The sequence below is a fragment of the Sciurus vulgaris genome, assembly GCF_902686455.1.
Source record: "Sciurus vulgaris genome assembly, chromosome: 3".
Classification (NCBI taxonomy): Eukaryota; Metazoa; Chordata; class Mammalia; order Rodentia; family Sciuridae; genus Sciurus; species Sciurus vulgaris.
Window position 1 is genome coordinate 158,545,204 of NC_136463.1, and position 144,179 is coordinate 158,689,382.

The 144,179-nt window shown below is 39.5% G+C and overlaps 2 protein-coding genes and 1 long non-coding RNA gene across 3 annotated transcripts in view; 1 reads left to right on the plus strand and 2 right to left on the minus strand.

Moving 5' to 3' along the window:
• Window positions 1-65,903: 65,903 nt before the first annotated feature.
• INO80D (INO80 complex subunit D) lies at window positions 65,904-120,628 on the minus strand. The gene is given in 12 exon segments (XM_079130571.1): window positions 65,904-75,278; window positions 76,535-76,692; window positions 78,052-78,269; window positions 84,426-84,559; window positions 86,111-86,220; window positions 90,770-90,994; window positions 104,997-105,105; window positions 113,866-114,001; window positions 114,003-114,612; window positions 120,398-120,413; window positions 120,416-120,523; window positions 120,526-120,628. Coding segments are annotated over 12 exon segments (3,078 nt in total). The 5' UTR covers window positions 120,614-120,628; the 3' UTR covers window positions 65,904-74,112.
• Window positions 93,217-100,024, plus strand: LOC306657208. The gene is made up of 2 exons (XR_013762728.1): window positions 93,217-98,427; window positions 99,026-100,024. It is a non-coding gene; the product is annotated as an uncharacterized lncRNA (long non-coding RNA).
• A 12,607-nt stretch (window positions 120,629-133,235) lies between the features above and the next one.
• Window positions 133,236-144,179, minus strand: part of LOC306655783 (uncharacterized protein) — a gene marked incomplete at its 5' end in the record, with an annotated part of 12,922 nt that continues 1,978 nt past the window's right edge. Inside the window, 3 exons of the mRNA XM_079130397.1 lie at window positions 133,236-133,538; window positions 139,857-140,393; window positions 140,854-140,971. Coding sequence (XP_078986523.1) covers window positions 133,516-133,538; window positions 139,857-140,393; window positions 140,854-140,971 — 678 coding nt within the window. The 3' untranslated portion in view covers window positions 133,236-133,515. The remainder of the gene's footprint in view (window positions 133,539-139,856; window positions 140,394-140,853; window positions 140,972-144,179) is intronic.

Here is a 144,179-nt window from a genome sequence, read left to right on the forward strand (position 1 = left end):
CTGGACAGAGATGAGGAAAGACACTCTAGGGAACATTCTACCCAGGGGAGGGAAGATGAGAAGACCCCAGAGGGCTTAGCTCAAGAGTCACATCTCTGATTGAACACAGACAGCATGGAGGGGACACTTCTCACCCAGCAGATGCCAGGGAAGGGGCCTGAGCTCTCACAGGCCTGGGGACAGGGCACCACTTGAAGGCACACCTGGGTCCTCACCATGTGGAGGACCATGCTGAGGCAGGGCAAGGTACACAGGCTTCTGCCTGGCACATCCAGGGCCACCCTAGACACCATGGTCCTTGGCCCACCTCTCAGCAGACTGCCCAAGCTGGTGGATTGCATCCCATCAAGATACTGATCCTGATGAACTAGGGGACACCTGGCTATGATTAAATGAACCTGTGCCTAAAAAAGTCTTGCATTATAGATGATATCGTATCATTCCGGAGAAGTTGCCAGAAAATCAACTCCAAACTGCTCTAATGGAATGCAATCAAGACCTTAAGCATCCAGGGAGGGGACAAGAGGAGGTTCTTTCTACACAGCTGTAAGATGCATGAGTTCCACAGTCAGGATGTCCTGTTCGTGTGTTCTACAGGCATTGAGTCCCTGTGTCCCTGTGTGGGAAGAGGACAGCCCACGGAGCCTTCTGCATGGCAACTTTGCATCACATCCCTTTAGCAAGAACAAACCAGCCCCCACAAATCCACAACTCCAAGAGCAGAATGGGCTTCCCAGCAACTCTCCCTCCTGACTTCTCCCACCTGCTCCAAATCTCCAAGGACTTAACTTCTTTTCCCCCTGGCATGCTCGCCTCTCCCAGCACCAGGTGTTCCTGCACAGGGTGATCTAGGCCATTCACAGTAAGTGGAGACACTGGGGTCCTTCCATCCCTGAGAAACAGAAGGGCCTGTCAATGGTTTCTGGGCATGAAGAAGAGCTGAGCAGAAGTAGCCAGGGGAGCAATAATGCGACATGACTCCACAGCCTGAATAAGAGCCTACACCAGGCCCGTTTTCAGAATGCGTCTCCACCGAGGCAGGCTCTGTGTTCAACTCCGCTTTCAGTCCCCACATCAGGTACTACACCTTCAACCAACACCCCCTGAATGCCTTGGGTGTCCCAGGCACTGTGCTGGGCCACAGGAGGAAAGGCCTCAGAGCCCCTGCCCCACAGACAGAGGCTGGGAAAATGACAGTTCAGAGTGATGGACACAGTGACAGAAGAGCCCCCACTCCACACCCCATCAGAAAAAGAGGTTGGTTGAGGAAGCTTCCAGGTGGGCCTCTGTGATTCTAGACATGGAGGACAGCTGGGCTGAGAAGAGTGAGCCAACTTCTGGGCTCGGTGGGTTGGAGGACTAAGTCACAGGGGTTCAAGCTCACAGGGCTTGTGCCCCAGGCAAGAAGCTTGGCTTTTATCACAAAAATTGCAGCAGGACTTGAAGCAGAGGAGTGACAACATCACATCCACATTCTAGAAAGGTCTTTCTGACTGCAGCTGGAGGAGGGGCAGAGTGTGACAGGAATGGGGAGCTGGAGGCAGAGAAAGCAGGGAAGAGGGCAGGGCAGCCATGGAGGCTGTAGGGAGGTATAGGGACCCTATGGAGAGATGGCCAGGAAAACTTAAGAGGCCCGCTGGTTATGGGGAGTGAGGAAGGAGGAGGCCAGGATGGTTCCCAGGGTCTGCCTTAGAAGCCTGGTAGCAAATGGCGTCTTGGTGAGACAGGAAATTCAGGAGCAGGGGTTTAGGGAAAGAAATGGCAATTAATCCGGCTGGAGCACGCTGAGTCTGAAATAGCCTTCAGAAGTCTGTGTGGAAAAGTGCACACAGGGTACTGACCCCTGGATCCGGAGTCCTGGACACAGCCTGGAAATGGAGCCGGGGACCTGGGAATCAAAAGGGGAAGCTGACTCCCGGGAGTTGGTGCTGCCAGGGAAAGCATAGGGGATTATTTTAAACAACCACAGCAAAAGAATCAGTGGCTAGAACCCAGGAAACACAGACATTTAAGAAAAAGCAGAGAAGGAGGAAAACCGCCAAGAGACTTTATAAAAGCCTGAGAAAAAGAAGAAAAATCGGAATAGAGCGATGTCATGAAAACATAGAAAGGGAGGCAGGTCAAGGACTTTGGACTGCATTTCTTCTTCACAGAAGCATTAGAGACCCATTTTATAGTGAGGGAAATTGAGGCTCAGAGAGGTTGAAACTGTCCAAGTTTCCTAGTGCAGACAACTGGCTGGAATCCAAGTCTTGGAGTGTGAGTCCAGCTCTTGCCTCATCCTCCCAGGGCTGTGCCCCAGGGCGGGCTCTAGGATGCATTCGTTCATGGAAACTCTTAACTATTTCACAGTGGTCAAAATAAGTAATTGGGGACGGGGGAAAGTGTTCCACGCGGGCATGTGGATGACCGCAGACTCGTTCTTCAGGTCTGCAGGAAAGGCCAAGCCTGCTGCGGTGGCGCACACCTGTAATTCCAGTGACTCGGGAGGATCGCCCTCCACACGCCTGAAGGGGCCCCCGGCAGGACCACATGAGCAAGAGTCTGAGAAAAAGGAGTGGAAACCAGGTAGCTGGTGAGACACCCAGCCCTGGGTGTGCGGTGGAGCTCCCGCGGTAGAAGCTGGGGGCTGGGCGTATTCCCGATCGGCTTCCCAAAGCTGCCGGCGGGAGTGGCCCGGCGTCCTCCCACCAGAGCGCGAGCCTGGAGCGCCATCTAGTGCACACCGTTAGCACCAACACCTTCCTGGGTGCGCCTCTGGGCGACTGGTGTGTTGGGTGGGCGGTGTTCTCGTAGGAGACCCTCCAGCATTTTCAAGCCTTTGTCACCTTTAAATCTCCAATCCACTGTGGTCAGTTCAGATGATCTGAAGGGTTTTTCCAAGAGGTGTTCGGCGAGCTGAGCACGTTCCCTGGGAATAAGGACCACAACAACCCAAATAACTGCAAGGGTGATCAAAAACCCCTTAAATGACTGGGCAGCCCTAAAAAAGAAACCCAGTGTCTCAGGAAAAGCTAAGCAAAGGAGACAGGGAGAAACTCACACACACACGCTGAAACTCAGCTGCCCTGAGCACACCACTAACACCAGCCTTGCTGAGAAACATCAGATGGACAAAATTATTTTCCCATGAAAAAGGGCAAAGGGAGAGGAAAGAAAAGGAAAAAAAAATCTGTATACCCATGAGGGATTTTAAAAGGGGTAATATGGAAAAGAGAAAAGTGCAGGGTCCTTTATAGAAATGGGGAAGGGGCTGTTTGACTTGGCATTCACTTGAGGTGGGGATGATGGAATTTCCCTCTGCACCCAGCTTAAGAGTAAATCAGTCCTGAAATGTACCAGAGAAACCAACAAACACAACATTACCTCCTCCCACATCTCTCATGCAAAGTGTCCCAAAGAGGCTCAGCAGAATGGAATTGAGCTGAGTTGCAATGAGAAAGCATATATGCTATAAAGGAACATTCGATACAGAAGCAATCAATCCAAGGTGATTCGTGCAATCAGTCAGTCAGAGGTGTAAATCCCGAGGGGCACATGAGGCATGTGGCTGGACTGGATGCCTATTTTCTATGGGCAATGAATGAATGAATTTCTCCCTCCTTCCCAGGCTCCAATGCTTTTAGCAATTGGCACTGTGGCAGGATTTATACCACGGTTCCTGTAAATTGTACCTTCCCTCTTTCCTTTTCAAAGGTTCCTTTCAATAAAATGCAGATGGAATTGTTGGAGAGCTGCTTTTCATGTGTTTATAGGTTACTTCTGCTCCGCTGCTTATGCAGGTGTGTGTCTCTAGGCCCCATTGTTTTTTATTTTCCCTGCCTATTAGGGAAATGGAAACATATGGATTCCTTGTTTGGGCCCAGTGGACCTTATAGAATAGTATCCCTGTTGCTTTCCTCACACATCTTCCTGTAATCACATGGCTCTGAATTAGCCTCTTAATCCCCCAGTGGAAAAGCCATAATACAGGGAAATTCAATAAAATGTATATGCATTCTGAATGCCAAAGCATTTACAAAGTGGATGGGAATGTGGTCATTTATACAACTGTGTGAGGAGAGTCTCTCTGGCACTGTTCACAATGCAGGTTCAGAAGCAGACCTTCAAAATGGCAAACCTGTGTCTGGTATTCTAGCAAGCTAAGATTTTTAAAGTCTAGTTGGGAGAAAACTTTAAAAATAGTAAATGCACAGAAATTGGAGGCTTGGATGTGGATCTAAACCTCTAACATAAATATTTCCAGATTACACAAACAGTTTGATGCAGAGATTCTGGGAATATTCTTCACCCGGAAGACGAAGAATCCAGAAACACACAGAATGTTCTCAGAAACACATAGAAACTAATGGGAAAGACCTAGTATAGGTAGTAGCCCCACATTTTGACTTTCATTGTAAATAAATATCTCATTTTCTTAGGGTTGTGTATGTTTAATTAAAATGCCCCACGCTGGCCCTTTAGGAAGGGAAAATAGGTGCATGTTTACCCAGGAACACATGTCTGTGTCACTAAAAATGACCAAAGATGACATCCCTGATGGAAGAGGAAAGTTCTTCAAGCCTTCCATGCCAGCCAAGTCTCCTTTAGGAAAGCCAGTGGGTAAAGCACACAGAGGCAGGTCCCACCCACACCTGGACAAAAGGACAAATACACCCTGTGAGGTACCAAGCTCACAGTGCTCAGAATGATGTGCAGAGCTTCAAACCAAAATGTGGCTGGTTTCCATGTACTTCCCTGAAACTTTGGGAACTTTGCCCAAGTTGCTGTCCAGATAAAGCCACACGATGAAACCCTGATGACCAGCAGTCCTGACCATGGTCCCATAAATGCTCCCAGGCCCTAGCCCAGACTGATCCTAGGAAATGAAGATAAGGCCTTTGACTAAGGATGTGGAGGTATTCTCCCACTCATAAAAAATCATCAAATGTAATGAATGATGTTTTTGATGGAGTCTTTTCCCAGGTGAACAGAGTGAAAGCAGGAGGGGGAGGGGGGACACAGAAAAGGGCCTGTGTAGAAAGCACACAGTTGACCTGCTTGACTTGAACTTGACTTTTCTTCTCTGAAATTCATAGGCCCAATGCTATGCTAGCTCCTTCTCCAAAGAGAGTAAATGGGTCCTTGATCAGAGGACAGGTCCTAACCAGTTGTAGTCCAAGGTCTTCTTTAAACATATAGCCTCAGACAGATTGTATGACATCTCAAGCCTCAGTTTCTTAATCTGCAAAATGAGAAGGTTGGACAAAATGATTTCTAAAATCACTTTCAGTCTTAACATTCTAGAACTCTATATATTTAGAATTCAATATGAAGTGGTAAGACGTACTGCTACACTAGGCAATTAGGATACTCACAACAGGTGAGCCCCAAGTAGCTTTCAATGGGGTGAAAAACCCACCCTTGTATGAACCCCTTCTGTCCCTCAATACTCATTCGAGAGATGGTCAACCAGGAGAAAAAAGGATTGCATATGTCTTGGCATAAATGCATTTCTTCATCTGGCTTCTTATTGCTAGTAGAAATATATAATAAATACTAATTAAAATACTCTGATGTTGCATTTTTTATCTTGACAAATGGCTCATCCCCTATCTTTACATAAACAAATTAGAGAAATCATATGAGGATAAATGGCCTTATAGAGTAAAAATACATGAATTACACTGTACACTTAGTATATGCCACAAGTTATACTGTGGGCCTGTGATTGCAGCTATTCCAAATGTAATTACCTCAGTCACCCCCCACTGGGCAGGGACTCTTAAGGTCTGCTCAGCTTCTAGTGCATGGCCGGTGCTCAATAAATGACAAATGCAATTATAATAATTAATAATTCATATATTAATAACGCAATCCCTTTCCCCTCGCTCAGTAATTACCCGCCAACTTGCCATGCATACACAGGCATCAGGACTTCCAGACGCCCTGAAATTTCTCCACACTTCCATAAATCTGTGTTCAAAGGTCACCTTGAAGAGGGGATTGCAGCCGCCTGTGAGTCTAACAAAGATGGCTGGCTTAAGTGCTTCATTTTCTTCCTATCTCCTTCCTATTTCAAATATTTGCAACTGCCTTTGAGACCCAGTTCAAGAAATAAGTGGCCCACTGCCATAGCTGATAACTGCTAGGTTCCCCTTTGTGCTCGCGGGAACAGGGCAGGCATGATACCGAGTCCATCCCAACCACCTTCTTTACTCCAAACCTGCAAAGGGCTCAAGAAACTACCATGTGCGTCCAGACCCTCCCTGTCAGGTCAGGGCCCATCCCAGCAGCAGCAAGAGCCTGGGAGTCTCCTGCACATGCACTGAGTCTGGGGTGAATTGGTGAACGTGGTTCCACAGATCATCCCACAGCTAGCAGATTGCTCGTTTTGGAGACAGTCGCAAAAATCAAAAGCTCAAGCAGATTATTAATATCCTAGCGAGTCTTGCCAGAAGAGGGCTAATGTTGATCTCTTTATCTCATCTGTGTTTTCTTTTTTCCTGGTGTTCTTTGATTTTTCACAATGCAGGTAATTCTACTCTGTTTGATCAGAACTCACTCAAGTTGCCCTAATGAATTTCAATTGCCAGTTTATTTAGTTTTCCAACTGGCTTCTCCTCCCCGGACATTCCTCACAATTTCCAAACTGAGATTAAAACTCAGCCTTTCTGACCCACTACTCTCCACCCCGCCCACCCACCCCATCTGTCTGCTCTTCCTCCAGACATCCCGGTTTTCTGTCATAATGAAGCCATGGCCAGCAGGCAGGAGAGAGGCTGACATCATCAAACTCTCTAATCCTTCTGGAGCCCAGAAATGACTGACCTTTTGTTATGCATAAAATCCACTCCTACAATCTCACTGGAGGGACCCGAAGGCAAAAGAGTCCCTGAAACTAAGCATCCTGCTCCTTACAAATTGTCTTCTCATGTTATTTTATTTTATTTTTTTTCAAATTTTTCCTTTTTTCAGATTCCAAGTAAAACATAGCTTCTGCTTTCACCTTCCCAGGACAAAGTAGAAATGAAACCAAGTTTCAGATTTTATTTTCCAGGAGTTGATCAGATCACATTCATCAAGATAATGTCTAATTGGAGAGCTCTGCTCAGCATACTTGTTCACACAGACTCACCCTCAATAGCTGATGGTAATAAAACCAAGTTCCCACATCTGCACAAATCCATGTCACTTCTGTCTTTAGAGCTCCTGGCACAAGTCCTCCATGTATGTTTTCAGTGCACTTTCTGCCTCATGGGGCTGAGGATGAAACTCCTGGAATATGAGCTTCTCTGGCTTAAGCTACCAGAACCGGGTCAAGGTCTCTGTGTTAACATACTCAGCAGAACCACTGAAATAGCTTTGCCTTCTCCACTCGTTGTTCTCCTGAATTCAAGACTTCTCATTAAACAAACACCTTGCTGATCTGCAGATAGATCCATAAGAGAAGGCCCATATAGCAAACTCATCATCTTTCCCAATAAATCTACTCTTCCTCTGATGTTCTTTCTACTAATCCAGGGACATCATTGTTCCTCCAATCCAAGGATTGGCAAACTCTTTCTGTAAAAGGCCAGAGAATAGTTTAGGCTTTGAGGCCATATGGTGTCTGTCACCAGTATTCATCTCAGTTGTTACAGTGCAAAGGAAGTGATAGATTATACATAAATGAATGTGTGGTGCATTCCAATAAAACTTTATTTACAAAAACAAGTGTGCAATGGACTGAATGTTTCTGTCCCAGCAAAATTCACATGTTGAAATCCTAACCCCCAAGGTGATGTATTAGGAGGTGGGACCTTTAGGAATGGTTGGGTCATGAGGAATGGATTAGTATCCCTGTAAAAGAGATCCGGCGTCCGTTCTATGATGTGAGAACACAGTGAGGAGACCTCACCAGACACCAAGTCTGCCAGCATCTTCATCTCAGACTCCTCAGCCTCCAGAACTGTGAGAAATAAATTTCTGTTGTTCATAAACTACTCAGTCCATGGTCCATGGTATTTCATGATAGCAGCTCAGATTTGGTCCTAGCATTATAATTTTGTTCCACTCATGCCACCAGAAACCTGGAACCCAAGAAAGAATCCAAGTTTCCTTCTTTTTTTCTCCCCATATATCCATTCAATAGAGGAGTCAGCCAACCTCCGAAATGTTTCTGAAATTCACCTTTCTTTGCCATCTTTAAGTCTTACTCCACTTTAAATAAATTGCAACTACAAATTATTATAGAAGATGCAAAAAAGACAATGGGAAATGGCACCCTTCCAGTAAGATCAATAATTTTCAAAGAAAATTATTCATATATCAAAGGATTGGAGAAAAAATGCTTACTGCATTTCATCAAATCCAAGATACCACTGATTGAAAGATGTGCATTATTTTATGCATACCACTAAGAAAGAAAAATGCTGCCAAAACTATAATCAAAGATTTCTTACCACTTGGAATTTTTATTTTATAATTCTGGAAAGAACTATTTTAGATGCAGACGGCATTGATTTTTGTTGTTTTTTTAAGTCAGTGCCAAACACACACACACACACACACACACACACACACACACACACACCATAGGTTAATGTAGTTCTAAAACTCCTTGACATGTGGCGTCCAGTCCATACATGATTTTCCCTCTAAAGTCATGGAAGGCTGCATCTTTCAACACCACACCCTCTGCCATCAACAGCGAGGGCAATGCAGCATGTCTCAAGGTGTGCCACACTGTTTCCAAGAGTCTCCCCTGCCCTGACACTCATTCAGCACATTTCAATGCTGCCTTTTTCTTGATCTTACTGGAAGGTGTCAAGGCAATATTTTTTAAGGACAGCCAGAATTCAGACTCTCTCCACAATGAATTGTTTAACAGTCTGTGACTTAAAACATTGAGGGTGTGGGAGCCAGGGATGTAGCTCAGTGGTAAAGCACTTGCCTAGCATATGTGAAACCCTGAGCTTGAGTCACAGCCCTGGGAAAAAAAAAAGAGAGAGAGAGAGTCTTGACAGTTGCCCAATCCTGCCACCAAGATAGCAAACTAAAGTGCCCGTGCTGGTAATGACAACTACATCTTGAATTCTGCCTGACAGTGATTACAAAACAATGTCAATTTCAGAGATGTTCATGTAAATATTTTAAAAATGCACATCTTGCCATCCATGAAATATGGTACATGTTTTAAGTTACAACATACGTTTATGGCATGTATGTAACATTTTTATGCTCTTCCCACTTCAACCAGCTTTTCTGTTTAACTAACTAACTACTAGTCACTATTACCTATAAAATTAATACAAGAGTTTCTGCTGGACCTGTTCATTCCAGAAAATAATTTAACAAAAACTGTCTTTCAGATCTTAAGTGCCTCTCTTTGGATAAGGGTGTCACCAGCACATTACCTTACTATGTTAGGTTATCTTGCTGGCACCACCATTGGCAAATAAGAGAAAAAAGAAACTCATCCCCCCCCCTCGCCACCAAAAACTCCCCTGAATGTGTTGGAATAATTCTTGTTTCCCTACTGATTTGGTTTGAAAAATAAAGTATTACAATTTCAATATTGGGTATCCCCCAAAAGCTCATGTGTGAGACAATGCAAAAACATTTAGAGGTGAAATAATTGGGTAATGAGATCCTTAACCTAATCATGGGTTAATTCCCTGATAGGGATTAATTGATTGTGACTATAGACAGGTAGGGTGTGACTGGGACATGCCCTTGGGGGTACTTATTTTATGAACTGAGTTTAGCCAATCTCTGTCTCTGTCTCTCTCTCTCTCTCTCTCTCTCTCTCTCTCTCTCTCTCTCTCTCTCCTCACTCTCTCTCTCTCACTCTCTCCTTCCTGGTGGGGTGTCCTGTGCTACTTTCCTCCACCACACTCTTCCACCATGATGTTTTGCCTCACCTTGAGCCCCAAGGAATGGAGCCAGCCTTTGATGGACTGAGACCTCTGAAACTGTGAGCCCCAAAATAAACTTCTTCACCTCTAATTGTTCTGGTCAGGCCTTTGGTCACAGCAATGGAAAAGTTGACTGAAACACAAAGTCATGATGGCAAAATGAGAATTAAGGACTGGGATGTGACTCAGTGGTAGAGCACCTGCCTAGCATGCACAAGGCACAGGGGTTCAATCCCCAGCACTGCAAAAATAGATAGATAGATGATAGATGATAGAGTGAGAGAGAGAGAGAGAGAGAGATTGAGAATAGAGAATTAAGATTTTCAGGCCCAATTCTTCTGGCCCAAAGATTATTCTACAACCTCAAGTTAGTGGAGTCTTGTAGGATCCATGAATTTCAAAAGAAAAGAGATAAGACTCAAAGGGAAAACCCTCAAATTTTATGAATGACATTGGAATATTCTTCCTGATACACCCTAGAAGGGATTCATAAAGGAAAATATCTGGGGCTTTGAGACCTTTGCAGAACTCAGCTCCCCAACAGAAACTTGAACTGGCTCTGCTCTGGTTTGAGTATGATTTGCCTCCTCCAGATCTCATGTTAAAATCCTTAAGAAGGATTAAGGCCTTTCTGACCTGGATTAGTTACTAAGAGAGCAGGTTGTCATCTGTTTTGTCTCGTCCGTATGCACCCACTTGTTCTTCCTGCTTTTCTGCCATGTTATGACTGTGCCAAAGCCCTTACCTGAAGCTGCTCCATGTCCTTGGACTTCCCAACCTCCCGAACCATAGCAACATAAACCTCTGTTCTTTATAAATTTTCCAGTTTGGGGTATTGTCTTACAGCAAAAGAAAACAGACTAAGATTAGCACCAACTTCCTGATAGAATTAGCTATTGAATATAGAAATATTAAGCTATTGAATATAGAAATAGTGCCATTTATATAACTGTAGAGCTAGCAAGGCACCCAGAGAGTGGAACTCCTCAAGCTCCACTAGAAAAACTAGAAAAAACTGCATTTACCTGTGGTGTCATTCTTGGACATAGGCAGCCTGTCCAGCCCTTAAGCCAGTGTCCTACTTCCCACACCTCGTGACCCTTGGTAGCAAGATCCCTCAATTCTTCAGTAAGACAATTTCTTTTTTTTTTTTTTTTTTTTTGGTTATGAAAATAAAATGCCACCCCCACCCCCCCAAAAAAGACAGTAGAATAGGAAATCATCTTTTTCTCCCTTTGAAATGCGGATGAGAGTGGAGCTGTCAAGAATTCCCTGCGACCTCTTCTTTTAAGCTTTAAATGGAATTACTTAAAGCACTTGAAAAAATAAAGACTATTGTTTGATTGCCCTGTGTTTCTAAGTAAATGGCTGAGATTTGGGCAGGAAAAGCAGCTCAGGCAGTGGCTGGATGAGGCAACGGAGCCTGGATTCTAGCACCCAGCCTCAGAAGCTCTCCTGATTAAACAAAGCTAAGCAGGAGCTCCTCGCACTGGTTTTCATGAGTCCACATAATCCTGGGCTGAAGGACTTTTCTGTGGCCAGATTTGCGGATAGGTGTGAAGTGATGGGGGTGGGGTGGGGCAAAAGGGAAAGAGGAAGGCGGGGGTCACTTTCCTCTCTTACTTCAGCTGCACATTTTCTGGGCAATACGACCGTGACAATTGATTTATTTTTCATTTAATACAGATTTATTCTGTGAAGCTTTGAACACTCACTGACTCGGAATGGAGAATTTTCGGTTTAGCAAAGCAAACGCTCAATAAGTATTATTGAATATGAAATTTGTTAATCTGCACTTCCCCTGTTCGGAGATAACCGTATTTTCTGCTGCCCCATTTGACAGATCTCCAACCTCGAGCATTTCAATGTTAATCTGAAATGATAAGTGATCAAAGCTCATAACCTATTTTCTTTTCAGACAAGACCGACATTTAAAAAAAAAAAAAATCACGTTCTTAAAATCACCCGAAGAATAAATCAGGAATCCCTGGGGAATCTAATCAGATCTATTACGCCAAGTAGGAGGACACCCCTGCCCCCAACCCCTCAAGAAAAGATCTCAAGGAAGTCGAAATTAAATTGCCAAGCCTAATGGATTCCCTGTGTGACTAAATCATCGTATTGTTTCTTATGTTTGAGGAGATGCACAAATTTCACGGACAGGCTTAAATGCTCCTGCTTGGACAGCTGCTGCTCTGCTCCTGTGTCTAAGGTCAGGTTCATCGATGGTGGAGCCCAGCAGTTCTTACTCAAGTGGACTGAATGCATGAAAGGGTTTTCTGTTGACATTTTTCTGTTGCTTCCAGGAGACCCCTTCCCACCCTGTCTCGGGGAAGGTCCCACCCCTTCCCCTTCTTGGTGGGAGGTGGAGGCGATTAAAGGACTGGGGTAAATGAAAGCTCTTTGATCTGGGAGTCTGAACAGCACAGAATGGCTCAGGATCACCCACACGTGCCAAATGCACCCAAATGCTCTTTATGGTGTCCAAACCCCACCTTTATTTTCAACCATTTGCTTCATTGGGGTCACCATTTTGGCAAAATCCAAACAGAAAATTAAATAAACCATCTTCTGTCCTTTTGAGGAAAGGGTGGCATAAATACATTCCACAGATCATAATAAGCTTTAGACCTTCCACTTCTCCTTTCCGGTATTCTGGAATTGGCCACACTGGCCTTCCATCTACACCCTCAGTACAAAATCTCAAGTGGCCTTTAACACCAAGAGCATACTATTATTTAATTCCCTTACTCTTTGATTCCACTTACCACATTTTAATATTTTAAAAATACATATGTAATACACACTCTTAGAAATCGTCATTTAAAATACATTGAATAATGAAATGAATAGAATTATACAAATCCCTAATTGTACACATTTATATGCACGATCTTTTTTGTTGTTGTGCTGTGGATAAAACTCAGGGCCTCACATACACTAGGCAAGTGCTCTACCACTGAGCTACACCCCCAGCCCTTTAGGCATAATTTTAATAGTAAAAGATGGAATTTATTTTTTTCAAGTTGGTTATAAATAGGGCTAGTATTTTTTGAGCAATATGTGGACCTCTTTTGTCAGAATTCAGAGACCATATCCTCTCGTTCCATTTTATGAATCCTAAGCCTATAACACTGAAAATAATGTGATGACTAAAGTTTTTATTCTTTGTTTTTGTGATGTTAGAGATAAAACCGAGGATTCTGCACTGCTAGGCAAGTGTTCTACTGCTAAGCTCACCTCCAGCCCTATGCCTGAAGTTCAAAGTTACCTACTCAGGATGTCCTTAGCTCTCATCATCTTAACCAGTTTCAATCAAATTACTTCCACTCTCCACCATTAGTTTTAGCTCTGTTTAAATAAAATTGCTCAAAAAAGTATATCTACCTACTAGCAAAAGAAGTCAAAAAAAACAGGGTGAGCATCCTCAATCCAAAATCCATATTCTGAAATGCCCCCAAATTTGAAAGTTTTTCAACACAAAAAGTCAGATTTTGTAGCATTTAGGATTTGGGATGTTTGGACTAGGACACACAACTAGTAAAGTGAATGCAAATATTCCCAAAACTAGACAAAAATCCAAAATCCGCAGCCCTTCCTGTCCCAAGTATTTCAGATTATGGGACGCTCAGTCTGTACTGTGACCACCTCGCACTCTTCCCTTTCTATCAAGCTCATTTTAAATGGGCAAAGGGAAGAAAAAAGGTGGTCCTGAGTTGAAAACGAGATGAGCAGAGGTTCGGGAGAGTGTGTTGCCCGGGCGATGAGAGCATCAGAAAGCAGGAGGCCCAGCACACAAACGTCAGACTGGCATGAGCAAGCCAGCCTCAGGCCAGAGCCCATGAACACGGAGGCAGCAGAACTGGAGTCCTAGACCAGAGGCCAACCTCTACAGGTCCAGACACCATCCCAAAATGTCAGCTGAGGAGACAGACAGTGGTGAAGGCGGGAAAGGAATTTATTTTCAGCATGGCCACACTGGGAAGAAAAGCAGCAGCCTTGGGACTGAACGTCTGTCTCTCTGAGGAACTAACAACAGCCTTGGGGTCATGTGGCATGGGTCAGGGGCTTGCACACTGGTGATCTTGATCAGGCCGTGGTCTGGTTGATCATCAACTCAGAATGGGGCCTTGTTAGCAATCAGAAAGTTGCTCCTGCCTGGGTGGGGGATAGTTTTGACTCCTCACAACATGTTCGTCTATCAGACCTATTGTTCCTGTAATCCAAGGTGACCGCAGGTGAGAATGACTCTAGTCTGAAAGGCAAGATGGAGTAGTTAGGCCTTCAGGTTTGGGGCAAAGACTGGAGACTTCTAGGTGCCACTTCAGGGATCTGAAACAGTACCTCAGAAGAGCTCACAGTTGATAATCTATTGATTATGATGTCCCTGGTATAAGAGAACCAAATGAAGAATCTGGAAGAAGAAGAGAGAATTTGTCAACTTTCATGAATGCATTCATAAAGGGCTAAAGCAGATACGTAAAATGTGGAAAAAGCACAGAGTCCAGTGAGTGTCTGGGGCCTTCTTCACCAAGCCACTACATGAGTTCTCTGCTGTGACCTGGGTCAGTCTGCTCAGGCTGCTATAACAAAATATAACAGACCAGGAGGTTTGATCCATGAACATTTATTTTTCACAGGTCTGGAGTCTGGAAGTCTAAGGTCAGGCAGTCAGCATGGCTGGTTTCTGGTGAGGGTTTATTTTCTTTCCTTGTAGATGGTCAGTTTACCCCTATGTACTCACATGGCTTCCACTGATGTCGGAGAAGGAAAATCAGAAAGTGAGCTCTTCCAAATCTCTCTACCTAAAGGCACTCAGAAAGCTTGGAATGGAACCACCATTTGACCCAGCTATCCCACTCCTTGGCCTATACCCAAAGGACTTAAAATCAGCGTACTATAATGATACAGCCACATCAATCTTCATAGCTGCTCAATTCACAATAGGCAGATTGTGGAACCAACCTTCAATTGATGAATGGATAAAGAAACTGTGGTATATATATACAATGGAATATTACTCAGCCATAAATAATAATAAAATTATGGCATTTGCAGGCAAATGGATGAAATTAGAGAATATCATGCTAAGTGAGATAAGCCAATCTCAAAAAACCAAAGGACGAATGATCTCGCTGATAAGCGGATGATGACACATAATGGGGGGTGGGAGGAGGGCAAGAATGGAGGAAGGAGGGACTGTACAGAGGGAATAGAGGGGTGGGAGGGGCGGGGGGGAAGGAAAAAATAACAGAATCAAACACCATTGCCCTATGTAAATGTATGATTACACAAATGGTATGCCTTTACTTCATGTACAGAGAAACAACATGTATCCCATTTGTTTACAATTTAAAAAATTTAAAAATAAAAAAAATAAAAGCTCTAATCCCATCAGACCAGGTCCCACCCGCTTGACCTTGACCAACCATGATTATCTCCAAGGCCTCCAAACACCATCACATTGGGGGTTAAGATTTTAAATATGAATATGGGAGGGCTATAAGCATTCAAACCACCATACGACCAGTCACAAAAACTCAGAGACAAACAACCAACACTTAATTCTCACATACCTACAAGTTTCACGGATCTCACTGGGATTCACTTACGCATTTGAGGTCCGACTGGGGCTCAGCTCATTTGAACCTGCTCCATGAGGATAGCTCAGCTGCGTGGCCTGTGTCTCTCCCCTCTAGTCCAGTCTTGTTTTCAAGATGGCATCAGGGGAGCAAGAAAGAGCAAGCTCTTTTCGAGCTCCTGGTTGTATCACATGTGTTTGCAGACTTCCCTTTGGCCAAGGCCAATTCACATGCAGGACCATCCTGGTAATCCACTGCAGCTGCTAGATAAGGCTGTCCTTATCAGATGACCTCAGATCAACTCCCCCTCTGGAGAAGCTTCCACCTCCTCTCTGAGGGCATTAGGAACATTAGGAAAGCTGTGTAAGACTTATCAGCTTTATTGCCCAGAGATGAGAGTCTTAATATCGTATTTAATGTATGATTTCATCCTACTGATGAAACAGTTAAATAGTATTTTAGCCCCAGTTAAAAAGTATTTTAATATTTTGTCATCCTGGTTGGGGCGGGTGGGGATTTGAAGTCTATAGTGTTCAATTAAATCAAGACTTAAAGAGTCAGAAAGTCACATTCCTTGGCCTGGGTCTCTCTCTGCCATTCATTGGATTGTCTTGCACTGAAGAGGGATGGAGTTCTGCTTAGGCAAAGCGAAGAATCCAGTGGGGCCTATTTGAACAAATTCTAGTTCTGGTGGGAAAGATAACACTGCATCCTGAAAAGTTACAAGGTGCAGGGAAGGAGAAAGACAAAAGAACCATTGTACCGACATGCTGAAGAATTTTTTTTTTAAATCTAGATGGAGATTTAAACAGAAAATCTTAGGGCTATGAGCTTCTGAGTTGTCAGGATAATTGAGAACATGCAATTCCCTAAATGATAATGAACTAATGGAGAAGACGTGTATTTTTCAGCAGTAGAAACCGGTTTTACCAAAATATCAAATTTAGGAAGATCCCAGAGAGACTATTTGACACACATCATTCTGAGAGCGAAGACTGGAGTCCAGCCCCGCCAAGCTGAGCACACCGACACCTTCACATTGCTACAGTGCTCTCCGGCTGAGGGTGGGAGACTGCAGACACCAGCGGTCATGACCACAACCAGCCCACCCTTTCTGCAGGGGAGCCAGCAAAAGGCTCCCAGCAAAAAAGTCAGCACCAACAGGGCCCCAGGCACAAAACAGCAAATTCTCGGGGGAGAGCAGCTAAGGACATAAAACTCTGTCACTGGGAAAGACACACTTCACCACATTTTCCAGAGTCCCCTCAGGACTTCTCAGAGTCCCCTGAGGCAATCCCAGGCCCTGAAATAAAGATGCATAAACTCAGCCAACATGATGGTGCACCCCTGAAATCCCAACCACTCCAGAGGCTGAGACAGGAGGATTATGAACTTGAGGCCAGCCTCAGCCATTTAGTCAGCCTCTCAGAAACTTAGCCAGACCCTGTCTCAAACTACAAATAAAGAAATAAAAAGGACTGAGGATGTAGCTCAGTGAGAAGGTGCCCCAACTTTTAGACCAAGTATTACAAAAATAAATAAATAAATACCTGGTGCGGTATCACATAGCTATAACCCCAGCAACTCAGGAGACTAAGGCAGGAGGATCACAAGTTCAAGGCCAGCTTCAACAACTTAGTGAAACCTTGTCTCAAAATTTTAAAAAATAATAAAAAGGACTGAGGATGTTGCTCAGAGGTTAAGGACTCTGGGTTGAATCCCTGATACAAAGAGGGGAAAAAAAAGTATGAATTCTATGACCTCAAAGAAACCCCTGACTCTTTTTCTCCATCTGTAAAATGGGCCATTCAAGTCAGGCCAACTGAGAACAGACCCAGAATCACAGGCTTACCCCACATTCCCCTCGTCTGCCAGCTGCTGGGATGACCCACTTCCTCTCAGATTGCGCATTACATTCTATGGGAGCTGTGGTCACTACCCCATCACTTGCCCCTGCCCCTCTGTGACAGGTTGAGGCACACAGCCCTGGCCTGGCCTGGATGGAGGTACAGCTGCACATTGACTGACAGTGACTCAGACACCCCGCAGAGGCTGCCAAGCTGGTCGCCAACACCACGTGGAGCAGGAGGGCACCTCCCAGCACCGTGACAGCCATGGTGGAGAAAGCGCTGGACAGAGGAGAATGAGCAACTCCAAAGCTGATGCCAGAAGTCAAGGCAACCGGGAGGAAATCTCCACTGAGATAGGACAGGAAGTAAAACTTCAAAAAAGTTACGAGCTAACAGGCATTTGCAATTTGATCCCATGCTCGTGTGTCTGGGGAAAACGATCAGGAAATACAAAAGCGGTATCTAAAAGCAGCCGAACAAATCTGCCTCCCTGCTATATTCATTAGGTGTCATTTTTTGTCATTTATTTGATTATTAACCTGAGGGGATTTGAAAAATAAAAAAGATAAAAGTTAATAGATACCCTTCAGCTCTATCAGAAAACCACCCCAACCTATAGAAAACACAAACACAAAAAGGAAACCAAAAAGGAAACGAGAGATGCAGTAGCAGCCTTCCCTGGGAAAGCAATGACGTCTCCACCTCCATCCAGCGTGGCCCGTGGTCTCCCTTATCTGCCACAGCGCTCGGCTCTCACCCAGTTATTCTATCAGGGGATGGACATTGTACTGACTGCCACAGAATAGGTTGCTTTTCTCCTAAAAGGAATTCAATAAAAGCGAAATACATAAAAGCCTGGAGCTTATAGATTTTTTATTATGATTCTTTTCAACCAGGCTTTAAAAATTTCTCTGATGTTGGGAGAAGCATCACCGACGTGCCTTGCAGGACGAGACAAGGTGTCAGAAGACAAAGCTGGCACGTCTCCTCCAAGACAATCCCTTCCGAAAAGAAAAGGCCCACCTTTCAGAGGAAGTACGCTCAAGTTCAACCTCAGCCCATGTGCTCTGGGACAACTTGCTTTGTCAGTCCCCTCGATGGTGTTAGATACCAAGGAGGTGGTCCCCATGAGCCGTGTCTCTTTATGAATCTTTCATGAGAGCAATTCTTTTCTTAAGCAGTGGTAATCTGTTTGATGCTCATAGAGATGGATGAGGGGCCTTGGGTGTCAGCACAGAACCAGACAGATGGCAATTGTGACAATAAATAATCGTAATGCTTTTCACTTTCGTGGCCTTGACAATTCCAGAGTCTCAAAACACAGCAGAAACTTAGAATTATTGGGAAAGGGCATCTCGTCCATCCTTCCAATGTCTAATTCACAGCTCAGACTAAATGAGACACCCTCACCAGCCCTTGGCCCCAGACTACTACCTTCTGGTGAGAACACACTCGAGTGCAGCCCTGGACATGGGAGGTGACTTCTTCATTGCCCCAGGAGTAATGGAAACTTCTGAAACCCAATGCATCCTCCCAGAAAGAGGATGCATTGAGGTCCAGAGCCTTCCTGGTGAACTGAGTCGAGTAAGCTGAAGAGAAGTAGCCAAGCGGGGTGTGGGTACAGGAGGGAGCGCTGGCTCTCTGAGCGCCATTCTGGCAGGGAACCACCACTTCTGGCCACCAGAAGGAGCAGATGCAGGAACCTGCCAGTGACACAAACAGTGCTGACATAGCCCTATTGCAGCATGCACACTCCGACTGTCCTGTTCTTTCCTGGAATCTGCATCCCCTGTAGCATGCCTCTGGGAGGTCAAGCCAGGGCTTCTCAGATGTTGATTCCTCCTCATGAGCTGTTGGAGATTAAGATGGGACCTGGCATGAGATGGCCAGGAATCGCTCATCTCACCTTCCACCTGCCAGCTGCATGACACTTAAGAGCACTTAAGGCAGGAGAGTGTACCAGACTCTCCAAATGTGGGTGGAGAGAGAAGGAGATCCTAACCCTCGGTGCTGGGCAAAAGGCCGGAGGCGGCGAGGAGAGGAAATGAGGTTTCCTTTCAATTTCCCTCATCCTTCCATTTCCAGTCCTCAAGAACCAGTTTCAGGTGAAAGACTTGCAAACCAGACATAGATATATTATTTGACTTTTCTCATTTCAAAGGCTTCTAGGCCTCTGTGGAACTCCTTGCCTCCTCAGGGGAAGACGCCTGTTCCCTGAGCCAGCACTTCTCCCTTTCCTCGGGAGACCTCCCATGAATCATACTTGAATCTTCAGCCTCATCTCCTTTGAAAAAGGTAATCTTGTCCTTAATTAGAAGCGCTGAAACCAGGGCCGGGGCTGTGGCTCAGTGGCAGAGCACTTGCCTAGCATGTGTGAGGCACTGTGTTTGATTCTCAACACTGCATAAAAATAAACAAATAAAATAAAGGCATTCCGTCCACCTACAACTAAAAAAGTTTTTTTTAAAAAATGCTGAAACTATCCCCCATCCATACAGATCCTAAGTAATACCCTCATTCTTAGATCCAAATAAAAGAGGTAGAGATGTTTTCTGGTCCTTCAGAACTTAACATAGTATCCAAAATGAGCATCCGAAATTGAAGGAGTTTTAAAATTTGACAAATACCTTCACTTATTCTTTCAATTAAAAGAATAAATCCTTTCTATGCAATCAGAAAACTGACCCTAAAATAATAACTAAATAGCAGCCGCTAATTAGTTTGTTTTTTTTTTTAATGAAGCATTTTCTATATGTCTTGTCTGTGGCTCAGTTATACTATCTATCAACATAGTCAGAACCAAATCCAGAAATCATTAAAACAAGATAGAAAGAACCAAATGTCCACAGTGTTCAAAAAGCACAGCTATTTCTCAAAGGCCCACTCTACAGCTCCCTTCCTGCATTCAGCACAGCCTATGACCACCACAGCCAAGGATGGAAGCGTGGCAGTGCTCTGCCATCTGGTGGCCAAAAGTGAAATGACGCCAAATGATCAGTCAAAAGATGGAAAAAGGATGAGTCACAGGTTAGAGTCCACTAACCATTAACAAAAGAGTTTTGTCAAGTCTGCTGCCAACAAGCAGTGAAAGTAGGAATCCTGAAAACAAATCCAGTTTTGAAGAATCTGCTTTATTAAGTCTCACAGGCTTGAATGAAAGGCTCTTAAATTGCTTAAATGAGTCTGTAAGGTTACCAAAGAGAAGTGCATAAAAACAGCAGGTATGAAGTATACAAACTTCTTTGGTCATTTAAAAAAATATATTGGACACCCCTCCCTGCTCTGCGTCTCTCTGTTGCTGAAACAATTACAAGATGAGGAAGGGAAGCATGACTGGGTCACTCTGAGAGCCACTTGTGAACATATTTAAGTAATTATGGTCTACATGAGTCACGGTGCAAAATTGGTCATGGGAGTTTAGAAAATCCAACCCCCCTTGCCTGGCAAGCACATCTTTCATTTCTCCTTCCTTGGAGACTCAAACTGCACTTCAGCATATTTAAGACCTGCAGTAGAGAGCGTAGTTTAACAGCTTAACTCAGCATCTCCCAAATTTCTTTGACCTCTAAGTAGGTTTTTTTCCTGATAGTTTTCATTGTTGTTATTCTTGGGATTTGAAAAAAAAAAAAAAAAATGTTGTTTGATGGATTTTTTAAAAGTATAATCCAAAGAATTTATAAAACACAAGTTTAAGTACAAATGTATTCTCCGTCCTACAGCTAGGTGGGTGGTATTTTATAACCTCTATGTATCTTAATTTCTTCAGATGTAAACCAACACCAAAAAGGGTAGAGAGAAAAAAATACTTTACTTCAGGCGTTTTAAGCCCCATTACTGTTCCCGTGCCCAATTGTCACCAACCTTGCACTGTAGATTATCTAAGACTGTTCATCTGAACTTCCCCTTGGAACATGGCCAATGAAGGCATGCATTATTCCCTTCCCCTTCTCAAACCCAAGGAGGCTGTGAAGGAATAACAAAAGGGTATTAACTCCTAAGGACCAAAAAGAATAGGAGAAGGAATAGCCAGAGGCACTCAACTTCAAACAATGTTTGAAGACAAAGTAGATGAAAAAATACCAGCATAACAGAATGAAGGAAGTTACAAACTGAGACAGATGGTGTTTTCCAAAGATAGCCAAAGCACTTTTGCCCATCCATGTTTTTCTGAAATGTGACTTTGATACTGTCCCATGAAAAAAATGTAGTCCAGGCAGGGCGTGTTGGGTCATGCCTGTATTCCCAGCAACCTGGGAGACTGAGGCAGGAGGACTGCAATTTCTAGGCCAGCCTCAGCAAACCTAGCGAGACCCCCAGCTTAAACTAAAAACAAAAAGAGCTGGGCGTGTAGCTCAGTGGTAAAGCACCCCTGGGTTCGATCCCCAGTACCCACCCCCAAAATGTAGTCCAATTCCTTCCCACTTGAATCTGCATCCGCTTAATGACTTTCCTATAACCCACAAAAGTCCTGCAGTTCTTCCTTGGTTCTCGGAAAACTCGTTCTCAGAACATTATTTCTTGAATCCCAACTGCCATGCTGTGAGGAAGACCAAGCCATATGAAGCAGCTATATACAGATGCTGTGGTTCACAGACGGAGCTGAGCATAGCCTTTGAATTATCCCAGCCCAAGGAGCAGACAGGGAAATAAGGAAAACTCAGGATGTGAGGGCAATCTGGCTGCAAAATCAGTCACCCCACTGGTCTCCAGGGTTAATTCAGCTTGGTGGGTATCCAATGGCTGGCTTGGTTGGTATCCTTCCCGGATAGAGGAGGATCATTCTTCGGTCAAGGGTATACTAGTAGCTGCACTCTTCTGCTAGAACCTCCAAATTCTCGTGACAACTCAGAGATGTCTTCCCTGAATACTTTGCTAAAAACAGTACACTCATTCTGCCTTATTTTCACTCATAACCATATAAAATTCATTTATTTAGTATCCTCCCTGGCTAGAATTTAATATTTTTAAGTGCAAGGAACTTTATCTTGTTTACCACAACATGTATCCCCAACATGAAGAATAATGCTTGGCACACCAAGGGAACTCAGTAAGTATTTGATGACTAAGACAATCAGAAAAAAAAAAAAAAAAAAAAATACGAGGGAAAGCAATCAATGCAAGGAACAGAATAAAACTCCACAAAGTGTTAATTAATATCCTCAGAGAGATACAGAGCATCCATGCAACAAAAATTAGAAGGTATTGGATTAGAAGGAGCCAGGCAGACAAGAACAAATAGGGTGGACCAGAGTTCCTGCCTAGCATGCACAAGGTCCTGGGATTGATCCCCAGCACTGCAATAGAAGGAGAAAAAAAATGCAAAATAGATGAGCAGTGAAAATAAATATAGGAAGACGTGTGTGCACCAAGCTGGAGAGCCCTGGACCCCAACAGAAGCAGAACTCGAGGTGCCGGGGCAGGGAATCTCAAGGGTAGCAAAGGTTGTGTGATTTTCTTGAATATTTGGAAGCCATTACAAGGCTTTCTTGGAAAGAGCTGTGGATGTATTTAAAAGAGAAAATCTTTTTGTATGGTAGGACAAGCTAAATAACAGATTTTTTTCGAAGTGAATTTATTCAAGAATGGATATTGCAATGGGAATATGGCTTCCATAGGAAACTGTGTGCATATTCAAGGCGTTTGAGGCAATGGGAAGTTTTTAAAGGCAAAATGTGAGGATTATACAAGTCGTTTGGAACAAAAACCCTTGGCTACAGGGATTAATAGCAAGGGTGGCAAGGTTGAGCTGGCACTCTTGGGCAGCTGTCCCTGCAGAAGTATTTTCTGTGTAAAGCTCTGGACCTGGCAGAGTCTTTGGGATGGTTCTTTTTATCAGGCTCATGTCTATGAGATTCCCTCCTTCATAACCTGACTTCATCACTTTTGTCGGAGTTTGACACGGTGACTTCATTTTGATTTTGACAACTCGTTTATTGTTGTTTTCTTTTTCCCCCTTTTTTTCTTTTTTTCCTTCAGTGCTGGAGATTGCATCCTGCACATGCTAGGTAAGCACTCTATGCTGATTCCGACAACTTTCACAACTGATAGGTCCGTAGGTGATGACAAAAATTTAAAATCCATGTAATTATTAACTTCAAGAAAAGCAAATCATTGTATGATTTGACCTAGCAATAACAACTTATGACTATCATTTGACCCCCACGTAGGAAAGACCAGAAAGTGAAAGTCAGAGAGGGGTAGGAGTGGTCAAAAGGAGCTCACCTGCAGGGGGCAGTGGTACACACTTGTAATCCCAGCGGCTCAGGAGGCTGAGGCAGGAGGATCACAAGTTCGAACCCAGTCTCGGCAACTGAGGGAGGCCCTAAGCAACTTGGCAAGGCCCTGTCTCAATATAAAAAATAAAAAGGGCCGGGGATGTGGCTCAAAGGTTGAGCACCCCTGGGTCCAATCGCCAGCACCAAAAATAAATAAATAAGCCAAATCCCCAATCACAATGAAAAGCCAAGAGACGTGTCCAAAATGGATAACTAAATGTATAATAATATTATACGTCTAATACAGATACAACAACCATAATATTCTAAACCAGAGCTTCTAGGAAGCAGAATGGAGAAGTAGGAAGAAGATGAATACTTCTTTTATAAGTTTTTTGGTATTTGTGAATCTTTCAATTATGTGTGTATGTATTTTTTTAATTATTTTTATTTTACTTTTTTTTTTCTTGTGGTTGTAGATGGACAGAATGTCTTTTTTATTTTATTTGTTTATTTTTATGTGGTGCTAAGTATCGAACCCAGTGCCTCCCACATGCTAGGCAAGCGCTCTGCCACCGAGCTACAGCCCCAGCCCTTGCTTTGTTTTTTGTTTTGTTTTTTTTAATTTGTTAAAAAATACATTTTAAAAGGAAAGGAAATAGGTTAGAAAGGAAGATGTGCTTAAGAAGATGTGGCAGCCTCGGGTAGTAAGATTCTGGACAGTATTCTGCCTTCCTTCTTTTTCACATTTTCCAATGGTGTATAATAAAAATGTAATATATTTTTAGTGCCAAGTGTCCCAATAAAAATTTTTAAGAACATATTTACAATCATTTATGGTAAATGATAGCCCCAAAACATAGATTTGTGTAAGAATTACCTGGGGAGTTACTGAAAATGCAGAACCTCAGGCCTCACCCACTCAGATCCAGGACCTTAATAGAGAATCAGAAGTGATCCACTAGAAATATTATACTGTTCCATCCCTCATATAACTCAAAATATACAGCAGTACTAAATCATAAGGGATCTTTTTAACTTCCTTAATTAGCCAGTATGTGATAAATATGCAATGGACGTGAGGCTTAAATACTCATCTTTCTGCACAGGCCCATTTTCTAGCAGGTGTGTATATGTGTGGCTGCATGCGTCCCTGTGCTGCTAAAGCTTTAAGCAAGTGCCAGGCCTGGCTAGGGGCTCATCCAGCCTGGAGAGACCTGGGGGACAGAGATCTGCATTTGCAACACGTTCCCCAGGTAATGTGGAAAACATGACTCAGGGACCCCACTCCCCAGGTCAGAGCTCCCCCAGGGTCCTCGTGCCTTTCAGTCCACTCTAGATCCAGTTCCCTCCTCCACCCACAGCTCTGGGGCTACTCTGCAGTCACAGGGGTGGAAGAGATACTTGACTATTTCCCAGAAAGTAGAATGTGGCTGAGAGCAGCAGCAAACAGCAAACTCAACGAAGAAAAATTTAAAGTGAAGCAAACTGAATATATTCACACACCATTCACTGATGCCCACCACCAGCACAGCCGAGGGTCTGGCACAGAGGGCTTCCGAAGGCCGGGAGACAGCTGGATTTCAAGGTTCTTTTTCTTGCTAGAATGCTATTGCCCAGAGAGACTTTGCCACCACTTTCCCCTTAGCCAACTATGTTTGGAAACATCTTCCTGTTTTAACTGGGGAGTAGAGGATGAGGTGCCACAAGAATCGAGTGGGCAGAGGCCAGGCATATTGCTCGAAATCCTATAATGCTCAGAGTGTTCCCCACTCCTCAACTCCAATAAAGAAGGATGCAGGGCTGGGGTTGTGGTAGAGCACTCGCCTGGCATGTGTGAGGCACTGGGTTCGATTTTCAGCACCACATACAAATAAATGAATAAAATAAAAGTCTATCAACATCTAAAAAAATATTGTAAAAAAAGAATACTCCAATCCAAAATGTTAGTAGTGCTGAGGTTGACAAAGCCATGTGCTAGAACCTGTGATACAATTATTCAAATGAGACAAAGAGAAGAGCTGTCCTCTGCTTTTGCCACAATAAAGCTCAATTATCTATAAATACTCGACTTGAATGTGCTGCAGGCAGAAGTGGGGGCCGTTTACAGACAGGTGCATTTGCAAGAATCCCCATCAACCCTCCCCAAATGAGATCAACACTCTCCATCGCCACCTCTCCTGAGCAGGCCCAGACGCAATCTCATTTAAAATATGTTCAGCATGATATGCTTTTCCTTTAAGTCTTATTTCCCACTAAAAGCTGGAGATGGTAGGAAAATAAAATCTATATACAAAACTAGTGAGAAAAAACAATTTGACAAGTGACGCCCAGTGCTAAAAATAAAGAAGCTTCCTCATATTAAGGGAAATATAAGATACTGTACAGCAAGTTCAAGGTATCAGCATGACATTTGTTGGAATGAACGGATATTGTGTGCAATCGAGACATTGCAGCAGAAAGATCTGGCATTGTGCTAGGGCAAGGCGTTCCATCGTTTAGGTATGGAAAGGTCAACAGAGGAGAAGGTGACCATTGAAATGATAGTTTGCTAGGTATTCATGGTTCTCTCTGTTTTTTTCCTTTTTTTTTTTTTTTTTTCTCTCTCAGTACTAGGACTTGAACTCAGGGATGCTCTACCACTGAGCTACATCCCCAGTCCTTCTTACTTTTTAGTTTGAGGCAGGGTCTCACCAAGGCTGATCTTGAACATGGGATCTTCCTGCCTCGGCCTCTCTGGTCATTGATGGCATGTGCCACCATACCCAGGGAAGAGGACACGGAGCTAGGTAACAGATGGGGTTCTTCAGCAAGTCCCAGAAGGTGAAGGCAGAGTGGAGAGGCCAGCTGCAGACCATATGGTGAAGTCCCAAGACTCCCTTTGTCATGTTCCCCAACATATGTGTAGCCACCTACTTCAGGATGGGACCAAGACACAGACTGGAAAAAGACCCAGTGGTGTTTAAGGTTGAAAACAGAGTAGGGCATAATATGGCAGGGGGAGGGGGAATCGCCAACAAAGTATGCCAGGACCCCAAGGGACCTCACACCCAAAGGAAGAGGATACTACTGTCACCAGGGAAAAATCTAAATCAACCCTCCAGCTTCACATTCCCTTAGTTGACTTAGAAATCACCCATTTTGAAGGTCACGCAGCTGGACAATACATTATTAGTCTTCCACTAGCTTCGCTGTAGATAACACCCCTGATGTGTGGGTATGCTGATAACGGTTGCCTAGGTTACTTTCCAGGGCCCTGAAGGCTGCTTTTGCTGAAAACACTGAGTCTTCACTTGGGCCTGCAGATGTTGGATGGGAGGCTGCTATGGGATGGAAAAGCTTGGCGTCTCTGCCTTCGCATTGCGATGTCTCTTCTGCTGCATTAACCTTGGGCTTAGGTTTCTATCCAGCTCAGCATGTAGACATGTTGAACATTTGAGAAATGGTCTGTGCAGAATTCTAGCACAGAGTTAGCTCAACCTAGACTTGCGAAGCCCTTCCACCCCTTGAAACCTGTAGACACACCTACCAGCAGCACAGCAGAAACTCCAGACCATAAAAAGAGCAAAGAGATGTGGCGCCCAAGCTCCTGAAAGAGTTTCATCTGTTCTCAGAAAGGATTTGAATATTCCCTTCATTAACCAACCCCATTCCCTCACTACCTCTCTGTAATCCCTCAACTCCCTGGAATTGAAGGGTTGATTTGAGAAGAGCTCCCACTTCTCCTTTCTTGGGCCACTGATAAAGCTTTTCTTTCTCCCCAGCACTTGGCTCCTGGGCCCTGGTTTTTCCATGAGATGAAATTCTAAACCTGGATTCAGTAACACTGAGGACCAGGGTGAGGGCACTGGGATGTGGCACCAGGGGGAGAGACATGAGCCAAATCTTCTTCCTTGACTCTGCACAAACTGAACACGGCGATGTAAATGCAGCGGCCATCCTCATTTGCCTCAGTAGATGGCGTTTGCACTGTCATCTGGTCGTGGTCCGAATTGTCATTCCTGCCTTGTGTCACTAAACGTCACTGAGGGTCTACCTAACACCAGCCCTATCCCACACACTGGACAGACTGAGAATTGGTCCTGGAATCAAATGCGAGATACATCCATAGTCTGAAGGAAAGAGAAGCTCATTCTGCAATCTCTTTATAGAGCCAATGGGGAAGCCTTGATTCAAAGGCATGAACATTGACCCTCCCCTTACCTGCACCCCCTGCCTTCTATTTTGTTAGAAGATACAATCTGACAGCCCTGGAGAAAGGGGATGTGGGAATAAAGGAAAGCACATCCGGGAAGCTGCTGGTTGAAGAATAAGATCAGTGCCCTGTATCAGTGGTTCTCACCAGAAGACTTGTTATAACACAGGTGCCCTGCAGTGCCGTCAGTCAGTAAGGTTGGCCTCAAACTTGTGATCCTCCTGCTTCAGCCTTCTAGATCACTGGGATTACAGATGTGTGCCTCTGTGCCCAGCTCAGTGCCTGACTTTTTAACAAGATGCCAGGTGGTACTGATGCAGAGGCTGCCAATTGGACAACCAGATTTTAAGGACCCCTATTTTCAATAAGCTATATCACCTGTTTTCCAAGGTCATTGAACAGATGGGTTATATGAAAGATACACACACAGAGGCCCAAAAGGAAGGACTAGGAATTAACGGGATGACTAGGGGAGAAACATGGAAATTGATCCCATTAAAAAACACATGTAGTAGAAAAGTATCAGCTAACATTTAATGAGCACTTACCATGTGCACCAAGCCCCCTCTTAACTGCTTTATGATTTATTTCATCTAAGTCACACAATGACCCTATGGACTGGGGGATACAGTACCCCTAGTTTACAAAGATGGGGTATTCAAAGCACATGGGAGGCAAGTATTTAGATGGTGCCAAGACTCACGTCCCACTCAGTAGTTGTAGTAACAAAAACAGCAGGTATTGGCAAAAAAAAAAAAAAAAAAAACAGACATGAGAGCAAGGGAACAGGATCGAAGAAAGGGAGATGAACCCACACATCTTCAGCCAACTGATTTTTGACAAAGGGGCCAAAAATATACACTGAAGAAAAGGTAGCCGCTTCAACAAATGGTGCCGAGGAAACTGGATATCCACATGAAGAAGATGAAATGAAACCCGTCTCTCACTCTGCACAAAAACTAACTCCAGTGGATCAAAGCCCTTCATGAAAGACCTAAAATTCTCAAACTACTAGAGGAAAACACAGGGTAAGCACGTCAAGATATTGGCATGAGCAATGGGTTCCTGGACAGGACTCCAAAAGCACAGGAAACAGAAGCAAGAATAGACAAAGGGGATCACGTCAAATGAAAAAGCTTTTGCACAGCAAAGAAAACAATCGAGAGAGAAGAAACAACCACAGAAGGGGAGAAACTCTGCCATCTATTCACCTGACCAAGGATTACTATCCAGAATACGAAAAACTGAAACAATCTTCACAACAAAAGAACAGGTAATCCATCAGAAATGGGCAAATGATCTGGATGGATACCTCTCAAAAGAAGAAACACGCGTCAACGATAGACACATGAAGAAATACTGTCTTTAGTCATCAGGGAAATGCCAATCAAAACTACAATGAGTTTATATCTCGCCCCAGTCATAATGGCTATTATCAAAATAATAATAATAACAAACACTGTTGGTGGAAATGTGAATTGGTACAGTCTCTGTGGAAAACAATATGGAGGTTCCTCAAAAAAACTAAAACTAGAACTACCATATGAAACAGCACTCCCACTCCTGGGTATATAACCAAAGGGAATGAAGTGGACGTAGAAAAGAGATACTCACATGTTCATGTTCATCGAGGCACTATTCTTAATAACCAAGAGGTGGAATCAGCGGAGGTGCCTGTCCACAGATGAATGAAGAAAGCAAATGTGGCATTTATACACAGTGGAGTATTATTCAGTTGTAAAGAAGAATGAAATCATGTCATTTACAGGAACATGGATGGAACTGGTGAACATCATGTAAAACAAGCCAGAAACAGAAATACAAGTATTGCATGTTTTCCCTCATATATGAAGGGAGTGGGGGGTGAGAGAGAGAGGGAGGGAGAGAGAGATGTGGGGGAGAAAGAAAGCAAGTTAGCTAGTTAGTTGGTGCAAGCTGTCAGTGTAGAGCACTTGCCAAGCATATGCAAGGCTCCTAGTTCAATCCCCAGCACCACAAAATAAAAGGAAGACAGGGGCTGAGGAGATAGCTCAGTCAGTAGAGTGCTTGCTTTGTAAGCACATAGGCCCTGGGTTCGATCCCCAGCACCCCCCCCCCCAAAAAAAAAAAAGAAGACAGACCTGAAAGTAGAATGAGTGACTATTAGGGACTGGGAAGGGAGTCAGAGAAGAGAGAAGAGGGGGCCGGGACCAACGCATGTAAAATAAAATCACTGGGTCTTACTAATTTGTACAATTAATATGTGTTAATAACTATAATAAAATAAATAAGCCAAACATTTTTTCTAAGTCCAGCTCAAGTGTCCACAACCTAACCTTCCCTGCTGCAGGCAAAGAAAACCAAACTAGCAACAAAGGAAAGAAAATTTTCTTTCCCTCTTGAATCCACCTGTCAGGTTTTGGGTCTGTACCTCAAATTTGGAAGCTAGTCTGTTTGGGAAAGAAGGTGAAAAGGGAAATGTGTTAGCTTTCTAGGGATGCCGTAAAAAAGTACCACAAACGGAAATTTACTGTTTCACAGTTCTGGAGGCCCGAAGTCCAAGATCAAGGTGCCAGCAAGTTCGCTCTGTTGGCAGTGAGAGGACTTGTCACACACTCCTCACCTGGCTCCTGGTGGTTGCTGGCAATTTGCCATTCCTTGCTCTGCTTCATGTTTCATATTCATGGTGTTCTCTGAGAAAGAGTCTCTGCTTAGACAAACTTTTGTCAGGCCTGGAATTTTCTCCTAAGTCTATGTGTGCACTTCCTTGTAAAATCCAGTTTTAGCAGAAACCTTTCTCAGTCAGTTTAGCAAAACTGCCACAAAATCTGATTTCCCTCAATATCTGACTGAGTTCCTCAGCCTGCACCTTCCCCCTGGTAGCATTTGATCACCAGAAAATCTATCAGATCAGGTTAGCTAGAATCCCCCTTGCCCCTGATGTTTCCTCTTAGTAATGACCCACCCTTGTCCCTGGCTATAATTCCCACTTGTCCATGCTGTATTGAGTTGAGCCCAATTTCTTTCTCCCACTGTGAGATCCCATCGCAGTTGGTCATTAAATGTATTGTGATAGTCCTCCCTTGAATAGAGTCTTCTACACCATACTTTCATATTTAATCAAGAGTCATTGAGTAGTTTTTTTTTTAACACCTCCCTGTGAGCTTGTTTATCCTATGTTCAAATGTTCCCCTTCTATAAAAGAACCAGTCACACTGGATTAGAGGCACACCCTACTCCTGAATGACCTTATCTTAATTGCATCCATAATGCCCCGATTTCCAAATAAGATCACATTCTGAGGTACTGGAGTTTAGAACTGCAAAACAACAATCCTGTGGGATGTGGGGTACAATCCAATCCATAACAGGAAGTAAAATCTTCCTGGAACTATCTAAAGACATGAAAAATACCTGCTTGGTCAGGCCAACCTGCCATATGGTACACACTAAATAGAAAGCTCCATTTTTCATCCAGGACTTGAGAAGCCATCACCTATGACACAGAGTCAATTATGGAAAAGTAGGACATTAAAAGAATGTTTATAATGAGAGTTCTCTTTTTTGCCTAACAATTTTAGCTTCTATATTTCTCTCTCACGTTTGCCTATCATTCAATAGTGAAGCAGGACTACAGGTGAAAACAGTCCATCGGTACCTGCCATTCACCAGCGTGTGTGGATTCTTTCTCTTTGAACAGCATTTGAATACAAACTGTGCTCATTTTTGGAGAGCAAGGTTGAATCAGACAAGATGGATACGATGATTTCTCTGAACAGAGGTCTAAGAAGTTAAGGTTGCTGATTTCCGTATCACACTGCCTAGGAAAGACACAGCCATCTACTACTTCATTACTGGAGATTTTTTCCCACCTCTTTCCATCCCTCCATGTGGGATAAGCCAGACACAGATGCAGGATTTGAATCATACAGGAAGTTCGCATGACTAGCAATGGGAATAATACACAATTTACCATTAGCGTGGTACAGAACACACCATCCTGATTATTTGGTGGGAACAGCAAGGACATTCCTCAAGAATGCCAATTCACATACAAGGCAGAATTCAATTTGACTTAGTGTATGTGGTTCTTGTTTAGAGGAGGGATGATGAGACTTGGCCCCAGCCTTAGCTCTAAACGCCTCATTCATAGTTTCTTGCCTTCACTGTTTATTGAACTCCGATGATGCGTCAACTATTGTGAGAGCAACGTGTTGGGAAGTCAGGTTTCACCTGCTCCTCTTCTCAGGGAGCTCTGTGACCTTGAACAAGCTCTTCTTCATGCATTGGCTTCTTAGTAGGTAAGATGAAAATAGAAAATTGAATTTCCCTGAAGAGTTCAATTCAGTTCAGCCAACATCTTCCCAGCCCTTAGCTTGATGCAGAAAGCCTGTTCTGGAGCAATGACTAGAGAGGAAGAAGGAGGATGGATGGACTCTTCATGGTGGTTCCCTGCCTTGGAGAAACCTGGAGAGGCAGGTGTGTGAAGGTCTGAGGCCAGTGATCACAGAGGCACCAAGCAAAGGGCCTCATCCTGAGGCTGCGGAGGAAGGGAAAAGCCCCAAGGTGGGGGAGGGTCACCACTGGCACTGGGTCTTGAAGGAAGAATGACTTCTCTGCTAACGAACTGAGAACGGACAGTCCCAGGAGAAGGTGCCGCGTGAGGAAATGTCCCAGACACGAAAGGACTGGTGGGGGAGAGTGAGCCTTGACAAGTGTGGTGCTCCTCAGTGACACCGCTCGCAACTCCTGGCCTGTTGGTTCTACACTCAGGAATTCAAGACTGGGTCAACACGGAGTCAGGGAACAGCCGGGCTCCGAGAGCCGGGCTCTGAGAGTCTTCAGAACTATTCCGATAAGTCAGTCATTGAAAACTAAAGTATAGATGCCCTTCCACAGATGTATAGATAAAGAAAATGTGGTATATATACACAATGGAATAGTACTCAGCCTTAAAGAAGAATGAAACTATGGCATTTGCAAATAAATGGGAGAAACTAGAGAATACCATGCTAAGTGAAATGAACCAATTCCCCAAAACCAAAGGCTGAATATTTTCTCTGATAAGTGGATGCTGATCCATAGTGGCGGCTAGGGAGGGAAGAATGTAGGAACTTTGGATTATGCAGAGGAGAGTGAGGGGATGGGTGGGGCAGTGGGGGTGGGGATGGGAAGGACAGTAGAATGAGACAGACATTATTACCTATATACATGTATGATTGCACTACTGGTGTGACTCAGCACCACGTACAGAGGAATGAGAACTTATGCTGTATTTGTATACAATGTGTCAAAATGCATTCTGTCATGTTCAACCAATTAGAACAAATAAAAAATTTAAAAACTAGAATATTAAAATGATGCAGGTTGGAGACCACATGTTACCTAAAGTGGGAAGCCACTGTCTGGTTCGGCCCAAAGTTTGTCTTAATGAGATTTTTTTTCAGAGAAGCTAAAGATAGATTCACACACACACATTTATATGCATATATAATATTCATTTGTAATGAATATTAATGTGTGTATGTATTCACACATACATATATACATACATTGCATTATATATAGGAAAAAGAAAGATTGAGGATAAGAATCTTGCATAAGGCCTTGATTAGTCTGTGAAGAATCTCAAAGTAGCAGGGTGTGGTGCCTCATATCATCAGCTTGGGAGGCTGAGGCAGGAGGATTGCGGGTTCAAAACCAGCCTCAGCAACTTAGCAAGGCTATAAGCAACCTAATGAGACTCTGTCTCTAAATTTTAAAAAGGCCTGGGGATGTGGCTCAGTGGTTAGGCATCCTTGAGTTCAATCCCTGGCACCAAAAAAAAAAGACTCTCAGACTCTCGGACTCCAAAGTCAAGCTTCTGGAAGAAGCAGCTGGAGAAAAGAGAAATCACTCAGGCTGTGGAGCTGGGAGTTCTGGAAGGAAGAGAAAAAGAAGCCGGGAAGGCACAAAGAAAAGGGTCAGTAACCTAGGGTAAGACATTCTAGCCTGAGCGTACTTTTAAATCTGATTAGGAAAGTAAAACCCAAGGAGGCCTGACATCTGAAGAACAGCAGGAGCAGTCTGCAAGATTCAAAAATACCTTGGTACGGAGAGGAACCGGAGAACAGAAATGGAAGAAAATCCTTGGAGCCACCAGAACAGCTGACATGAAATTCAAATGGCTTCGAACTAAACGGTGGCTTCAAGTGATAAAATGAAAATGTATTACCAATTAAAAGAAAATACCAACCTGCCCAAAATAAACCTGAAAAGAGAAATCGAACCCCTCCCCAGTCCTTCCTACCAGCCCATAATTGAAACATCCTCCAGGCATATTAAGGAGCCCTGATGTCAAGCTCTACCCTGCGGGGCACCGCAGGTGAACATTTGCATATGTCAAGGTATGAGACGTGCCACCTGCCTCCCCAGGTCTCCAGAGAGAACGCCACCCTATTCTCAGATCCCCCGACCTTGTGTGCCAAGGCAGAAGGCGAAATGGCAAACGCGCACTTCCCTGGCACGTGTGTGTGTACCAAGGCGCACACCGTGTCTATGCACGTGTGCCTGCAGGTGTCGGTGACCAGCTGGGTTTTCACTGCTGGCAGTGAGGCAGTGGTGGGGAACAGGCAGGAGGAAAGTAAAGGAGTGTGCAGAGAAAGGAAAATGGAGAGTTGTTTCTAAAGGCAATCTTCCATTTGCACTTCTTGTGGTCAAAGCCGCGAGGGGTTACACCTGCAGCTCCTCTTGGGTTACACCTTAAGAGAATAATTTTTTTATTGAAAATGTGTATTCTTTTCAAAAACCGAGGGAACAGACACCTGTTTGGATGCATGATACAGCTATTGAGGCTAAAGATGCAGCAGGATCTGCCTTATTGGATCTGAAGGGCCCGGGAAAGCCTTGAGCAAGAACTCTACAAGCCCTTAGTGAGTTCAATGGCAAGGAAGCCCAGAGGGGCTCTTAAGGAAGATCACCAGAGCCACAATGTAAATCTCCTCAGCTCAGACCAGCAAACATCCTGGAGTAAGGAGTCCCTCAGTTGGACTGGTGGGGAAGAAATGGGAAAATGACTTCATCTCTAGTATCTGCGAAAGGCGGATCTTCAGAATCTGGCAACAGTCCTCTGAGGTGTCCTACTCTTCTACCTAGGAGCACCACGACCAGCGACTGAACTCTAGGGTCCAGTGAGGGGTGAAGGGGGATTGGAAAATAAAGACTCATGAACACAGATTTTGAAGTTTAAGCTGGGATCAGGTGGAGCTCTGCTCTCTGATGGAGATGCAGATCTAAAGTGTTATGCCTATGTCTCATTATCAGGTTAAAGACTATGCAACCATTATTCTTCGTATTCAGGAAAGTTACAGAAACTAGGACATCTGTGTATCTTTTCCACAGTTGCAAAGTGCAATATTAGGAGCTTTGTGTAGCTCTCAAGAAAGCCCATTGTTTAAAGCTCCTGTAAGGCGGGCAGGAACCAGAGAAGCAGAACCGGTAAAACATTGTGGTTGTCTAGCATAAGAATTCCTTCCTTCCCAGGAGCTGTGTGTCTGAGATCAAAGTCAGAGCTGATAGGACTCTTGCACAGTCTCCTCACGCAGGGCATTGCCATAGGCATGAGGTCATCAGAGACCCCCAATCTCAGTCACTACTCTCCCATCCTGTCACTGCTCTCCACATAGGATCAGCTCCAAAGAGTGAACTGGAGGAAATTTATAAAGCTGCAGTTCTTCATTCAAGGCAGTTCTCTGAAGGGGTGAGCAGTTTTAGAAGTAATGAAACATTTGACTCAGGGGAAAATGAGCAGTTCAGCAGCCCCTTGTTCCAGAGCTTCTCCACTGAGGCCAGAGTTCTCCCCTAAGATTTTGCAGTGCTCTTTCATCCTACTTTCTTGAAAAAAAAAAAAATTCCTATCTGATAAGTAGTTTTTAAAATTTTTTATAAGTTGTAGGGGGACCCCATGTCTTTATTTTATTTGTTTGTTTTTATGGGACGCTAAGGATCAAACCCAGTGCCTCACATATGCGAGGCAAGTGCTCTGTCACTGATCTATAGCACCAGCACCAGCCCCAGCCCCAAACCCATCTGATAAACACTTTTAAAGCTTTTTAACTTTTTTCCTCTACACTGCACCTGCTTGGATTAAAAAGATCTTTCAGTACTCCTTCCAAACACCTCTGGTATACCTGTCTATGTACCTGACACAGGTGCTGTAAACCTGCCCAAACTTACTTCACAATAATAATGAGTAATAAAGGAACAATGAGTGACAGATCAGAAAGGGCCGGTGAAGCCAGGCACAGTGCACACCTGTAATCCCAGCAGCTCCAAAGGCTACACTAAGAGGATCACAAATTTTGAGGCCAGCCTCAGCAACTTAGTGAGACCCGTCTCAAAATTAAAAATAAAAAGGACTGGGGATATAGCTCAGTGGTAGCGTGCCCTTGGGTTCAATCCTAGTACAGGAAGAAAAAGAAGAAGAAGAAGGGCAGGGGGCCAACAGTGACTTCCAGACAGTGACAGGAAGTCCAAGGAGATTCAGAACTTCGCGGTACTTCCAGCATGCTGATCAAATATCCCACAGACATTGAATCATAGGAGGATCAACCTTTCCTTTGCCCTTTTCCTGTTGCCTTGTGGCTTATGAAAGTGAGACTAAAAGTCCTGTCAGGAAATAACTGAGAGCAGAACAAGACATTCCTATCTAACCCAGAAGAGAATACATACACATATATAAATTAAATGAGTATTTGCATTCATCAAGCATGGATTTCTCGGTTATATTATGAAGAAATCAAGCATAGGAGATTTAAAAAAAAGTGTTAGTCACATTTCATTTTCAGTTTGAAACGCTTGTTGGGCACATACAGGCATGGGTCTGCTTCTTTATGTTTATTATTCGTTTCTCCATTTGTATTTCTGATATTTATTGCATGTATATTTTCCTTTTAAACTTACCATTTTTATACACAGTAAAATATCTATGTTTAGTTCTCCTTCAGTCCTCTTATCTTTTCGTAATTATTGACAAGTATCTATCAGAAAAGTTTGATTAGATTTGTTTATTCGATGAAAAATCCACTTTCTGAGCACAAAATGAATTACAGTATGAAAAGAGGTATTTGAAAAAATAGAATGATCAAATCTAGATTTGTGCAACCTATCTTCTGTTATAGTTTACGCTAAAGGGAGATAGGAAATATGGAATGGTATCTCATTAACTGAAAAATTCTCTGGGTAAATATTTTTCTACTCTGAAAGAATGTTGAAAAACAGCCTTTTAAGTTAAGGCTGAATCACATTGTAGGTCAAGAAACAGTTAAACATCCACAATTTCAATCTAAAAAGGTCTGAGAAAGCATCATTATTTTCTACTTGGTTATAATAAAAATTCTACTCAAATTGTGCACTTAAAATGGATGAATTTTACGGCATGCAAAATATAGCTCAATAAAGCGGTTAAACATTCTACTTGAGTCATTTATTCATTACTATTTCCAAAACATGAATCTATAATTTATAGGTGGGGTATTTTATTGCAGTTCTATGCAGCTAAATGACTTATCTACTTATCCAGAGAAGGGGGAGAATACCAGGCCTCCACTGAAAAGCCCAGAACTTTCTCTGTGTGGCTGATCCCATAGTTCATGGGACTTGAGTACAGGGCCCAATCTATTCCTAACGTCTGCAATTCTCCAAGACAGGAAGGTAATTAAACATGATTTTTGAGAAGAGCCAGCAACTAAAGTCCACGGTTTCAACTGCTTCTTTTTCTACATAAAGTTAACCATTAACGGAAGTGAACAAACAAGGACTTTGTCCTCTCCCTGTTGGTTCCCTGTCTCCTATGACACACCTTTTTCTCCCCGGCTTCCACTATCCAACCCAACATGCTCAGTGCTCTCAGACACCAGCCTCCCTCTGGAAGTTCAACTCAAAGCAGATGGTGCTGGGAGATGGGGGGAAACAGTTTCAACATTTTGAAAACCCTTCATGTGTTGTTTAGCATGCCGCTGGACAGTGGCCATGATAAAATGCATCCTTGTTAGCAAAGGAAATGGCTAAACCTACAGTAAGTCTTTAACTGACAACTTCTCAAACTTGTATTCACATCTGAAACCCCTGGGAAGTTGATTAATATGCAGATTCTGCTCTGCATTTTAGCCCCTGAGATTCTGTTTCAGGAAGGCCTGCCGCAGCTGCAGGTGCAGAGAACACACAGGAAGTAACAAAGTTCTAAATCAAATCCTGTTGCTCCTGCCTATATCCCAGATATCCAAGAGGATCCCAAGTTTAAGGCCAGCCCAGGCAACTTAGCAAGACCCTGCCCCGAAATAAAAATTTTTAAAAGTCTGGGCTGTAGCTGAGGGGTATAGTACAAGCAAAGGACCTGGGTTCAATCTCTAGTACCACCAAAAAAAAAAAATCACAAGGTTCCAGCACAGAAACATCAGGCAAGGCAAAAATGCAAGTTTCACTCATAATTCTACATTTAAAAAGTAAAAAGAAACAGGTAAAATTAATTTTAAAAATATGTATTTTTGCTGGGCACAGTGACGCATGCCTAAAATCCCAGCTGCTCCGGAGGTTGAGGCAGGAGGATCGAGAATTCAAAGCCAGGCTCAGCAACGTTGAGGTGCTAAGCAACTCAGTGAGACCCTGTCTCTAAATAAAATACAGGGGGTTTTCAAGATGGTGGCCTAGAGGGTGGCTGCATTTCATGTTGCTCCAGGACTCAGGATTCAAAAGAAGAGAGATTGAGAGACTTGGGACCAACTCAAAGCAGCCGGGTGAGTCTCTCCCGTTGGGGAGGCGTCCCAGATGGGGCGGTAGTCCCGGAACGCAGGGAACTTTGTGAAGTAGAGCTGCTGGCGAGACACCCCTCCCCCCGCTGGAGCAGTGAACGCAGACAACTGGGAGCGTCCTAGAGGAGGCCACTCAGCACAGCACTGGGACTCGGAGCAACCACTGGGGCTCCGGGCGGCTGCCCAGAGGAGGGTTGCGAGGAGAGATATTTGGACTCAGAGCAACCACTCCTGAACACTGGGGCCTGCCCGGAGGAGGAGGAGTAGGAGGAGGAGCAGTGCGGCGAGGCGCTTGGACTTGGAGCGACTGCACCAGAGCTACAGGCGGTTGCCAGAGGAGGAGCTGCACAGCAAGCTTTTTGGATTCAGAGCAACCACTCCCGAACGCCGGGGCCTGCCCGGAGGAGGAGGAGGAGGAGGAGGAGGAGGAGCGCAGCGGGTTGCTTGGACTCGCAGTGACTGCGTTGGAGCTCCAGGCGACTGCTCAGAGGAGGAAGCGAGTAGTGAGTTGCTGGGACTCAAAGCAACTGCTCCTGAACACCAGGGGGCTGCCTGGAAGAGGAGCGAGGTGGGTCGCTTGGTCTTGAGTGGCCACACCAGAGCTCCAGGCGGCTGCCCGGAGGAGGCTTGCAGCGGGCCACGTGGACTCAGAGCGACTCAGAGCGACCGCTCCTGAACACTCCGGGGCTACCTGGAGGAGGAGGAGGAGGAATGGGGCGGGCCACTTGGACTCGGACTGACTGCCCAGGGCTACGGGCGGTGGCGGGAGGAGGAGACACCCAGGGAGTTGCTTGGACTCCTAGCGACCGCACCGGAACACCGGGCGGCTGTCTGGAAAAAGAGGCGTGCGGCGGGTCGCTGGGACTTGGAGCAATTGTACGGGGCTCCAGGTGGCTGATCAGAGGAGGGGCTGCATAGCCAGGCGATTAGGTGCAGAGCGGGGTCCCAGGACCTAGGAGGCTTCTTGGTGGAAGAGCCACACAGAGACACGCTTAGGGGCGGAGCAAAGGTTCCAGGACTGCGGGCAGATTCTCTGAGGAGAGGCAGCCTAAGGAGAATCATCTGCGAAGGGTGAGGCTCCCAGGCCCAGGAGGTAGGTCCGGGCCCCTGGGAATGTTGCAGAGGAAGGCTTCCCAGCCCAGCCGGTAGTTGTAGATTGAGGGGAACCTCTAGGAGGGGAACTGACCAGCAAGACCTCCCCACTGGGTGAGTCTTCCCTGCCGGGTGAGGTTTTCCCACAAGGACGGGAAAACTAGAGACACAGACCCAAACAGGCCTTGCCTCAGCCCGCAGCCTAGTTCCCCTTTGGATGACCATTGGTCAACAAGTGGAGGCACCTCTGCCCACTAGCAGGGAATATACCCCACCTGAAGGCCACCACCCCTAGAGAGGCAGCTTCCTTGTGGAGCACAGCACTATCAACTTCCTCCAAGACCTCAGCCTACTGAAGGCTAAGAGGGGATATACTAGAAATCTTCAGGGACATTATAAGTCAATAGAGGAAATCTGCAATATCTCAGCGCTCCACTGATACCTGAACAATATGAGAAAAGGGAAGAAAATGTCCCAAACAAATCTAGATATTACATCAATAAAACCCAATGACAGCATGGCAGAAGAAATGACAGAAAAGGAGTTCAGAATGTACATAATTAAAATGATCAGGGAAGCAAAGGATGAGATGAAAGAGCAAATGCAGGCATTGAATGATCGCACCAATCGACAGTTAAAAGAGCAAATACAGGAAGCAAAAGATCATTTCAATAAAGAGTTAGAGATATTGAAAAAAAAAACAAACAGAAATCCTTGAAATGAAGGAAACAATAAACCAAATTAAGAACTCCATAGAAAGCATATCCAATAGGATAGAACACCTGGAAGACAGAACCTCAGACATTGAAGACAAAATATTTAACCTTGAAAACAAAGTTGAACAAACAGAGAAGATGGTAAGAAATCATGAACAGAATCTCCAAGAACTATGGGATATCATGAAAAGGCCAAACGTAAGAATTATTGCAATTGAGGAAGGCTTAGAGAAACAAACCAAAGGAATGAACAATCTATTCAATGAAATAATATCAGAAAATTTCCCAAATCTGAAGAATGAAATGGAAAATCAAGTTCAAGAGGCTTATAGGACTCCAAATACACAAAATTACAACAGACCCACATCAAGGCACATTATAATGAAAATACCTAACATACAAAATAAAGACAGAATTTTAAAGGCTGTGAGAGAAAAGAACCAAATTACATTCAGGGGAAAACCAATACGGATATCAGCAGATTTTTCAATCCAGACCCTAAAAGCTAGAAAGGCCTGGAACAACATTTTTCAAGCCCTGAAAGAAAATGGACACCAACCAAGAATCTTATACCCAGCAAAACTTACCTTCAAATTTGACGATGAAATAAAATCCTTCCATGATAAACAAAAGCTAAAAGAATTTACAAAAAGAAAGCCAGCATTACAGAACATTCTCAGCAAAATATTCCATGAGGAAGAGATGAAAAACAAAGAAGCAAATCAGCAAAGGGAGGAATTATCCTAAAGGAATTGTCAAATAAAGGAGGAAACAAGTTGTGTCAAACAAATAAATAAATAAAATTTTAAAAATGAACCAAATGACCGGGAAACCAAATCATATCTCTATAATAATCCTGAATGTTAATGGCCTGAATTCATCAATCAAAAGACATAGACTGGCAGACTGGATTAAAAAGAAAGATCCAACAATATGTTGCCTGCAAGAGACTCACCTCATAGAAAAAGATACCCATAGACTAAAGGTGAAAGGATGGGGAAAAACATACCATGCACATGGACTCAGCAAAAAAGCTGGAGTATCCATCCTCATTTCCGATAATGTGGACTTCAAGCCAAAGTTAGTCAGAAGGGATAAAGAAGGTCATTTCATACTGCTTAAGGGAAGCATAAATCAGCAAGATATAACAATCATAAACATCTATGCCCCAAACAGTGGCTCATCCATGTATGTCAAACAAATCCTTCTCAATTTTCAGAAACCAAATAGACCATAACACAATAATACTAGGTGATTTTAACATGCCTCTCTCACCACTGGACAGATCTTCCACACAAAAATTGAACAAAGAAACCATAGATCTCAATAACACAATCAATAATTTTGACTTAACGGACATTTATAGAATATACCATCCAACCAAGAGCGAATACACTTTCTTCTCAGCAGCACATGGATCCTTCTCTAAAATGGACCATATATTATGCCACAAAGCTAATGTTAGCAAATACAAGAAGATAGAGACACTACCATGTATTCTATCAGATCATAATGGATTGAAGTTAGAAATAAATGAAAGAGTAAAACACAGAAACTATTCCAACATCTGGAGATTAAACAATATGCTATTATATGATGAATGGATAACAGAAGATATTAGGAAGGAAATTAAAAAATTCTTAGAGGTAAATGAGAACAAAGAAACATCATATCAAAATCTCTGGGACACTATGAAAGCAGTACCTAGAGGGAAATGTATTTCATGGAGCGCATTTAATAAAAGAAGTAAAACTCAACAAATAAACGACCTAACACTACAGCTCAAAGCCTTAGAAAAAGAAGAACAGAACAGCACCAAAAGTAGTAGAAGACAGGAAATAGTTAAACTCAGAGCTGAAATCAATGAAATTGAAACAAAAGAAACAATACAAAAAATTGACAAAATAAATAGTTGGTTCTTCGAAAAAATAAACAAAATTGATAAACCTTTAGCCACACTAACAAAGAGAAGACGAGAGAAAACCCAAATCACTAAAATTCGGAATGAACAAGGAAATATCACAACAGACAGGATTGAAATACAAAACATAATTAGAAACTATTTTGAAAATCTATACTCCAACAAAATAGAAAATTTCGAAGGCATCAACAGGTTTCTAGAGACATATGAATTGCCTAAACTGAATGAGGAGGACATAAACAATTTAAATAGACCAATTTCAAGTACTGAAATTGAAGAAGTCATCAAAAGCCTACCAACAAAGAAAAGTCCGGGACCAGATGGGTTCTCAGCCGAGTTCTACAAAACCTTTAAAGAAGAGCTCATTCCAATACTTCTCAAAGTATTCCATAAAATAGAAGAGGAGGGAACCCTCCCAAACTCATTCTATGAAGCCAATATCACACTGATACCTAAACCAGACAGAGACTCATCAAGGAAAGAAAATTTCAGACCAATATCCTTAATGAACATCAACGCAAAAATTCTCAAGAAAATTTTAGCAAATCGCATACAAAAACATATTAAAAAGATAGTGCACCATGATCAAGTGGGTTTCATCCCAGGGATGCAAGGTTGGTTCAACATCAGGAAATCAATAAACGTAATTCACCATATTAATAGACTTAAAGTCAAGAATCACATGATTATTTCAATAGATGCAGAAAAAGCATTTGATAAAATAAAGCACCCCTTCATGCTCAAAACACTAGAAAAAATAGGGATAGTGGGAACATTCCTTAACATTGTAAAGGCCATTTATGCTAAGCCCATGGCTAATATCATTCTAAATGGTGAAAAACTGAAAGCATTCCACCTAAAAAGTGGAACAAGGCAGGGATGCCCTCTTTCACCACTTCTATTCAACATCGTTCTTGAGACTCTGGCCAGAGCAATTAGACAAACCAAAGAAATTAAAGGGATACGAATTGGAAAAGAAGAACTCAAACTATCCCTGTTCGCTGATGACATGATTATATATTTAGAGGAACCTGGAAATTCCACCAGAAAACTCTTAGAACTCATAAGTGAATTCAGTAAAGTAGCAGGTTACAAGATCAATGCCCATAAATCCAACGCATTTTTATACATAAGTGATGAATCTTTAGAAAGAGAAATTAGGAAAACTACCCCATTCACAATAGCCTCGAAAAAAATAAAATATTTGGGAATCAATCTCACAAAAGAGGTGAAAGACCTCTACAATGAGAACTATACAACACTAAAGAAAGAAATTAAAGAACACCTTAGAAGATGGAAAGATCTTCCATGTTCTTGGATAGGAAGAATTAATATTGTCAAAATGGCCATACTACCTAAAGTGCTATACAAATTCAATGCAATTCCAATTAAAATCCCAATGACGTACCTTACAGAAATAGAGCAAGCAATTATGAAATTCATCTGGAAGAATAAGAAACCCAGAATAGCTAAAGCAATCCTTAGCAGGAAGAGTGAAACAGGGGGTATTGCAATACCAGATCTTCAACTCTACTACAAAGCAATAGTAACAAAAACGGCATGGTATTGGTACCAAAATAGAAAGGTAGATCAATGGTACAGAATAGAGGACACGGACACAAACCCAAATAAATACAATTTTCTCATACTAGACAAAGGGGCCAAAAATATGCAATGGAGAAAAGATAGCCTCTTCAACAGATGGTGCTGGGAGAATTGGAAATCCATATGCAACAGAATGAAACTAAACCCATATCTCTCACCATGCATGAAACTAAACTCAAAATGGATTAAGGACCTCGGAATCAGACCAGAGACCCTGCATCTTATAGAAGAAAAAGTAGGTCCAAATCTTCACCTTGTTGGTCTAGGATCAGACTTCCTTAACAGGACTCCCATAGCACAAGAAATAAAAGCTAGAATCAACCACTGGGATAGATTCAAACTAAAAAGCTTTCTCTCAGCAAAGGAAACTATCAGCAATGCGAAGAAAGAGCCTACAGAGTGGGAGAATATCTTTGCCAATCATACTTCAGATAGAGCACTAATCTCCAGAATCTATAAAGAACTCAAAAAACTCTACTCCAAGAATTCAAATAATCCAATTGACAAATGGGCTAAGGAAATGAATAGACACTTCACAGAAGATCTACAAGCAATCAACAAACATATGGAAAAATGTTCAATATCTCTAGTAATAAGAGAAATGCAAATCAAAACCACCATAAGATTCCATCTCACCCCAATTAGAATGGCGATTATCAAGAATACGAGCAACAACAGGTGTTGGCGAGGATGTGGGGAGAAAGGTACACTCATACATTGCTGGTGGGGCTGCAAATTAGTGCAGCCACTCTGGAAAGCAGTGTGGAGATTCCTTAGAAAACTTGGAATGGACCCTCCATTTGACCCAGCTATCCCACTCCTTGGCCTATACCCAAAGGACTTAAAATCAGCATACTACAGAGACACAGCCACATCAATGTTCATAGCTGCTCAATTCACAATAGCCAGACTGTGGAACCAACCTAGATGCCCTTCAATTGATGAGTGGATAAAGAAACTGTGATATATATATACAATGGAATATTACTCAGCCATAAAGAATGATAAAATTATGGCATTTGCAGGCAAATGGATGAAATTGGAGAATATCATGCTAAGTGAGATAAGCCAATCTCAAAAAGCCAAAGGACGAATGATATCGCTAATAAGTGGAGGATGACACATAATGGGGAGGAGGGAAGGGTTAGTGTTAGGGTTAGAGTTAGGGTTAGGGAGGGGAGCAAGTATGGAGGAAGGAAGTACTGTATAGAGGGTAAAGAGGGGTGGGAGGGGTGGGGGGAAGGGAAAAAATAACAGAATGAATCAAACAACATTACTCTATGTAAATTAATGATTTCACAAATGGTATGCCTTTATGCCATGTACAAACAGAGAAAGAACATGTATCCCATTTGTTTACAATAAAAAAAAAAGAATGATAAAATTATGGCATTTGCAGGCAAGTGGATGAAATTGGAGAATATCATTCTAAGTGAGATAAGCCAATCTCAAAAAACTAAAGGTCGAATGATATCGCTAATAAGTGGATGAGGACACATAATGGGGGGAGGGAGGGGTTAGTGTTAGGGTTAGAATTAGGGTTAGGGAGGGGGGCAAGAATGGAGGAAGGAAGGGAAGGACTGTATAGAGGGAAAAGAGGGGTGGGAGGGGTGGGGGGAAGGGAAAAAATAACAGAATGAATCAAACAACATTACCCTATGTAAAGTTATGATTACAAAAATGGTATGCCTTTATGCCATGTACAAACAGAAACAACATGTATCCCATTTGTTTACAATAAATAAATAAATAAATGAAATACAAAATAGGGCTGGGATGTTATTTAGTGTTTGAGTGCCCCTGAACTCAATCCCTGGTACCAAAAAAATTTTTTTTATATTTAATCCAATAGTTCTAAATGTCATTTGAATATGGAATCTATATAAACATTTATTCATGAGGTATTTTACAATTTTTTTTTTTCATACTAAGTATTTGAAATCCAGCATATATTTTACCAGTTTGGTGCATTTCAGTTGCAACAAGCCATGTTTCTGGCTGGTCTGTCTCCGTAGGCTGGTGGTTACCTGACGAATAGCACAGCCTCCTCAGATGGCTCTGGAATCCCTAAGCAGGCACAACAGGAGGGGAACTGTTCTTATTCCACTCTGTTCATCCCCACTTAGTCGGCCATGAGGTCAGGGAGACTCAAAAAGGGAGGTGAAAACCACGTCTTTTGAAGTCTACTTACCAGAAACAGGGAAGGCCGTGATTCCAAGAAGGGAAGGAGGACATCATCGGGAAGTAAGGAGTGGCCCAGTGCTGTGGGCAAGAGTGAGGAGCGCGAGGAAGAGGCCCCCAGCCTCCTCCAGGGCTTCCCCACGCCTCATTCCTCACAGCTCTTCCCTGACTGGGAGCCGCTTGGATCCATGTCCTGGGCCCTCGGTTCACAGCCAAACCCACCATTTTTGTAGCCTGAATTTAATATCAAAAGTGAAGCCAAGCTGGGCACACCTGTAATTCCAGTGACTTAGGAGGCTGAGAAAGGAGGAGCTCAAGTTCAAGGGCAACCTTAGCAACATAGTGAGACCTGGTCTCAAAATAAAAAATAAAAGGGCTGGGGATATAATTCAGTAGTAGAGTGCTGCTGGGTTCAATCCCCAGTATTGGAAAAAATTATATATATATATATATATATATATATGAATGATAGAGATTTATTGACATTGAAGATTGTCACCATGTTAAATTTTTTTAACTATAAATATGCACAGATTTTATTTTTTAATTATATCTCAATAAAGTTGGGAAACGAATGTTCATAGTGAGGGCCCATTGCATAAAAAAATGTTAGCCTTTGTGCATTTTACCCATTTTAGGAAATCAAGAAATTATGCAATATGTTTTTGGGTTCTGTGTGCCTGATCATTTGTTATTTTAAATGAGAAAATATTTGAAGGACTAAACATCTATGACTGAGAAAATTTACTTAAGAAAAAAAGTCTGGGTTTCCTAACAAAAAGGGGAAAAAAAAGGAAAAGAAAAGATAATTATTTAGCAAGATTCACAGTCTGTAAAAAATAAATAAATAAATAAATAAATAATTTTTTTAAAAAAGAACTCTTTAGGCAAATGTCAATAGGGTAGCAACCAGCGCAAATTCACAGTTGTGGAGAGAGGAGTCTGGGTACTACAATCTATTCTGTTCATATTAGAAATTATTTGTTTTCAGGAAGAAAACCTAATATAACTTAGGAAGTTCAATATGAATTTAAACTATGTATTTGATGCCAACACAGAGATATAAAAACATAACTTTTCATGCTGGTTAACAAAAGACATTCAGTTGATTAACCTACATTTATTGAACTCTGTTATGTTAAATTATTAAATTATTAAAAGTCAGGCTATATATATATATATATATATATATATACACTACTTACCAGAAAAAGGGAAGGCCGTGATATACATATATGTATATACATATATATATATAGAATTCTGTTTTTTAAATATATAAGTATAGAGATGCAAAGAGAAAAATCTAGAAGAATATAGACTAAAATGTCGCTGACATTGAATATGTGTAAAAGGCATTATAGGTATTTTGTCTTTTTGCTTAACTACATTTTCTAATTCTTCTATAAAAACAAGTGGTTCTTGTGCAATACAGTTAAATAAATTTTTATAAATTGTAACCAGTGTGCATAACGGATAAGAACTGACGAGAAGTCATTCATTCATTATTCATTTATTTATTCACTAAATGAATGAGCCCCTATTACATGCCAGGGACTATTGTAGGTCCTGGGAACACAGCAGTGAACAATACAGACAAAAAAACTCTGCTCTCCTGGAACTTAGAGTCCCATGAAGAATAGACATTAAAAAAGAAATAAGGGAGCTGGGGTTGTGACTCAGAGGTAGAGCACTTGCATAGCATGTGTGAGGCCTTGGGTTTGATCCTCAGCACCATGTAAAAATAAATAAACAAAATAAAGGTTCATTGACAACAAATAAAACAATATTTTTTTAAAAAAGAAGAAGACATAAGGGTTAAGGTAATAGCTCAGTGGCCAAGTGTTTGCCTAGCATGTATGAGGCACTGGGTTCAATCCTTAGCATAAAAATAAACAAATAAAATAAAGACATTCTGTCCATCTACAACTACAAAAAAAAAAAATATTTTTAAACAAATAAGCAGTTGGGGATACAGCACTGGCTCTGTATGCACAAGGCCCTGGGTTCAATCCCAGCACCAATATGTACATTAGTAGTGACAAGCGACATGGAGAAAAAGGGCAGCAAGTATTGAGGAAGTTTGGAGCTTTAAATAAAATTGTCAGGGAAAGCTTCACAGGGAAAAGCAATCTGATTAAAGACCCTAAGTAGGTCCAAGGACAAGTCACATCCAGTTATCATAGGAAAGAGCATACCAAACCAAGGGAGAATAAGTATAAAGATGCCAAGGGAGGAGCATGGCCCATATTCGAGAAGTATCACAAAGCCCAGCAGGGCTGGAGTGGAGTCAGTGCAAGGGGAAAGAGGAAAGGTCAGAGAAGAAACAAAGCCCAGGTCTCCAGCAGCATTGGACATCGGGCAGATCATGCATGCTCCTGAGTAGAGGACTCACATGGCCTCACTTATGTTTTAACAGAATCACTGACTGCTGTGTTGAGAATAGACTGAGCAGGGGTAAGGGCAAAAGCAAGGTGACCAAGCAGCCACTGTAATAATCCAAGTGAGAGATGACATGGGCTTGGACTACTGTGGGAACCAATGGAGGTGGTTAATCAAAATCAACCAGTCATTAGTGATCAGAGTATCTGACAAGAGTAGAGATGATGAACTAGATGTGGGGTATGAAAGAAAGAGATGACTGAAGGATAACACTAAGGTTTTAGACCAGAGAGTTCAAAAACCATGGTGCCATGATGGTGCTAGTGTTCGCTGAGATAGGGAAGACAGTAAAGACAGTACAGGGGTCAGGCAAGAGGATGAAGCTCAGTTTTGATCATTTAATTTGAAAACCTCTTGGATACCAAGTGGTTATGTCAAGAGGACAGATACACGTGTCTGAAGTTAATAGTGAAAATACTGGAGAGAGATACAAGTCAGAAGCTATCAATGGTACTCAAACCCATTCATGGTGGATGTCACAAGGCTGTGAATATAGAAGGAAGAGCTGCAAAGCCTGAGTCCTGAGTCATTCACTGTTACATGCTGGGGAGGAAAGGAAGCTCCAGAGAGAGAAACCCAGAAGCAGCTGGCAAGGTAGAAGAAAAGACAGAGAGAATCTGGCACCATAAAAGAAAAGTTGAGGAGCATTTCATGATGGAGTGTATGGAGTGGGGCTGCTAGGGTAAGGACCAAGGGCTGACCTTGGGACTTAGCAACACAGAGGTGCAGGCAACCTTGACAAGTTGTAGAGCAGCAGTAGGGAATGAAAACCTCATAGGAGAGGGTTCAAGAGAGAACAGGAGGTGAGAAACCAGACGACACCGCAAACACAATTCGTTCAAGGAGCTCTGCTCTAAAGAGAAGAAAACTGGGGTAAGAGCTAGAGGGAATCAACAGAAAGTTCTATTTTGTTTTTAAAATGTGAAACATGGGGCTGGGGTTGTGGCTCAGTGGTAAAGTGCTTGCCTCACACATGTGAGGCACTGGGTTTGATCCTCAGCACCACATAAAAATAAATAAAATAAAGGTATTGTGTCCATCTATGATAAAAAAATATTTTTTAAAAACAAAAATAAATAAAATGTGAAAGATCACAGTATGCTTGTGTGTGCGTGGAACTGATCCTTTAGGTAAGGAAACATGATACAGAAGAGAAAGGAGAATTACTGGAGCAGTATTGTATGTCTCAGTCCACGCAGGGTGCTATAACAAATTCCATAACCTGGATGGCTTAGGAACGGAAATTTACTTCTCACAGTTCTAGAGACTGGAAAGTCCAAGATCAAGAGACTCATAGACAGGTATGGTGTACACTTGTGATCCCAGCTACTCCAAAGTTTGAGGCAGGAGGATCACCATTCAAGGCCAGCCTCTGCAATTTAATAAAATCCTGTCCCAAAATGAAAAATTAAAAAGAACTGGTGCTTGTAGCTCAGTGGCAGAGGATTCCTGGGTTCAATCCCTACTATAAAGAAAAGAAACAGAAAGAAAGAGAGAGAGGCTGGCAGGTTCACTGTCTGGTGACAACTCACTTTTTGGTTCACAGATGGTACTTATGTGGTAGAAGGGTAAACAAGCACCCTTGGGCCTCTTTCATAAGGGCACTAGTCCCATCCTAAGAACTCACTCATGGTCCAAGCACCTCCCCAAAGCCCCACTTCTTAACACCAACACCTTGGTAGGGTCTCCACCATGTAAATTAATGGAGACATAGCATTCAGACCATAGCAGTGTCTTTGGGTAAATGAAAGGGTATGGGGTCCACGCACCGGTGGGAACACAGTAGCAAGAAGGAAGGGGAGTAAATGAGAACAGTACCCTGACACTGAGCAGAGATGGGGTAGGAAATGTAGAACTTCAGCTGCTTTAGTGAAACAGGAAGCAAGGTCAGCTGCTGAAGGTGAGGATTGGTAGAAGGTAAGGTCTCAGAAAATAAGGGAATGTGTGGATTTAGTATGCAGGAGAGGAAGCAGAGCAAACAATGAATTTTCTAAGAAGCATTAATGGTACAACTGACCATAAAATCATGTTCAAGACCTGTTCATAATTCCATTTTTAAGGATAACTAGGAATCGGTGTGGGAGGGGTGGGGGAAAGAAAGATAGTAGAATGAAACAGACAGTATTACCCTATGCATATGTATGATTACATGAATGGTGTGAACCTACATAGTGCACAACCATAGAAATGAAAAGTCGTATCTCATTTATGTACAATGAATCAAAATGCAGTCTGTAAAATAAAAATAAAAAATACATAAAAAAAACATGGCAAACTTTCAATAAAAAAATAATAACTGGGAATCAATAAATGGAAACAGTGACTTCGCTCCTCTAATTCACAGGACCCTAGTCTTTTTGAATTGGAACATATTTTACTATTTTTTTTTTTTTTTAATTTTGAGACTAGGGATTGAACCCAGGGCCTCTAATAGGTCCTTTAAATACTGTCATTCAACTTCTTTTATGGGGAAAGAAGTAAAAGTCCAAGGAAGTTGAGAAACTTGATAAACAGTGTCCCTAAACAAATTAGTGGCAGAACCCAGATCTTTATTATGGGGGAAGAGAACTTATATTTAATGTTTGCTCTCCAAATGTGGACTGTGCACCAAAGGCTAGGCTTCATAGATTTCAGCTAAGTAGAAAGTGTTCTTAATAGAAATGTGCAATAATGGGATGGCCTACCTAAAGAGGAGTGTAGGTGGGGGACTTCACCTGTGAAGGATGGTTCCAGGACTGGGGGTACAGCTCAGTGATAGAGCACTTGCCTACCAAGTGATCCCCTGGGTTCAGTACCCAAGAAAATTAAAAAAAAAAAAAAATTACCTTTCCAACTATAATATCTTTCACTTCAAAATAGAGATGAATTTATTCAAGAATATTGTGTACATGTGCCAGGGCCTGGGTTCAATCCCCAGTACTAAAACAGAAAACAAAAAACGAAAAAAGAAAGAAAAGGAAGAAGGAAGGAAGGAAGGAAGAAAGATTGATTGTACACTACTATAAAAAGTAGTAAGCGGGGGCACAATGGTAAACACCTGTAATCCCAACAGCTAGGGAGGCTGAAGCAGGAGAATTGCAAGTTCAAAGCCAGCCTCAGAAATTCAGCAAGACCCTGCTTCTAAATAAAATATTTAAAAAGGGCTGGACCCTGTCTCTAAATAAAATATTTAATGTGGTTCAATGGTTAAGTACCCCTGGGTTCAATCCCTGGTACCAAAAATAAATAAATAAAGCAAAATTTAAAAATAAAAAGTAGTAGTAGAGGCAGTGTCACGACTGCTAGAATAACTTAGAGTCACAGATACCTTTAAAAACCTCCTCCCCTAAATTCTTCAGTTACAGCTTGTGAGCTGACTGCAGTGGGGAAATCTTCTCTCCCTACTCCCTGAGGTACATACACTAATATAGCATGAAATGTCCAGAAGACAAGCAGCCAGAGGAGGAGTTAGAAGACCTAGGAGCTCGGGTAATGAACAGCAGATAATTAGTCCTTGAATAATTAATGAACAGAGGCTCCAAGACTGTTATTCCACAAGCATTCTTAATGGTACTCAAACTGATCCAAACATTTTCCTGATGCCAACCAGTGACTGGATTACAAGACTGCTCCCAAGAAATCACTGCACAAATGATAAGTGAGATCCAATAAATAGGAATGGCTGCAGCAGAGAAGGCGCCTCTAAAGTACCTTCTGGGAAAGCATTCTCCATTCTAGCTTTCTTTTTTCCTTTAATTTGCTCTAATTAGTTACACGTGACAGTAGAATGCATTTTGACACATCACACATAAATAGAGTGTAACCTCTCCTTCTGGTTGTTCTACACCAGTCATGTAGTCATCTATGCACAGAGGGTAATAATGTCTGATTCATTGTTCTGGACTTCTCTACTGCATACTATGAAAAGAATCAGGGGGATGGCAAGGACAGAAGTAATTGGTATGTGTCAGGCCAGGCTGGCAGATTTGGCCAGTGGAGAAACAAACCCTGTCAGGTTCAGTTTATTTCTTACAGAGAAGCAAAAGGAAACGGAGCAAAGGTGCCAGATCCTCCTGGCCCTTGCTCCAGGGTGCAAAGCTGAAAGGGGACAAATGACAACAAGGATGATAGGACTCTGAGGAGTCAAGGCCAGGCCCCAGCTGAGCAGTTTTTCAACCTCAGCTAGATTCTAAAGGTGGTACAAGGCCTCAGACTTCATCAGAAGTCACCAAGAAGCCAGGCATGTGGCATGGCCTGTAATCCCAGTTACTGGAGAGGCTGAGACAGGCCAGCCTGTGTGACTTAGTGAGATCCTGTTTCAAATAAAACAAAATGGGCTGAGAAAGTAGCTCAGTAGGTAGTTTAGTGGTAGAGCATTTGCCTGGTATTTGTGAGGCCCCAGTTTCAATCTCCAGTACCACAGAAAAGTCAGGAAGCACTGAGAAACTGCCTGACGCTGGACATCCTGGGGTGTGGGGGAGTGGGAAATGGCCTTAGAACATCTCCTCACAAGTTGTTGTGTTCTGGGACAATCAGGAAACATTCTGCCAAGAAGGATCTGCACAGTTAAGCCTTGTCTGTGAACCTAAGTAGGAATTTGTCTAAATCATTAGGGTGTCATGGGGTAGCTACTGCCCCTGCACCATAAGGGACTCAAAGGGTCCCTTGGGAAACATTATGAAAGACAGGAAGAAATAACATGTAGAAACCAGTAAATACAGACAAAGTTCTCTAATTAGGAAGCTGAGTCACTGGTCGGCAAGAGAAAGAGGTCACATAGCCAGTATTGGTTCACAGAAACAGGAATCTGCCAGGGCCCAGGGGCTGATGGAAAGCCCATAGACCCCAACAGAGGCCAGAACCTCCTAACACACAGACGGGTAAATGCTAGAGATCAACAAAACTTCAAGCAGAGGGTGTACGCTTTCCAAAAAGAAATTTTAGAAGCAAACAAAGTTTAAAAGTACTGTTAAAAACTGTTGTTACATAAATGTGCATTTGGAAAGTATCTGTTATAGCATGGCACTCCCTGACAGACCTTGTGAGAATTCACATCTTCCCAAACCCTAAGACTACAACCTAGTGGAACGAAGAGGAGAAAGTACGATTTAGCGGGGGGAAAATGTGGGTCCAAAAGAGCTGTTTACTTAGCAGCCTGTGTTTCAAAATATGAAGACTGTTTTCAAAACAAAAAAAAAGTAGGAATTAGATTTCTAGAATTGGAAGGAAACTTGGAGATTTTACGACTTTTGATTTTCAGTCATTTTTAATTCGAACACTCAATCTTCTGATCTGGAGTCAGATGCGCTATGGTTGCACCCAGACATTTTAAATCTTTAGCTCCAGAACTCATTGTTGAAACAAAAGCCTACTAAAAGAGAAAAGGGAATGTGGAGCCTCATAGTTTGGCCCACCCCACCATCTTCTAATCCCACCTGCCATTCTCAGGGGCCTTGAGGATGCTCAAAGAGTAAAATTTAGCCATTACCCATCTGGCCAAATTCTCTTAATTACAGATGAGGAAACCAAAGTCCAGAAAGGTGAGGTTATTCTCCCAAACCTTCTGATGTGCAGAAGCAGGTTAAACTTCTGAGTGTTTCTATACTGCCCAGTGCTATTCTAGTAGTTTATTTATTTCTAAATGTTTGGGTTTACAAATATCACACCAGAGGGCTGGGATATAGCTCAGTTGGTAGAGTGCTTGCCTCACAAGCACAAGGCCATGGGTTCGATCCCCAGCACCGCAAAAATAAAATCAAATATCACACCAGTTAAAAGTTGTCCCAAAGCAAAACTTAGACTTCTACTGACAGTTCTGTTTCAACAATAAAATTCTGCCTTAAAGAATCATTTTTTCCCTAATAGACTAGCTTAATAGTATCAAGAATAGCTTCCATTCTTAGTAACTTATTTTAAACATTGTTTGCTCAGATATCTAAGAATATGTGATTTTAATGTTTTATTTCATTTTCTAGCAACATTCTTCTATTTGGTCTTAGAAACAAAATACTTCCCCAAAGAGAGCATCTCTAATTTGGTAACTTGTGACAATAAGAAAGCATGACTAATTCATAAAAATCAGATTCACTGCCAACTTTTCAGCAATAAGGTTATTTTGTCAAGTAGCCTGTTAATTAAGCAGGAATATGATAAGAGAAACAAATGATAAGAACACAAGTAAATTAGAGCTCCAAGCTTCATATTATTTTCAGAGATAAATGTAGGTAATAGCTACAAACAGAAAATCATGTCATACTTCAATATCAAAATTCAAACACAATTTGGGCAGTGCTAGTCCATCAATACATAAAAATTAAAAACAGAAAAGACAGTGCATGAACATTGTTTTTCAGTATTGGGAATCAAATCTACAGCCTTGCACATGGTAAGCAAGACGTTTTGCCAGGGAGCCACATCCCTAGCCTCTTCATCTTATTTTGAGACATGGTCTCACTGAGTTGCTGAGATTAGCCTCAAACTTGTGATCCCCCTGCCTCAGCCTCCTGAGTAGCTGAGATTATATGCATGAGTCGCCTTACCTGACTTGTATGCACATTCTTAATTAATATTCTGAGCAGAATTTTAAGGGGAGACAGGTCACAGATCAATGAAATGCATACACTGATACATGAATACTTAAACAAGTTCACCAATTTTGAATATCTCAGGATATATTTAAAGGTTCCTTGTCTTCCCCAACTCAAGGAAGTCAGATATACTATTTAGCTTGTGCTAGCATTGTAATGACTGGCAATTTATTCAGGTTGTTATATGCATTAGGCCATTATCCTAAGCAATACAATTTTTTTTTTTTTTTTTTTTTTTTTTTTTTTTGTACTGGGGATTGAATCACACAGCAGTGTTTTACCACTGAGTACATTTTAATCACTAAATTGCTGAGGTTAGCCTAAAACTTGCAATCCTCCCACCTCAGCCTCCAGAGTCATTGGGATTACAGGTGTGTGCCTCCATGCCCAGCTAGCAATAAGGATTTTAAAAAGACATGCCCCATGGGTATTCCTTCATGATTCAGCCTTGGCAAGATGTATGTATGCAGGAATTTGTCCACTTCTCCTGGGTTATCACATTTGTTGATGTACAGGTGCTCATAATAATTTCTAATGATCCTTTGCGTTTCTGTGCTGGTTGTAATGTCTCCCTTTTCTTTTTTAAAATTATTTTTAGTTGTAGATGGACATAATACCTTTAGTTTATTTATTTATATGTGGTGCTGAGAATTGAACCAGTGCCTCACACATGCTAGGCAAGCACTCTACCACTGAGCCACAGCCCCAAACTATGATGTCTCCCTTTTCATTTGAGTCTTTTCTTTTTCTTAGTCTAGCTAAGGCTTTCTTAATTTTATCTTTTTGAAGAACCAGCTCATTGTTTTGTTGATCTTTTGTATTATTTTTTTAGTCTCTATTTCATTTTATTTTTGCTCGAATCTTTATTGTTTCTTCCCTTTTATTAACTTTGTTCCTGTTTCTCTATTCCTTGAGTTGCAGCGATAGGTTGTTTATTTGAGATCTTTCTGCTTTGGGGATGTTGGTATTGATTGCTGTGAACTTCCCTCTTGGTACCTCTTTTGCTATAGCCCACAGAATTTGATATGCTATATCTCCATTTGCAAGAATTTTTAAAACTCCTTTCTTGATTTCTTCCTTGATCTATAAGGGGGAAAAAGTCAGGGTAGCATATTTTGCTTCAAATTAGTGTTATAGATAAGGAGTACTGCAGAGAAAAGTGACAAAGGATTTCTCTAGAGAGGGAAGTCTTGTTGAGAACAGAAGGGCTTGAAAGAAGGAGTTTCTGAGATGAGCAAAGAGGTGTTCAGAGAAGGACCCCTCCCGGGAACCACTGGACATGGGCGTGTGCCCGGAAGTGTATGTAGACTGTGTGGCTAGAAGACGGGACCTGGGAAGGGGAGCACCTTTATAGATGACAATGGTCACACAATGAAACTTGTCGCAAGCAGGTGATTGCGGGGGCGCCTAGCTCTCCTTACAGTGCTTGACAGAGTTCCACTGAAGGATGATTGCAAAGACTCATCCTAAAAGGATTGCATGCCAGATGTATGCCTCCCTAGCTCAGATGTCATTCTGTGGAGTTTTCCTAATAATATATTACTCACTTCAGTCTGGGGATCTTGCTAGAGGTGATGGGAATAATTCTACAAATTTCCAGAAAAACATCATGGAGACAAAACACATGTTGAAACCCTGTGATGATTAACCTCACAACAGCAGAATGTTTTTATTATGTTAAAAACCAAACACTGCATTTACTGGCACAGCCAGAACCTGTTGGGGCACAGAAACTTATAGATAACAATGTTTCCCCAAGTTCTAGGCATAAAGCACCTCCCACAGTAGCTACTAGATATGGACCAGCTTATTTTATCAATGGCAAGCCCTGGTGATTAAGTAAGGATAATCTGTAAGGTTACTGTTTTCTCATAATCTTTTGGTAAAAACAATTTCTGCCTATGCTTTGGAAACTTCTTTGATTTTATTAGTCACAAGCCTGTCATCAAAGCCTGAAGAAAAATGTATATAAACCCAGCCTTCCCCAGAATAAAGTGGGAATGATTGCACCAAAACTAGAGTCTGTGTCTTTCATTCTCCATCCATCGCCGACGCTGTCTCCCGGCGCCCCCTTACCAGTGTGGAACAAATGGACTCCTACTAGGGCTGGACCCCGGCAGGTAATAAGGAGGAGACTTGAAAATCACACTGTTGGACCTTCTGACAGGGGAGGAAGGAGAATGAGTAGGGGAAGCTCAGTTAGGAAACCAGGAATTATTTTTGCCCAATTTTGGAGTGTTATGGGGAGGTCAGTTTGACAGGAGTGTTTGAAAGGAATTGAGGGAAGAGAGATTAGAGACAGGGGTAACAGTTCAGTTCCATCAGCAAGTGATGAAAACAGGACTCCAGGAATAATCAAGATGACTCAAGATACCAGTGTGAGTGACTTTATGTTTGCTGAACTAATAAATGAACAAAGAACCCATGAGCCAGGTGCAGTGGTGCACACCTGTAATCCCAGCAGCTCAGGAGGCTGAGGCAAGGGGATCGCAGGTTCAAAGTCAGCCTCACCAACTTAGTGAGGCAATAGGACACCTCGTGAGACCTTGTCTCAAAATAAAAAATAAAAAGTGGCAGGGGGCTGGGGAGATAGCTCAGTCGGTAGAATGCTTGCCTTGTAAGCACAAGGCCCTGGGTTCGATCCCCATCACCACAAAAAAGAAAAAAAAAAAAAGTGGCAGGGATGTGGCTCAGTGGTTGAGTGCCCTTGGGTTCAATCCCTGGTGCCAAAGAAACAAAGAACAAATGAACAAGGGCAAAAGTTCACAGTGAGAGCTGACTTTAAGGGAAATATGGCAAGTTTGGGTTTAGCCAAGCTAAATTTATAGTGTGGCTGAACATGGAAGTGGAGATTCTCAGGAAGCCGTGAGGTTGAGACTGAAGGCAGGGGATAGCCAGAACAGGTTTGGGGTTGAACCGGGGTAGTAAAAGGGCCCTGTTTTCATCAACTTTTTCACTGTTGAGACTAAAGGAACTAACCAGAACAACTGTAGAGGAAGGAAAGTTTATTTGGGGGCTCATGATTTCAGACGCCTCAATCCACAGACAGCAGGCTCCATTTCTCGGGACTCAAGGTACGGCAGGAGAAGAGTGTGGCAGAGGGAAGCGCCTCACATGATGATCAGGAAGCAGACTCCACTCTCCAGATTCAAAATATACTCCATAGCCACGCCCCCAGTGCCCACCTCCTCCAGCCACACCCCATCTGCTTCTATACCACTCAATCCCGTCAGGGGATTAATTCACTGATTGGTTTAAGGCTCCCACTACCCAATCATTTCCCCTCTGAACCTCTCACATTGTCTCACATGTGAGCTTTTGGGGGACACCTCACATCCAAACCCTACCAGGCCCTAAACTCGGGACTCATGTATAAAGCGAGAACAAAAAAGAAGGTTGAAAAATTATGAAAGAGAAATAGAATTGACAAAGAACCCAGAGAAGGCAAATTCTGGGAATGAAGTGGAGAAAAGAGACAATGTTGATTGTCATCAATGCTGATTAGTTCAGGAGAGGTTAAAGGGAATGACAGCAGAGGTCATGGATGCCCCTAAAAATAGCCAGGACCGCAGTGGGTTAAGGAGTAATACTAAGTGTAAAGAGCAAGTATAATGTTGAGTAGAAAACAGAAGGGACAGCAGGAAATGAGAGAACAGAGAAGGTTTTAGTCCTGAAGAATACACACAGCGCGAAGTTAAGACCTATGGGGCCTGGTCTTTGGCTTCTATGTACTATGGAGGTGAAATATGGTCTTTTTAGTTTAGCAGGTGACATGCACATCTTTTGATAGAGGATCTCCTACTAATTATACTTACATGAAATTTTTAACCCAAAGGATATTATTCAAGTCAGGATCCAATGATAGATTTTGTTCCATTAAATGATGCTTTCTATCATGTAAGAAAAATGTAGAATTCTTAGAAATTATTAAGCAAAGGAAAATTTGTATCTCAGTTAACAGAATTTCAGAAACTAAATCCATCCTAAAATGTTGTGGAACTTGATTGGGTGAATTAACCCCAATGCAATGGCTGCCTATAGCCTCTCATATTTCAAAACTCAGTAACAGGTTCTTCATTGGCCACTTCTTGCCCAAACTTCCTCCTGCACTGCTAACCTCTGTCCCCTTGCTCATTTCCTTAGACATTTACATTTAGTTTACATTGTTTAACATCAATCTTTCCCTCGTTATAAAATGCACACAAACTAAAATTTACTATGTGCTGCTCTAAGTGCTTTTCACGAGGTTGTCGTGAAATGCTCCCAATGTGTTTGCAAGTGAGAACCATACATGACAGAAAGGGAAATGACTTGCCTGAGACCACACAGCTTATAAATAACAGAATCGGGTTGAGAGCCCAGGAAGTCTTGTGCCAGTCCACAGGCTTCACCAGCTCCTCCTGTACCACCTCTCGCCTGCTCTCTGTCTCTTCAAATCTGCACTCCTTGTGTTCACCCACTTCTTCAGGGTACTCCCTTCATTCAGTGATATTTACTGGGCAGGCACGCTGTCCTAGGGGTTAGGATTTCTGGATTTAGGATGGGGGTGATGGAGCACAGTCCAGAGGGGTGGAGCAGGAGTCATGGCAATGGATTGTGGGAGCAGGCAGAGTTCCCCAAGTCCTCCTAGGCAAGGGCTGGGGAAGGGCTGATTTCCTCAATACCATCATTGTGGGAAGCCGTCCTTATTTAGCAGAATCAGACGAGGTGGAGCCATGGGACGCAGAGGCCTGGCTTCTAGGAACTGCCAGGAAGCATGTGGCACTGCGTGAGAGTGGTTCCCTGTCTCCTTCTGGAAGTTTCCCCCTAAGAGAATGGCTGCCCTAACTCTACCCTATCCTGTCCATCACAGAAGCAGCTCCTCCTAGTCCTTGCCCCCCTTTACCTGTATGTTATAAGGAGAGTTGGGTGACTCCATGTTGTAAGAGGCCAGAGCAGGTATGGCCACACCCGTCACACCCCCTTTCATAAAAAGAGTATTGGTTCTTGTGTGTTCATTGAATAAATAAGTTTTTTGGGTAATAGATAGAAAAACCACCAACATCCTCCTCCAGCAGTTAACCCTTTTCTCCTCCATGCGGGATGTGGCAGAGAAGGGGAGTTGGCCAGCAAACAGAATCTGAACAGCAGATGCACAGTTTACTAGCTGGGAGACTGAACAAATTACTGAAGCTCTCTTTTAAGTCCTGTAAATAACAAAGTAAAATAAAAAGAGATAACAGAGTGACCCCCTAAACAGCTGTCCTTATCTTTCTTCCTTATTTACAGCCAACTTCGAGGTTCAACTCTAGGCCTGTAACTCCTCTGTATCTTCAGCTTGGCCTCTCTTTTGAGTCCTCAGGTTGGTCATCTGCACCTGGCCCCTGCTGCCAATGCAAACTTTGTATACCTGCAACCCTCTGCCTTTCATGACAGCCATGTGTTGGGAGTGTGGCTGCCCACCTGTGCCGCTGGCACCTCCATTCTTCCAGAAATCCAGGGATGGAAATTCTTCTAATATCTCCTCTCCCTGGCCCCTGACATCTAATCAGTTTATTTTCAAGTCCTTCTGAATTCCCCTTTCCCGTACGTTTCTACTTCTAACTAGGTTTGACAACATCATCTACCCTGACTATTGGAGTAGGCAACTCCTAACTCTTCCCAATGCAATGGAGCCTCAGTCTCTTAAATCTGACGCCAGATCAGTCTTCCTGAATCAGTGGCTGGCACTCCTGGCCCTCAGAGCTCTTCCTGCTCTCCCATTATCTTCTCCCCACCGTCTCCCAGGTATCCTGATTGCTTATGCTGTCCTCTGCATCTGGATCATGTTCTCCACTTCTGCAAGTCCAACTCTGAATGCTCTGTTCAGACATTGTCCCCTATAGAACGTTCCCCTTCCTTTGGCCAGAACTCCCCACGCAGACAGCACCGTCACTCCTCCAAGTGCTTGACAGGTTCTGCAGCTTCGTACTTCTTGCAGCTTCTCTACTTCTTTGCATCTTCGTACTTCTTGCATCTTCTCTCTCCCACTGCACGGCAGTCTTTGTGGAATCCAACTGTGACTCATTCTCATGTAGCTCACCGTTCCCAACACAAACTGCTAAAAAATATGTGTTTAAAAATTGAATATAAGACAGAAGATTGGGAAAATGGAATAGAAACAGCAATAGCATACTACCATGAAACTGACGGAAATTTCAGAGCGCCTAGTATTAGGCGTCTGTCTCCATTACAGGGATTTCAAGAAGGAAAATAACTGACTGTAGTCACATCATGTTAATGGGAATTTTTCAGGACAATACCATTGAAGGGACAAAATATCACTTTAGTGTTCAGATCCACATATTGCTGAGGTACAAATTAATGCAAATAAGGAGGATTTTGAACAACACGTGCTTTTCTTTTTTGGCAGTGCTGGGGACTGAACCCAGGGCCTTGTGCATGCTGGGCAAGCACTGTACCATTGAGCTACAACCCCAATCCTTTAAAGAATTATTGTTCATCTAAATGAGGCAAAGGGAAGATCAATGAGGTTGAGATAAGCAATATCTTAATAAAAGTATATTCTCTCATTTTTGCCATTACTTGGCAATCCATGGGATCTCAGCACCATACCGTTAAAGATGTTATCTCAAACTGGGTGCTATGGAGCACACCTGTAATTCCAGCAACTCAGGAAGTAAAGACAAGATCACAAGCTTGAGGCCAGCCCCAGGCAACTTAGGGAGACCCTGTCTCAAAATAAAATATAAGAGCTGGGGATGTTGCTTGGTGGAAGAGCAACCCTGAGTACCACAAAAGAAAAAAAAAAAAAAAAAAAAAAAAAAAACTTGTCTCAATTCAAACACTATACTGACAGGCTGGCCTCGTATGGCTACTATCTTTTTTAAAAAATCAAGAAATAGCCAATGGAAAATCAAGAAATCTCAATGGTTTGTGCAAATATTTAGAAAAGAAGCATCCTTAAATAGAAAATAACAGAAATTTAAAATCAACTACCATATAATTCAAGATATAGACAAATCAATTTTGAGCATAATTCTCCAGGTCTTGTCAGTTTCAAAAGAGAAATGGATGGATGTAGTTTTACTAATATCAGTTGTTCTACTATTACTGTGGAGATATGCTTCCAGTCTCAAAATGTTCATTTCTTAGGCTAGGGATGTAGCTCAGTGCTGTAGAACACTTGCCTAGTGTGAGCAAGGCCCTAGTTCCATCCCCAGGGTCACAAAAGAAAAGTTCTTTTCTTTAATGGAAGCAAAGTACAATTTTAGAATCCATCTTAAACATGCCTGAATTAGACCAAAGAAAATGAAAATAAATCCAAATGCCACACCCACACCCCACCCCCTGGTCCCCAAACACAAATAGTGCAACTCAATAAATGGAGCATTTGGTTAGATGGTTATTAATTTTGTTTGGGAATTTTGTCCTAACCTTTATGTGTACTGCAAAATAGTTTACACTCAATCTTCCCTCAACAACAAAAGATAGTATAAGAAATACAAAAATTCCAATCTACAAAAAAATAACCATTTCAATTCCAAGGTGAAATAAGGCAGGCCCTTGACAAAGGCCCTTTCCTTGCTTTAAAGAAAGAGTATTTCAGGGGGAGTGGCTCAATGGTTAGGCCCCTCTGGGATCAATCCCCAGTTCCAAAAAAAAAAAGAATGAGTATTTCAGATTTCAGGGGTCACAGTGGTACAAGCCTGTAATACCACTTATTTGGGAGGCTGAGGTCTGATAGCAAATTCAAAGGCAGCCTGGGCAACTGAGTTAGTCCTGTCTCAGAGCAAAAAATAAAGGCTGGGGATGTAGCTCAGTGGAAGAGCACCTGCTTCACATGATAGAGGCCTTGGGTTCAATCCCAGCACTGCAAAAGTAAATAAATAAATTTAAAAGTAAATAAATAGATAGATTGAGGAGGTAGCTCATTGGTAAAATTCTCCTGGGTTTTCTTCCCCTACTGGTTTTCGTTTTGCAACACTGGGGATGAAACCGTACCTTATGCGCACCAGGCAAGTCCTCTACTACCGCACCACACCGCAGCCCCTGGCTTTTTTTTTTTTAACTTTGGTTACATAGCATTAATTTTTGTGTTTATGAAGTGATAGAGGTTTCGGATGAAGTTAAATAGAAACTGGTTTGTAAGACCTCCATTACAGCACACAGCAATTTCAAATGCAACTTCTGGTTGAACTTCAAGGTTGGATACTAATTATAATTAAAGTCACCTTGGATAGAATTTAATTCATCAACAGCTATTACAATTTTAAATCACTGTCTAACCATAAAGACCATGAAAATATCTCCCAAGAGTTGCTGCTAAAACATAAGAATTGAAAATACTATATTTAATAATGAAGGGGAATTTTAAAAACCCTTCCTTCAATTAGCAGCTTCATCAACAATTCAGGCTAAGGAAATTATACCAAAACAAAGGCTACTTCACAGCAAGATTTATTAATACATCCAAAAGAAAGAAAGAAAAATCATTTTGTCACACTATATACAGATAATACATACAGTGTTTTATACACATATTACATCAGTTTTTACACAAGAAAAATATACATAAAAATGTAAACTTTTGTATACAAAAACCCTTAAACAAATTAAACAAGGACCAGATAACAAAAGGAGACCAATCCATTATTATTTCATCAAATTTTTAAAACAGTAATACAGTACATTCATTGAGATATATATGGAAAATGTGAGCCATCTCTTCTTGTTTAAAGGGAAATTACAAACCCAAAGCCTATCATCTCTCAAAAGGTGTTCTGCCAGCAACACTACCCCCTATGCCACAGACTGCCTTTCCACCCCATGTGGGCCCCACCCAAAACCTGCCACCTCCTGTCTTCCTTCTGCTGTTTGCAGAAACGAGTGGCTCCTAGTTTTTGTGCATATGACTAAGCTTGCAGCCACACCATTAACACAAACACAGGAGGAGATTCTCAGTTCGTAAATTCCCTTTAAGCAGCTTTTTGTTTTATTTTCTAAATATTTTTTTAATGTATGGCATATTAAACATACTTGTGTGCCAAGGTGAATGAGAACACTGAAAAAGAAGGGCTTTGAGAACGGCTAGTCCTTGCTACCGTGCAGTTACTTTGTTAGAAGAGATTTTAAAACTGTCTGACCTGTCTGTCATTTACTGGTTTCAAATCAGCCACCTCACCTTTGATTTCCCACTGCAACTTGGTTTCAACTTCGGCTTCAGTTCTGTAGTTAGTGCCAAGAAGAGGCTTTTTTGTTAAAGGCTGCTTCTGATATCAAGTTCCAGCTAAGCTGCACTGTAAAATCATTCAAACCCCAACCTCTCCACTTAGTCTTCCGGGGTTCCCGTATTCTTTTTTACCCCCTCTAACATCTTACGGTTTAGGATTGTCCATCCACCTTCCTCTCTCTGCAAATTCTTGAGATGTAATCTACTACCAACTCATCAAAAAATAAAATGATATTCAACAGTTTTTTTTTTTTTTTTCCCTTTATGTTCTTGTATTCAGTGTGTCAAGCTAATCTACTAATGAAAATTACCTGAAGCTATGGGGAATAAAAATTCAATGTATGACAAATACATGCAACTTGGAGTTCTTTTTTTAAGAAAATGACTGGGAAGACCTTTAACTAAATAAATGCAAAATGTGCTTAAGATAGCTTCCCCAGAGAGCTGTCTTCTTTCAAAGTTGAATTTTGAACAAGGCAGAATAACAATTAGGTGATATATTTCCCTGCAGCAAGAGAGTAGTTAACTTCCCCCCAGGCAAAATGGTCACAATGATCATTATTTATTAATGAAAGGAAGAGGCAAACTGGTGAATTAAGTTGATCTAAGAGGGGGGGGATGACATACACTAATGGAAATATTAGGGTCATTTTATAAATGAAACAAACAGGCTGGGCTGTGGTAGATCTCCATTTCAGAGAGAGAAAAAAATGCACAAAGTTCTTCAAGTGAATCTTGTCTCTCATGGGACAGATGGCGTTTTTTTAAAAGTCTCCCTTTCAGTTAAACAAACATAACAATAAAAGGAAAAGGAAGATAAATAAATAATGTGTGGATGTCTTTAGATGAGACTTTTAAATGTTTTTTAAATAATTTTTGATAATGTATTTTAAATCATTACATACAACTGCCATTGCAGTGACAATATTCCAGTAGGGGCAGCATTTTGCTAAATGTAAAAGATTGCCATTTAAAAGTCATACATATACATGTGTATATACAGTTATATCAACACTATTTATATACATATATATCTAGAGAGCAACATTTCATTGCCTTTGAAAATCTATACGTCTACTCCCACAATATATACTAGAGACATACTGTGTGAGTATGTACCAAAGTATATGTACACATGCTCCAACATGTATATATACACTTTTGTCTGTGTGTGCATAAGAGATTTAAAGGCACAATATATAGGGATGCGAGTTTTCTAGAGAGCTGCAGCAAAGTTAAAACAGAATATCACAACTGTGAGAAAAGTCAAAAGGAAATATAGCAGAATTAATTAAAGCAGTTTCTTCATGAGTAAAGTGAATTGTTACAGAATTCAAGAGGCTTACATGTGACTTTGTATGCTTTCCTTTAAAATGTAAATGGTAAATTTATGATTTAATCACAAAGCAAAACAAACTACTTAAATGACCATTTGATGACAATAAGTGTGAAAATAAATCTGACACTAATACCAATCATAAAATCATAACTGTTTTTATCAAAGTAAGCAAAAGGGCTGGGGAGATAGCTCAGTTGGTAGAGTGCTCACCTCACAAGCACAAGACTCTGAGTTCAATCCCCAGCACCGCAAAAAAAAGAAAAAAAAAAGAATTAATCAAAGTAAGCAAAATAACCAAAATTATCTAGGTAAAACTTTCTAAATTAGTTTTGCTTGAATGTTGCCTTTTTGTTTTGTTTTATTTTTAAGACATAGATGACTACCCAATTCTGAAGACTACTGTAGAGAATACTTCTATCTTCTGGGACAATTCAGAGATAAAGATCTATAAAAGAAACAACTGAGAAATTAATTTAATATGCTTAAGTCAAATGCTTCTAGATTGAAAGGACATAATAAAAGGGGAAAAACACAACGATGTGTGATTTTGTTTTTAAATGATGACAGATTAACAAGCAGAAGGTAGGGACAATGAAGAGAATGTAACTGGCGAGTAAAAGTAGCTAGACGTCATTTCTGACAGCCTTAAGACTACAGTCCAAAGGACTTGCATTTCAGTATGCTCTGATAATGTACTCTAGATGGTTACCTCCTCTGGCTTACAGAATAATCCAGAATTTTCCATAGATGTATAATCCTGCTTAACAAAGGCTGTGACCTATTATACACACACATTTTTTTAGGGAAATATATGTATATAGCTTTATCTATACACACACATATACATACGTGTATATATAGATTTATACAAATGTATAAATAAACATAATACTTTTCAGTCTTTCCATTAACAAGGCAAGTTCACATTCAGCAAAAGTGCCACCACATCCCATATACACATCTCTGTACAGATATACACAAAAGGGTCTGTTTTTACCCTTCAATCAGGGGGAATTTATTCTAGCAAATTCCATTAACCAGCAACTGAAGGGAGAAATGGCACCAATACAAACTCCCTTCTTTCATTTGCATGCATATGTACAAGAAATGCAGATTTTTAAAATCCAAAAGCAAGAGTGAATGGAACTGGGAGATGCTATAAGAATAAAGGTACAACCGTAAAAGAACAACATATAAAGCTTTCCTAGGTCTTAACTATATCTAAGATGAAGTCAATGAAGTTTCAAAGAGGAATACAAATGCAGATAGGCTATCAGAAGTTGTTTTGATATATCTCAAAGCACATGATTTTTTAATATTAAAAATAAATGTGACTGGAACACTTAATAACTCTAATTTTACCATTTTAGACCACCAGACATTCCAGTGAAGAGTGTATAGCAAAATGATAATTAAAACTCAAAGGAATGTTTTTTAATCCCACATGAATCTGGTGAAAGTCAAGGGTGGCATAATCTTTCCTACAGCCAAAATATAGGAGAAGGGGCCCTCTGACTTCCTAACTAATGGCAAACTAAATAATTTCTTTAAAAAATGTTTGGAAATAACTGAATCACCCCAGCTTTAAAATATGCATGGTGAAATGATCCCAACAACTCCCCTTCAAAAAATGATTCTTTATAAAAGGCCTTAATTTTTAACATCATCATGAAAAGATGAGCAATAATATTTTATTACCAGAATATTAAGAAATCTATTATTAACATAAAAGAGGTTCAACAGATGTCTGGTCCCATCACCCCACTGGATATACACAGCTCCTATCTGGGTCTGTCTATCTGTCTCTCCCTCTCTTGCTTTTATGTTCAAAAGTGAGAGGCTGGTCTTAGAATCTGCTGTTTCTCATGTCACTTAAAAAACATAAGTTAATCCAAAAGTTAAAATAAAATGCACATGATATCAGAGCTAGCCTTTTAACATAATATAACATAGTGAAGAATTTGGTATATTTATACAACAGAGACAATGAGAAAGTTAACTCTAATACCCTCAACTAAATAAATCATATTTCTACAATACATTCAGTTACCTTTCTCTATTTGTACATTAGCACACATTCATCTCTCTCACACACGTGCCCCAATGAATATTTTTGCATGTGTGTAAAAACAGACATATACATGCACACAAGTAATTTAATTCTATTTTTAAGTCACAGTGGGAATTCCTTAGTGAGGAGGGATAAAAAAGTTCCTGAATAAGACACTGAGAACATCTAGACTTATTATTTTCTCTATTTTACTTCCCAACTTACAGAATAAACTGTAAATTAAAGAATAAATCCATAGGAAATAAAAGAGGTCTTAAAAACTTAGTTTACAAATTCCAGCTACAGTAGTTGGAGTTTTACTTGATCTATGTATTTCTATTTACCCTGTAACTAAGCTTCTAGCCATCTTAACTGTAAACCACAGATCATTTACTAAAGAACATTATTCTCAACAGTTCTATGAACAATAATAAATGGTTTAAAGGTGTCCTACGCTTTGAGGCCCCAGGATATCCTTTTTATTTTATATATCTGCAAGGTAGCAAAGGATAGCTATACACCTTGACACGGCAGAGATCCAGTGTAAAAAGGTGCTTCACTCGTTTGTTTTGTCCAAAAAAAAAAAAAAAAAAAAAAAAAAAAAGCTTATATAATTTTTTAGCTATTAAACACATAGGCAACATAATTCATTACACTCAATACAGCTTTAGTATAAAACTTATAATTTATGAGGTGATGTTAATAGCATAAATTAATATACCTTTTCTCTTAAAATCTACAATAAGTATTCTGAAAGCTCATGGGGGAAGGAAATTTTTAAATAAAAGTTTTAAAGCTGTGCATGATGGGAAAGGATTCTTATGCTGAAGCTGAGATGAGAGCCTGAAGTAGAAAGGAAAGAAGTCCTAGGCGAGACACCGTGCGTGCGCTACTAAACCACATTTTCTCTTTCTTGCGCTCTCTTCAATGATGAGTCACCTTTAGTTTCTTTTAAAATTGTTTTCTTATTTTTAAAAACTGTCCTAATTTCCACAAGGAATCCCTGAGACATACTCAATACTATACAGTGAAAAGAATTGTCACTGTTGAGAGGAACTGATTCAACCCTTCCAGACAGATGAAAACAATGTCAGCAAGTGTCAAGCTTTTCTTCATTTCAACACTAATCCGTTGGAGCCAACTGTACCTTAATGATGCAGATTGGAGTCAGTTCAGGGCAAATCAGTCTATTCCCCAAGTAAAAGCAAAGGCGTGACATTTAGCTGCATTGGAGCCTTCTGCACTGCGTGTTGAAAAGTTTTCCATGGGGAACTTTGGGTGCATATAGAGCTTACTTCAGTGGTCCCCAGCTTAAGAAAAACAAACAAACAAAAACAACAATAACAACAACAACGACAAAAAAAAAAAAAAACAAGCGAAAGAAGAGGATTCTATTACTCTTCAGCCAAGATCAGTACAGCGTACGTGTGCACGTGCATACTTTAGTACTAGGGATGGGCGGAGACAAGCAGGCAGAAGGGAGGGAGGAAAGCGGTGCTGCACAACACTGCTTCCTACGAGTTCAGATTTCTCTCTAATGGGACTATGTCAGACTAAGCTTTAGATCACCCAGAACTCTGCTCTTCAAGCTACCCAAACATTCCTGACATTCAGGAACTTGGAGTAAAGAAAGTCCCACCAAATTTGCTCTCTGAAATGACTTGTCTTTTCTAAATTCTGTATCAAAGCACAGAAAGAAAAGTTACCAAAATACAAGAACTGGAGTAAAAAAAAGAAAAAGCTTTCTAAATTTAACCCACATTGCAACTTTAATTATGCTGGTTATCAAAGAGACACAATTTATATATGCTTGTATTTTCCTTCCTAACTCACTGGTCAAGGGAAAATCCTTAACAGATATCAATACATGTTCTTCACAGATATTTTATTTAAAATGTTACTTTAATTTACAAAATATGATTTTGGCTCACTCTAGAATATGATATAGGAAAACTTATAAAGGCCAAGATATTAGGAAATCATCAAATTGTTTCACTTTTTATAGAACACCAGTAAAGATTCAGTTATTTTCAACTTATCTAGGGGGGAAAAATAGATGTTCATTCTTGAATGAATATCTACACGTGTGTACACATATGTATACACATGGACATATACGAATGTGTATGTGTGTGTGTGTGCACATATCTCCCCCAGTAATACACTTTTTTTCAGGAAAAAAAAAATTTAGGACAATGTAGGTTTTGATGATAAAGCAGATTCAAATGAAGTATGACCAAATTTTCTTCCAAGAAATCCTCTAAATTGCCTCATTAAACTGGAGAGTTTGGTTGACCATTTAGCAGACCACTGTATTCAATTATTCTCTATATGACAGATTAAGAATAGAATTTAATAGAATTTTAAAAGAAGACTAAAAAGGATGAAGGAACTAAAAACTACACACCTAAAATTTTTAATAAATTTTAAACCATTAAATAATTAGTGTTAATATCTTCATCTTTTTGAGATATCAATCCACAACAACGTTTTGAACTGAATTTTTTTAAAAAGCAATAACCTGATACAGATATTGCTGATGAAGCTGATCGACCATCACCAGCACCCTCATGGTGTAAGGGCACAGAAAGGATCCCAGGCAGGATCAGTGAACCAATAGCAAGGGATTTATGCATTGTGTGCTCGAATTCTAATGTCAATTTATAAAAAGTCCACACTATAGGTCAATGGAAATGGAAATGTAACTTCTCTCATGTAGGATGAAACTTGGATGGCAGGGGCACCTTTGTGTAGCATTGACACAGTTTCCTTCCTGCTCCAAGAACTGCCTTTGCCACTGTGGATTGTAATCATGTTTTGAGGATAAGTCCTGATAAGGAAAAGGTTTAGTGTTAGTCAGAAACGATGATCCCTAACTTCAGCTGAGAGATTGGGCTTATTTAAGAAATAAATCTTATAAATAGTATTTGGCAAAGATAAAGTATTAGCTTTCTTTAATCTTAAACCACTAAAGACAGTAACACCAATTTTAAAGAAAATAAAATAAAAATTCACTTTGCAACTTGATCTCCATACCTACTATTTGCTTCTCATTATATTATAATCTCATAGAGGGACACTAGACACAGCACACTGCCTGCCAACATGAAATTGCTCAGGAAGTCATTTATAAAGTAGGCATATTACACACGGTAGGTTTACTACAGAAAATAATCCTTTGCTGTGTAAGCTATGTGACAATAATTAGAAAATTTTTCCATTGCATAGTCTGTCACTTGGTGGGTGAAGTGTGATTGCTATTCACTATCCTGAATTGTTTACTAGCTACATAACCTACCGAGATAGGAACATTGCTAAGCCATTTTTACACAGGAAAAAAAAACAACATCTTAAGTACTTTTATTAAAATAATATTAACAGTTTAAAGGAGAGAAAGCCCATCTTTTCTTCAGATGCTATAGATCACAGTCATGAGTATTAGATCCTCAGATCACAGAACGTATCCATTAACTGCAGCAACTTCGAAAAGTAAATCACAGTAACACATCTAACTGGCCTTTGTAAATGGTCCCAAAGAACTGCAGAAACAGAGTGAACCTTCTTTGTCGTCTCTCATACATTGAATGCTAGAATAAAAGCTAGTTTCTACCTAATTAGGACCTTATATAAGATTTGTTTTTGATTCCAGTATTGCCTTATAACACAAATGTTATTTTAAAAGACACTAATTTTCATATTTCTGGAGTAAAAGACACTTCATTCTCTTTTTTGCATATTAATAGCAAACCTACTACTAATAGGACTAGAACTCTGAAAACTAGAAGCAAAACATCATGGATATCTCTGGGCTTATAGATGTTCTTCTCTCTTCCAAAAAGGGATTCACAAGCAACAGCAAAGCAAACTGCAAGCTTGGATATTTGTTTTGAAGTAGATGCAAAGAGGAAAAGTTTGTTTTTGCTAATTATTCAACCCTATACTGGTACTTTCTAAAAGTGCCCTTTCCTCAGCTATCATGGCGGGCATCTAAAGTGAATTTCCTCAACGTTTTTGGTGTGAAGCTGTAACTGGCAACATTCCTGATCATTTCATGCCTCCCAACTAGAAAGCAGAGAAGGGCTTTTAAATGCACATAAAACAGAAAATTGCAAACAATAAAATGTGCAACTTACTGCAAACTCAGTTTTGATAACTGAAGATTTTTATGCAGCTAACACGAGGGACAAATAGCCAGAAATAGTTCAAATCACCTAACCATGACTGCCCTTCGCTGTCAATGCAGGGCTAACAGAAAGTCCATGTGCTACTCTGCTACGACCTTTAATTAGTACACAATGGAGACAAAACAAAATTGCTGGGAATTCAGTGTTACCTAGTGATGACGACAATGGGATGTGAAAATAGCACAGCAAACTAAAGGACAGGAGCAGAGGTAACTACTCATTATTTCGCTACAGTGCACTAAAGTAAAAAGCTACTGACACAGGTTCACAGGTGAGAAATACTCAAATTATCTGTTCTCACCCCTCAGCATAGAAATTTATGGTGATACCAAATATAATTTTGCTTTGAGACATAATTTATAATTTAGAAATTTCTCAATCTGCAAAAAAGGCAAAGCTATTAAAAATAAACTTTCCAATCAATTAACATGATTTAAAAAAAAGTAAATATATTACATACATATTTTTGGCCCCCAAAGAAACTTCAATAAATACAAAATAGGGCATATCATGATTCCATACAGTCATGTGACATTTCCCCTCCATAATCCCAGGCACGTGGTATCTGCATAATGCCTGCTGATCACCATCATTCCTTTAAAAAGCAGAGAATGAAAAGCTTCCAAAAGAAGGGACTGGTTAGAACTAGCATGGCATAAAGAGAATACATATAGGAAATAGGAAAATACATCCAAATTTTTACCTATTAGAAAGGAATCAAGATCAAATATTCCCTGACAAATGAATTATTGTACCACTTCACTAATAGATATGTTCTCTCTGCTCATCTTTTAAAATATAAATATATGTAAATTAGACTGGACTCAGGTATAAATAGCCAATGGTATCTTAAGGGACAGTGAAACTTCTCAGCAAAAGTGGAGTAGAAATGCTTTAAAATCTAGCTCCACCCTTCTCTGGGGCAGGGGGCAGGGAAGGCAGGCAAGAAGAAACCTCACATATTCATTTCATAGTCACCAACTTACTAAACTATCCAACATGATTTTTTACCCTAAAACCCTGGTACTTTAAAAGAATTTCCCAAAACTATTTCCAAATTTACTTAAACCTAAGTACTTAAATTATTTTAAAAGTACCAAATGCAGGTAAAATGTCTAATTTCCATATTCTGCTTTGAAAGAAATTTTAAAATGTGTATCCTTCAGTTATTACACATCACTTCACAACTGGTACACTGATTCTACAAGTGTCTTCAACATTTTACAAATCTTACCAAAGAATCACTACTGTAAACATGAAAAATTCAAAAGCAAAAGATGGATCGAGGAGTTCACAGATTTCGTCTTTCAAATCTATCTGACCTATCCTGCTTTTTCGCATCAAGATATTTTCTTCAATGGCATCTTGCGAAAGTGTCCCACGAGTAAGGGGTTTAAAACAAGTGCAGGTCTGAAAAGGCAAAGTGGCCTCAGCAGCCCGGCAGTCACTTGAGGCCAGTCTTGCTTGACAGCCCCCATCACTGATGTGAATTCAGCTTTTTGTGGCTCTCTTCTTCATGGGCTAACTTTCAGCAGAAAAGGGTTGTGCTATTCACATGGGCAGACCACCCCCCCTCCCTATTCAGGAAACTTCAGTTAACTCAGTGGGACAGAATCATCAACCTTACTAGGATGTGAGATGTATAAAGGAGAAAAGAGCCTTATTACATGGGTAAAAAAAAAAAAAATTAACAAACCAATGGAATAGCTACTTCCTGCACTGCACAAAACACACACATGGGTGCACACACACTCACAGGTGGTCAAAAGACAATTTTTTTCTTTTTTAACCATGATCACAATTAGGAATGGCATCCTGGCCTCTGGGTGGTGTTTGGCAGTTGGTGCTGAGTCAGAGCCTCGACCTGCCTCCACACACCACTGGTTATCTCCTACACAGGAACTCACTTAATAGGATCATTCTATTTAGAACCACCTTTGTAAAAACCTGGCTATAGAATGGAAAGCACTGATCTGAATACTAGGAAATAGTAAAGGGCACTGGTAATCTGAGGTATCTTCCACTTCTAGGGCTTGCTGCTAAAAATCGATCCTATCCAGTCAATGTGCTGAACCACCAAGGAAACCACCAGGGCCGAGTGGACCTGCCAGGAGGGAATGAGCACCAGTGCTAAGGAGCACACGTGAACACTGAAGCAAGGTCCACTGCCTGGCTACTGTTGAACTGGGAAGGGGGTGCCCCTCTAATTCCCATCTGCTATTTTTAAGTCTTCTTTAGGAAAAGAGGAAAGGGAAGCTAAAGAGGAAACAAAGATAGAAAACACCGGGTTCCCCACCTGCCTGCAAACACACAGACACGCTCAGTTAGGGGAGGGAAAGGGAGAAGATGCATTATTGGTACTTGTAGCTGTGGCACCTGTTACTGTGAAGCCTGTAGGAGGGGCTATAGAGCTGTGGCTGGGCTGCAGGTCCTTAGGAATGCCACTGTGAGAACTCAGCTGGTGGCCGAAGGCTGCGCTGAACTGAGGGAGTTGCTGCTTGGGAGAGGTGGAGGCCATTAGTTCAGCAGAAGGCCCCATGCCACTGAAGCTGGTCTGCGGTAACCCCGGAAGCACACTGGAGCTGCTGGGGGTCACGGTGGCGAAGGCAGGCTGTGTGGTCTCTGAGTTCGAAGTGGTGGGTGGCGTGGATAGGGAAGTGGAAAGAAGATGTCCATCTGCGCCAAGAAGGTTGCTAAATGGAGAGGGATCTCCAAGGTTGACAGGGAGATTACCCCAGTGAGTTCTAGGGTTTACCACTCCTCCAAGTGGCACCTCAAGTTGGTTTGGGAGCAAGTGCTGCGCCATGATGGGCATCTCTGCTGAAAAGGTAGCTGCCATATTATCACCAGAGTAAGATGTTGTGTGGGGAGAGGTGATATGGTCACTATAGGGAGACGGCACGTGCTCACTATCATAATGGCTTCCATGGGGCGAGGAGTGTGAATGATCACTGCTGTATTGCTGTCGTGAGGTGATTAGGTCGTCTGCCTTGCTCAGCAGCTGGGCAGGATGTGGCCTCTGGGAGGCATGGCTGCCATCATGAAGTCCATGAAACTGTCCTGGGAAGGCTCTCTCCCCAAGTGCACTCTGGCTCATCAGAGTGGCAGAAGTAAGGCCAACGTTGGCTGGGGCAGAGAACTGCCCCTGGATCTGCCCTGCCAGGGGTGTAGGTGGGTTAGACAAGGTAGCAGAACGGAGCAGGTTCTCATCCAGCTCTAGACTAGAAAAATTATCATGTACTATACGCCCATTTAATAGCTCCCCTAAGTCCGTGTTTACTTCTCGGCTCAAGGACTGGATTCCTGAAGCTCCAGTACCTGTGGAGAACACCCCTATTCCTCTATCTGACAACTCCTGGACTGGTACACCGTCTGACTGGGTAAGTACCCCAATGGTACTCAGGCACTCGAGAGAAGTTACGGCCTGCAGGGCCCGTTCAAGCTCCTCAGCCTCTTCGGTCGTCGGGAGGAGGTCTCCATTCTTTCCTGAATCAACAAAAGCCATTGAGAATCAGTAGGTCTCATACCTGATCTATACCACAGCATTCATATATTTAAATTATTCAAAGAGAGTCCCTTTGGAAAGGGAAGCTTCTAAGAACTGGATTGGAAGGAAAAAGTGAACTATTAATCTGCAGGATGGGTCTGAAAAGTCAGCTGCCCCAGGAATTGAATCATCTTCTATTTACAATGCTCTCAAAAGCCACCTTATTGGATGTTCAATTCCTAGGAACTCTAAGTATTACCAATTTTAAAATCTTATAACCATTTGGTTTTACATGTTTTTAATCTAAATTTATATTTATGTCTTTAACACAGAAAACACAGCTGCAGGGGGCTCGAGTTGTGGCTCAGTGGTAGAGCACTTGCCTAGCACGTAAGAGGCACTGGGTTCAATTCTCAGCATCACATATCAATAAGTAAATAAAATAAAGGTCTGTCAACAACTAATTAAAAAAAATATATAAATATATATATAAAAAGAAAAGAAAACAGAGGCTGCAGAGAGCCTGTGCCCCCTGCCTTGCCCATGCCTAGCTTCTTCCAGCTGGAGGGCAGATGGAAGACAATAACATGGAAGCTCATGCATACATTTCAGCACACACTAAGCACTCAGTTCATTTGGGGGGGTTTAAAAATGCTTTTGCCTTATTCCCTAATCTCTCCCCCTCATTCCTTTTCCATTTCTAGTTGATTTTCATTAAATGGAAGCCCATGAACACAATTTGATTCACTTTTCAATTTTAAAAATCTATTATTAGGAACTTGATTTGTCCCATGAAAATATTCAGGCTTTAGTTGGGGGGGTCGGGGATCCTAATAGCATAAAAGTTTCCCCTGAAAGCACTGGGCAATTGGTGGCATTAAGCAAACTTTGTTTTGGAAGAGTTCACTTTAATTGAATTACAGGGTGGGATATTAAAATTAGGGAAAGTTCTAAAAGACTTCAATAAACTTGTGATTTAAATGTCTGTGTTCAAAAAATAAAGTACAATTATTCATTTTAAAGGAATGAAGTTATAAATCCAGCTATGTATAAATCTACTAAACCTAAAATATGGCTAAACAAATTACATATTCTCCATTTCTGAAAAGGATTAAAAACTTTGTCAATTATTTTTTGCCTACAGTGAAAAAATATTTTACGTGAGGAAAATTTCAGACACATCTCAAAAACTATTCCCCTTCTTATAAAACTCATTTTCTCAAATCAGTTTCTTTAATTAAAGCATTGACCATACCTTCAAAAAAATCAAAATCTTGCAAGTCATCAGGTAGCCGTGGCAGGACGTCTGAAAAGTCCTCCTGGTTCAATTCCAAATCGTGTGGAATGTCGGTGATCTCGTTGGCAATGTCATCCGGCAACTCGTCAGCACTCAGCTCTGGCGTGGATGGGCTCCTGGGAAGAGAGGGCATTTGGTCCCAGCACTCCCCCTCTACCTTCACACCAGTGTCAGCAACTCAAATCTACTCCACATAGGAAGAGGCTAATGTCTATACTTATTTATATGTATATAAACATTATATATATACACACTTTATATATAGATATATGAAAATATATATGTATTGAATATATATATTACATATATATATATGTTCAATACAAATCCTAACATAAAATGTCTCCAGGTTCCCTACTTTGTGAGAAGGAAATCAAAGCAGACACACTGCAAAAAGATACACCTCACCATATACAGTAACATATTTCTGCAACCTTTACCCATGATTGAGACAAAAGAATTATTACTAGCTAATATTTTTACTTCAGATTAGTAGAATGAATCACAATTAGGTATCAAGTATGTCTTAATACTTTTTAGAATTTAAAATCTGGTCAAAATAATAATTTTAAAAATCAAGTTAATAGCTAGGCATGGTAACCCACACCTATAATCCTAGTCAGTCAGGAGGCTGAGTTAAGAGGATTGCAAGTTCAAGCCTGGGCAATTTAGCAAGACCCTATGAAAAATAAAAAGTTTACAAAAAAGAGCTAGGGATGTAACTGCATGGTAGAGTGACTGCTGGGCAAGCATGATCCACTGTGTTCGACCCACAGTACAAAAAAGAGAAACACGTAGAACTAAATTGTTTAGCCGAAACAGAGGCTCCTGTTGACTGGTCAAAATGCCTGTATTTGCCAAAATTAATAACGTGTCATAATTCTGATGAAATATTTCTGACCTATATGGAATTTCTTTCTGTTAAAAAATCTAAGGGCTGGGGCTGGGAGCACTTGCCTCACACATGTGAGGCACTAAGTTCAATCCTCAGTACCACATAAATAAATAAAGATATGTGTTCATCTACAAATAAAAAATAGTTTTAAAAAAATCTGAATATTGGGCTGGGATGTAGCTCAGTGGCAAAGTGTTTGCCTTGCATTTGCAAAGCCCTGAGTTTGATTCCCAGTTCCAAAAAAGAAAAAAAGAAAAATCTGAGTATATAATTCTCAATTTCAGCATCTGCTCTCCTTGCTATAATCTAAAGCTTTGATATTGGTAAAATGTATACTCCAAACCCAATCAGATATTGCTAAAATATATACCCAAATATGGCCAGGCTGAGGCTGGGGCTGGGGCTGGAGCCGGAGCTCAATGGTAGAGCACTTGCCTAGAATGCACCACACACAGAAAAAGTAGAGGCTGATATACTGAATGGCTCTGTAGTTCAGTGCCAACATGATGATAATCACAGAAAAACAGATGTTCTGAGAACATTCAGGAAACAGAAAAAGCAAATCCTGACCACCACTCACCGAATCTGAGAGGCCTCCACTGGCAGTGAGACGCTGGTGGGCATGCTGAGGTTCCCCTGGGGGACTGCTGGGGGGATGGGCTTCTGGGGTCGACGAGGTCCACGCCTTCTCTTCTTCTTATGTTTTTTGGTAAGTGCAGGAGGCTTGGTTTTTTTCCTGGGTTTCCTCTGCTGCTGGTGCTGAACTTTACGGGAGTTATCTCCTCTCAAGAAATTATCCTTTGAAATGAGCAAAAAAGAATTTTTTAAAAACTGCGACTACCCACTGATCAACCCAGTCCTCCTGGTGTGTTTCTCTACAGTAGGGTGACTACAGACAATAACAGTCTGTACATTTCAAAAAACTAGAGTAATGACTGATTGGATGCTTTTATCATAAAGAAATGATAAATGTTTGAGGAGATGGTTTAACCTGACTTACACATTGTACAATGTAAACATGTATCACGCTATCCCACTATCATAAAATTTTTGATGTTCACATGTGCCAGTTAAAATAAATTTAATATTTTAAAAAATTGAGATTATCTGGAAAAAATTTAACAATTATCTTTAAAAAGCTTGAAATTCTTAATATTCTATATAATGCCTAAAGTAAACTACATGCCTATATAATTATTTAATCCATATCAATTCAACATATATACATATTTCATCGCACATTTAAAGATACTCGGTAAATATAAGAAAAAATTTGTGTTCTACATTTGTGTTATTGTATGTAAAAACACAGATAAAAATCTATATAAATACAATACAAAGAACATTCAGTAATGACAAGGTAAACACCTCTTATGGATATACAAAAGAAACAATAATTATTTTAGGTTTCTGAGATTAAAGGGTAAGTAGACTTTTAAATGGAGGGGTAAAAGAGAAGATCATTCTTGCCTGAAGGAAATAGCATAAACAAGAGAAAAAGTACAGCAAATAACTGGGTATGACCATGGATGAAATACAAAAGTAAGCTATACGAAGTTTTGGAATCAGAGCACGTATGACTTTGAGTATCCTGTTAAAGATTTTAAACTTTTACTTAACAGGCAATGAAGAGTTTTGTTTTTTTTTTTTCTTTCCCCAGTACTCGAGATAAGAACCCAGGGCCTTAAGCTCTACCAAGCTACACCGCCAGCCCCTAGACAGAATGACAGCTCCCCCCACGTGGTGGGGATGAAGGGAATATAAAACTCGGAGTGTCTCTAAGGTTTTTGGTTTGGGTGACTATTAGATGATGATACCACCAGTTAATACAGAGAGCCCAGCAGAATAAGCAGATTCAGAAAAGACATTAAGAAATTCAGTTTGGCTTACACACAGTCTGAGATACACAAAGGTCTAGAGGGCTATGGGGAAACTACCTGGTGCACAGGAATAAAGGGACAGGGACACAGACCTGGAAATTCATGACTCAGTCAAGACCCTTAAAATAATTTACATGGGTAGGGAGACGTAGCTACATAAAACTGCTGAAATTAAGTAAGTAGGCAAGGGGGTGAGAGCCTGCAAGGACAAAAGAGAAACTGATGATATAACTAGTTTTCTTAAGTTAATAACATTAACTCTATCATCTGTCCACCATCTGTTACAGACTAGAAATCTGTTTCATACCAAACTCATGTTGAATCCTAATCCCCCAACATGATAGCTTTAGGAGGTGGGATTTCAATCACAAGGGTAGAGCCCTCATAAATGGAATTAGTGCCCTTACATGTGAGGCCTCAGAAAGCTGACTCTCTTTCCACATACAATGAGGCGGTCAGGGTACAATCCAGAAGAGAACCCGACCAGAACCCAACTATGCTAGCACCATCCAGAACTGACACATTTCTGTTGAGTACAAGCTACTTTGTCTTTCGGTACTTTCTTACAGTCGCCATAATTAACATCATATTTCATCAATTCAAAAATGTCATTTTAATATCTCTGTAATTGGGAAGTGTCATGAATGCTGGCATCTTACATGAGCTGCCAACTAGGTAATGTTCATTACAGTTGGCCCTCCCTATACACACTCAACAGTGGCTATACTTCTTTGTACTGGCATTATTTGAATTAGTGTATGCAGTGCTGGTACAACTCGTGTAGGAAAAAGTTTTGTGTATGCAAAGAGTAGGAGAATATAAAATTGTTGGAGAAGCAAATATTCAATATTAAAGAACTTACTACAACTCTTATTTGTTTTTCAAAGGAAAAATGAAGTGATAAAGGTAAATAACCACCAAGTGGATGATGGTACATTATAGCTGAAGTGTGTACAAAATAGCACCTTTCACATATCAAATAATCAGCTAAAACCAGGAATGACATATAACATAAAAATCCAAGTCTGACTAGGTCTTTAAAAGGCTCTTTTAATAAGCCTAAAACAAAAATTCTAAGTGAAATGAAAACATTAAATCATTGGCAACTTATTTCTTTCTGAGTAGTATACAAAAAAGTCATTTTTATAACTAATGTCATCTTTGAGTCTATGAAATCAGCAATAATCTATAACTAAATATATAAAGTTTACAGATAATAGTATTTGAAGATGAATAACTATCACTAGCATTAAATACATTCAAAACAGGAAAAATAAAGCATAAATTCAAGAAGTTTAAAAGATGATTAATCTCATATATTATATTTGACAATATAATTATAGATTCTTATGTCACAAAACCAAATTTTTTTTCTTAAAGAGGTGTCTCCCAGGCTGTGTAGTTCTTTTTGGTACAACACTTGAAGTCAAGGTCTATGATGATCACTATTTAATAAGTGAGTGAGTGACTACCAGCACCTGGCACTCTGTTCAGTAACTACTTTAGCAGCAGATCTTCAGTGTCAGCATAGATCTTAGGTAGGATCAACTCAGAGACCTCTAGTCCCAGATTTAACAAGTCTGACTTGAGAGGTTCCCAATGACCTGGGTGCAGGTTGCTGGCTCCTGCCCTATTCGCCTAGCCTACTGCCACATATACTTGTAACCTTACTGATCGTGCACCAGATACTCAACACAGGATGGACACCTTGTCTTGCTCTTGCTTTTGGCCATTTCACTTATTTCTTTCAGAGAACTAGAGCCCCCACTCTGCAGAGGATTTCCCAATGCCAATGGTTCATTTACCTAGCTTTAGTGAGTACTAGAATACGACTCACTCCCAACTTTTGTCAATCTACCTCTATCCAGGGCAAGCACCTTCTAACTTACCAGCTGAGGTATGACCAGCTGGAACACTTTGTTCTGCCTACCAGTCTATACATCTTATGGTTTGAGCTTCTGCCAATGGTTGTTTCATCTCAGTGACTAAATTTACTTTCGAATCCTTACCCCTACCAGGTATGTGCCTAACGATTAATTTATTCCACATCTTCACATAAGAAATGCAATGAACAGAAATGTTTCTGCTCTTGTGAAGTTTCCCCAATTATAGGAGAATATAAACAATGAACAAAATAATGTTAGGCAATAAATGTTAGAAAGGGGAAAAAGAAGAATGAGGATTAAAAAACTGACAGGGTAGGAGCTAGGATTGTACTCAGTGGCAGAGTGCTTGCCTAGCATGTGTGAGGCCGAGGCCCTGGGTTCGATTCTCAGCACTACATAAAAATAAATAAAATAAAGGTCCATTGACAACTAATAAAATTTTTTTAAAAAACTTACAGGGTAGCAGAGAAACAGAAGACTTCTCTGATGAGATACGATCAGAAACCTGAATGAAATAAAGGAATGAGCCATGCAGAATTTTGAGAAAAGAACATCCCAGGAAAAGAGAAAACCAAGTGAAGCCCCTGAGATGGGAGCACACTTAAGAGTACCACAAACAACAGGTCAGTGCTGCTGGAATTCCAGGACAGAGACGGGGAGATGAAGAAGTAAGGCCTAGATCACAAAGTGCCTGACAGATCATGGTAAGAATTTTGGATTTGATTCTAGACTGTGATAGAAGTCATTAGAAAGGTTAATCATGGGACTAAAGCAATCGGATGTCTTAAAAGGCCTGCTTTAAAGGTCATATATGATTCCACTGATAATATTCTAGAAAATATAAAAGTTACAGGAACTGAAAATCAGATAAATGGGAATGGAGTAAAGGATTCACTACAAGAGAATTTAGGGAGGTGATGGAACTATTCTTGATCATGCTGATGGTCATACAACTGCATGCACTTGTCAGAACAGTAGCCACAGTAGCCTCTGTCCATTTTCTTCCAATTAAATTCATAGTTCACACAATTCATGGTGTGTGTGCGTGTGTGTGTGTTTATAGAGGGGTAAGTATGGCAAAAAGAAGGAGATCACTTCGGATCCTGACTATAACAATAATCTAAGTAAAGATGATGGTAGCTTAGGCCAAGATACTAACAGTCAAGTTGGCAAAATGTGTTTGGGTTAAAGATGTAACACAAAAGCAGAGCCAAGAGATTTGCACCCACAGTAAGTCTCTCACAGGGGCAATGAGTGATAGGGTGCAAGTGTTCGCTGTGGTCTCTTAAGTAATTTTTGACCTAGATCAAAAATAGTTCAAACCAGCATCAGATTTTGTAATTGCCTTCAGAGGGAAAATCATTTTCAAAAATTTGTACTGTAAAAACTTTTTCAAAACCTGATTAATATTTTTTTTTACTTTGTTACAATATAAAATATGTATTACTTTTTGACTAATATCTTACTAATTCAACTTTAGGTTTGCTTCATTGAATTTGCCTAAGGAAGAATGTTCAACCAGCTAAAAAGAATAAAATTCTTTGAATTTCTTTGAAAGCATTCACATAATAATCAGTATGCAAATAGTAGAGCTTCCCTACTTAACAATATTTTCCTAGTCTTAAAAGCCTCTAGAAGGGCTGGGATTATAGCTCAGTGGTAGAGTGCTTGCCTAGCACTTGTGAGGCACAAGTTTGATCCTCAGCACAAAAATAAACATATAATAAGGCATGCTGTTCATAAACAACTACAAAAAAAAAAAAAAGTACTCTAGAATCACACAACTTTAAAATCAAAGCTGGGATTCTTCAGTGGTTTGAAAGTTACAGGGCTCCTGTTACCAAAAGTATGTGAAATCATCAATGAAAGTCCACAAAAGTGGTTCCAAAAGCATACAAAAATTATTCCTTACCCATAATGTAGCCTGAAGACACAAACAAATATGTCCAAATTTTAAATATTTTTAATTAAAAAGGGAAAATAAATTCAGCATTTATGTATATAGGTTAGTATCTAAAATTTTCAAAACATATGGTCTATAAAAGAAACTAAACACAAATAAGGTTCTTGATGAGGCCAGTAAATTACATACAGGAAATCCAAGGTACAGAAAGGTTGAATCAACATTCCTTAGTTATGCTTTTAGTTAGTGGCAAAGACAGGGTCACAAGCCAAATGTCCATGAAACTAGAAAGTGCTTACAGGAAGTGAGAAGTATCTTCCTCAACTTTTTGGTACATAAAGTACTAGCACAATATCTTACAGTAACTATATGATGGGTGAAAATGATATCAATGAATTTTTTTTTTTTTTTTTGCTTTTGTGGCATTGGGGAATCAAACCCATGGCCTTGCACTTTCTAGGCAAATGCACTGCACTACCCACTGAGCTACATCCCCAGGCCAAAACAAACTTTAATGTATAATTTAGAAATTTCATAAATTCAAACTTGTCTGTCCTCAAAATTATTCTGAATCAGCTGGGACTAGCATTAACAAAACAATTACTAAATTAAACCAAATTATAGAAAGTCTTGGCATTCGGTCAAAATCTTAGCAAATATTTAAGACATTTACAGAACTGTAAATAAGAAAGCAAAAACCTAAAGAAATAAGGGCAAAGAAAGAGTTTGGGAAATCTGCTCTGTATAAGAAAATATATCTTAAAGAAAAGAGAGGTATAGAACAGGGGTAGATAATAAATAAAATGATCTTATCTAAGTATCTACAGGTTGAATATCCCTTATCTGAAGTACTTCAGGAGCAAAAGTGTTTCAGAGCTTGGAGTATTTGCACAGAATTTACCAGATAAGCATCCTTAATTCAGAAATCAGAAGTCCTAAAGGCTTCAAAATCTGAAACTTTTGAACACCATGCCAGTATGAATTTTGAAACCTTTGAGTTTTACATTTTTTAATTAGGGATGCTCAACCTGCACTAAGTATATTGTAAAATTGTGTTTCTAAAAATGAGGGTCTGAAATTAATTCAATGAGTCATGTTTAGCATTCTTAAAATTCTTTTAGAGAATAGACTAGAAAATTTCAGGTGGTGAAAACACTGTTTACAAAACTTGTGTCAGTGGTTTATATAAAAATATAGTTTGTACTAGGTCACAAAGTATTTTCTACTATAGACAGTCATCAAAAGTTTGAAAGCCTACATCACAGAAAATAAAATATGAATTTACCATTTTTTTGGCATGTTCTTCACACAGAGGTGTCTGATGTGTAATGTCAAAAACTGGCACAGAGCACTGCTGTCCATCTGCAAACTTGGCGGTGCAACTGGAGAAGAGCTGCTGAGAGCGGTTCAAGAGGATATCTGTGTTTTTTAAAGTTAGGAATAAAATACACTGAAATGCTAATTTTTCAATATCTACATAAAATTCACTACACCCCTTACTTATGTTTAATAAATATGAATTTTATTATCTATAAAAACCTAAAGTACAAATCCAAATGCTGATACTGGAGAATGTTGACAGCTGAATTTATCACCATTATTTATAGGAGATACTGCTGAAGGAAGTTATTTTGCTAATATGTTCCTAGTGCAAGTCTCCTTTATGACCATGCTGAACCAATTATATTATTTGGAGAAGAAGGATCATTTTCTTAACAAATTTGACTCCTAAACTTTCCACTATAACAACTGTCTTTTCAAATCAATGTTTAAACGGAAAGACTTTCTACTTATGAAATTTATCAAGACTAAAAACTTAAAGATTTAATTCTTAAAAATCCAATTGTCCAAAGTTGAATTTTTCATTTCCCATTTCTAACAGCAAACTCAGACTCAGAACTTATGAAAAAAATTAAAATCAAAATTTTAAATTGGAACATTAGAGTCAGGCATGGTGGTGCACACCTGTAATCCCAGCAGCTCAGGAGGCTGAGGCAGGAGAATCTCGTTCTAAGGAAGCCTCAGTAAAAGTGAGATGCTAAGCAACTCAGTGAGAGTCTCTAAATAGAAAACAAAAAAGGACTGGGGATGTGGCTCAGTGGTTAAGCATCCCTGAATTCACTTCCCAGTACCAAAAAACCCACAAAAAACAAAAAAGCTACTCAGTTCCAAATATTTAATAAAAGAGATAATAAGATTTCATTTACAGTTGAAAGCTACCTGACAAATTTTTTCCTCAAGCATATCTATTAAGATACCTTGCTTAGTCAGTGATGTGTTATCTCATTTCCTTTCAAATTAGTTTGTACTCACCAGAAATAGCAAATGAATACTAGAGCATCAAGCACACTGTAAAGCTGTATAACTACCTTTGTATAACTAAAAACTTAGATTTGATTTTTCCATCAATAATTGTTATACAGTTACTCCTTACAAGCTAACTGAACCACCAGAAGGATCAGAATTCTTCTATTAATAACATATAACTAAGTGTCAGCCACTAGGAGAACCTGCTATTTGCTATCAGTTTGGCTTATTTTGTTGTTATTTAGTCCTCTTGACTTTGATCCAGATTCTGAACTTAAGATAATTAGAAACTGAATCCCAATTTTGTCTGAAAGATAAAAGATGAGCGCAATTTTTTGCAATTGTGATTTCTACATTTCCCAGCTCAGTGTCATGAGAATGTGTGTGGGGAAAAGAACTGAAATAGTATAAGCAGAAAAAAAATTATGCATAAGGTTTTAGGAAAATAAGAAGTCACTTAATAATTTCAAACATTAAATAGTTATGATTTCAAAAGTCATTCACTTGATTTGAAAATGAAGCGCAGTTATCATCTGCAGCAGAACGCTTGCCTAAAAATGTAGGCAGCTCTAGGTTCAATCCCCATACTAGGGGGAAAAAGGTACATAGCTCCAAGTAAGTTAAACCCTTTTCCATTCACACTTGATTAAGTTAGAAGGATACGTTGGAAACAATGTCTGGTGAATGGAAGGGCTTTGTTAGTGCACTGTTCCCCCTTCATGGTTCCACTGCATGCTGCTGGTTCCACCTCCCTCAACTTGGTCCGGCTTATGCTAAGGACAGAAAAATACAAAATTAGTTTTTAAAATACATGTTAAGAATTCAAGGTAGTTATTCAATATTATGTTAGTACTTTGTAATATCCATGTTGTAACCATCTATAATAGCTACAGTCATTAACTTGCAAATATGAGTTAAAGCAAGTACTATAAATACCAAATGTGTTATTTCCCAAACCTACCGACATTCAAAGCAAATAGATTTCAAATATATGTTTTTATTTTTTAAATGATATTTTGGTACCTTTTACTTTACAAAGAGACAATAGGGAAAAGTGATGAAGAACATGAGACTAGAATCAGACACTGTTTAAATTTCATCTCTACCTCTTACTAGCTGTGTGACAAGTTACTAAGCCTCACTTAAGAAACAATTTCCTCACTTGGAAAGGCGAGACAACTAGGTCCCCTCAGCTGGCAGGTATGTTGTGAATATGGTTGTTAGTCACTTGCTATCATCATCATTATTATGACTTAATCACCTTAGGCTGCTAAATGGTAAATCTGCAAAAAAAAAAAAAAAAAAAAAAAACACTTCATCTTAGCCAGGCACAGTGGTATGCGCCTGTAATCCCAGCAGCCTGGGAGGGGCTGAGGTAGGAGGATCACAAGTTCAAGGCCAGCTGCAACTTAGCAAGACCCTGTAACAAAATAAAAAATAAAAAAGGGCTAGGAATGTAGCTTAGTGGTTAAATATCCCCTGGGTTCAATTGCTGGTAGCAAAAATAATTTTTTAAATAAAACAAAATAAATTAAAAGGACTGGGGGGCTGTGTCTTAGGGTAAAGTTCCCTTGGGTTTAATCCTCAATACCAAAAACAAAAATTAACTTGCCCTTATATATAGGAAAGGGAACACTAAGATGCAGAAATGATAGAGTTACTCTCGTCTTCTAAAATTTTGAACAAACTTCTAATTTTGGACATACTTTAAAACTTTCTAGTATGTGTAATCCAAGTTTCAATATTTAAATGCAGTCTCCACTTTGTACATTTAGTATTTAAATGTATTTAACGTACTTTTAAATTTTATGAACTGGCAATGCACGCACATGGTTCCAAAAATAATAATTCTACAAGACATCACAAACAGGCCTTTACACATATCTGACTGAGCATGGGGGAGAAAAATCCTAATGCACTGACTCACAAATCAGGCACCAAAATAAAAAAAAAATCTTGCATTGTTTCCAGTATCTGTATCTGTAAGGATTTCAATAAAATGATTTACGCTAAGTAGATTAGGTCATACAGAATCTAAACTGTGTGAATCTACTACTTCTATCATAATTATTACTTTCATAGAAACAGTGAATGGAAATGGATAATCAAGCACTGCCATAGAACTTGCTTTAATTAAGAGCCTGCAAGATTTATCAAGATTATAAGGATGGAAAAGAGAGTCATTTCAGAAGTAAACCATTTGTTCCTAATAGTTTCATACATGGTCCCCCCAAAAGATGTTTACATTATTAATTTTAGCCCTGTAAAAAAGATATCTAATTTGAAATAAATAAAACTTTACTACTTGGGGCAGCTAGGCCCAAATTCTCTTTTTATCTATTATTCAAATAGAAGGTACCTCTTTATACTGAAGGGATAATTTTCATAGAACACATAATTGATTTAGCTATCTACCACCCCTAGTATACATCACAATTGCTTATTTTCTTTCTAAACTTTCAAAAAAATCATTTATTTTATTTTTTATCACCTCATGTTCCAATTTACCAATCTCTTAAAATGAATCTGAACTCAGGATTTCAATATCCCCCATGGATAGATTGAGGTTAAAATTATGTTAAATGTATTTTATTATTCAAATAACCCCAACAAAGCAAAGAGAATTACTAAAAATGTTTTGAGGTTTATAATACGAAAACATCTACTATAGGTTTCCTTTCTGCAAGCTCTATAGTATCCCCCATAAACAGTCATGTTCCCACATAAATGACAATGGACAACACAAGACACCAACAACACTTGTCACTGTAGGACTGTGGGCCACCAAAGAGTCAGATACAGGACTATGTGCTTTAGGCTATTTCAGTGGCTTAGTCTGCTGACCTATAAGGATGAAAAAGTTGTTAGGTAACGCCCTAAACGTTACTCAGCTTATATACAAACCATTCTTCATAGGACACATATTAGTCATTAAAGTTCCAATTTCTGAAATATTTATCCTAATGTCTCTAAGAAACTAAGAAAACTAAGACTTTGATACCAAAATTATCAAACAGATAGAGGACATCATATAACTAAAGCTAATTTTTGTGAACTTAAAATACAACGTACAGTAATAAGCAATGACCAAAGAACAATTATGACACATTGCTTTATGATCATCAGTGATGCAATGGGCAATAAACTTTTCATTAATCATGGGTGACATATTTAAATGATACCAAATCGATTTGAAAATAGTAATAGAATCCATCTTGGTGTGTTGCCCAGTGTGGTGGCACACACCTATAATCCAAGTGGCTTGGGAGGCTGAGGGAGGAGGATCTCAAGTTCAAAGTCAGCCTCAGCAAAACAGAGGTGCTAATAAGGGACTGAGTGAGAGCCTGTCTCTAATAAAATACAAAATATAGCTAGAGACGAGGTTCAGTAGTTGAGTGCCTCTGAGTTAAATCCCCAGTAACCCCCTCAAAACAAGAATTACAAAAAGAACGGACGATGTAGCTGAGAGGTACAGCACCTGCCTAGCAAGTACTAGTCCTTGGTTTGATCCCCAGCAGAAAAAAGGAAGGAAGGAGGGAGGGAGGGAGAGATAAATGGACATAGATAAAATTGTCCCAATCTCAATGTGCAAACTCTTACATCACTTTCAAGATCATAATAATATGTGACTTTATGTATATAATATTTATATACAATTCTTTTATGTTGGATATAGCTATAATTTCTACTGAGATTATACACTTGAAAGCAATATACCATCTAAAATGTATGCTATCATTATTTTGTAATATCTTTCAAACTGAGTGAATTGTTTCAACAAATAAAGAACAGACCTTCATATATTCAATTCTTCAACAACAATGGAGATTTTAAGAATTAAATGGACCTTCATCCTGCACTCATAGAAATTACTGCCTAGTATGAGACTGACTCATGATCACTATAAAAAATTAGAATATATAAATATTTTCTTCACTTTATCAATAATCCCCCCAGTTAGCAATATTAAGATATATAAACTCCTAATTTTTTTCTATTCATATATATGCCAAGTTGTCATCTGAAAATGTAACACTAAGACATGTGAAATAATGAACTCAATAAAAATTTGGGTCTCCTAGACTTGGAAATGATATTCTTAAGGTAAGATGTTCTGAAAATTTTTAATTCAATTTAATGCTTTAAGTGTATATATTTCAGTTAAAACTAAAAGAAAACTGAAATCATGATCAAAAATATATAACAACCTATGCAGTGGCACATGCCTGTAATCCCAGCAGCTCAAGGGGCTGAGGCAGGAGAATCACAAGTTCAAAGCTAGCCTCAAAAACTGAGTGAGACCCTAAGCAACTTAGTGGGACCCTGTCTCAAAATAAACATAAAAGAAAAGGCTGGGAATGTGGCTCAGTAGTTCAGGGCCTCTAGGTTCAATACCAATTGAAAAAAAAATACCTGATACCAATTGGAAAAAAAAAAGGAAGAGAAATAATAAAAAGATCAGAATGGAAAAAAATATGTTTATAGTACTTAATCAGTTTTGTTAATGCAGATAAAGAGAATTTTTTCCCTTTTTTCTGCATTTTCCAAATTTTGCAAAATAAACAAGCACCTGCATTACAAACAGAAGAGATGTCTTCTCCCCCTGAAGAAATGCAATGTAATAAAATATGTTGAACATGTTAGGCAAAGTGTAATCCCATCTACTCAGGAGGTTGGGGCAGGAAGATCACTAGTTTGAGACCAGCCTGGGCAACTTAGTGAGACCCTGCCTCAAAATAAAAAGTAGAAAGATTTGGGGATGTAGCTCAATGGTAGAGCACCCCTGAGTTCAATTTCCAGTATCATTAAAAAAAAAAATAATGAGCAAATGAATGAATGCATGAAGGAAGGAAGGAAGGAAGGAAAGAGAGAAAGAGAGAAAGAAAAGAAAGTTGAACACATAATAGATTGGATAATATATTAATAGGAAACACATGGAAAAGAAAACTCTCTTAAATAATGCAAGCACAAAACATGTCCTTTTAATATAAAACATTTTCTTTTGTCATTTAAAAAAACTATATTACTTTCAAATAACATGAAATGTTTTAGTACTAAGATAATATTCTCAACCCTCAACGAATAAACTGTAATCAAATTCCAGCAAAAATTCAGTAATGCTTTTACCGTCAGCACGTGGCAGTACTATTGTGCCACCTGTGTAGTGCTTTTTTTTGGCAACAAAACCAAAATGCAATCTCAATATTTTAGGCTTAAATGGTCACCTCACACTGTGCCTTAACCACCCTCTCAAAAAACACAGAAAACAAAAAACAAATTGCGACAAGTTCCTCAGAACAGGTGGCTCTGTGTTGCTCTAACCTGGTTCGAGTACATGCAGCTCTCCGCAGTTCCTGCATTAACTGACCAGTACATTCTGGTTCTTTACTGGCCGCCTGCAGCAATGCTTTCCTAAATGTATGACGGCATTTCTTTTGACGAGATTCTGCCCGTTCCAGGCGGCAGAGGTGCTTGTATTTCTGCTGAAAGTAAGTGCAAAGTTGGGTCACCCTGGAGCTCCTACTCTCCGCATCGTCGTCATTTGGCCTGGAAAGTGCAAGGAGAGAAGTGAAAAACCGATTACAACCCGTTAAGCTCATTTTAGAAAGGGGAAATGAGACTGAGGAAGGGTGGCTGGATGAACAGGGTTAAAACCTTGGTGGCATGTAAGTGGTTAAGAAAATTAGAGCAAGAGATTCCAACAGAGCTGAACATAATATTTCAACTCAATGCAAGGCAGCAGAGACAATCCAGGGCTTTAAGAAGCTTAACCTTCTTAGCATGTCATCATTAGACACTTAATGCACCAGTATCGTCTTAATTTTAAATGAGTAGGGACTCAGAGAAAACCACTTCTTTACCTTTACTTACTACTGAATAAATGACAACCAATTCAATAAAAGATGTCATATGAGAAATAGAGCAATGAATTCTAACAGCACATTACCTAGGAGCTGCCCTTTTAGACATTCTGGTTTTTAACTACCCCCTTTTCTTACTAAGTACTTAAAGAATTCAGAGGCCAGACACCCTGGTGCACACCTGCAATCCCAGTAACTTGGGAGGCTGAAGTAGAAAGACTCCAAGTTTGAGGCCAGCCTGGGCAACTTAGCCAGAGACCCTGTCTCAAAAAGAAACAATTAAAAAGGCTGGAAATGTACCTCAATGGTATAGTGTTTCTGAGTTCAATAGTAATACTGTGCCCCACCCCCTTACAATTTTTTTTTTAATTGTAGGGATCACATTAATTCTACAGTTTTGTTTTAACTACAGAGGTAGCCTAAACAGCATTTCATACACCAGGGAAATAAAACACATTTTCTCTTCATAGACTAATGTGATTAATAGGTGATCCCTACTGCAGTATTATTTGGAAAGGATGCTGAGCACACCTAGGCTTAGTAAGAAACAGTGCTATGGTTAGTTAACATTGTCTGCCATCAGCAAGGTTAAAATGTTCCCTTTTCTATGGAAGAAATGTGATCTCTTTATTGTTAGGAATAATACACAAGACTTGAAAACTAACCTGTTATTTTATCTTATTTCTTTTCTATCTTAACATAACTACCATACATGTGACACCACAGACTATATATTATCTTACTAATCTGTAAATCATTGCTTGGTTTTTCTTTTTTAAAGTGGTATTATGTCTTTTTTTTTTTTTTTTTTTTTCCCCAGAATGGCATGTAAGAGGCTATTCTACAAACTTCTATTAGGAGTCTCCCCTTGAAGCATGTCTTCTGCCTTACAATTTCTACTGCAGATAGATAAACTGAAAGATTTTACTTCAAACTTTCACTTATTCAACATTTACTATGTGTCTATTATGTTGAGTACTATAGAAGAGAGAACAAAGTTTTAAAGAGCCTGCAATGTAATTTAGACAAGATCAACACATTCCAAAGTTAAACAATTCAAGAGGCTAAAACTGATGGTATAAACAGTAGGGTGCACAGACCAACAATTCAAATATTTGAAAACAAATGAGAAAAATCTAGGAACACCTAAAATTTCAGATTCCCAGGACCTACACTGATTTGCTGAACCAGAATCTCTGTGGGGGAGGCCCAGGAATCTTCATTGGAAATTGTTCCCCAAAGTCTCACAGCAGGTGTACACTTGGGGTTCTAGCAGGGCCAGTAAGTGCTACAAACACCTTTAATACAAGATAAACAACAGTTCAGCTCATGAGAAATACGGATAAAGTGCTGCAGAGGTTCACAAGAAATAGTGCCAGATGAGAGGCGCTGGAGTAGAGTGACCATAGAGCTGGATCTTGAAGACAGGGTAGAAGCTGAAGATGCTGAGAAAAGGAAAAAGCTCTCAACAAGGATAGAACACTTTAAACCAAGGTACAGAGACAACTGCAAAGTCCCAGTATTTAGTAGCTTGACTAAGGTATAGGGTATGCTGGGAAGTGATGGTGGTAAACTTTATAAACCTAAGTGCCAGATAAGTTTAACCTTTATTTCACAGACAATGAAGAATCTTTTTTTTTTTTTTTTTTTTTTTTTGGGGGTGGGGGGGTGCTGGGGATCAAACCCAGGGCCTTGTGCTTACAAGGCAAGCACTCTACCGACTGAGTTATCTCCCCGGCCCCGACAATGAAGAATCTTTGTAGATTTTTTTAAGAATGGGTAGCAATAATAGAAGTGTGGTATGAGAAAGATTACAGTGCTAGCAGACAGAATAAACAGAGGAAGAGACAGAAGAGAGCAATTAGAAAACTATTAGCAACTCCAGGTAAGAGATAATAAGGACTTATGCTGAGGAGTGGCAGCAGCAGAGAATGTGAGCGGTAATATGCATGTGTGAGCAGAAAAGACAAACTGAGGAAGGAAGACAGGAGGAACAATAATTGCTCAGTGGTTTCCATCAGGGCTAGGGAAGGACAGTGGTACCATTTATGAAATAAGGAACCAGAGCAAGAGCAGATTTGGAGCAGAAAATGAATCCCATTTCAGATAAAAGGGAATAAGGAACTTTGGGGTGCTGAGGATAAGGGCCTTACACATGCTCAGCAAGCGCTCTGCCACTGAGCTACACTCTCAGTCCAAATAGAACTTAAATACAGATGAGACACTAAAGAGAGCTGTTCAAAACCATTGGAAATGATAAAGTAGAGCACACTCAGAGAAAAGGTACAAATTTCAGAGTCAACAACAAACAACTGAACGATGGGAATGATGAAAGTAAGAGGCCAAGCAGATAAAAGAAAGAAGAACACACATAAGTATCATTATCAGAAAAGAAATAACTTAATTTGGCAACTGGATAAAGGATAAGAAAGCTAAGGATGACTCATTGGCTATGAACCTACATAACTAAGAGAATGGAAGTGCCATTGGTGAAAGAAAAGAAGAAAAGAAAAGAAAAGAAAAGAAAAAGAAAAGAAAAGGGGGGGCGGGGGAGGGAGGGAGAGAGGAAAGAAGGAAGGAAGAAAAGGAATGGCAGAGGTCTTCCAGGGAAGACCAAGCTTGTACAGATCATCACTGATCACAGCAGTTATTTGAAAGACATTACTACTTGAGGGAGGATGGGCTAGATCAGCACCCCTCTAGTTCACTGTGGAAAGATGCACTGGATATTGATGCATGTTACATGATTATAAAGAAGTTTCAAAAGCTTACTCACAATTTCCATACTTATCTTGTCATGCATCAGTAACAAGCAGTTGGTACACTGGCACAGGTCCACAGACCACTGCCAGTATCTCCAAGATGCTTCCCATTTCTAAAATCTATGACACTGATACTGCAAACCTGGTTGCTGAGAAGAGCAGCGAATTGGAAAGACAGAGGCCAGTTTCCCCTCACTGAACAGAAATGGCAGGACCTGGCTCATAATTACTATGTATTAGTTTTCTTTCTCTTTAACTTTTCTTATCTGTGAAATGAGAACTATAGCTGACCTGCTTATCTCCCAATGTGAAGAAAATGAAAAGCAATTACATCTGTAAAGTCACAATACAAGTACAGGTATCATTAATATTGAAATGTTACCAGTAAAACCCTAATACAAACCAACAAATTCCAAACATGCTAAGACTCTGGGCTTGTCCATAATCACAAGAAATGACACAAAATTCTCCAAATAAAATTAACTTTATTAAGACAACAACAGCAAAATGGTAACATTGCTGATAAAAACAGGGGAATCAAATAGAGGAACTGTAGTAAGAAAAATATATAGTGAAGAAAATAATGAGTCTAAATGTAGAAATGCTAGATTTAAGATATTAACAGAATATTTGTTGAGATATATCCAACAGGCAGTTCAAACTCAAAATAAGAGTCAGACATAGTTGGGAGACTGGGGCAGGAGGATCGCCAGAACCCAGAGGTTCAAGACAAGCCTATGTAACTGTAAGAATTCATCTCAAAAGTTTTTTTTTTTAAATTTATGAAAAAGAATGATCAGACATGAGAAAAAGATTTGAGTCATTCACATAGAAATACCAGGCGAGACAACAGAAGAATGGAGCATTTATGGTAGTATGGCAGTTCATACACTCTTAAGAACTTGCTACTCTAAAGCACTTACATACTAGGTGCTTTACGGATGCACTGTTGCTTTCAAAGGAAGTGCCTGGTCAAAAAGTGAATAAATCATAAATAGAAAAAATTCAGAACTGAAGCTAAAGTTATAGGAAAAGAGCAAAGAGGGGAAATAGGCTGCTTTGAGAGTATATGCTGATATCACGTATCATCCCAACAAGATCAAGTGGCTGAACTTGATTGAGAATCCAGAAGTGCAGGACCTACCAAATCAAAAACCATCATGCCAAAGAAGATAAAAACCATTTTGCATGACGAAAAAGAAACAACAAATTAGATTTGCAAGGGCATCAAAGGTTGGAATTATGAATATAAAATCGTTATGTATGAGATGTTTAAAGTATGAATTTTATGACGAAAAAAATATAAAAGAAAAACAGAAATGGCCAAACAAGGTTGAAAAGAAAATAAATGGAAATCCTATAAATAAAAATTTTTTTTTCTTGAAGTTGAAATTACATAAATATTTTGCCCCAAATAAAGAAAACAAGGCATGAACCCTAGTGGCACACACTTGTAATCCCACCCACTCAGGAGGAGGAGGCAGAAGGACTGCAAGTTGAAGGCCAGCCTGAACTACTTGGCAAGAGCTTGTCTCAAAGCAAAAAAAAAAAAAAAAAAAAATTTTTTTAAAGGGTTGGGTTTATAAGTCAGCAGAAGAAAGCCTGGCTCATACTGCTCAGGACCTGGGTTCATTCCTCAGTGCTAATAAATAGCAATCATGTCCATCCTCACTACTTCTACTCAACATTTTACTAAAGATCTTAGTACAATAAGGCCAGAGGTAGCAGTAAAAAGCATAAAGATTGGAAGGGTGAAAATGAAACTATCCATATTCATAAATTACATGACTGTTTGCAAAGAAAGTAATAAATTTAATCCACAAAATCTGAATAATTTATTAAAATTGTAGTACATATTGACAACTGCAGATCACTTAACAAGCAAATACTATCATTAAACACTAGTAAAATATTTCAAGGTGAGTTTAATAAAATATATGCAAGATCCTCATAACCAAAATCAAACATTAACAATAAAGATTTTAAGTGACCTAGAGTGGTATCTCATATCCATGGACTGGAAGATAGTATTGTTAAACCATCAATTCTCTATGAATTCATTTATGATAAAAACCACAATTACAACAGTCTCATTTTGTAGAAAATAACAATTTGAAGAATTCCTGTGGGAATGCAAAGTATATAGAATAATCAAAATACCTGAAAAAGAATGAAATTGTATAATTCAAACCACTGAGTTTCTAGACTTACTCTATACCCACATTAATTAAGATATTAAGTATAGAAGTAATCTAAAATAAAAAAAAAATATATATCAATGGAACAGAATAGTGTCCAAAAACAGGTCAATACACCAATATATGGTCAATTATTTCACAAAAACGTACCAAAGCACATGAATGGAAAAAATGAAGATAATTTCACCAAATATGCTAGAATAAGTAGACATCCATAAAAGAATGTTCTTGACCCCAACCACACCATCATATGAAAATAAGTGAGACAGATCATATACCTAAATCTTAATGCTAAAGGTAAAAACTATGAAGTTCCTAAACATGACAGGCGAAAATCTTGATAGTCAAAGACATTTTAAAATGGTGTGCAGAATGTATTAACCATGAAAGGAAAAAATTGCAATAAACTTGACTTATTTAACTTGTACTCATCAAAAGATATCAAGAACAAATAAAGAGGCAAGTGACAGACTAAAAGAAAACAATCTCAAAGCATATACATAACAAAAGAAATATCCAGAATATACAATACAACAAAAAATATGCAATGAAGGAGAGACAGGGCTGGGAATGTGGTTCAGTGATAGAGCACATGCCTTTTTTTTGCGGTGCCATGGATTGAACCCAGGGTCTTATGCTTACAAGGCAATCACTCTACCAACTGAACTATCACCCCAGTCGGAGCACGGGCCTATTAACCACAGGGCCCTGAATTTGATCCCTGGCACTACCAAAAGGCTTGGAAATATACTTCCCAAAAAGGATTTTTGAATGTCCAATATGTACATGAAATGGTAAAAAACAGAATCAGTTTTTGGAGAAATGAAAAGTAAAATGATAATGACAACCCAATGTCATTTCATATCTCATTAGAATACTGAGGTTAGAGAGGTATATTTCAGTGTGGGAGGCTTGCCTGGAATCAATCATGAGGCTCTGGGTTTGATCCACAGCACTGCAAAAAGAGAAAGGAGAAAAAAAGACCAAGAGTACTAAGGTTTGAAAGTATTTCCAAAATTCTTATTGATTCCCAGAGCCAGGGTGTTGAGTTGTGGAGCAAATAAGAGGTGATTATGTAGCTAAGGGGGATTAATGCCCTTCTCACAAGGGTGGATTAATGCTTGCTAGATCGGACTAGTTACTTTGACAGTGGACTGTTATAAAGCAAGACCAGACCTTGTGTTTCATCTCCCTTACAAGACCCCACTTGCCCTTCTACTTTCTACCATGTTATGATGCAGCACAAGGATCTCACCAAAAGCCAAGTGGAGGCCAGCTCCATGCTCTTAAGACTTCCTAACCTCCAGAACTAAACCCAAAAACCTCTATGCATTAAAAATCAGTCAGTCTTAGGTATTCTGTTATAACAACGGAAAAAATAAAAAAGACAAATACCTAAAACTTAGAAGACTGACGCAACTTGCTGGAGAGAATATTGAGCAACGAGAATTCACATACACGGCTAGTGGGAGTATAAAATGGTACCAACACTTTGGAAAATGGTAGACTGGTGTATGCTTGATAAGAATGAATATTCTACAATTCGAAGACAAAAACAGGCTGAAAACAAAGAGATGGAAAAGGATATATGTGAAATAGTAACCATAAAAAGAGCTGGAATACCCACACAATCATAAAACAAAATATTCTTCAAAACAAAAAGGGACTAGACTGGGGTTGTGGCTCAGTGGTAGATCATTTGCCTAGCATGCATGAGGCACTGGGTTCCATCCCAAGCACCACATAAAACTGAATAAACCAAATAAAAGTATTGTGTCCATCTGCAACTAAAAATATTTTTTTAAAAAGGGGGTATTTTAAAAATTATAAAAGTATCAATATATAAGGAAAATACATGTAACTAACGGAGTCTCAAAACAAAAACTGACAGAACTGAAGGGAAAAATCAATGATTCCACAATAACAGTTGGGGACGTCAATACTCCATTCACTATAATAGAAAATCATCAAGGAAATAAAATTTAGCAAAACTATAAACCATCTATGTCTTATAAGATGTGTAAAAACTCTCCACTCAATGACAGAAGAATATGCACCCTTCTCAAGTACAATATGGAAAGTTTGCTATGTTAGACCATTTTTAGGTGATTTAAGGTAAATCTCAATAAATTTAAAAGGAATGAAATTAGACAAAGTATGTTCTCTAACAACAAAAGTCCATGTATTATACAGTTCCATTTATATGAATGCCCAAAATAGACAAATTTACAGAGGAAGAAAACAGATTTGTAGTTCACTGAGGGAAGGAAGAAAGGAGTGGAGCAACTGCTTGCTTCATGGGTGTGAGGTTTCCTTTTGGGGTGATAAAAATGTTCTGGAACTAGATATAGTAATGGTCACTCAACATTATGAATGTACTAAGTGCCACTAAATTGTATACTTTACAACAGTTAAAATGAGAAATTCAGTAACAATAAAATTTGAGAAATTAAAAAATGCATGTGAATTAAGCATACTTCTATCTTAAATAATCAATAGGTCAAAACAAATCACAAAGGAAATAAGAATACATTTTTAGATAAGTAAAAATGAAGCACAGATACCATAACTTATTGATGAAGCTGAGAGAGAAATTTATAGTTACAAACAATCACGTATGTTTGAAAAGAAGATGCCAAATCAATAAAGTAACATTCAGCTTCTCAGGGTCAGGCATGGGTGGCACAGACCTGCAACTCCAGCTACTAGGAGGCTGAGAAAGAAAAATCATGGGTTCAAGACCTGCCTAGGTAACAGAGTCCCATCTCAAAAAAAGAAAAAAAAAAAAGTATGTAAATATGAGTTGGGAATATAACTCAGTGGTGGAGTGCTTGCACGTTTAGGCCCTAGATAATAAAAATGAAATAGTCAAGTTTCTGGAACCACAAGTTTCTGAATTTGACTCAGTAAGAAACTGGGGCTGGGGATGTAGTTTAGTAGTAGAGCACCTGCCATGGGTGAGGCCCTGGTAGGGGAAAAAAAAAAAAACAAGAAAAATTTAAAAATCTGAATATACCTATAACAAGAAATTGACTTAGTAAAGAAAACACTTCCCACAAAGAAAAGTCCAGGACCAGATGATTTCACTGGTGAATTATACCAAACACTAAAAAATTAACATGAGATTTGAACACAATATCAATGATCACATTAAATTTAAATGGCCAATCTGGGCACCGTGGCACATACCTGTATCTCAGCTAAGGCCAGAGTGGGCACCTTAATGAGACTATTGTCTCAAAACAATTTTTTAAATAAAAAAATAAGTTTACATTGCCTATATACTTCAAGTCAAAAGCAGAGATTTTCAGATAACTTAAATGGGTAGAAATGAAAGTATACTATTATAAGCAAAATGAACCCCACTATTATGTGTAACTACAATGCAGTAATAATAACATTTTTAAAAGGATACCATTATACAATTCTTATTCATGAGGTATAACACCTGAAGGCAGACTGGGGTAATATAATATAAACTATAAAAAAGAAACAATACTAAAACACATCAAAGAAGTACAATTAATAAGCCAAGAAAGAAGATAAAATGGAAACATAGAAAAATAAATAAATAAGCCAGTGAAGCCAGGTGCAGTGGTCACATCTGTAAAACCAGACGCTTGGGAGGCTGAGGCAGGAGAATTGTGAGTTCAAAGCCAGCCTCAGCAACTTGACACAGCCCTAAGCAACTCATGAGATCCTGTGTCTCTAAATAAAAAGAGCTGAGGATGTGGTTCAGTGGTAAAGTGCCCCTGGGTTCAACCCCTGGTACAAAAAAAAAAAAAAAGAAAAAAAAAGAAAGAAAAGAAAAGTAAAGAACAAATAACAGATGGAACAAAAAACAAATAAAAGACATGAGATTTAAATCCAGTAATAAAAATAATTACATTGAATTTAAATGGTCTAAACACTCCAAATAAAACCAACCCTCTCTCTCTCTCTCTCTCTCTCTCTTTCTCTTTCACACACACACACACACACACACACACACACACACACAAAATCAAGGCTGGGGGCAGCTCAGTCGCAGAACATGTGCTTCCTCCTAGGCTCCAGCATCAATTCCCAGCATGGATGCACAAACTAGAAGGAAGGGCAGAAGGAAGACATCCTTAACCCCATCTTTCACACCATATATAAAATAGGCAAAATTAGATTCCAAAAGGATTGTCAATAGAACAATAAAGTTTTTAAAAGATAAGCGATGAGAGAGAATATCTTCATGACCTTGGCACAAGCCATGATTTCTTAAGCAAGTGACAAGTGTACTCACCATAAGGAAAAGCCAATTACAGTTTATTAGATTAAGATCTTTATCAAAAGACACCATTATGGATATGGAAAGATGAGCAGCTCCTGGCAATAATTACTGTTCCTTAATAATACACTTAAGATCCAGGCACAGTGCCACATGCCAATAACCCCCATGACTCAGGAAGCTTAGGCAGGAGGACTGCAAGTTTGAGGCCAGCCTAAGCAACTTAGTGAGGGCCTAAGCAACTTAGTTGAGACCCTTTCTCAAAATAAAAAACAAAAAGAGCTAGGGATATAGCTCAGTAGCAAAGTATCCCTGGGCTCTATCCATAGTACCAAAAAATAAATAAAAATTAAAATAGGGGCTGGGGTTGTGGCTCAGTGGTAGAGCGCTCGCCTAGCATGTGTGAGCACTGGGTTCAATTTTCAGCACCACATACAAATAAATAAATAAAAGGTTCATCAACAACTAATAAAAATATTTTTTAAAAAAATTAAAATAATAATAATGCATTTAAGGTAAATTAAATTACCTTACCTTTAAATGTGATATCATGTTTGCTTTCTGCCTAGTTTATAGAGCACAATTTTCAGCCTTCTTTTATTAAATAATGAGATTTAAAACTATCATATCAGAAACTAGTTTCTGGCAGTAATAACAAACTTACTATTAAGTATTGGTTCCTGAAGCCACACACTCCTCAAACACCAAAATAAGTATATCCATTATTAAGTATTATCTATGAGGTAGATGAATATGGAAGAACTTTCACCCAAACTTTAGTCAAATCTGAATCATGATAATTTCTATTTTTTATATTTAATTCTAAACTCTAGTTGTATTTTTAAACAAATGTGTGTTAAAATTTGACTTTTTAATTTAAGGTAAGGTTAAAGTCCTATGGGTCCATGTTCTTTCTCCTCTTCATTGGTTTTTACTTCTGAGCTATACATCAAAAGATCACCTGACCTAAGCTTCAAAAGTCAACACAAATGCTGGACATGGTGGAGCATGCCTGTAATCCTAGCAATTTGGGAGGCTGAGGCAGAAGGATTGCAAATTGGTGGCCAGTCCCAGCAATTTTTCGAGGTCCCAAGCAACTTAATAAGATCCTATCTCAAAATAAATAAGGGTGGGTGATGTGGCTCAGTGCTTAAGCACCATTGGGTTCCCAGTACCTGCCTCCCTCTCCCCGCAAAAGAAAAAAAAAAAAAAAAAAAAGTCAACACAAAATTCATTTGGCATAAAAATCAAGACACGTTTCCTATTTCCATAAACTTCTTTAAAAACTTAAAGTTATCAGTTTTTTTTCCCATGAAACTTAAGTTGGCTTTCTTACTGGAGTTTTGTTTTTCCTATATGTCTAAAACTTAGATATTTTGTTTTACTCATTTTGGTAACTGCAACGACCCACTCTCCCACTCTAAGAATGATTTGACTTGTGATGGTATCTGCTTCCTTGGGTTTCAAGTATACAATTAAAATATTTATGTAGTAGGTATTTGTGTTTTACTTTGTTAAAAGTGTTGGCTATTTTCATAAAATTTTTTGTTTTTCTTTTACTGAATGAGAAGCTTGTTTTTGCACTATTAAAATAAGTATTATTTTAAAAAATTAAAATAATAATAATGCATTTAAGGTAAGTTATTTCTGATATTAAGAGAACCAAGTGAAAGTCTGAAAGATCGTACAGAAGCATATGCATCTACAATGAAAGAAACCAAGAAACCTTTGCCAAAACAAAACTGAGCCTTGCTCTAAAAATTACTTTTAGTATAATCATGTCTTAACAAATAATTCATGAGAAAGGATCTTTAAGGAGGAATGTGATTATCAGACCACTGTCAGTCTTTCTTCCAAAAATCAACGAACTCACTTAGAAATTTTAAATGGCAAAAATGCTTGAAAGGAGTAACAAATGGACTACATAAGGCCAATTATCTACACTCAAATAACAAGGTGCAACAAAAGACAGGTGGTTATAACAAGAAAATGGAATAAAAATATTCCTGGGTAGTTTAAAAAAAAGGGTTTCCTGTGAGAAGGTAAAAAGGCAGACAGACAGACACACAGCTGTTGGCACAGACGGAATGGTAAACCAATGTGATCTGTTTCACACAACAGAAAAAACACAGCGCCCCCAGCTGGAGTATGAGAGCTTAACAGAAATAAACTGAAGAGGGAATGAATGAATGAAAAGAATGAAGGAGAAAAGATTAACATTACAGCGGGTAGGAAGTTAAGATAATTGCCTATAAAAAAATAAATAAAATGAAGGAAAAGAATAACCAGGAAATCAGAGTATCATAGTAATAAAGGGGAAGAAGCAAGTCAGCAAAAGTGACCAAGAGTAAACTGCTACAGAGTTGAAGAAAACTAAGGATGGCCAGAAGCCTAAAACACAAAAGAAGTACTTTGGCCTGGCACGGTGGTGCACAGCTTTAATCCCAGCTACTCATTAGGCTGAGGTAGGAGGACAACAATTGGGGACTAGCCTCAGCAACATAGTGAGACCCTGTCTCAAAAATTTTTTTAAAGGGTAAAAAAGTATTTTGACAACTATTCAAGAACAGAAAGTAGAAGCCAGGCGTGGTGACGGAGGCCTGTAATATCAGGTACTCAGAAGGCTGATGCAAGAGGCTCTCAAAGACCAGTATGGGCAACTTAGCAAGACCCTGTGTCAAATTTTAAAAAAGGGCTGGAGATGTAGTTCAGTGACAAAGCACCCAATACTTGGCGGTGGGAAGGGGTGGTGGGACAGAAGGCAGAAATGGGGTGTACATCCAAAACCAATGTTGAGGTTACCTCTAGAATGAAATTGGTAATAACTACCATTTATTAACCATTTCCTATGTACCAGGCATTTTGTTGAGGGTTTGTTTATGTTAATTCACAGCAATTTATAAAACTAACCCAAAATATCCCAAGTCAGGCTGATATGCAGCACGTTTGTAACTAGAAAGCTTAAGCTCAACTGACCCTATTGTACTCTAGCTGAAAGAAAAAATGTAATGATAAGGTAGCAGTCCTGAATGACATATAAAATGGAATTCAGAGTGAGCAAATACTGCCTAGCATGTAAGTGAGGCAGGGACTAGAATCTGGGAGGTAAATCCCAAGAGTAGAAAGGGACATGATGCTCTTATAATTTAGAGACACTGTTAATAAAATCCAACCAACTCCTCTTGCTTTAATTCCATTGCCAAATAAGCTTCTGATTATAATTTGCTTCCCATGTAGTTTTGGTTTATAGATTAGTGTCTAGTGAATCAGTTTTCTAAGCCTCATCATCTCTGGATGTAGTAACAAACCACATTTTTAATCCTACAAATTCAAGAACTATAACCCAAATTAGATATACATAAAATGATATTATGAACTTCTAGGACTCGGTCTGGAGCAGAGAGCAGATCTTTATCTTTTGGGGTGTCTATTTGAACTAAAACAGTTTAAATCATTAATTTAGTCAGAGAGTTTATCTTCTGGCCCCATGAACATGGATTTCTCATGGTACTGCCATGCAGCACTAAGTGAATCCCTATATTGCTAAAGCAGTCACTTGAAAGAAAATGTTTTCTCACCATCTATTACTGAATAAGATAAGATGTTCATTAATCTTCTACAGACCTTAGACAAACATTTTCTTACTAGTGCATTTTTAGAAAAACACTGAGGAGGGTTTTAAGTATATTGAAACAGTTTTCCAATAAAGTAGATACAAAAAACTCCTAAGAAGATTAAACAAATTTTTAGCACAGTAAAAATATTAAAGAATGAATCAAAATTGCAAAGACAAAAATGAAACAAAAAGCACCATTTCTAGCTTCTGTGGGGAAACAGTCAAAAGAAGATGTGGAGAAGCAAGACAGTAGGACTCCAAGTAGCCCTCCTAATGACATGAACAAGTTCTTAATCTGTTTGGGCCTGCTTTCCTCTTCCGTAAAATGAGGCAATTGCCTCAGATAATCTCTAAACCCCTCTGGTTGTGGTGGAGCACATCTGTAATCCTAGCTAATTAGGGGGCTGAGGGGGAGGATCCCAACTTCAAATCTGGCCTTGGCAACTTAAGAGACCCTGTCTCAAAAGAAAAATAAAAAAGGGCCAACGACATAGCTCAGTGGTAGAGCTCCCCTAGGTTCAATCCCCAGGAAAGAAAGAAAGGGAAAGAGAAAGAGAGGGAGAGGGAAGGGGAGAGGGAAGGGGAGGGGGAGGGGGAGGGGGAGAGGGGAAGGAAATCTCCAAGGTCCCTTTCAACTTTAAACTCTATTATGAATTGTAAATTCTATTAATAATTCACCAAGAAAACTTAAGATTATCTTTGTTTAAATAATATGGTACATTTTTTTCCAAATGGCATCAATTTTATCTCCATTATAATAAAACTAGATCCAATAAAAGAAAAACGTCAGCATGAAACCTATCTGCTACCATGGTGCATAAAGAATTAAAAGAAAAACAGAAAGGAAGGCTTACGTGTGTCTTTCATATCTGAGGGTTTCTCGGATAGACCATGCCACCTGGTATGGTGAGGCCTGTTCTGAGTCCTCCAGTTCCTCTCCGCTTTCTTCAGACCAGTCCAACCCTGGGCCGACAGAGGATATTACAAGTTAGAAAAAAAAATTTACTTTGACTAAAAATTTAGATTAAAAAAAAAAGAGGTATCCAAAATACATAAGCCAACATCAGCAAGTATTAACATAATGTGAACAGGTGCCTCCAGTATTGTTTCCTTACAAAGACATTAATAATGAATGTATAACATACACTCAGGTTTTGAAAAGACAGCATTATAACAGAAAGGCTATGCTATATTAAAGATGGACTTTTATCAGGCTCTTCACTAATGAAGTAGGAATAACAGAAGCAAACAGTGTTCAGGACACAAGGTAAAAATTTTCAAGTATCAAAATGTCATACATGGGCTGGGATTGTAGCTCAGTGGTAGAGTACTTGCCTAGCATGTGTGAGGCACTAGGTTCGATTCTCAGCACTGCATATAAATAAATAAAATAACAGTCCATTGATAATTTTAAAATATTTATTTAAAAAAATACACTACAAAAATGTCAGAAAAACACATTCAAGAGGGTTAAGAAAAGAAATCCTACGTATGTTCAAGCAAGAAAAAAGTCAAAAAGTGTCAATGGAGTCACCTTCAACAAAGAAGGGCCCTGGAATAAATAGTCATTGGCATACCAGTTCCACCCTTCCCCCAACACCCATGGAGGAAAGGGTTCCCTGGATTAGGCAGGGCACTCCCGTGGGAAGTGCAAAGTATGGAATGGCACTGTCCTACTAAATGAGGTTTGAGCCTTCTTTCAATTTTTTTTAAACAAAAGCTGCCACATTTTGTACTTCATTTGGTAAACAAGTTTAGAGAGGATAAAGTGTAGAAATATAGTATCAATGATGTTTAAATATTTTGTAAAATGCTTTAATTTTTAATGACAGGATAACTATTAGCTTCTGACATAAAAGGTTTTTCCCCTTTTAAAGTTTATATCCTGAAGAAGTCTTGATAAACAGATGCTGCATAGCCTAGAGAATAACAGAGTGTGGGATCACATAATTTCAATGTACTCATGCTACTATGAAAGTTATTAGACACCTTGATTTTATATCTTCCTACATGAGAACCTCAAAAATCAAAAGAGCATTCTCAGTACAGTTATATTTAAAAGGACCTCACAGACTTCTTTCATAGTTTAAGTGAGCTTACATGTGCCAAATAAGGAAATTAAAAAATGGATAATTGAAATGCAAATTAAAAATGCTTAAAATTAAGTTACTATTGCCCACTGGCAAAAGAAACTTCAAATCTAGTTCCAAGATGACCCTTTAAAGTGAGTACTTTCTATTAACTGCAAGAATCAAAATTTGTAGGGAAAAGGGGAAAAAAAGAAACAATTAAGTGATGATAACAGTATCAACTTCAGTGTCTTGAAAGGTAAGGTCCTTCAAAGTGATACTTAAGATACCTTTAAAAAAGAGAATATGAAGGCTGAATCAGGAGGACTGAAAGTCAGTCCAGGGCTGGGGCTGGGGCTTAGTGGTAGAGCATTTGTGCCTAGCATATGTGAGGCACTGGGTTCGATCCTCAGCACCACATAAAATAAATAAAATAAAATAACACAGGTATTATGTTCATTTACAACTAAATTTAAAAAAAAAAAAAAGGAAAAAGAAAGTTGGAATCCAGTCTCAGCAACTTAACAAGGCCCTAAGAACCTTAGACCCTGTTTCCAAATAAAACAGGCTGGGTGACCATTTCTACTAAGATACCTACACTTTTCTCTGAAAAAGTCAAGACCTAAGCTGTGTTTCTCCTGCTGAGAAATTAACTATCAAATAAAGCAATCCTGGGGCTGGAGTTGTGGCTCAGTTGTAGAGCATTTGCCTGGCATGTGTGAGGCCCTGGGTTCCATCTCAGCACCACATAAGTAAAAAAGATTCATTGGCAACTAAAAAAAATTTTAAATAAATAAATAAATAAAGCAAAACTTTGATCTTAGGTTCATTATCACCAGTTTTAATGTTAAGTAACTGATATGACCAGCCCAGACAGGACTATAAGAGCTAATTAGAAGACTGATTTTTTTCTTTAGCACTTTTTGCTGACATAAACAAAGACTATGTTTGGTTCTAAGAGTACATTACAATTTCTGATTTCTCTAAAGTAACCTTTACTTGGATATTAGGCCTCTAATAAGTTTAAATTTAAAAAAAATTAAAAGCCTGAATATTTAGGCTGGGGTTGTGGCTCCGTGGTAGAGTGCTTGCCTAGCACCTGTGAGGCACTGGGTTCGATCCTCAATACCACATTAAAAAATAAATAAGTAAAACAAAGGTATTGTGTCCATCTACAATTAAAAAAATTTTTTTTAAAGGCTGAATTTTTTTTCTAAGTTTCATCCTGTTCAAAACTGATAGCCCCCAACATAAAATGTTTCAAAGTTAAAGAATTATCAACATCCACAAATAAATGAAATTATGAATTAAAATGTAGTAGAGATGGGGTTTTGGCTCAGTGGGAGAGCACTTGCCTAGCACATGTTAGGCACTGGGTTTGAACCTCCAGCACCACATAAAATAAATAAATATAAGAAAGTTATTTTAAAAATAAAGAAAACGTAATGGATGACATAGGCCTATAAATGCTAGAATTAAAGGCAGACATTTTGAAAAATTAAAGTTATATCTCTGCCTCAAAACTAATGCCTAGAAGTTTCAGATAGATTACTAAAATGTAAGTGATGAAACAAAGGACTAAAAGAAAATACAGATGAATGTATTTATATACTCTTGGAAGAAACATAGCTCAAAAAGGGAACAAACAAAAGAAAAAAAGGGGAACAAACCCCCTCAAAGTTAGGAGGTCCTGGAATAACATATAACAAGCTCTGAAAGAGAATGGGTGCCAACCAAGAATCCTATACCCAGTGAAAGTTAGCTGCAGATTTGAAGATGAAATAAAAACCTTCCATGATAAACAAAAGTTAAAAGAATTTGCAACTAGAAAGCCTGCACTATAGAATATCAATAAAATATTCCATGAAGATGAAATTTTAAAAAAAGTGAAAAATCAGCAAAGGGATGAAGTACACTAAAGTACAAGTCAATCAAGGAGAAACTAATTGAAATTAAAAAATAGAAATAATGACCCAGAATACCTTAACATTAATGGCCTAAACTCATCAATCAAAGACACAGGCTGGTAGATTGGATTAACACAACAAGACCCAACAATATGTTGTCTCCACGAGACTCACTTCATAGGCAGACATCCAGAGACTGAAAGTGAAAGGATGGGACATATCACTCACATGGATCGTGTAAACAAGCAACGGTTTCTAGCCTCACATCAGATAAAGTGGACTCTAAGCCAAAGTTAATCAAAAGGGACAACGAAGGCCATTTCGTACTGCTTAAGGGAATTATACAACAACAAGACATAATAATCATAAATATTTATGCCCCAAACAATGGAGCATCTACGTACTTCAAACAACCCTTCTCAATTCAAGAATCAAATAGAACACAATACAATAATACTGGGTAACTTTAATATGACTTGTCACCACTGGATAGATCCTCCAAACAAAAACTAAATAAAGAAGCTATGGAAGTAAAAAAATGCAATTGATAATTCAGACTTAATAGACTATACAGAATATTTCATCCATCAGTGACTGAATACACTTTCTTAGCAGCACACTGATCCTTCTCTAATATATTACCATGTTATGTAAGCTATCACGTGTGTTGGCATACAACTGTAATATTACCTTAATATATTTTTAGCATCTGTAGGATTATTTGATAGCTCCCTTTTCATTGATAGCAATTTTTGTATTCTTGCTTTTTCTTGATTAGACTTGTTTGATTTTTATCAAATTTTAGCTGCATTATTTATTCTCTATTTCATATATTTCTGTTCCTACCTTATTTTTCCTTCCTACTACATAATTTGAAAATAATTTGTTATTCTCATTTCTTTCTGATACAAGTACTTTAAGTTATAAATATTCATCTGAGTATTGTTTCATCCCAGAGATCCTGATATTTTAAGCTTTTATCATCCACTTAGTTCAAAGCATTTGTTATTTACTTTTCTTGTACTTTCTTCCTTGACCTCAGATATTTTAAGTTCACCATTTATTTTGAATAGTTGACATGTGGGAGTGGGGTTCTATATATCTTAAGGTGACTGATTTCTAATGTAATAATATTCATGCAGGAAATACAGCCTGCATGACTTCAAATTTTAAAAAAGTAATGGAAATTCTTTTTATATGATTGTATTAGTTATATACATGTCAAAGCTGATCAATTGCATTTTATTGTACTTCAGTTTACCTCTATGAAGCTATGGGAAAGAAAAAAAAGGGGAGGGGGAAACAAAACCAAAAACTCTTGCTTCCAAAAGAAGAAATCCTAAAGAAAAAGAAACATAAAATGTCTAACTTCTAAATTCCAAAATCATAGATATTTGAATACAAATTACAAACAAGGGGCGAGAGGAAGCTTTGCAAAGAATAGGAAATATGCATAAAAAGCTCTACCAATCAATAAATACTTCAATAAAAATGGATGAAAGAAAAGGCAAAAAAAAATATGAACAAATATTCAGCTATGTTATTAAAACAAACTAAAAGTTCTCAAAGTATGGTCTAAAGGTCCCCAGAGCCTCTGAAATCTTCTAGGGGATTCCTTAGGACAACACTATTTTCAAATAATAGCAATACATTGTTGCTTTTTTCACCAATGTTGACATTCACAATGATAGTATAAAATGGTAGGGAATTGCTGGCTCCTTAGAATGGATCAAAACTGTGACATTAGTAGTAGTCATTGTATTCTTCATTTCGTGCCCCACAGTGTCATTATTGTTGTTTTAAATTTAAGAGTTTTCTTAGCCGTCATTATGGTATACTCCTGTAATCCTAGTCACTAGATAGGCTGAAGCAGGAGAATTCCAAGTTCAAGGCCAGCTGGGCAAATTAGTGAGACCCTGTCTCAAATGAAAAATCAAAAGGGCCCAGGAATATACCTTGGCGGTAAAGTCCTGGGTTCATAACTCATTTGCTCCCCTCCCCAACACACACACACAAAGTACAAGATAAACCAGAGGATTTTAATGTAACAACATGAATAATTCCTGGATATGGTTTCAGAATTCACATTGCAACTACCACTTGTCAAGTTTTAGTGTAGAATCAAAGAAAAATGTCCAGTATCTGAAAAAAAGCCACTAAATACTCCAAACTCTTCCTTCTACCTAAGGATCAGACCATATTTTCCTAAAATCATGTATCACAACATACTAAATGTAGAAGCAGGCATGAGAATCCAGATCCCTCTAGTAAATCAGACATTAAATATGCAAAACAATGCAAAATAACACTCATCTTGTTATGTTTGTTTTTGTTTTGAAAGTTATTTTTCATATTATATGGTGAGTTATTTTATTTTTGAATGAATTAATATTTTTAAACTTTTCCACTTCAACCAACATAGTAAATATCAACAGAAATAAAATATACAGAAGTTTCATGGTGCTGGGTTGGGGATATAGCTCAGTTGGTAGAGTGCTTGCCTTGCAAGCCCAAGGCCCTGAGTTCAATCCCCAGCAACGGGGGGTCGGGACGGGGGCGGGGATATGGTGCTTTCAATTGTTTTGTTTTGGTACTGGGGCTGAACCCACAGGCACTTTACCACTGAGCTACATCCCCTGTTCTTTTCATTTTAATTTTGAGACAGGGCATTCCTAAATTGCTAAGGCCAGCCTGCCTCATTTCCTGAGTTGATGGGATTACAGGCGTGCACCACCATGCCTGATTTTTCTCAATAATTTTTTAAGTTGAAAAGATTCTAAGGCCTAAAACTTGAGAAACACTGATCTAATATACGAAAAATCAAAGCAGATTTTCTATTAAATTTGCAAAGGCAAAATAATAATATCCAGAGGTAATAAATATGGAGACATACTCATTCAAACGCACTGCTGAAAGAAAGAGTAAATTGACAAAGTAATTCAAGGAAAATTTAGCAACATATCAAAAACTTTGTTTTTGGTGCTAGGGATTGAGCCCATGGGCTCATCCATGCCAAGTATGCACTCTACCACTGAGTTCTACATATAACCACCAAAACATTTTGATAAAAAAAAAAAAAAAAAAGTGGAACTTTTCCACTTTTTTTTTATTTGATGAAAAAAAATTAAAGATGCAACAGTAATTATTTTGCTGCAAGGTTATATATCAATAAGAGTATAATAATATAAACTGGAAATGACTTAAAAATTGAAGATAGAATTCAGTTATGACAAATTGTTTCATATGAAAAATTAACTTGAAAATACACAAGATTTTTATAAGTTATAAATCAGCATGTACACCAAAGTATTAGTCAATGGGTATTAGAGTTTGAGGTGTTTAAATTATTATTTTGGCTTATCTATATTTTAAAAGTTGTTTTTGTGTATATGTGGGAGGGGCAGCGGTCCTGGGGATTGAGCACAGAAGTGCTTTACCACGAGCCACATCTCCAGCTCTTTTTACTTTTTGAGATAGGTCTCACTAAGTTGCTTAAGGCTGGTCTGGAAACTTGTGATCCTCCTATATCAACCTTCAGAGTCACTGGGATTACAGGTGTGTGCCACAACACTTGGCTAAGAGTTTTATTAAGTATTTTCAATTACCAAAAGTCAGTGGTTTTTGTTTATTTTTTTGGTACCAGAGATTGAGCCTAGAGGCACTTAACCACTGAGCCATATCCCCTAGCACTTATTAATTTTTTTATTTTGAGACAGGGTCTTGTTAAATTTCTGAGGCTGGCTTGAATTTGTGATCCTCCTACCTCAGCCTCCTAAGCCACTAGGATTACTGGCCTGTGCCACTGCCCCTGGCTAAAACAGTGTTAACAATATGTCAAACAATATGAAGTTACACAAGAAAAGCCAACACTCCCTTTTCCCATAAAACACATCCTGCCCATTCCATTCTCCCTGTAAAAGCCAATGTTAACAATCCAGAAGTATATATCCTTTTACACTTTTACTTATCTATGCAAACAAAAATAGAAAAACATCTATCCACACACTTAATCAATAAATAAAATGATAACCTTTGTTCATGTGTTATTTTATTTTTACAAAAACAGTAACAAACATTGCTTGATTCTTTTTCCTGGGTACATCCTGGTCAAAAGATTTCACTCTATTCTTTTAAATAGCTGCATATTTCGTAACACATGTATGTACAATAATTATCAGGTTTCCTGTCAATTACTCAGGATATTTACAGATTTTTAATGCTGTAAGCAAAGCTGTAATAACCATCATTACACACAGATTGTTAATAGGGTAGAGACCTGTGATGGTCTAGACATTAGGTGTCCCCTGAAAAGCTCATATATTAGATAACGTAGCAAAGTTAAGAGGTGAAAGATAGGATTTTCAAAGCTATAACCTCATTTGTGGATAAATCCACTTGATGGATTAATAATTTGGACTACTGGGTAGTAACTATAGGCAGGTGTGGGCATTCCTGAAGGATGTAGGTCACTGGGGTATACCTTTGGGAACTGTATCTTGTCCCTGGCTCCACTCTTCGCCTCTGCTTCCTAGCTACCATGAAGTGATAGCTTTCCTCTGACACGCTCCTTCTACCATGATATTCTGCCTCATTTCAGGTCTAGAGCCATGAAGTTAGCTAACCATGGACTGAACCTCTGAATACCTGACCCCAAATAAACTTTTCCTCCTGTAAATTTTCTTATCAGGTACTTTGGTCACAGTGATGAAAGCTAATACAAGTCCCAAAGGGAGTCTGTGGCTATAGATAATTACTATAGGATAATTACGTGTGTGTTTTTTTTAATTTTTTATTAGGTATCTACATTATTCATCAACAAAGTATCAGATACAGGTCCGGGTGCAGTGGCACATGACTATAAATCCAGTGACTCAGGAGGCTAAGGAAGGATTGCAATTTCAAAGCCAGTCTCAAAAAATTAGCAAGGCCCTAAGCAACTTAGCTAGGCCCTGTTTCAAAATAAAAAATACAAAGGGCTGGGGATGTGGCTTAGTGGTAGAGTGTCCCCTGGGTTCGATCCCCAGTACCAAAAAAGAGCATGAGCTATAATATCCTTACCAACATTGGATATAATTTTGTCAATCTGGTAATTCATTGTTTTAATTTATATTCCCCTGCTTCCAATGGGAATTTTCATTTGTTTATTGACCATTCATATTTGTTGATCTAGTCAAGTCCTTGTTCATAATTCTTATTGCTACCCACATCATGCAAATAATTTTTCTTAAAGTTATAATAGTTCATATCACATTAAAGAAATAAATTCTAGTGGATTTATTAAGGTTTAAATAATCAAAAACAAAATAAACAAATAAAACCAACTATTAATAGTAAATATAGAAAATCTGTAAATAAAGAAAAAGTTTTATCTGTATTTTTCTCTTTCCAATCATAAACAGGTATTGCCTTGGGAATTTTTTTTAAATAAAGCTTTGTGGGTTTTTTTCCTGCTGTTGGCAAATATTAGCAATGCTATCCTACAATAAGATACAGAGAGTTACTCTAGTTCCAGCAACTTGAGAGGTTGAGGCAGAGGATCACTTGAGCCTAGGAGTTTGAGGCCAGCCTGGGCAACACAGCAACCACCCCACTTCCTGGAGCTTAAAAGAGAAGCATCATCCAGAGCATCACTCTGTACGGTAGGTGTTCCAGCCCTATCACTTAAGTGGTAGCTGTGAAAGTAAAGTCTCATATGACAGAACGTGGTTTATCTATACATATATGATATGGTAAAACAGATAACTCACCTAAGTGGGGAAACAGATCAGTGTCCAACTGATGTTTTTGGGTGCACAGTTTCACCAGTCTCTGCAGTTGACTTATACAAGAGAAGTGTGGAGAGAAGGCTGTGGCTTTCATAAGGACCCGATCAGTCCTGGGGGGGGTCCACGACAGGAGCCCTACTGGATGGCAGGAGGGGCAGAGGCCTCTTGTGAGACAACTGCCTTGCTTGTGCTATAGTGTGTGTGGTGGGGGCCACTCCCTGCATTGGTAGGCTGGTGTTCTGAGGTTGAGGTGACTTGCAGACGGAACCCTGCGGTGGCGCTGGAGGTTTTAAAGAAGTGGATAAAGGTGACAGGTGGGAGTGCTGCTGCGGAGGCTGCTGCTGGGAAGGTGCAGGAGGGGGACTAAAGTGCTCTTGTCGAACTTTTAAAATCTCTGTCTCTCTCTGGCGCTGCCGATTCTGGGCCAACTTGCTCTGCAACTTCTTTCTCACAGTTGCCCCTTTCTTCAGATCATCATCTTCCTCATTGAAAGCAAATGGGTCTTCCAACTCAGTTTCCAGGTAGTGGAGAGGGACCCTTGCCCCGGGTGGAGAGAGGGACATTCCATCCAGTCCATTGGGCATCTTCAAGGCCAGCGTGGGCACTGTCAGGCTAAAGGCCATGGTATCCATTTGGTGCCTGACCTTCACCTCATCTATAGGATCATTCTTTTTCTTCCTCTCTTTTTTCGGGATAAAGCCAAGTACCTGCAAGTGGCTGTTGCAGTACCTTCAAAAGTACACACATACATGGGAAAATGTTCATGAAACATACGAAGAATATAAAATTACATATTATACAATGCGAATCCTAATACGTTAAAAATTTCATGACTATAGTAACTCTCGGCATTCACTGGTTTAATATATAACTTCTACGACTCTCAAGCAGTCCTCAAAGTCTGCATGATTCTGCTGAGGCAAATATGCAACTGTACATGAGCAGAGGTGGCCAGACAGAGGCAAGTCAGTCAGGGAGTGAGGGCCTGATAACAACTTGGTCACTGCTTTATTCACAGCATGTAAAGTAACTCACTGAGAGTCTGAGGATCACTTAAGATTCTTTTATGGAGAAAAATATATTCCAATACCATTTAAGTGTTTGCTTTAGGAGATTCACAAAGATCTTATGATATAACTCTCAAGAATATGAAGTGTTTACTGTGTGCTTTAGAGAGAGAGAGAGGGGATAACATGAAAATAGAAGGAGAAAGTAAAAGAAAACAACTGTTAGTGGAATTATAAGTGGAATGAATTTCTCAATAACCAGATGTAAGAACATGAACTATCTCCTGTGGTATCAACTTGGAGTAGGCACGAAAATAATGTGCTTCATACAGATGAGGAAACTAAGCTTCATGAACTTGCCCCAAACCACTTTCCAGATATAGCTGAGACTTGAGCTGAAATCAAAGCTCATGAAGACTCTCATTCGTCTTCAACAATGAGCAGGCTATTTTGCAATGTAAATGTCATTTTTAAAACATTAGGAAAGGACTGGGTTTGGTGGCACCTGCCTGTAATCCACAGACATGGGAGGTTGAGGCAGGAGGATCACAAATTTGTGGCCAGCTTGTGGCGACTCTGTGAGACCCTGTCTCAAAACAAAAAATAAAAAGTGCTGGGGATGTAGCTCAGTGAAAGAACACCCTGAGTTCAATCCCCAGTACCACAAAGAACAAACCAAAACATAAAATTTTTAAAAAATTAGGAAAGGATAGAGTCCTGTTACATAAAGAGAAAGTAGAAGACATCAATTAACCACAGTGAAAACATGTGGAGGCTTTTAAGCAGAATAGTTCACCTCCAAACTCACATTACTCACAGTTTTACCGTACGTTTACTTAACAGTATAAAACAGTATTCCATGCTTAAGAAAATTTGAAAATTGTGGCTTAAACAAAATATACAATGATTTTGTCATTGCTGAAAAATTTTTCTGCTGAAAAATTTCTCAAAGCATTTCATATGCTACCATGCACTATGAAGTTCAAAAAGGGAGATGTACCCATCTGGCAGTGTTTCTCCAAGTTAGCTGAGAGCTCCTTTGGAGGTTCTAGCAGGGTACCGCCGTTACTTTTATATCCTTGACCAGTCCTCCTCTTTGATCAAGGGTGTAGTCTCCAAGTTATTTGAAAATGGAACCTATTATTTTAGCATACAGATGATACCTCCAGAGTCCATCTAGCAGATTTATGCTAGGTCCCACATACACCTCAAATAAAACAGATGAAAGCTATGGCCAGCAGCAGGCCATGGTGGTGCACACCTATAATTTAGCAACTTGGGAAGAGGCAGAAAGAGCTCAAGTTCAAGCCAGGCTCAGCAACTTAGCGTGATCCTGCCTCAAAATAAAAAATAAAAAGGCCTAGGGATATGGGTCAGTGGTAAAGCACCCCTGGCTTCAATCACTGGTATACCAAAAAAAAAAAAAAAAGGCTGTGGCCAGCAAGGAAAGGAGTCATGGGAAAACTACATTAACGAAGAAGTGAAAAACAATTTAGTGAAACTTAAATGGGGGTCGGCACAGTGAGAATGCCTGTAATCCCAGTGGCTTGGGAGGACTGAGGCCAGAGAATCTTCAGTTCAAAGCTAGCCGCAGCAACTTAGCAAAGTCCTACTCACTCAGTGAGACCTGCCTCTAAATTAAAAAAAAAGGGGGGGGGGGGGCAGGGTTTGCTGGGAATGTGGCTCAGTGGGTAAGTGCCCCTGGGTTCAATACCTGGTACCACACACACACACAAAAAAAAGTGGGGGACTAGGGTTGCAGCTCAGCTGTAGAGCATTTGCCTAGCGCCTGTGAGGCACTGGGTTTGATCCTCAGCACATGAAAATAAATAATTAAAAGGTATCGTGTCTATCTACAACTAAAAACAATAATCAACTGAAAATTTAAAAAAAACAAATTAACGGGGGGACAGTTAGGGGAGAGGGGGTCAGGGGGAAAGGGTAAAAGAGGAAAATAAAGGGAAAATTACATTATTTAAGGACCTTATATGCATGTATAAGAATGTCACACAGAAGCCCATTATTTTGTATAATTAATATGCAGTAATAATTAAAATTTGAGAGTAAACTGTTTCTGTTGTTTCAACTCAATGCTCTAACTAACAGAATCATTCCTTTTTTAGGAAGGAATGATGATGTAGAGTTTTTATGGTTTTTGTTTTTTAATTTAGAAATCAAACTTCTCTGCTTATTTACACGTGGTAGATGAGGTTGCTCTACTCTACTGACTGGAATGAAGCAGAGGCTCATCTGCAGTCAGCCTTCCCTCAGCCCCGCTTACTCCAGCCACTGGGACATCACTCATGACCAATAGTCTAGACTCTTAAAAACTCTGCTTCTAAGAGGGAAAATTCTTTATATAACTAGACTATAATAGCTTAGTTATGAACAGCATTTAAAATAAGCATATAGATTCAAATTTTTAGTCTAAAAGAACCACCACCAGGAATAACTACTAATGGGTCAGGGTTTCTTTGGGGAGGACAAAAATGTTCTAAAATTAGATTGTGATGATGTTTGCATATCCTGTGAAGTAGTAAAAAAATACTGACTAGTATCCTTTAAATGAATAAATTGTATGGTATGTGAATCACATCTTAATTAAGCTTTTTTAAAAAGAGTAAGTGTGTAAGAAACAAAAAATTTCTTGACAGATATGTACTATTAAATATATATATAATATATATAAAAATTATAGCACACTTTTAACATGTATTATGTAAAATAGCTAACTTAATTACTTATCTCTGAAAAACCAAAACTATAGTAATGAATCTCAGTTTACCTTATAAGTACATAAAAAATGGACTTTTGCAATATTCCTTTGCAAAAAGATGTTAGCCTTTTTAAAACACACCAGATAAGTTAAAACCAAAAATTAAGAAGATTCATCTAGCCGGGCACAGTGGTACACACCTGGTACACATCCCAGTGGCTCAGAAGACTGAGGCAGGAGGATTGCAAGTTCAAAGCCTCAGCAACTTAGTGAGGCCCTAAGCAACTTAGAAAGACCCTGCCTCAAATAGAAAATAAAAAGGGCTGGCAATGTGGCACAGTGGTTATAAGCACCCCTAGGTTTAATCCCTGGTAGGAGAAAAAAGAAAAAAGATTCCTCTAGTTGACCACCAGCTAAAGGAATAATCAGAAACCAGATAAATCTGTCAATTAAAACTTATTGTTCTCTTTTCTTTTATGTATGTGTGGGGGCAGGGGGATTGAGGATCAAACCCAGGGGTGCCCTACCACTGAGCTACATCTTCCTGTCCTTTTTAATTTTTTATTTTGAGACAGGATTTCTCTGGGTTGCACAGTGTGGCCCTGAACTTGCCATCCTCTACCTCAGCCTCCCAAATGGCTGGTATTACAGGCATGTACCCCCATACCCAGTTAAGCTATTATTTAAAACATATATATACATATAGTATGTTTATATTATATATAATACATATATTTATAATATAAATATAAATATATATATATATATTCAAATATATATAGGTTTAAACATATTATTACATGAATTCAACCTGGATTTCTTGAGATAACAAGAATATTACCTTTTGACTTCACTTTAACACTTATTTTCAGACAACCTTGCAAATAACAAAAATATTGAGGGCTGAAGATGTACCTCAGTGGTAGAGTGCTTGCCTAGAATGCACAAGGCCCTGGGTTCAATTCCCCAGCACTAAAAAAAATTTTTTTTTAAATTCCTCATTTTCATTGATATGGCCATAAACCAACTTCAGGAAAAAAAAAAAAAGTTTAACTTATTATTTCTTGCATAGCTTCTCTTGACATAGAAATGCAAAAGTCCTTTCCCTTATCTTCTTCTCAAAAGAAGAAACTACTTTGAAGAAAAAGGCGAAGACAGATGCTTCAGAGGATTGACATTTTAAAAGAAATTCAGGACTCTTACTTCAGTCTTACTGTTAACTATTAAGAAACTACCTTAATAGCTTTAGCTCAAATGGAAAACAAAAACAACAACAATAAAAAAACCCAAGGCTGACAACTGCCACTGTGAAAAACTTAATTTAAGAAAAAATTATAGAAATGTGTTTACAAGGCTCTGGGGATATAGCTCAGTTGGTAGAGTGCTTGCCTCGCAAGCACAAGGCCCTGGGTTCAATCCCCAGCACCGCCAAAAAAAAGGAAATGTGTTTACAATGGAGCTTGAAGTAAAGAAATTAACCCAAGCTTAGTAATTCCTTATGTAAAAAGAGGGCATGGGTAAGAAATTAATATTTCAGTCAGTTGAAACCCACTAGATAGATATGTTTAGCCTAATACACAGGTTCCTTTCTCACCTGAAATTAAAATTTTATTTCTTGCCTCACTAAGCAGCTGTTTCTAACTTTCAGGTATTGTCATTTGAAGCCTTAAATGCTCATTAGAAATTCTAGTAGGGTATTCCCAAATCACCACATTATATATATTCTCATTTTGGATCTCTACCAACACAAACCTTTCACACTAAAAAGTTAAAAAATAGTGGTTTACTATGACATAAAAAAAACATGTCTCTTTTTCAAACAATGTACGCTGGTGTATTTGCTTATGTATAGGAGTGTGGGTGAGGGTGCACGTGTGTTCTCAGACAGAAGTAAAAGGTCCAAATCTTCTACCTAAAGACAACAAGTATCTAAAACTTCTGGAAAACAAGCAAGCGTCCCTCTGTCATGTTCCACAATGATTGGAATGGTTTCTGGAGAATTAAAGAAAAAGATATATAAAGAAGAAATTATATCTGAAAGACAGTGTGAATTTTCCTAAGAATATGAAAGACAACCAGTGTTAACTCCTTTAAAAACAACTCCCACATTTTATTTTCATTAAACCAGCAAAATATGAACGCACAATTTTAGTGATAATGCTTACCTGTAAAGTAAAAATAGTTTCTAAATTAAGGTAACAAAATCTATTTGGAATCCTTTTTACTCAAAAAAAGGCAAAATTATAGGTAAGAGAATGCCAAACACTACTTAGCAGTCTGTTTAGGAAGTAAATCTTCTGACTGTTCTGAATATTTTAAATCCTCTTTTAGTTAAGAACATATCCTTTACTACCTTTGAAGCATTCATTTTAAAAACCCCAAATTATTATCAATTATAACAATTAGTTCCTATAGTTTCTTTAGTAGGCAGATGATGAAACTAAGTAGAAAAGATAGGAACTACTTTATAAGGTCACAAATCAAGCACACCAGTACCAAGAAGCAAAGCAGCAGTTTTCAGGGGAAATAATTTTTTTTTTTAAATTAATCCTACAAGTCTATGAATGCTTAAAAAAAACACACTTGAACATATTTTTAAAATAATCCCTCAAACTTACTACTCTATTTAAAAAGAAATTTCAATCTCTTACCTTTAAACCAAAGTTTACTTGGATCACCCCCAGAACTCAATATTTAAATTTACCACACTGAGAGGAAGAAAGGGGAAGAGGAAACAGAGAAGGAGGCAAGCCTTCCAATAAGTCAAGAACTGACTGCTACGAAGGCTCACCTACGATCCTCTGATTGGGGATGGGGTTGGTGCAGCGCTGGCTGTTGTACTTGGCCACATATTCACATTGCTTGAAGGGGGCAGTCTTGTCCTCCAGAACGTGTCTGATACAGAAAGCGTAGCCGTGAGACGCCGCTGCTTGCACAGTTTGGGGCTATATGAGCACAAGGGCTTATTGTCAACCTCAGAGAAGTGTATATGTTTCCCTTCATACATCACGTGACTCTATTCCTTGTGAACATCAGCTACCACAAAAAAGAAACCCAAATGATAAATTAGAGAGCACAAGGCAGATTCAAGTTGAGAATTTCACTGAGGAACTTTGGCCCCACAGCCATACCTGATTTTAAATTTTCTGCACCATAGCAATGTTAAGAGAACCCCAAGGATACCACAGTTTGGAATGCTGCTGAATCGAGATGAAGCAGATTGTCTATAAAAACATCAAAAGACTAGTTAAAAGTAGAAATAAGCAAAGCTAGCTAGGTCATCCAGGTTATAAAACATGTCACTATCACCCTTCCTAATGTGATGAATTCTTCCTTTCAATTCAATCTTATTAATGCCAGTCAAAGAAAATAAAAGACATTGTAAAATGTTACCCTACCCCTCAAAACAGAACTAAATAACATTTACTCAGGTTAAGTTTTGCAAATACATCAAAGCAGAACTCCTCCACCAAATGAATATCACCAGTACAGGTCTTTTTATTTCACTACTGGTGTTCATGCACTTATTTGTATTTTGAGAAACCACATCCCTTTACTGGGCCAATGGAACAAACTACAAACCTAAAACCTCTTTCAGAAATTCTACATTTTTTCTTAGGGTGACAAAATATTGGGCAATTTTAACAAATGTTATGAAAACATAAAAGTAGAGCAAATAAAACATAAAATCGGGAGGGAGAATGGGGATGTATAATCTTGTCAAAAGAAGCCCAAATACTATGTATAATTATGATGCTCTAATAAAAATAAAATTGGGCTGGGGGTGGTAGCTCAGTGGCAGAGCACTTGCCTAGCATGTGTGAGGCACGGGTTTGATGCTTAGAACCACATTCAAAAAAATAATAATAATAATAAACAAAATAAATGCATGCTGTCCATCTACAACTACAAAAAAAAATAATAATAAAATTTTAAAAATGTTATTTTCCTTCTAACACTCCACCACGCTATCACATCCAAACTCTAAACTTCTTGAACACAAAGCTAGTCATCCAACCACATTTATTTTTCAGCACTCCATACCACATGGTGGTTCCAACCACTGGAAATAGGATAATAATCATTGATTAAGTCTTCTGAGATTCCATTAGAAAATGGAAGGGAATTATACAATACTGACTACCTTTCTATATCCAAAGGACACCCCCACCCCTTCTGCCACAAAAGGGTAGCTATTACATAACCCCAAAATAGTCCACAATAATAAAACAATCTATTTGCAAAGTCAGGGTCTCTGAGAGCTGAGGCAGTCTAACCCAACTTCCCAAAGCTAATGGAACAGCTTAGATACCAGCTACAGAAACACTTTGGGAAACACCCTTTCACCTCAGAATCTGAACATGTGAGCTGGGGTGCAGCACAGCGGTAGAGTGCACATACAAAGCCCTGGGTTCAATCCCCAGTGCTAAAAAAATAAAAACAAAAGAAAAAAGGTTATGTAACATTCCTTACACAAGTAGATTGACAAGAAACATAAACACTTGAGAAGACACAGTTGTTTCAGCCCCAAATCTTGCCACTTACTGTGTTATCTGAAAACTCATTTAACCTCTCTGATCTCAGTTGTCTCATCTGCAAAATAGGGATAATAGTAGCTGTTATCACCAGGCTGTTCTAAGGATCAAATGATACAAAGCACGCAACACACTAAGGATCATGCCTAGCACATGCTACTAAGCACTAGATAATGTAAGTTATTACTCATAAATGTTAATTACTAATTTCACTTAGTGATAATGGTAGCAAATTGTATTCCCTTGAGAAACATTTCAATTATTTTAATAGACACAAACACTGAAATATTAATTAGTTAATAATCATCCAAATTACTAAGTAAATCTAATAACATATCAAAGTAAAATAAAAATAAGAGCTTTTCCTTTCCACCTTATTAGGATGCAAGAAGAAAAGTTGGACTACAAATTTAAATTTGGCTGCCCTAAAGTTTGAATATTCAGGACCAGGAAATATGTCAAAGCAAACCCATGCTGTTTTTCCTTCTTACACACTCTTTGCATACTTACTCATCTACCTGGCAAAACACTAAGTCTTTCACGAACGAGTTTCAAGTAAGTGTGTATGAACTTTGGTTAAAAAAAAAAAAAAATAGCCTGGGTAAAATTAGTTTTAAAAAGTCATTTACAGAATCTGTTTGATTGCCTTTATGAAAAAGAAGCTGCATCTCAATATGTAGACTATATTATAAATTGCAGAAGTCTAAGGGCAGGAAAGGGGGAGATGAAGGCAATGTTTTATTGTGAATTTTTGAGTTATGTAATCATTCATCTGTCAAAATTGAGGATTTCACCTTTCTTTCCAATTTTTAAGCACATATACTCCCTTAACTCAATTGGGTAGAACAAAGTTAAGCAATAATAGCAAAGCCGTGTATGATGTTGCACACCCTGGGATCCCAGCTACCCTGGAGGCTGAGGCAGAAAAAAATCCACAAGTTCAGGCCAGCTTCAGAAACTTAGTGAGACCCTGTCACAAACTAAAAAATAAAAGGCAGGGAATGTAGCTCAGCAGTACAGCACTGCTGGGTTCAAAACCCAGTGCAACAAACAACTATCATGATGACGACAACGACAATGATGGCAGCAGCTGCAACACTATCACTCCTAAACTTAAGTAACTGCTTCATGAGGAATAATGCCATCTTGCATCACAAGACATATTTCATATGTGTAGTTCCATGGTAAAGTGTATACTTGGCACATGCCAGGTGTGGATCAATCTCAAGCACCAAAAAAAAAAAAAAAAGAAAAGAAAAAAAGTAAACCACAATTCCTATTTTATTAAGAATAGTTTTTTGAGCTGGGCATGGTTGAAAAATACCTGTAATCCAGCAACTTGGGAGGCTTAGGCAGGAGGATCACAAGTTGGAGACCAGCCTCCACCACTTATCAAGACCCTGAGCAATTTAGCAAGATGCTCTCAAAATAAAAGTAGAAAGTTAGGACATGTAGCTCAGCAGTTAAGTGACCCAAGTTCATCTCCAGTATAAGAAGAAAAAACAACAACAAAAAAGGGTGGGGTGGGGGCCCGGGATATAGGTCATTGGTGAAGCATCCCTGGGTTAAGGGCCCAGTAGTTCCAAGTTGCTTGCTTGTTTTTGTTTTGTTTTGTTTTGTTTTTAACTCAGATTTGATGGTTAATTTAACAATTTTTTCAACATCTAGGGAAATATTTTTTCCTGTTTATACTCTTAAAATTACGGTTGTTGAACATCTCCTGATACTGAAGTCTTCTAGAATATAAGAAAAGCCAACTTGGTTATCAAGTATTAATTATCCTTTTGATGTGCTGCTGATTAATACCAATATTTAGGATTTAAAAAATTTTTATCTTTTTTTTTTGTATCAGGATTGAACCCAGGTGTTTAACCACTAAAACACATCTCCAGCCCTAAAAAAAAAAAAAAAAAAATCGTTCTAATTAGTTTATATACATGACAGTAAGAATGCATTTGACACACTGTACACAAAGGCAGCCCTTTTTATTTTCAGACAGTCTCACTAAGTTGCTTAGGGACTCCCTAGTTTGCTGAGGCTGGCCTCAAACTTTTGATCCTCCTGCCTCAGTCTTCCAAATTGCTATTTTAAGAATGGTAGAGTTTTCTTTTGTGTACTTTCTCAGATTTGGTATCAATATAACACTGCAAAAGAAATTTACAAAACTTTCTTTTTCTATGCTCTTTTTTGTGTGTGATGTTGTGTGTGGGGGTGGGGGGGGACGACACACACTGTTGGACATCTAACCCAGGGCCTCCTGCAGGCTAGGCAGAGCTCTACCACTGAGCTTACGCCCCCATTCCTCTTTCTCTGTTCTTTTAAGAATGTAAAAAGTACTTTGGTTATCTATGTTCCTTGGGCTGCTTGAGCCTAGTAGTGCTTTTCTGTTTTTAATTTATCTGTATCCAGCTGAGCAAAGTAACCTTTTTACATTTAAATTACTAAACATTCATGACTCCTACTGTGTGTTCATACACGTGATATTGGTTTTCTCCCTTTGTTTATGATAAAGTTTGGTTTACCTGCTTAATATTTTTATCAACACCATCTATTAAAAACAAAAAAAAATTTAGATTTATTAGTACTCTCACTTATCTAATTCATCAATTTCTGCTTTTATCTGCTAATGCCATCCTTCTATTTCCAATTATTTTATTCTACTTCTTGGATTTAATTCTTTAATTTTCATTCTTTTCCATTTTTTTCTATTTACATGTATGAATTTTCCTTTGAGTACAGCTCTATATATCCTGTAGGTATTAACACACAGAATTTTGACTATCAGTATATTCTAGCTCATTTGGATTTGATTTTTAATTTTTCCTTTGACCCAAGAGTTACTTTTTTTCAAAGGTAACGTTTTATACTTTTCTGTTTTAATTCTAGAAAAGAACTAGAATCACAATGTACATATACCTTTGCATCTTTATATTACTAAGATTTTGTTTTTTTCTTTTTGAGGCCTAATGGATAGACGTGAAAAAAAATAATCATTTTCAGGGTATGCTGTTTGTTATACCATTGATGATGTTATTAATCATATCATATCCTATGTCATTATTTATTCTCTCTCTTGATCTATCAAGGGCTGGAAGAATTGGATCAAAAATCCCCTACGATAATCTAATTCTATTTCTCCTTATCCTTCGTCTTAGAAATTTTAACAGTGAGCTGGGCACACTCCTATGATCCTAGTGACTCAGGAGGCGGAAAAAGGAAGATCCCAAATTCAAAGCCAGCCTCAGGAACTTAGCAAGGCCCTAAGTAACTTAGTGAGTCCCTGTCTCTAAATAAAAAATAAAAAGGGCTGCGGGTATGGCTCAGTGGTAAGTGCCTCTGGGTTCGATCCCCAGTACCAAAAAGAAAAGAAAAATAAAAGCAGTTTGGGCTGAGAAAGGGGTAAAGTATGTTTAACATGCATGAGGTACTAGGAAGAAAAGGAAGGAAAAAGCAGGGAGAGAGAGAGAGAGGAGGAGGGAAGAAACAGCAGGGCTGGAGATATATTTCTGTGGTAGAGCTCCTGCCTAGCATGCACAAGGCCCTGGGTTAAATCCCCAGGTCTGCAAAAAGAAAAAAGAAAAATGTAACTGAATCAACTCTTTTGTCTCAAGTTCAGTGTAGTGACACAACTATCTGGACTATTTCTTTTGTGGGCTGAATTTGCCAGTTAAATCTCTGCACATTCTTTGCTCTCAACTTTCTGAGACACTATGTTTTAGATCATGAGTCAGAAACTAACAATTTAGAGGACAAAGAAACACTGCCAATTTTTGTAATAAAGTTTACTGGAACGCAGTCATGCTCATTCATTTAAATAATGTCCATGTCTGCTTTTGGGGCTATAATAGCTGAGCTGAGCAGATGTGACAGATATCATATAGCCACAGGCCAAAAATACTCACTGAAGTATTATTCGCTTTTTTGTTTGTTTATATTTTGCAGTGCTGGGGATGAAACCCAGAATTTCATGCATGCTAGACATATGCTCTACCATTGAGCTACACCCTCAGCCTTATTATTGTGTGTGTGTGTGTGTGTGTGTGTGTGTGTGTGTGTATGTGGGGCGGGGGGAGATTGAACCCAGAGGTGCTCTACCACTGAACTATATCCCAGTCCCCAGTCCTTTCTACTTTTTCTACTTTTTAGTTTGAGACAGGGTCTCACTAAATTCCCCAGGCTAGTCTTGAACTTGGGACCTTCCTGCCTTGCTGGGATTACAGGCATGTGCCACCACACCTGGCTTTAATGACTTTTAAATACATATCTTACTAGATTTGACTTTTATTTCAATCTGAGAGTCACTGTCTATCAATGAATGAATTTATAATTTTGATTTATTTATATGACAGATTATTAATTCATTATATTTTTTGCATTGTTTGTAGTTTTTAACTCATAACATATGTCACCATATGGCTGTTTTCTTGGAAGATTTATAGTGTCTCCTTAAGAAAACATTTCTTTACTTCACACAAAGAAAACAACTGTATGCATCAGCATTACTGCTGAAAATCACTGTTAAAAATATTTTAATTGAGCCAAGCACTGTGGTACATGACTGTAATCCTAGCAGCTCAGGAGACTGAGGGAAGTGGATGGCAAGTTCAAGTCCAGCTTCAGCAACTTAGTGAGCCCCTCAACAACTTAGTGAGACCCTGTCTGAAAATAAAAAGGGCTGGGGGATGTAGCTTAGTGGCAAAACACCTCTACCACTGAGCTACTTCCACATCCCTTTTCACATTTTATTTTTTAATACAGGGTCTAAGTTACCCAGGCTGGCCATGAACTTGGCAATTCTGCCTCAACCTCCTGAATAGCCAGGATTACCAGATTATAAGTGTGCACCAGCATGCCCAGCCTCCTTTATTTTTTGTGTTGACATCTTCAGTGGTATCAATTATTGGTATACTAGATATACTATATTCCTTATCCATCATTGTCTCTGAAGTCTTTCTTAAATTTTTTTTCTTTTTGGATTTCTTAAATTTCTCAAGCTTGCTTCCATTACGTACTGCTTTGAAAGTAAGTTTCATATGTATAAATGACTATGCTTTTCTCTTTATTCTGAACACGAGTTTCGTCAGCTCACTCTTATCTCTTTTGGTTGTTATTATTTTTCTTGAACTTTTAAATCTCATCTTTAAACTCTGGTTTCAGAGGAGCCACGCTTTATCACTACTCCACCCCATCTCCTCCCACTGGGAACTATTTGATCACAATTTTCACTTGCTCTGCTGGTTTTTTTAAAATATTTTTTCAGTTGGAGATGGACACAATACCTTTATTTTATTTATTTACTTTTATGTGGTGCTGAGGCTCAAACCCAGTGCCAGGCAAGTGTTCTCCACTGAGCTACAACCCCAGCCTCTGCTCTGCTGATTTTGGAAAAATTTCCCCCCAGTACTGGGGATGGAACTGAAGGCCTCCTGCATGCCATGCAAGTTCTCCACCTGAGCTACCTCCCAGCCCTTTTGTTTTTGAAAATTTTTATCCTACTGTTCCCTGGAGGTCTCGCTCCATGCTGGACTAGTTTACCAAACCGTGTAAGTTCCCACTTGGCATAGATTGGAAGGGATGATTCTTTAGCCTTGACTCCTGTTGATAAGTAGGAGTGGCTCTTGAATTTCCTTGCTACCACTTCTTTTTTCTTTTCCTGTTCCACTTCTTTTTTGGGGGGCGGGGGGGCACAGTACTAGGGATTGAAGCCAGGGATGACTACCTCTGAGCTACAGCCTCAGTTCTTTTTTTAATTTTTGAGACAGGGTCTTGCTAAATTGCCTGCGCTGGCTTGGAACTTGCAGTTCTCCTGCCTCAGGCTCCTGAATCCCTGGTATTCTAGGTGTGTGCCATCATGCCCCCCCACTCCACTCTCGTCCGCTTTGAACTTGCAAAAATAGCAGGAGTGCAGTTTGTAATTCGGCCCAACCTCCTGGGCCACTCGGGGAGCCCAATATACATGTCCTACTTTGTCACTCCAAGCAAGGGACTGTTGCTTTCAGGGTGTATCACCTACTTGGGAGAAAGCTGCTCCCCTCACTACACCTGATTCTAGAGAGGAACTCATTCCTCCTTGGCATCTTCTCTTGCCCTGATTCAATTTTCACTGCACCTAAGGACACTGATTCACATATTCTGATCATGAGGTTATGGTATTTATTCCTGATTTGAGTTCTTTTCTCTATTGTGTTGTTGCTGTTTTAGAGATCTAAGTACTGCACTATAACCAAATATATCTACATTGTAGGACACAGCATAATAAAATCAAGATCATAAAAACTTATGTACTTTCTTACAACTTTTTTTTAATTTGAAGAATCAATATTATTAAAGAACTTGCTAAATTCATGTCATTTTCCCTTTAAAGGCAAGTATTTACTTATTAAACGCTTAGGAAAAGTTCATCATTTTCCCAGCACTTGTGAATTCTATAATGCTAAGACATACTTTTTGCCTTTAGAAAATTATAATCAGCTGGGCATGGTGGCACATGCCTATAGTCCCAGTGGCTTGAAAGGCTGAAGCAGGAGGATCTCAAGTTTAAACCCAGTCTCAGCAAAAGCGAGGCACTAAGCAACTTAGTGAGATACTGCCTCTAAACAAAATATAAAATAGGGCTGGGGGTGTGGTTCAGTGGCCTAGGGCCCCTGAGTTTAATCCCTGGTACCACCTCCCCCAAAAAAGAAAATTATAATCTACAAAATGAGATACTTTGAAAAGAAAGGGAGTGTAGGAGAGTCCTTAGAAAACTTGGAATGGAACTACCATTTGACCCAATTATCCTACTCAGCATATACCCAAAGAATTTAAAACCATTGTACTATACTGATGCAGCCACAGCACCATAGTTACAGCAGCTTAATTCACAATAGCTAAGCTATGGAAACAACCTAGGTGTCCTTCAACAGATGAATGGATAAAGAAAATGTTGCATGTATATACAATGGAATATTACTCAGCCATAAAGAAGAATGAGATTAGGGCTGGTAAATGGATGGAACTGGAGACTATCATGCCTAAGTGAAAATAAGTCAATCCCAAAAGACCAAAGGTAAATGTTTTCTCTGATATGCAGATGTTGAACTACAATAAATAAGAAGGGTGGAGGAGATCAGAAGTTCACTGATTACACAAAGGGAATGAAGGGAAGGGAGGGGGGAAAGAACAGGAAAGGACAGAGGCTGGAGTTGTGGCTCAGTGGTAGAGCACTTGCCCTAGCATGTGTGACGGACTGGGTTCAATACTCAGCGCCACAGATAAATAAATAAATAAAAGATCCATTAACAACTAAAAATACATTAAAAAAAAAAAAAAAAAAGAAGAAGAGGAAAGACAATAGAATGAACCAGACACACTGTGAATACATGACCAAGTAAAACTCCACATCATATACAACCACAGGAAGGTATACTTCTGTATATATAATACATCAAAATACATTATATCTGTTATGTATAACCCAAAAACAAACAAATTTTTAAAAAGGAAAAAAGGGAGTGGATAATTGGGAGGACCTTACTCACAGCTCTGGACACTTCAGGTTCCTCTACCCTCACAAGTTTAAAAACAGACTGCTCCACCTGGCCCAGTTAATGGTCCTTTTTTTTTTTTTTTTTTTTTTTGGTGGTGCTGGGAATTGAACCCAGGGCCTGTGCATGCAAGGCAAGCACTCTACCAACTGAGCTATATCCCCAGCCCCCTCTTCCCTCTTATCTTCTACTTAGTGCCCTGCTTCTGGTCAAGCCTGGTCTAATCCTTAAGAATAGAACTGTCTTCACCACACACAGACTCTCAAAAGCTGAACTAGTTACATGCTTTTCTGAGCTACTCCCTATATTTTCATTGTGCACATTCATCAAGTTCTACTTTGCCTGTTCTGTTGTCTTCTGTCCTAGAAAATAAACTCACAGAAACACCAACAGTTTCTGCACATAATTATATCCCTAGGGCCTACCCCCGTACCCAAAAGTTCATATATGTGTCATAAGTACATGCTGAATGAAGAGATTTTTGTAAGAGTAATTCTTAATTCCAGATTATGTACTCAAAGTTCATTACATTCACCTGCTCATCACTAAATAATTCTTAAAACCAGTAAATTGAGCTAGAATCAATGGTGCCTGTCTGTACGTCCAGCGATGCAGGAGGCTGAGGTAGGAGGATCACAAGTTGCCTTAGCAACTTTCGAGTATCTCAAAATAACAAATAAAAAGGGCTGGCAACGTGGTCGTGCTAAAGCACACCTGGGTCAATCCCCAGAACAAACAACAACAAAAACTCCACTAACTGGTACTTCAGTCTATAGGATTATTTCTAACAGCCACAGTCAGATATCATAACAAAGTTCATATAAACTATAAGTTATGTTTTTAATATCCCAGAATGTCTTTATGAAGTAACACGTTTCATCAAATAAATGTCATATAATTTGCTACTCTATATTTATTAGATAAGTAATGTTCAAAAATGTAAGAACTCATTAAAATTCTGCCTATACAGCTTCCTTCTATCACTAAGAATGTATTAGTCCATTCAATTGCCCTCTTTCAGTATTTACCCACAAAATGTGAAAGCTTTTGCTAACCTACCTTCCTTTTTTTTTTCTTGGTACTTGAAATTGAATCCAGCATACTCTACCACTGAGCTATATCCCCAGCCCTTTTTATTTTATTTTGAGACAGAGTCTCACTAAGTTGCCTTAAACTTGTGATACTCCTACCTCAGCCTCCAGAGTCACTGGGATTTCAGGCATGTGCCATTGTGCTTAATTTACCACTATTTCTATACCACTCATAAACGTATTTAATTTCAACATCACATAAACAATTTCTCCTGAAGTTTAATTTTATATGTAGCTGTGATTAATTTTTCCTTCCCATTTCTTCTTTTAATATTTTTAAAGTCCTATAAAATGCCCACTTTATAGTATTCTTTGCATCTTCCTTTTGAACAGTCAACTGTCCTCTATATTAAAATTCCTCGTTTTAAAGTTTCAATTTGGAGCTGGGTGTGGTGGTGACGCTTGTAATCCCAGAAGCTCAAGAAGTTGAAGCAGGATGATCACAAGTTCAAGGCCAGCCTCAGCAACTCAGTGAGTCCCTGAGCAATTTAGCGACACCCAGTCTCAAAAATAAAAAAGAAAAAGGGCTCAATGGTAAAGCACCCCTGGATTAAATTCCTAGTAACAAAAAAAAAAAAAAAAAAAAAGTTCAATTTTAATTAAACTTTGTCTAAGGGTGTAGCAGTAGTAAAATACTTGCCTAGAATACACAAGGCCTTGAGTTTGAGCCCTAGCCACTGCCCCGCCCATCACTATCTACTTATCTCTCTATATTTTTTAATATATTTTTATATATGTGTGTGTGTGTGTGTGTGTGTGTGTGTATGATAAAAGCAAAATTAAAAAGGTCTGGGAATGTGGCCCAGTGGTTAACTGTACCTGGGTTCAATCCCCAGTACCAAAATATATATATCACTTTGTTCATGAGCACAAGGTGGCGCAAGCCTATAAACCCACAGGAGGCTGAGGTAGGAGAAACAGAAGTTCAAATCCAGCCTCAGCAACTCTGCAAGACCCTGTCTCAAAATAAAAATAAAAAACTGGGCTGGGAATGTGACTGTGATAGAGCACCTGCCTAGCATGTGTGAGACCCTGGGTTCAATCCCCAGGACCATAATAAATTTTTAAAAAAATTAAAAGGGATAGGGATACAGTTCACTGGTAAAGTATTCTTGGGTTCAATACCCAGTACAAAAAAAAATCACTTTGTCCATAAACTAGAAACTACTACTTGTAGTATTTTCTACATTAATAAATAGGTTTTTCCTTTATAAATAAAGAAGAAATTAGGGCAAAACTATCAAAGCACTTTAAAAAAAAAAAAAAAAAAAAAAAAAACTCCATTTTTTTTTTCATTCTTTATCTCTAGCCTCCACAACTGTTTGTTTTTGTCCCAGCATGGTGCTGGAGCTAGACCCATGGCCTTGTGCCTCTAGGCAAGTACTCTTCCACTGTGCTATATTCCCAGCCCCAGCTTTACCTTTTAACACATGATGAAAACCATTTTAAAAAGGAAGAAAATCTTAACCAAATTTATTAACAGCTTTAGCAACTATCACCTTCAGCTGTGGAGACACCTAGCTTAGAATCTGAAAGATCTATGCCCCCTGAAGTGAGAAAATGCAGTAATTAAGCACTTTAAAGCAACAGCAACATATACATTCATCTATTACCAAAATGCAGAAATAACTATTACTGAGAATAGATAAGATTCAGGTCCCAGAAAGAATTATTTCCACAGCAAATACATCCACATATGACATAATTCAAAAACAGTAAATATGGTTAGATGCAGAATCTTTTTTTTCCCCAAAAAATCCTCCTTGATATTATATGCTGAATTTAATTGTAAAATAAAACAATTCATTTTCATAGTTTCTTTCTTCTTGCAAATACAGAGAAAACAATATTAGCAGGAAAAAAGGAAGATAAGCTTTTAGCACAAGCAGCCAATGGCCTTTTCAGTCTTCCCCAACAACCACAAAACAATTTGACAAAATGTGAACATTATTCTCTTTGGGACTACTGGGATCACCTCCATGCGGAGCCTCTCTATGTCATTATTGTTCTTTTGATTCTCCTGTTTCAGAAGCATGTTCATTTCACTGCCACAGCATTTTTCTCTAATTGCCACCTGTAATTTTATATTCTACCACCTTTAAGAAGCATAAGCCTAAAAACGTATCTGATGATTTTTTTAAACTAGCATGAACCAAAATTCTGACATATTAATTTTCCAAAATATTTAATACAGATGAAAAGGATATTTACAATCCCAAAAGGAGTAGCTATTGTTAAAATAGCATTTAGAGTCTCATACTTAAAATTAAAAGTCTTAAGATTTTTCCTTCATGTTAAGTATTTTTAAATTGAGTTTTAATTCAACTTGACAGGACAGAAAAGTGAAATTGTAGCTAAACATAACAACTATATCAATTTTTAAAAAATCTAACATTCTCATATCAACGTGAAAAGTATTAAATTTGACTGAGGACTGATGAAAATCTACCAACTGATGTGACTGAAAGAGAAAAAAAAAAAATCAGTGAGAAAATTACCTATCACCCAAAAATATAAGCAATATTCACTAAAATTAAAATTCAAATTAGAATTACTTAAAAATAAATATTTACTAAACGTCTACGCACCAAAGACTGCTCTAACAGCACTGTACATAAGTTTTGCATTATGAATTTAACATAAAATAATTTCAGTGACCTTTACAATAGCTCCTTACCTGATTTATTAGAAAGGTAAGGATAGTTTATGCAGCAGTAGAGATCACTCATTGGCTCTGGTAGGAATCAGTGATGGGGCTCAAATCTGGTAAATTTTCTCATCTGTAAAGGGAAGATTATAATTGCATGTACCTCATTCAGTTGCTTAGGAGAATTAAACTAGGTATTTCACAAACTGTGCTTAGCATGGTATCCAGTACATAGTAATCACTTAGCATTAACTACTATTAAAAGCAGTAAGTAGTAACTTATTAGTATTATCATTTTAATCTAGAATCTGCAGGACTAAAATGCCTTCTCCAGTTGCCAGTGGTTTTCTAAAGAGTACTGTGTGATTCTCCACTAATTCAGGCCCTCCTACCTTATCTGGGCTAGACTTACAGAATCCACGGAGAGTTCTTTCCTATATTCCATATTAGAAATCTAATATAAAAATATTTTCTATGTCTCAAAATTTTAAAATAGTAAGAGCTAAGGATGTAGCTCAGTGGCATAGTGATTGCCTAGCATGGACAGGCCCTGGTTCAATCCCCAATACCGCAAAAAAATAATATTCTCTATAGAGTCTTTACATATTGATATTTGTGTGATGGGAAATACTAGCAGAATGAGCAGCGTTTGATTTGGTTAAGTGTGTATTAGCTCCAGTTAATAATCCTTTACAACAACGTTTTCCGAGTTCTACCCGTGTCCTAGTCACTATTGTTGCAGAAACCCCACATATGGGACAAAAAAGAAAAACTAAGTTGTATCTGTACTCTTCAAAGTTCTTTTGTTCTAAGAATCTGAAACGAATAGCCTCTTTGTTACTAAACTCCACATATACTTTTCCATCTCTAGCTTATGTGACCTCTGCATCATGACACTGTTGACCACTTTCTCTTTCTTGAAAATCTCTCCTTCCTGGCTGCTCAGTCAGTAGCTTCCTTTCTCTGGCCTCATACTTACAGGACAAGGTTCACCACGGTTCTTTTGATCTCATCTTAAAGGGGTGCAAGAAGAAATGCCTACAGGGGCCACAGGAGTGGGCCAGGGGTAGCCTTTAGAGAAGTTTGCTCACCTAAAGACACTGACTCAAGCCAGTTCCAACAAGTTGTTGCAATTAAAACAAACAAAAAAGACCAAGGGTTTTCAGATCTTCCAAGTTTTCAAAAGATTAAAAACTTCAAACTTTTCCATAAAGTCTTCCAATATTTTCATGTCAGCAGCTCATTGAAACTTGTAAGATACAAGACGGATAACGATTACCAAGAAATTTTATAAATCCATTTCCTCATCAATGAAATTGAAGTGATTAAGTCATACACAAACCCAAAAAGTCTAAGTCAAACAAAACATTCCTACAGACCTTTACTATCATTCTACTTGGTATCTGCGGAGACTAGAGGTTACTACCCAGATTTCTAACCAAATGCACAAAACTGTCAATATACTTAAGAGCATTTTCCCTTCCCTAACAACCAATGACTAGATCAATCTACTCCGGCTCTATTTCCACCTTTTCGGTATATATGAAGATGATGCCCACATTCACGCACGGTCAATCTCTGGAGCCTGCTTACCTTCATTACCTGCCTCTGCCACCTCCTCTCCATCTCTTTGCCACCTTAGTTCCAGCCAGCTCCACTCTCAGTAGCTGCCTCATTGTTCTAATTCCAATCTTGCTCTCCTTTTTTCCACACTTTATACAAGCTGAGTCCTCTCGATTGTAAACCACTTATTTGGCCAAAGGCCTTTGGGGTCTGCTTATAAATTTGTAAGAAATCTAAACTCCTTTCTGTAACGTACAAACTTGCCCCAAAGCCAAGCTGACTTCTTCTCTCACCGTTCACTCCCCTACTCCCCCTACTCCAGGGCCACACTGAAACCAAATTTGCAAACACAGAATGGTCCTTTGTCCCTAGGCATTTATTCATACTAGCAGGTCCTACCTCCTGGAATACCTAACTCCTCCCATTCCCTTAGAGAGGAAATCTCTGCAAAGCGCTCACTTTAAGGCCTCCCCCTAGGCCAGAATAGAAAAATAGGTTTCCTTCCTGCAGGCTAGCATATCCCTTGTCATTCAATACTGTAAATATTGGCTTATTTTTCTTCTCTAGTAGACTAAAAACTCCTCAAGGGCAGAGAATGTCTGTATTGTAAGGCTCAGAGCTGCCACCAGGAAGCTAATCTGGTAGATGAATGAAACAGCAGTGACTTAAACAATTTTTGTCATCTCTTCAGGAAAAAGACTCTGAAGTGAACCCACCAAGGCCACAAACTGTACTCAGGACTTAAATGCCATGCAGGTATTCAAATCATCCTGGAGGCCAGGAGGCAAACCCACCTCGCCCTTTGCAGTGAGAGTTCTCACTCCTTTACATTTGCCAACTAGAAAGAATTCAGTAACAGAGACTAGGCTGACTGCAAGCTGCAGGAAACTGTCCATGAACACTGAACAATTTTTTACTAGCACAAGAATATGTAGTTGGCCAAGAAAAGTAATTATAATATTCTTTCTGTACTCAAATACTTATTAGTATTATTAACATATATTGAGTCAAAACTCATTAAAAATTCACACGGGAACATAAAAATCTTTAGAGGAAAATATTACATGAAGTTTATACACTTGGAATCATTTTAAGGACTGATGTGTAATTCCTCATTTAATTTTACAGCAACCCTGTGAAGTTAGCACTATATGGCCCCCTTTCATGGATGAAGAAACTGAGATAGTAATTTTAATTACCCAGTGTCACACAGCTAGGATTCAAAACCAATGTGACTCCAGAGTCCCAAGCTTTTAACCAACACAAAACCGCACAATTTTTGTTACCTGCAACACCTATGCTTGTGTTGATGCTGTGTACATGGAGATGCTCAGAAAGAAAACACACTTAAAATGTTAACAGTAGATGGGCTGGGGGTATAATTCAATGGTAAGAGCATTTGCCTAGCTCCTACAAGGCCGTGGGTTTAATCCAGAACCATTAAAAAAAAAAAAGTCACAATGGTTATCCCCTCAGTGGGATGAATAGTTCTATTCTCCAACTATAGAATAAGAATGTATTATTTTTAGTTAGAAAATAATCAAACAAATAAATAGTATTTAGATGGTGCTACCAGAATGGTAAAGTGGGATAGGAGAACCAATCTTCCATTAGCAGCTATTCTAGGGCCAAGCACATGGGTATCTCACTTCTTAAAGGCAAAGAAGTTTATTTCCATTTCCAGATAAAGAGATCAAAGATTAAGTAACTTGCCCAGTGGAAGACCTGGGATCAGAACCCAGAGCCTAGTCCAAACATGTCTGACTACAAGATGCCATGATACAATAAAATTCCCCCAAAACCAGTCTTAAAAACAAATCACAATCTGGGCATGGTGGCACACGCCTGTGATTCCAGTGGCTGAGGCAGGAGGATCGCAAGTTCAGAGCCAGTCTCAGCAACTTTGTGAGGCCCTGTCTGAAAATAAAAAGGGGCTGGGGATGTCACTCAGTGGTTAAGCATCCCTGGGTTCAATCCCTGGTTCCAAAACAACAACAACAGATTTTTGAAGGAATAAAAACTAAGTAGTCTATCAGCTTAAATGCAAGGAGAGGGGAAAAAAGGGGAACCTAAAATTTTAACTTGAGTTTTTTTTTTTTTTTTTTTTTTTTTTTTCCCACCAAGTATCTCAAAATAACCAGGAGCATTGTCGAATCAACTTTTATAGTCAGGGCCTCTGGGACACACTCGCACCTGATATGGTGGGAAGGAGACTATTTGTTATTTGTTTTGCCAAACACAGTTGTATTAGCATAAGTTAAATGGACTTTGCTGTGACTCTACTGTATCTGCACAGGAGTATCTGTTCTGGAGACAATTCCAGCTTCCAAGCCAGCCTCATCTATTATTCTATCTTTTTACAAGTTACCAGGTATGGGGGTTGGGAGGGTTCATGTCTGAAAATATTGCTCTTCAACTGTATTCAGATATAAATATAAATAGCCTTTTGTTATCTATATCTATAACCACGGCTCCAAACCTGGAGAGTGATAGTTGCTAGTTGGAGTTGCTAACCCTGGGAGAGCATCTCAGGTAAAAATGAATGGATCAGTAATTTTCTGAAATGACATTTTAAGTTTTGAGTACTCAGAACTTTTTAACTCCATCTAAACAAAAATCTTCATTCTTCTAAAAACGGTAACAACATGATTTGCTGAAAAAAATACAGTTGGGATGGGGCAGACAAATGTGTTTATAAAATCTGAGGAAAGAAAATTTGATTACTTCATACTTATAAACACCTATTTTTAAAACCAAACATTTAACAGTGAAAAAGTATATTCCCTTTCCAATTTAAAGCTAATCCAATCCAATATTTTCCCTGAAATTCTCATATTTGTTTCAAATAAAATGTAACTTTTAAAAACATCAAACCTACCATTCCTTCAGAAATAAAGTAGCCCATGAGGTGATTAGATTAGGGGATTAATATGCATTTGAGACAAGTGGGAAAAAGTACCAAACTTTTGGTATCTATACATACACGGTTTATGAAAGCTTAGGAATATGAAAAAACATCAAATTATGAGGCAACAAGATCCTTTTCAATCTTAAAATATTCTGGGAAAAGGTATTCATAGAATGATGTTTTCTCCCCCACCAGTATGCTTAAAAATAAGGTCAAACTATAATAGCAGTAATGATTTTTGATCCACATTTATAAGAAAAAGCCCAAGTTAATAAGCAATTTCAATAAATCAATAAAGTTAAAACAACCATTAAATGTCATTTACATTTTGGTATCAAATCTGTAGTCCTCAATATCAAGATTTTCTTAAGCACAATACTAAAGAGCTGGTTATCTATCATTGTGGAGAATGAGTTTTATTTCAGGCAGACAAAAGGAAAAGACAGGCTTTGTAAGAATCATAAGGAGTCTCAGATACCTGACAGAAATCAGCTCTGAGCAAGTCTTGGGTTATCCCACTGCTCTCCAAGTGGCAGCTTTTAGTGTTAGGTAGGGGTTGAGTGGTCAGAATGTGGAATACCTCTGCTAGCAATCTCCAACCTGCTACCAAGCAGGGCACACAGACAACACACTGCCCCACGCTCACCACAAAAACGTGGGGGAAAAGAACAACCGAGAGAGGAGAAATAACAGGAAAACTAACGTTTCCAAACGTGCCACGCTGGGGGGCTGGGGAGGAGGGTGTCAGGACCATTAACATTTCCACTTCAACACTAAAGAACAACCAGAAGGGTAGCCACAGGAAGCATCCCATCTCTGAAAAGTAAATGTAGAATTGAAAACTTACGTTTACTACATTCCAAAAATAAATAAACACAAAACCTTTCAGAACTCATGACACCAAAACAGAACTAAATTGAATCCGTTTAAACAGAAAAAAACAACAACAACAATAAAAAGTGTAGCTATGGTCAGCTCTCCAGAGGGCTCTTCCACAGACCCTTTTAAGATGTGGCAGTAACAAGTTTCCTTAAAACCTCCATTTCTCTGTTTCCAGAGTGCCATATAAGAATACTACATAAACCAAATAGTTATTATCAGAATAAATAAACTACTGATCCTAAAACTGAAGGAAGACCTTGTTTCAGGAGCTGCCCTGCCCAACTCCCCTTCCTCCTCCCAGTTTTGAAAGCTTCCAAGCGTCCTGAGAACCAGGGACCCTTGGTTCCGTTCCTGGCTTGGTTTACCGGACAGAGACCAAATAGGAGGAGAAAGTCCTGCATCTGGGGGCTGCTCCAGAAATCCTGCCTGGTCCTGCCCCTCTCGCTGACAGTCTCCTCGCTGCTCCCCACATTTCTCTCTCTGCCGGAGCTGGCCAGGAAGGGGGATTGGGGACCCGAAGGAGTCCGGGACGAAGGAGGGGGTAGTAAATCTGAAAATAACACCCCCGTTTTGGGGGGTAAAGGCTAAATACCGAGATGGGCAGAGACTGTCCAAGTAGAAACACCACCTGAATCTACCTCCCTTCCCACCCCAAAAAAAAAACCAGTCACTAACTAATAACGCTAAGAAAAATCCCTTGAAAAGTTTTCCAAACCGGAAGAGAAGGCCTTTTCCCCAGCCTGGGGGCTCTCGGGGAACGGGCTGGAGTTTGCAGCCCGACAGGGTTCGCTGGGAGTGGGGTGGGGCGCGGGCCAGGGGTGCAGGGGCGGAGTACCTTCAATGGACAGGAACTGGCAAAGAGTTTCAAAAGAGCCGAGTGCTCTCCCCACGCCCCCGGGGGTCCCGGGCGGTAGGTCCAGGGCTCCCCGAAGAGAGGGTAGACCCCAATTCGGGCCTAAAAGGAAACTTTCCGGGCCGCGGCTGCACCTGACTTCTCACCGCCCCTCCACCCCACCCCACGCCCGCCAGGCCGCCTGCCCCGCCCCGGCCTGGCCGCCCAGAGCGCGAAGGAGGGGGATAAATAAATTCAACTGTTACCGGAATCCGGGGGGCGTCTGCGAGACACCCAGGGGGAAGGGGGGCCGGCGCCCATTCCCCACTCCAAGGCCCTGACGCCCCTGTCCCGGCAGCCCGGGCCTGCCGCCCCCGCGGGAGGAGCCTCGGGGCGGCGCCTGATTCCGCCCCCAGCGCCGTCGTCCCCCGCTTGGAGGCCCGGGGGACTCCAGGGGGCGCGTGCAGGCCGGGGTGCGGGGGCAGGGCGCGGCTGCCGCGGGGCCCGCCGGCACGAGGCTAGCCGGCGAGCCCCCTCCCGCCGCACACCCCCACCCCGGCCCGCGCAGGCCGCGCGCCAGCCCCGCTCCCGCCCCGGCGGGACCCCCCGCCCGCCCGTCCGCCAGCCTTTGGTCGCAGCCGGCTGACGCCCCGAGGCCCGTAGGCCCCCAGGCCCCCGCACCCCAGCGCCGGCCCCACTCACCCTTTCATTCTCCGCCCCGGGCCTGGCGTGGGCCGGCAAATCCCCGGCCTCACGTAAGCGCGCTCGCCGCCCGCCCTGCCTGCGCGGCCCAGCCCGCCGCCCTACGGGAGCCCGGGGATGTGGGCCGGGCCTGGGGCCGCCTCTGCTTACCTTTCAGCTGCTTTTTTTTTTTTTTTTTTTTTTTTTTTTTTTTTTTTTTTTTTTTTTTCCTCCTTCCCCCCTTTTCCCTCGGCTAGGCTGACAGATCAGAGTGAGAGGCGCTGGCAATGGACTAGGAAGCTCGGCTGCTGCTGCTACTGCTCCCCCCTGGGCTTCGGCGAGAGCCTTTCCCTGTCAAGCAAGAGGGGTGAGGATCATATTTTTATTTTGGAAAGTAAAAAGTGCTCCCAGGGTCGGTGATTATTAAGGGGAAATCCCTGAATATACTCTCCAGCCAAGAAGGCAGGGCTGCCGGGGCTGCACAAGAAGAGGCAGCAGCCTCCTACAGCACCACTACAGGCACTGCGAGGACATAACACCAGAGAGTGGCTCCTCTGCCCTCCGAAACGACAACTTTCCTACCATCTTGGAGGCAGAGCAAAGGGGGGCCAGGGGGAAAAGTGCACTCGCTCCCGATAAAGTACACGTTTCTACTTCTCACCTCTGGAAAAAAGTCCACACCGGCCGTCGACACCGGCGCCTGGGGGAAAAAGCAGGAAAGAAACTGAGGGTTCTTGAGAAACGTGTTCATTTGCTCCAGGGGGGAATGTGTTTCTGCATCTTCTGATGGGAAGAAATCTTTACAAGACACAGGTTTTCCGGTGATTATTGTTTTCTATTTTCTATCTTAATTTTTTTCCCAGGTTAGTGAAAGTCGTATTTTTTTAAGCTAGTAATGATTTTTCTCCATTACAGGTTTAAGTTCTGTGTCTGGGAGACAGTTTATAAATTTGTACTTCAAGAGGCTTCATAGTCATTTTGTCTACTTATGTTACGATATATATAAATATTTATGTTTCTCATACATACATATATAGGCATCTATCTGTGTTACATATTCTACTCCAAACTGAGATTGATTGCTGTAAGACAATTGTAAAGAGATGTCTTTTGTCTCCTCCTCGCAAAGCAATGTAAATAAAACCTATTGACTTCCCAGAAAAGCATAATACAGCTGTTTATTTTTCACAATGCAAATAAAAGCAGACATCACTGGGGGTTTAAATCCAACCCTATGTTTCTGGAAATAATCCTGATTTTATTGCGGTCTGCCCATGAAGGAAAGTTACTGTAAACCTGGAAATAGATCTTAAAGATGGCTTTAGGTTTCTTTAAGGAAAATTATTAAGAATGATAAATTTCATTTTAATCTATCTAGAGTTCTTAAAGTTTAGGTTTTTGTATTACACGTGTTGCTCTCTGCTTCCTGTATCACAGAATTGAGAATTCTGTTTATTTTTGTTAAAGTTGAAATGTTAGATCAGAACTTCCAGTGTACTGCTTGTCTATATGAATGACTTTTCATGTATTACAACAGATGTCATGAAGTTTTTTTTTTTTAATGAGCAAAACATAGTAGATAAATGGGATCAAAAGTAAACAATATTGAGGTAGTGCAGAAGTGATAGACGGGCACTGCCCATTTGCATCAGTTCCAGTAGAACTCTTACTGGAGCAGAATGAATTGTAGAGACTTTTTCCATTTTTGTGAAGAAAGAGAAGAATGATACAAAATGACCAGACCATTCTTTTTTTTTTTTCCCTAAATTTTTCCTTTTCTATTTTTTTAGTTGTTGATGGACCTTTATTTTATTTATTTATATTCAGTTCTGAGAATCAAACCTAGTGCCTCACGCATGCTAGGCAAGCGCTCTACCCTTGAGCCACAACCACAGCCCCAGACTATTTTTGTATGTTCTACAGGGAATAAGGAATGGAGTTTTGTACTAAAAGCTATTTTTTCCTGACACATGTTGGCTAACCTCATGGTAATGAATTTGTAATATTAGTGCCTTGGATCAGTAGTAAGTAACTGATGACTCCACATAAAAATGTGTATTTTTTGAGCTCTCAAATTGTCATAACTTTAAGGTGAGTTCAGGTAATGCATATATTACATATTTGCTCGGCCTTACTGAACCCCATCTTTATCATCTAAATTTGAACGTAATATCTGAATATCCTGGATCTTCTTTTGTGTTTTTTGCCTCCCTCTTCAATAGGAAAAAAAAAAAAAAACTAAAGTAAAATTAACTGATCGATTGTAGTGGGGATTGAACCCAGGGTGCTTTACCACTGAACCACATCCACAGTGCTTTTTATTTTTTATTTTGAGACAGTGCCTTGCTAAATTGCTGAGGCTGGCTTTGAACTTTGGGTACCCCTCAGCCTCAAGAGCCACTGGGATTACAGGTGCCTGACTTAACTGATTATTAACATTTTTGAACCTCAGCTGTGAACTTTACTTAATTGTTTTTAATATTCAGAGATAAATACAGTGGTCATAGCAAGAAAACTATTTCCCTTTACTTAGACCTCTAGGGGACTTGAAAACCCTGTTTGCTAACAGGCTTGTTTCCCATATATATGAGATAACTTTATAGATATGTTTTTAAGGTTTCAATAAATTCAGATATATTCATTTGCCTTAAGCTGGCTGGACCTTTTATGCAGTCCTTTTGTCACCCAAGAGAAACGTGCTTGCATGATGTCTATCAAGGGATAAGACTGCTGTTTAATCACAGGATTTTGGTGCTTTCTCTTTATAAAGCTTAACTTGTACATGGGTATAAACAATGTTTAGTCATCATCCTACCTAATCAAAATTTGGGGGATTACGGCTTCATCCAAGAAGACATAAATCCCACCCGATTGCAATATTGGTGAATTTGGTCAGTTGTTTCAGATGTTAACAGAACTCATTTCAGACACCCTCTGATTCTTAGAAGCAAAGTGCTAACAAAACTACAGTCATAATTTAGGAAACACTTTTTTTTTCCTCCCCAGTAAAATTCTCCCTTCTCAAATTTTGGCTATTTGGCTACCTTTTTTTTGAGGAGGGGTCTTTTTTCTGTTGCCAACCCTGAGCTCAAGTGATCCTCCCACTTGAGCTAGATAATTTTATGTATGTATTCTCATTTAATTCCCACAAGAGTCCAAAAAGTTTTATGCTATTTTTTTCTCCTTTTTTTTTTTTTTCCTTTTTTTAAGACAGTTTGGGTATAGTTTGTCTAATATGTCAGAGTGTGGAAACTTCTTGGCCCAATAAAACTCTAAGTTCTGCTCTGTAGTTTCCAAAGTGCCTACTACAAGCTGTGAGTCTGGAAATGCTAGGTTCCTACCTGGTGTGCTTTGCCAAAACCCAATTTTATAGTACCTGCTACTAGGAGCCCTCTTGCATTAGTTAACTAGCTTATTTCACCTTCCTGAAGTCCTATGCCTGAATCTACCAATTGTCTTAAAGAATGCAAAAAGGTTAATATTTGTCAGTGAAATGCACTGTGAGCCAGGTGCAATAGCACACTAACCTAGAATCCCAGCAAACTCCAAGGCTGAGGCAGGAGAATTGCAAGTTTGAGGCCAGGCATGGGCAATTAGAAAAGATCCTGTCTCAAAATTTTAATAATAATAATAATAATAAATGGACTGGGGATGTATGTAGCTCAGTGGTGAAGCACCCCTGGGTTTAATACCCATTATCAAAGAGAAATGCACCGTTATTAAGGAAAACTTTCTTCCTGATCCTGAAAATGAGCAGTATTAGGTGATGTAAAGCACTGGTTAATTCTGTCATGCTTTGATTTTCATAAGTAGCTGTTTGGGCTTTAGTTGAAATAGGTAACACTTGCCTTAATATTTGTTTTTAAACTAGAAATTGAATCCAGGTGTGCTCTTGCCACTGAGCTATA